Source organism: Lutra lutra, chromosome 8 (genome assembly GCF_902655055.1).
Source record: "Lutra lutra chromosome 8, mLutLut1.2, whole genome shotgun sequence".
Lineage (NCBI taxonomy): Eukaryota > Metazoa > Chordata > Mammalia > Carnivora > Mustelidae > Lutra > Lutra lutra.
Window position 1 is genome coordinate 137164820 of NC_062285.1, and position 113431 is coordinate 137278250.

At 42.5% G+C, this 113431-nt stretch overlaps 1 protein-coding gene, 1 long non-coding RNA gene and 1 pseudogene across 2 annotated transcripts; 2 read left to right on the plus strand and 1 right to left on the minus strand.

The window, feature by feature from the left end:
• Positions 1–22558: 22558 nt before the first annotated feature.
• EP300 (E1A binding protein p300) lies at positions 22559–102165 on the plus strand. Its single transcript, XM_047739910.1, has 31 exons — positions 22559–23485; positions 43082–43719; positions 53065–53241; positions 54905–55166; positions 55797–55910; positions 56884–57129; positions 64670–64763; positions 65314–65451; positions 67445–67562; positions 68431–68605; positions 73900–73977; positions 74963–75072; positions 76940–77077; positions 77642–78079; positions 79356–79535; positions 79744–79888; positions 81654–81772; positions 83096–83335; positions 84189–84277; positions 86241–86321; positions 88379–88435; positions 89502–89579; positions 91589–91656; positions 92623–92773; positions 92873–93019; positions 93574–93687; positions 94278–94443; positions 95198–95362; positions 96336–96497; positions 98295–98576; positions 98811–102165. The coding sequence occupies exons 1-31, from the start codon at positions 23392–23394 to the stop codon at positions 101025–101027; spliced, it is 7281 nt and encodes a 2426-aa protein (XP_047595866.1). The 5' UTR covers positions 22559–23391; the 3' UTR covers positions 101028–102165.
• On the minus strand, positions 88453–110742 carry LOC125106191 (uncharacterized). The gene is made up of 4 exons (XR_007129263.1): positions 110732–110742; positions 102985–103070; positions 88626–88740; positions 88453–88537 (listed from the first exon to the last, which is right to left on the minus strand). It is a non-coding gene; the product is annotated as an uncharacterized LOC125106191 (long non-coding RNA).
• On the plus strand, positions 92350–92450 carry LOC125108104 (uncharacterized; annotated as a pseudogene).
• Positions 110743–113431: the final 2689 nt, after the last annotated feature.

Here is a 113431-nt window from a genome sequence, read left to right on the forward strand (position 1 = left end):
TTTTCCCTTTTCTTTTGTTATGGTAAAATAAACATATCATAAAATTCACCATTTTAACCATTTTTAAGTGTTTAGTGGCATTAAGTACATTCACATTATTGTGCTCTTGTAGCCACTCCCAGAATTTTTTTATCATCCCAAATATTAACTCTGTACCCTTGGTGCACCTGGGTGGCTCAGTGGGTTAAAGCCTCTGCCTTTGTCTCAGATCACTGCCTACTTGTGATCTCTGTCTGTCAAATAAATACATAAAATCTTAAACAAACAAACAAACAAACCTCTGTACCCATTAAATACAAGCAGAACCATACAGTATCTGTCCTTTGTGTCTGGGTTCTTTCCCTAAGCATAATGTTTTCAAGGTTCATCTATGTTATAGCATGAATTAGTACTTAATTCTTTTTTATGGCTGAATAATACTCCATTGCACATATATTCTACATTTTGTTTATCAATTGGTCATGGACAATTGGTCGTTTCCCTCTTTTGGCTATGATGAAAAATGCTGCTATGAATATGGTTGTCGAAGTAATCTGTGTCCCTTCTTTCAATTCTTTTGTGTATGTACCTAGGATAGAATTTCTGGATATGTTTCTATGTTGAATTTTTTGAGGAATGACCAGTTTTTCTCCCTTTTTTCACTTTTGAGTGAAAAGGAATGTTGTCAATAATTATGTGGGATAACAGTGTAAATCATGACTATCCTGTGCAAATAAAAATGTACAATCAGGGGCGCCTGGGTGGCTCAGTGGGTTGGGCCGCTGCCTTCGGCTCAGGTCATGATCCCGGGTCCTGGGTTCGAGTCCCGCATCGGGCTTTCTACTCAGCAGGGAGCCTGCTTCCTCCTCTCTCTCTGCCTGCCTCTCTGCTTACTTGTGATTTCTCTCTGTCAAATAAATAAATAAAATCTTAAAAAAAAATGTACAATCATCTTTCATATGCATGGACAAAAGGGTAGGACATGGCAGAGAAAAGTATTGGTTTCCCAATCTATGTTTTCCACTTTCTGTAAAATTTAGGTTTGCACGTGACCACTCATAATGAAGGCCATATTTCCAAGGTTGCCTTGCAGCAAGGTGTAGCTGTGTAAACTACATTCTGGCCAAGGGGATATGTAATGGCGGGTGCAGTTTCTGGGGAGAGCTCTTATTTATTTATTTATTTTTAAGATTTTATTATTTATTTGACAGATAGAGATCACAAGTAGGCAGAGAGGCAGGCAGGCAGAGGAGGGGGAAGCCGGCTTCCTGCCAAGCAGAGTGCCTGATGCGGGGCTTGATCCCAGGACCCTGAGACCATGACCCAAGCCAAAGGCAGAGGCTTTAACCCGCTGAGCCACCCAGGCACTCTTATAGGGAGGGGCATGCCCCCTTCTCCCATTTCTTCCTTTTCCAGGCTAAAGTGGAAATGTGATGGCTGCTAGTCTTTGGAGCAGAGATAACTTGGGAAAGGAAAATGCACAAGGCAGGGCAAGAAGGTGGAAGGAAGGAGGCTGGGCCCCTGATGCCCACTGGAGTCCCTAACACCAGTCCTGGGCCACCTGCCTCTGGGCTTTTACTGGAGAAAGAAAGAAATTCTTTTTTTTTTTTTTTTTAAGATTTTATTTATATATTTGACAGAGAGATCATAAGTAGGCAGAGAGGCAGGCAGAGAGAGAGGCGGAAGCAGGCTTCCTACTGAGCAGAGAGCCCGATGCAGGGCTCGATCTCAGGACCCTGAGATCATGACCTGAGCTGAAGGCAGAGGCTTGACCCACTGAGTCACCCAGGTGCCCTAGAAAGAGAGAAATCCTTGTTTTATTTGTTTCAAGGTTTTCTACTCCTAATTTTCCCAAATGCTCTTATCTTAGTAACAGTCCGTGATTGTTTTAAGGGTCTAAATGTTAACCGATCATAGAGTAAGTGTGGAAATCCAACTCAGTCTCTGGCTTTCTTTGCTTTGTTCCACTCTAGGCTATTCTGAGTTTTCTCACCCTTCACACGTCTTCTGTGCCTTTTCTCCTCGGCCTTTTGCTCTCACTTTCATGGCAAAAAAAAGCCCCTCAGCATCGACACTCAGTGCCCACTCCCTGCAGCCGCTTGTTCTCACTGGCCCCCAGGGAACCTGCTGGCCTTGTCCCTGCAGCCGCAGAAGCAGAGGCTCATGGTTCCTCACCTCCTATGCCTCTGGCCCTGCAGCCTTTCCCTGCTGGCTCTTCGCCACAATTCCTCAGTCTCCTCAAACCCCCACCTGCTTCTTTGTCACAATCACAGAGAACTTGGGCATCTGGGCCCCAGGCAGGGCGGCTAGGGGAAGGCAACGGGACAGAGAGCTGGTGGTGCTAGTGATTGACATGGGATCCAGACGAAGCTCTCCCACCATCATGCCAGTCTCAGCACCTCAGAAAACCCAGTCCCTGACATCCCTATCTTGTTGCCTCCTTGCCACACTCCTCTCATACCCCCCCCACCACAAACCTTTGCCTTTCAGAAGCGTGGATCTTCCTGGTGCCTCTTATCTCTTCCTCCTTCTTAGCCTCACCTTAATCATGCTACATTCCCTACAGGCAGTGGGCCCCACTTTTTTTTCTTTTTACTACCTCTCTGGCATCTTTGACTCCTGGGCACCCAGTCCCCCACCTCCTGCCTCCTCTAGGGCAGGAGTCAGAAAACTTTTCTATAAAGGGCAAGATAACAAATATTTCAGGCTCTGCTGGCCTTTCTTCCTTTGTAGCTAGAAAACCGTACGTAGACAATCAGTAAATGAATGGGTGGGGTTAGGTTCCAATAAATTTTGATTTACAAAAACCGGGCAGCTGGCCTCTGTAGTTCGCTGCCCCCTGCTCTGGGGCATTGTTTCACGAATTATTCCTGACTCCTCCTGGATTTTAATTTCTTCCTCTATGCCAGTTTCTTCTTCACAATCTGCAAACAGGTTCAAGTTTCTGCATCTGAATGGGGAAAGGGGAGAAAGAGTTGGGGCAAGGGAACTCAGGACAGTTTGTGGCTGAATTTAAAGAAGGCAAGAGACTGAAAGTGATTTCAGTGAACATCTGTCAGGAGCAAGTCCTTGTTTGTGCAATCTAAAAAACAAAACAAATGCACTAACACACAAAAAGCAATATAGACCCATAAATACAGAGAACGATCTGGTGGTTGGCAGAGGCAAGGAGAGTGAAGATGTAGGCAGAAGCGGGGCAAGGGAGTGGGAGGTACAGGCTTCCAGTAATGGAACCAATAATTCACAGGGATGAAAGGTTCAGCATAAGGAATATAGTCAATGGTATGGTAATAGTGTTGCAGGGCGACAGATGGTCGCTACATTTGTAGTGAGCACAGTATAACATACAGACTATATTATAACCCTGAAATTAAGGTAACATTGTGCATCAACCATACTTTTAATAAAAGACAGAGGGGTGTCCATCCGGGAGGCTCTGTCAGTTAAGGGTCTGATTTTGGCTCAGGTCTTGACCTCAGGGTCCCAGGACTGAGTCTTGCACTGGGCTCTGCACTTAGCAGAGCAAGGAGTCTGCTTCTCCCTCTTCCTCTGCCCCTCCCCCCATCTGTACGTTCTAGCTCTCTCTCAAATAAGTAAATAAAATCTTTTCAAAAATAAAAAAGAGGGAGGGACGCCTGGGTGGCTCAGTTGGTTGGACGACTGTCTTCGGCTCAGGTCATGATCCCGGGGTTCCGGGATCGAGTCCCGCATCGGGCTCCCAGCTCCATGGGGAGTCTGCTTCTCCCTCTGACCTTCTCCTAGCTCATGCTCTCTCTCACTGTCTCTCTCTCAAATAAATAAATAAAATCTTAAAAAAAAAAAAATAAAAAAATAAAAAAGAGAAAGAAAGAAAGAAGGAGAACTTAATTCTCATATCTACAGCATAAAAATGGTAAGAAACCAGCTCTTTTACCAACCAGAGTAGTTTCCAGGCCACACTAAAGACCTGGGTCTCATAGGGTTAGGTTTGACCGTCAGAAATGGGAAGTACAAAATAACAATATCTTAAACAAGATAAATAAAAGCTGAGAGACACAGCCTTCGGAGGGAATGGGTCTCCACAATGTCAGGGACCCCGGCTCCTTCTGTCCTTTTGCTGCACTATTCGCACCCACCGTTCCCAAGATCACCTCATGGTACAAAATGGCTGCTTGAATTCCAGCCGCTAGTTCTCTTCTTCTAGTCAGCAGGCAGAAGAAAAAGGTAAAGAGGCGAGCACTTCCCACTGTGGGGGACAGCCTCTATAATGGTGCTGGGTTTTCCTTGCCTCCCAGTATTCACATCTTTGTGTAATCCTCTCTCCCCAAGCATTGGCTAGACTTATTTGCTTGTAAGGAATAGATTACAGAAGTAGTAGTATGTTACTTCCAAGATGAGTCCATAAAAAAATGGTGGCTCTGTCTTGGGTGCTTTCTTTCACCATCTCTCTCTCTCTTTTTTTTTTTTAATATTTTATTTATTTATTTGACAGACAGAGATCACAAATAGGCAGAGAGGCAGGCAAGAGAGAGAGAGGAGGAAACAGGCTCTCCGTGGAGTAGAGAGCCCAACACGGTGCCGGATCCCAAGACCCTGGGACCATGACCTGAGCCTCCCCGCCTGACTCTCCGCCTACTTGTGATCTCTGTCAAATGAACAAATAAAAATAAAATCTTAAAAAAAAAAAAAAAAGAAGAAGACAATCACAATTCCCAGGCCTCCTGTACTTTTTGATTGAGGCTATAAATTGGGGGTTCCCATGACCCCCTCCTCAGGTTCAGTAAATTGCTAGAATGGCTCAGGGAGGAAGGCCGCTTTACATCCTGTTATCTGTTATGAAGGATGCGGCTCAGGGACAGGCAAATGGGAGAAGTGCATAAGGCAGATATAGGAGGACGGGCTGGAAGCTTCCATGCCCTGTCTGGGTGTGCTACTCTCCCAGCACCTTGAAGTGTTTGCCAATCCAGAAGCTCTACAAGCCTCATAGTTTAGCATTTTTATGGAAATTCCATCACAGAGGCATGATTGATTAAATTATTGGACTATTGAGATTAACTCACTCTCCAACCCCTTTGTCCTCCCCAGGGGTGGGGGATGGGGTGGACCTGAAAGTTCCAACTGTCCAATCACAGGGTTGGATCCTTGGGCAGGGGAGGATCCTAAGGCTATCTAGGGGCTTGGGGTGCGCCAAGAATCACCTTATTTGCATAAACTCAGGTGTGGTTGAAAGGGGCTAATTGTGAATAACAAAAGATGGTCCTCTCACCTCATCACTCAGGAAATTCCAAGGATTTTAGGAGCTCTGTGCCAGGAACTGGGGACAAAGACCAAATACATATTTCTTATTTCAGAGTAACCCATTTGCCTTCTCTGTGTCCTTAAAACAGGGCTTTTTTTTTTTCTGTGTACCCGAAACCCTGGTATCTAGTTCTCTTATTAGGACACCAGTCATATAAGATTAGGGCCCCACCCTACAGTCTCATTTTAACTTAATCACCTCTTTGAAGATCTTGTCTCCAAATATAGCTACATTCTGAGATACAGGAAATAAGGACTTTCTGAATTTAGGGAGGAACACTGTTGAGCCCATAATATCATCTTTTTTTTAATTTTTTTTAAAAGATTTTATTTATTTATTTGACAGAGATCACAAGTAGGCAGAGAGGCAGGCAGAGAGAGAGGAGGAAGCAGGCTCCCCGCTGAGCAGAAAGCCCAATGCAGGGCTCAATCCCAGGACCCTGAGATCATGACCTGAGCTGAAGGCAGAGGCTTTAACCCACTGAGCCACCCAGGCGCCCCATTTCTTTTTTTAATTTAATTTAATTTGATTTTTTTTCAGTGTTCCAAAATTCATTGTTTGTGCACCACACCCAGTGCTCCATGCAATACGTGCCCTCCACAATACCCACCACCAGGCTCACACCCCCTACCCCCGCCAAAACCCTCCAGAAATCTTCACCTGCATTTGTTCACAGACTCATTCAACAAACATTTGTGAACCTATGTATCGATGGCACTTACAGCCTGGTCGGGATAGAGTGGTGTTGGAGGGCCGGGGACTGAGATGTGGGGATCTGAGCATCTTAAAGGCAGAGGAGGAAGACCCAGAAAATGAGCCAAAAGGAGAAAAGGCCTCCCCTTCCTGGTCTGTGGACCCCCCCCCCCACCCCGTCATTCCCCTCTCACTTCTCTGGTTCTTCTGTGAGCCTTCTCTGTAAGTGAGACCCTTTCTCGCTTCAAGCCCCCCTCTGCCCCTTGAGACTCCCCATCTCCACCCCTCCTCGGCAGGAGAGCAGTGTCACACCATCTTGCTTCTGGCCCATTCCCACTGGATGTCAGTGGAGCCTTCCTCTGCTTGGGCATCTACTGCTTTCCAAGACGACTGGGAGCAAGAGGGAGCTCCGGGCTCTCACAGGGCTGTAACGTGGTAGGCATTTCCTCTTCAGTTTGATAGCTCTGTATCAGAAGTAACTGTAGCTGTTTTGTTCCTCAGTTACCAAAGGGCAAACTCACTTTATCACCATAGAATTTCTTTTCTTCCAACTCCATACTGTCTAGCCGTATGAAAAACGCAATTTCCTCTTATTGATAGGATTTTACCCTGTTTCTTGAGAAGTGATAAAGATTTCCTAGTCTTTTGGCCCCAACAATGCGTATGCTCTCCTCCTAGGATTTTTTTTCCTAAAAATGATTGTGTGAAAATGCCCCCATCTAAGCTACCAGGGACGGTTGACCCCATTAAGAACTAGATCTCTGATTCTCTAGTTTCTCCTCTAATCTTGGGAGGGTTTGCTCCCTTCTGCCATACTACTGAAACTGGAAGAAGGGATAGGCACCAGATGGATATAGGTAGGGGGATTTGGGTAGTGGGGAGGTGAACGCGTTGTCTTCAGAAGCTTTATCTTTGCTTTGTGAGGTAGGAAGTGAGGCCATCTACGGAGTGAAAGAGGAAGGCGAGGGGAGCACACAGTTCAGCCAAAGAAGGTTAGAAATTGTCCTGTGGAGAATGGGCAAGAGAGCTGGCTGGAGATGCTCGGTAATGTTCTCAGCATTGTTGAAGGCTCAGGGAGAGAAGTGACCTTGAATTTTAAGTTATACCAGTTTGTGTCTGCCCTGTATGGCTGCCTGCTGCATCATTGCCTCCACTCCCTATCTCCTTCCATTAACCAGTCAGTCAACCACCAACCTCATATATTCAATGGCCTAAATATTCCTCAAACCCATTTTCTGTCACCATGCAACAGCTTCCTCACTGTACTCTCTGGTCCTCTTCTCTCTATCAGAGTGACTTTCCAAAATGCTTTCCAAATTCTCAAATTTTATTGTGTCACTCCCTTACTTACAGCCCTCCAACGGTTCCTTGTCACCCATGGGCTTCATTCTAAGAGCAGTAGGAGGACTTTGGAGGGCTTTGAGCTGTAGAGCGACATGATTCAGTTTAGATTACTAGAAGTTCACTCTGGCTGTTGTGTGGAGAATGGATTTGAAATGGAGCAAGAGTAGAAGCAGGGAAACCAGTGAAGTCTTGTAATGTAGACGAAATAGTGGCTTAGACCATGTGCTGGGAATGGGGATGGAAGTGGAAGGAACTGAGACGTGTGTTTTGCTTTGTTTCATTTTTTAAGGTTTTATTTATTTATTTGACAGAGGAAGAGACACAGGGAGAGAGGGAACACAAGCAGGGGAAGGGGGAAAGAGTGAAGCAGGCTTCATGCTGAGCAGGCACAATGCGGGGCTGGATCCCAGGACCTTGGAATCATGACCTGAGCTGAAGGCCACCACTTAAGGACTGAGCCACCCAGGTGCCCCTGAGACATGTTTTTAAAATAGGATTGATCACCTTTGCCAACAGTTTGGATGTAGAGTGCACGGGAGAGGAAAGTGTTATAAAAACCCCCTACTCCTGGGGACTGCCTAATTCCTTGGCTACTGGTGCCCTTCACCCTTCCCTTCTCATGACCATGCCTCTCCAATTTTCATGGCTCTGCATTCCCTGACAGCTCCTTAAATGGGTGTGCTTCTCCAAGGTCCATGACCCTCTTCCATTCTGTCTTTATAAGCACTCTCTGGAAAAGTTCCTTTACCCTTTAGCTGCAACTCTGAACTATATGTTGACATTTTCCATGCCTACATCCCTGTTCTTGACCCATTATCATGCCCCATGTCAGTATTTCTATCCGGAATAGGCACCTAAGTTTAACATGTCCAAAATGGAACCTGCTCTTTGACCATCAAGTACACCCCCAATTCTGTACTCTTGACCTCAATGCTTTCACTGTTTCCCCAAACATTCCTCACTATGTACTAGCATGTCATCATCTTCACCTTTCTCTCCATTACCCCCCAGATGCTGTGAGCCAACAAAGTCCATGGTCTTCAAATACGCATCCCATTCAGTGTTTCCATCCATTTCCAAAGCCACTGATTTATTCAACCCTTCATTATCTTTTGCTTGGACTGTTCTGATCTCCATGAACTACTCCTTCTCTAGCTTTTATCCTCCAGATTTCTGATGCTTACAATTAATATTTCCCCAGGGTTGTTCTACATATGGCTTGGTCAAAGTTCAGGTGATATCACCAGAAACCATTCTTCTACCTCCTCCCTGCTCTGCTTCCTCTGTGTGCTGACTCCATTCCTCCATTCCTACGTTCCATTCTCTTCATGCTGCCAGAACTCTGACCTTTCTCATCCAAGTCCACATTAAAGACCTAAAATGGAGCCTCACTGGCTCTGACTGGCCATGTGTGTGTCACGAACCTCCACTTGAACAAATCGGTGTTTAAGAGTACAGTATGTTCTCATTGGCTTAGGATGAGGTCACATGCACCCTTGGTAAGGGGGTAGAAGTTTCACCCAAAGCATAATGGTTGAGAGTCAAGAAAGATTGGTTCCCTAAAAGCAAAACCAGGGTACCATGATCACAAGAAGGCAGATGCGATGCTGGGCATCATCTGCTACAAGGTTCCTCTTCCCCTCTCCTTTTTCTTGTTGAGTGGTACCACCTTCAATTTAGCCACCTAAGGTAATCCTTGGCACATCCATTAAATCCCACCAAATCCACTTTTCCTTTCTGTCCCCACCAACCCGTTGTTAGAAACTATCCTATATGTTCATAAGTATTTGTTTCCTCCAACACTTAACAGGTTTCCCTGGCCTATTAACTTTGGATTTTGCCACATGATATGCTCTGGCCGATGGGATGTGAGCATATGGGAACTTTGTCACACTCATCCAGAGTTTTAAATGCAATTGTGGGGCTTGGTTGGGGCACTTGTGCTCTAGTCCTTAACTATGAAAAAGGGTCCCAGATAGTGGCTATTCCTTCAGCCTGGATTCCAAAATGAAAAGATATGGGTAGCTGAGTCTAGCAGAAAGATAATCAACCTGCAACCTATTATATGAGCAAAAAATAAGTATAGATTGCCATAAGCAGTAAAATTTTAAAGCTGTTTCTTTTTTTTTTTAAGATTTTATTTATTTATTCGACAGAGAGAGATCACAAGTAAACAGAGAGGCAGGCAGAGAGAGAGAGAGAGGGAAGCAGGCTCCCCGACGAGCAGAGAGCCCGATGCGGGACTCGATCCCAGGACCCTGAGATCACGACCCGAGCCGAAGGCAGAGGCTTAACCCACTGAGCCACCCAGGCGCCCTTAAAGCTGTTTCTTATGCAGCATAACTTAGAGAAAGCTGAATTGTACATAGACCTCAGTTCAGGTCCTTAATATTTCTACCTGGATCACTGCAACCAATCTTTCCTGACTCTCACTGCAACATTCTCCTAGTTATCTTCCTGTCTTCTGGCCTCCTCCAGTCCATTCTCCACTTTGCCGTCACAGGGATATTTCTAGAGGGCAAATCTGATCACATGATTTCCTGTCTCGCCACTATTTTCAGGATAAAATTCAACTGTTTGAACCCAGCTTTTCAAGAACTTCTCCAGATCTCCAGCCTTATCCATCTTTCTTCCTCGTGCATCTATCCCTGGCCCCAGTCTCACTGAACCCCTTTGCAGTGACTAAAGTCATGATTTTAAGGTAGCAGGAACTTCACCCACCCTGCTGGCTCTGCCTTTTACTCGTTGAGGGGACAGTCAGTTGTCACATCTTCTACTGAGGAACCCCCTACCCAAAGTAGATTTAAGTCTCCTTTCCCTCCTCTGTGTTCCCACAGTGCCCTGTGCCCCTCTACCCTTCTCATGAGGCTCACTAGTCTCACTCTTTCCTGGCCCCAAAGTTCCACGAGGTCAAGGACAGGGTCTGGTTTGTCTCTGTGTTCCGTGGGCTTGGTGGTATCTCACACAAAGCGTCTGGCGATGCTTGGAAGATAACTAGAGGCAAGAGTGAACGCACGTGTTGCAGACTCTGCTTCCTAACCCTCCAAGATTCTACTTCTGCTGCCAAGATTCCCCAATCTTCCAAATTGCCGCTGGACTTACCTTCCTATAAACAAGATTTGATCATGGGATTTCCCTGCTGAACAATGCCTCTCCTGGCTCCTTTTTTTTTTTTTTTTTTTTATTTATTTGACAGAGATTACAAGTAGGCAGAGAGGCAGGCAGAGAGAGAGAGGAGGAAGCAGGCTCCCTGCCGAGCAAAGACCCCGACACGGGGCTCGATCCCGTGACCCTGGGATCATGACCGGAGCTGAAGGCAGAGGCTTTAACCCACTGAGCCACCCAGGTGCCCCTCAAATATTGGTCTTTACTATGATAATGATCCTCCCCCTCCTTCAGCCATCATCCAACCACTAACTTTGTAGATTCTACATTCTCAATGTCTCTTGAATCTGTCCCATCCTTTCTGTCCCCACTGCCGCCCTCCTAAGCCAGCCTCTGGTCCTCTCTTGTCTAATGATGACAGGAGCTTCCTCACCAGTCTTCTTGACTCCACTCTTGCCCTCTTTCGATCCTTTCTCTATAGTCCTAGTGTGGCTTTTTCTGAAAACAGACTCAGCTCGTGTTGACTTCCGGCTGAGCAGAACTTTCAGTTCCTCAAATGGACAGAACTCTACTCTCCCTCCACAAATGCTGTTTCCTCTGCCGGGACCTCTGCTCTCTGCCAGCCACCTCCACGAGCTGGCTCCCTCTTCTCTTCTTTCTGCTTCCCACACAAATGCCTGCTCACCTCCGAAACTCTGAGGGCTGTGGCTCAATGTCCCCTGTTCTAGTAGTCATCACATGTTACCACAGTGATGGTTTTAGTGACCGTCTCCTGTACTGGACTGGGAGCACCACAAGGCAGGGTCTCTATTTGGGTCACCACCATATCTCTAGGAATTAACACAGGTCTGCTCCATAATAGAAACTCCATACATTTTTATATTATCTAAGTTACTTTTTTTTATTTTTAAAGATTTTTTTATTATTATTTTTTTATTTATTTGACAGGCAGAGATCACAAGTAGGCAGAGAGGCAGGCAGAGAGAGAGAGAGGGAAGCAGGCTTCCTACTGATCAGAGAGCCCGATGCGGGGCTCGATCCCAGGACTCCGAGATTGTGACCTGAGCGGAAGGCAGAGGCTCAACCCACTGAGCCACCCAGGTGCCCCCCCTCTAACTTACTTTTAATAGGTAATACATGCGGGGTGCCTGGGTGGCTCAGTGGGTTAAGCCTCTGCCTGCAGCTCAGGTCATGATCCCAGGGTCCTAAGATCAAGCCCCATGTTGGGCTCCCTGCTCAGTGGGGAGCCTACTTCTCCCTCTCCCCTCTGTTCATGCTCTCTCTCACACTCTCTCTCTCTAATAAGTAAATAAGTCTTTAAAAAAAAAAAGATAATACATTCAACTAGTAGAAAATCCAAAAGGTACAAAGGAACATACAGTAAAAAATGTCTCCCTTCACCCTCATTCCCCGAACATCCACTATTCCTACTTTCTTAAGGATCCTTCCAAGATATTCTATGCAAATAGTAGTATATATGCATATTCACTATGGTTTTGGTAGTATATTATGCACCGTATAGGACACCTGCCTATTATTGCTCTTAATATATCTTGCGGGATGCCTGGGTGGCTCAGTCAGTTAATTGTCTGCCTTGTCTCAGGTCGTGATCCCAAGATCTTGGGACTGAGTCCCACAGGGGCTCCTTGCTTGGCGAGGAGCCTGCTTCTCCCCCTGCCTTCCTCTCCCCCTGTTTGTGCTCTCTCTCTCTCTGACAAATAAATAAAATCTATATTTAAAAAAAAAAGAAAAGAAAAAGAAAACAATGTATCTTGGAAGACAGTCCTTTTCAGTCTACATAAAACTTTTTAAAAAATCTGCGTTAGGGGTGCCTGGGTGGCTCCGTGGGTTAAGCCTCTGCCTTCGGCTCGGGTCATGATCCCAGGGTTCTGGTTTCGAGCCCTGTATTGGGCTCTCTGCTCAGCGGGGAGCCTGCTTCCCGCCCCCCCCTCCCCCCCCCCCGCCGCCTGCTTGTGATCTCTATCTCTGTTAAATAAATAAAATCTTAAAAAAAAAATCTGCATTAGTGTTCCCTTGTAAATTTGTATCATAAATTACTTAACCCACTTTTTTTTTTTTAAAGATTTTATTTATTTATTTGACAGAGAGAAATCACAAGTAAGCAGAGAGGCAGGCAGAGAGAGAGGAGGAAGCAGGCTCCCTGCTGAGCAGAAAGCCCTATGTGGGGCTCGAACCCAGGACCTGGGATCATGACCCCAGCCGAAGGCAGCGGCTTAACCCACTGAGCCACCCAGGCGCCCCTGTATCATAAATTACTTAAACAGTCCTCAGCCACTGGGGATTGAAGCTGTTTTCAATCTTTTGTTCTTATAAACAGTGTTACCCTGACTATCCTTGAATGTGTCATTCACACATGAGCCCTGATTCCCCCTCTCCCTCTGTCCCTCCCACCACTCATGTTTTTTCTCTCTCTCTCAAATAAATAAATAAAATCTTAAAGATAAATAAATATATAAGTAAATAAAATTAAGAAATCTGACAATACCAAATGTTGTCAGTCATGTGGGATGACAGGAACTCTCAAGCACTTCTGGCAGGAGTGTGAATTGGTTAAGCTGCTCAGAAAACCTGGGACTGTGGAATCCCTAAATCCCAGAAATTCCAGTCCTAGGACTTACACATCTTGAGAGAGCCTTGCCCATGTACATCGGTTCAGAGCAGAACTATTCCTCATAGAATAAAAATGAAAAGCCTTCAAAGGTCCATCCATAGTAAAATGGAAAAATAAATTGTGATTTATTAAGACAGTGCGAAACTCTACAGCAACAGAATGAGCAAATCACACCTTCAGGCAGCAGCATGGCCTAACAACGTGGAGCTGAACAAATACGTCACAAAAGAAGAGAATGGTTTCCTTTATGTAAAGGTCAAAAATGGACGAAACTATTCTACAGTGTCTGATGATGCGCACACGGGAGGGAAAACTATATTAGAAAGGCAAGGAAACGGTGGTGACTGAAATCTGTGTAGTGATTCTGCTTCTGAGAAGCAATGGATATGCTATAGGAGAGGCCACAGCAACGATGGGCAGAGCTGCTAACGATCGGCTAGATTTCATTTCATGGCCTGCCTGATGATTACACACTTGTTGGCTTTGTCTTTAAAATGTGTATATAAGGGCCCCTGGGTGGCTCAGTGGGTTAAGCCACTGCCTTCGGCTCAAGTCATGGTCTCAGGGTCCTGGAATCGAGCCCTGCATCCGGCTCTCTGCTCAGCAGGGTGTCTGCTTCCCTTCCTCTCTCTCTGCCTGCTCCTCTGCCTACTTGTGATCTCTGTCTGTCCAATAAATAAATAAAACCTTTAATTTAAAAAAATTAGTGGCTTAAACAATACAGGCATTCATTATTTCACAGTTTATACAAGTCAGGAGTCCAGGCATTGCTTAGGTGGGTCCTCAGCTCAGGGTCTCCCGGGGCTGCCGTCACGATGCCGACTGGGCTGCGTTTCATCTGGAGGCTTGAATGGGGAAGAATCTGCTTCTGAGCTCATTCATACGGTTGGCAGAATTCATTTCCTTGTAGTGGTATGACTGAGGGCCCCAGCTTTGTTGTTGGCTATTGGCCTATAGTTCCTAGAGACCACTCACAGTTTCTTGCCATTTGGCTTCCTCAACATGGCTGCTTACTCCATCAAGCCAGCAAGGAGAACCTCTTACTCTGATTCTCTAATTGGCTAAGTCTTGATGCAGTCTCATATGACACAACATGATCTGGGAGTGATATCCTATCACCTTTCCCACTGCTATTGGTTAGAAACAAGTCACAGATTCTACCTACACATAAGGGGAGGGGATTACACAGAGGCAGGAACATCAGGAGGTGGGAATTGGGGGGAGTCACCTTAGGGTTTGTCAGCCACCACTGTTTATTGTTTTGTGAGGTTTTTCATCTACTTTCTTTCCTATTTTTTTTTCCCCTTAACCACATGCAAGAGCTCTGTGGATTAAATAAATTAACCCTTTGTTTGCTAAACCGCCAACTCTTTTTAAATTTTTATTTATTGATTTTTTAAAAGATTTTATTTATTTGAGAGAGAAAATAAGAGAGAGAGAGAGAGACAGCGAGCACAAGAGGGGAGAGGGTCAGAGAGAGAAGCAGACTCCCTGCTGAGCAGAAAGCCTGATGCAGCACTTGATCCTAGAACTCTAGGATCATGACCTGAGCTGAAGGCAGTCGCTTAGACAACTGAGCCACTCAGGCACCCTATTTGTTGATTTTTTTAAAGTAATCTCTATACCCAATGTGGGCCTCGAGCTCATAATCTTGAAATCGTTCTTTGATTTATGTCAAGAGGAGTCAGAGTAGTAGTGCAAAGAATAAACCTGCAATGAGGCTGCCGGTAGGAGGTCAAGGCAAGTATTCTACCGATGTCTGATGGAGATGCACCTGAAGTCCATGGGGAGAAGATGTTTTTCAGGTTGGTGGTGTGTGGAACACTGGGTTTGCTACTTTGTATGCCTGTAATGACCTCAATACCCCAGGACATCGGTTGTCACCAGGTGATGTCACATGTTTAGCTCCCCAGTAAGCCACATCACCAGATCACCCATGCCCATAGCCTAGGGTCTGGGCTTTATGGCATTTTCTGTGCCTCCCTTTACCTATGCCTGGATTACAGGGACAACAGGTTTTTCAATTATTTCATGTTGGACTTTTTGTTTTTGTTTGCTTGTTTGTTTGGTTTGGTTTGGTTTGGTTTACCAGGATAGCCGCTCAGTCATTCAAGACTCCACTCCCAGGCTGTCTCCTAGAAGGACACCGGAACTTCCAGGCCAAAGTCGTTGTATCACCTTTGTGTAAATTGTGATTGTGAGTATTGTAATTGATTCTGTATTTATATTCCTGTCTCTTTCACTCAATAGCAATACCCTCCAGGGCAAGACTGCTTCTGATTTCCCTATAGACCTGTATGTCCATCTGTCCGGGGGAGATGTCCATATGGGTGTCCTGCAAGCACATTACCATGTCCAAAGCTGAACACATCTAAAGCACCTGACTGAGTGCTCATATAACACCCAAGACTCTATCATTGCCTCTTGAATATTAGATTATAATTTCCTGTTTATGAGACTATCTCTACCACTAGACAGTGAGAAACTGAAGGTGGAAATTGTGTGAATTTTATTTAATTTTGCATTGCTGGAGCCCAGCACAGTGCCTCCATATAGGAGCTATTCAATAAATGTTCAATGATCTGAACTGGATATCTCTATCTTCAGGACGAGGTACCACGGGAGTATCTAGGAAATTCTCAGGACACATTTGTTACGTTAGATTCTAGGAAAGATGCTTCTCCCAGAGCCCTCTGCCCGCCCTCCTTCTCTGGCAGGCTTAGATTAACAGTGAGAGCCAATAGTTTGTCACATAGCAACAATAGTAAAGAATGAGCTACCGCCGAATAGAGCAGACGCTTGCCTGCCGCAGAGAGCAGAGCAGAGCTATTTTGAGATCCTTTAGGTAGAGTCACAGTCTGATAGGCCCACACATTGTGGCGATAGTTACCATCAGCTTAGGGGTATGAGGCATTGAAAACATCTGATTTGCATGTCTGTCTTTTCTGCCATCCTTTGAAGAACGCTTTTAGAATATAAAGGACCAAATTTTAGGTCATGGTTTTCTTTTCTTGAAGTCAATCAGATTTTTACTTATAATACTGCTAACCTATTTTAATATTCCAATGAATTGCTGTACATTCTAATTTGTAGATCAAACGACCACAAGTTCCAAAATAAAAAGCAGGTCTCAGTCCAGCCTTCCCAGCATGGCACACATGGTCCTTTGTGGCCTGGCCAGGCCACTCTTTCAGCATCCTCTGCTGCCTGGGTCCTTTCATTAGCATATGCTCCAGCCTCCGTAAGCAGCGCCCAGGCACCAATGTGACAAAGTATTTCGCTCATGAATTATCCATCCTTGTTTGCTTTGAGAGAGCCTCCACTACTCTGTCTGGTAACTACTGATCCAACTAGGTTTCTCTCCAACTAGATGGTGTGCCCAGGGGATGAGAATAGTGTCTTTTCCATCTTGGAATCCACAGTTCCCAGCAAAGTGCTGGGCACAGAGAAGATGCTCAGGAAAGGCTGGTTCAGGGTGTCAAGACTGCAAGTTCTTGCTTGCTAGTAGTTAGGCTCTACTAGCCCACTTTAGTCCTTATGGTGGGGCACCATGCCTAACAACATGGAAAGTTACAAAGTCAATGGCTGCTTTTATGACTTTGGCACTCTGTGTTCTAATTTTATAGAAAAGACTTTGTGATGGGGCGCCTGGGTGGCTCAGTCGTGTCTGATATCTTGATCTCAGCTCAGGTCCTCATCCTAGGGTCATGAGTTCAAGCCCCACGTTGTGCTCCATGTTGGGCACGGAGCATACTTTAAAAAAAAAAATTGTGAATGTGTGTGTTTGAGTATGTGTTTATATATAGAACTTCCTTCTTCCTTTATTCATTCATTCATTCATTCATTCAACAGACATTCATTGGCTTTGAATCCTGTAGCAACTCTTGTGCTAGGTACCAGAGGCATGAGAAAGCATGAGACCCACTTTCTGCCCTGAGGGTTAAGTGGTAAGAGGTCTGTATGGGCTGTTGGAAAACCTGAGTTCAAGACTTCATTTTGCCTCAGTTTGGGGTCTCATGAAGGACATTTTACTTGCTTTAGAGCCTTGGTTGCCTAGATCATTAATGAATACAAGCACTTATTCTCCTTCTGTTATAAAGAATCTGGGCCAAGATATTCATGATTCCAGGAGAGAGGAAGATTGGCTGGTACCCGATGGACAGGTGAGATAGACCGTCCTTTTCAGGGCCAGATAGACGGTGTCCTTGTCGCTGCAGCAGAAAAGAAGGATGGGCAAGGAGACCGAGTCACTGAGACCAGCCTGGCAAATCAGGGGTGTCTATTCATTTGTTCAAGACAGTTGAGTTGAGTTCCTACCATGCATTAGGTCCTGAGTTAGGAGCAGGGAGAGAAAGAGATGGACAACATGGTCACCCTACCTGGGGTCACCGGGAAAGGCCAACAAGGACTATAACACAGGGCGAAACACAGGCAATTCGGAAGTATAGGATGCTTGCCATGGGATGACATCTGCAACCAGAATTTGAGGGGATGAGGAAGGCCTTTACAGGAAAAGGGATGTGTTTAAGTTGAGACCTGGAAGGTGATTGGGAATTAGATGGCAAAAAGGGGTGATGTAGTGACTGTTTCAGACAGAAGGAATATGTGGGAAGAGAAAGTGCATCACAAGCCCCACAGAAATGATTCCACGTTGCTGCAAGGAGGGAGTTTGAGAGAAATGGGGCAGGTAGACAAGGGCCATTTCTTACACATTACAAAGAAACACATTTCTTTGCTAACGGCAAAGAGGAATCATTTAGGCTTTTTTCTTTTTTTAAGATTTTATTTATTTATTTGACAGAGGGAGAGAGAAATCACGAGTAGGCAGAGAGGCAGGCAGAGAGAGAGGAAGGGAAGCAGGCTCCCCGCTGAGCAGAGAGCCCGATGCGGAACTCTATCCCAGGACCCTGAGATCTTGACCTGAGCCGAAGGCAGAGGCTTAACCCATTGAGCCACCCAAGTGCCCTCCCCCTTTTTAAAATATTTTATTTATTTGACAGAGAGAGACACAGCGAGAGAGGGAACACAAGCAGGAGGAGTGGGAGAGGGAAAAGTGGGCTTTCCGCCGAGCAAGGAGCCTGATGTGGGGCTCGATCCCAGGACCTTGGGATCATGACCTAAGCCAAAGGCAGACGCTTAACAACTGAGCCACCCAGGCACCCCCCCAAAAAAGATTTTATTAGAGAGAGAGAGAGAGAGTGCGTGGGTGAGAATGTGCATGGGGGGAGGGGCAGAGGGAGAGGAAGAGAGAATCCCAGACTCCAAGCTGAGCCTAGAGCCTGACACCAGACTCTATCTCATGATGCTAAGATCATGACCTGAGCCGAAAAGAAGAGTGCGATACCTAACTAACTGAGCCACCCAGGCGCCCCGCGTTTATTCATTTTTAAGTGCACAGTTTAATGGCATTAGGTCCATTCATACACCTATGCAACCAGAGCCCTCTGCCCGGCTCCAGAATTTTCTAATCTCACCAAACTGAAACTCTCTACCCGTTAAATGGCATCTTCCCATACTTTTCAGCCCCTGGCAACCACCATTCTTTCTGTCTCTGTGAATCTGAGTACTTTCATAAGCGTATATAAGTGGAATATAATCCATAGTTGGGGTGTTCTCGGTCTCTAACATTCACTTAGAGACCGGCTGGGCCTGGTGGTTTATTAACCTTTGGGAGTGGGGAGAGGAACTATTATAATGCTGCAAGAAACATTCTCATATCCATCTCTGTGCACTTGCAGAATTCATCCTAGAGATATTGGGATTTTCAAAATCTTTGAGTGTAATACTATGAACCTAAAACATGTATTCCAAGCTCTTTCCCCATTAACATTGTATATAAACACCAATTCTCCACATCCTTGCCAATATTGGCTACTAAAATTTTTTTCAAGAACAGATTTTATTAAATGTATGATATAGATAAAAATGTGTTCTTGTAAACGCTGACATCATTTTGGAAGAGTGTGTAAATCAATAATTACTTGCAATGGATATGCAGCCACTTCCACAGCCAGTCCCCACTCGTATTTGCAGGAGGAACCCAAGTCGCTGAGGCATTCTTCCCTTGATGACATGTGCTCTAAACAAACTTTGTTGGGCCACACCTAGAATAGCCCTTTTTAATCTAATTTTAGAATGAATGACTGGAGGGGCGCCTGGGTGGCTCAGTGGGTTAAGCCTCTGCCTTCAGCTCAGGTCATGATCCCAGGGTCCTGGGATTGAGCCCCGCATCGGGCTCTTTGCTCAGCAGGGAGCCTGCTTCCCCCTCTCTCTGCCTGCTGCTCTGCCTACTTGTGATCTCTGTCTGTCAAATAAATAAATAAAATCCTTAAAAAAAAAAGAATGAATGACTGGAAACAGCTAAGGTGACACTATGTATCAGACACTGCAGGTAAACATTATTCCTAAATTATCATGTTTAATCTTCACAGTAAAGTAGGTCCAATCAAGAAATCCATTTTACAGATTGGGAGCCTGCCCGTGTCACACAGCTGGTAAGTGACACAGCCAGAATTTAACCCCACGCCTGGTGGCCTTCAGTGCCCATGTTCTTACCTGCCAGTCTCTGCTCCCTCCTGTGGCTCCCTCTCCCACCTGCCTCACACCTCCCAGTTTCACACCCCACCACCACCACCAAGTGACAATTCCTTCTTCATGCACACCCTTAATCCACACATAGCACTACACAATTGGTGCAAATTTTCCTTTGGTTAAGGTATATATAATCCAGGGTGATCATTCCATTTTGCTTTTTTGAAACTATCTGAAGTCTTATTTTTTTTAAAAAATATTTTATTTATTTGACAGAGAGAGAGAGAGATCACAAGTAGGCAGAGAGGCAGGCGGTGGGGGGGCGGGGGGGGCGGGGGGCGGGGAGAGCAGGCTCCCTGCCAAGCAGAGAGCCCTCTATGGGGCTCAATCCCAGGACCCTGAGATCATAACCTGAGCCGAAGGCAGAGGCTTAACCCACTGAGCCACCCAGGCGCCCCTCATTTTTTTTTTTTTTTAAGATTTTATTTGACAGAAAGTCAGCGAGAGAGGGAACACAAGCAGGGGAAGCGGGAGAGGGAGAAGCAGGAGTCCCATTGAGCAGGGAGCCCAAGGCTGGGCAGATGCTTAAGGACTGACCCACCCAGGAGCCACTGAAGTCTCCTCTTGATTGCATTCGTGGGACCCTGGCTCATTTCTCCAGCCCTCTTCAATGCTGCTGACTTCCAGGTCCTGGGTGAACACCCCGAGGCACAAATCCCTGGAAGGAGCAGGAGGCATGAGAACTCAGTTTACTGTGGAGCCTTCCCTCTGGGCAGGTCCATGGCTCCTGATTCTTTCTGCAGAATTTTCTCATGAGATGGTCCTCAGATCTTCTTGGATAGGCTTCCTTTACCTAGTCCTAAGGTACTTTTGGCCAGGCAGGCCAGTTATATTCGAATGCTGCTTAAATTCAGGTTGGATCCTTGGCAAAACGAGGCAAATCTTTTTCCGAAGGTCAGAAACTCTTCAAAAAGTTGGGTGAGCAACCTTCCAGAAGAAAACTACCAGTCAAGTTTCCAGGTGTTGTCCACATCTCTTTCCTATGTCCACTTTACTGCAAAGGTGGGTATAAACTATCAGAAATAACTGAATCATTCCTGAAGGCCCATTTTGACCTTAGTCACACATGCTGAATCCATCCAAAAACAACTTTCTTAAAGCACCTTTTCAATTTACCTGCTTTTCTACTTTGATTGCAGTGAATTAGGCCTGAACATCACAGGACAGAACTCCTCTTTGTTGGTAACCCGAGTTGCTCCGTGGATATCTTCTCTGCTAGCTTCTTACTCTCCTCACCATTCACTTTAAAGAGCAAACCACCACCACCACCAAAGTGAATTCAACAATAAGCACACACCAACTAAGGAGCAATGAGATTTGAAATATGTGAAAAAGCTTTTAACTATCTCCATAGATACTGGTTTGGGGGTTTCCTTGGGGAACACTAACAACCTTGCCACCTCCTCAAGTACCAATTTACCCAAGGCCAAACACAGCGGAATCCCATAATGTGTAGGAATGTGAAAGCATGCTGGCGAGGCCCTCCTCTGCAAAACTATGTTTTGCACACACTTTATATTCAAGAATTTTCCTCCCTAGTTACATTTTGCTTTTGTCCACGCTTAGATTATCTTTAGCACATTACGTTTTTGCCCTTTTCCGTATCTACATTATCTTTAAGGCACTACCTAAACGTACCTCTTTTATTGAGCTAGCCTACTGGGGGTGGGTGAAAAGTACCAGCATAAAATGCCCTCAGATCTCAGCTGTATTCAGAAAAATAATTCGTCTCCCTTGGTGAAAGAGGTACCTGGTAGGGGCGAGTGGACACGTGGTGGGCTAGAAACGAATTTAGGTCTGGTCCTACAGCGTCTTCCCACCACTGTGATTTTTGTTTCCTGATTATCAAAATAATATATGCTTATTGTAAAACAAAGTGTAAAATTTGGAGAAAAGGGAAACAACTCATAATCAGTGTGAATTTTTGGATGTGAACCGTTCCCTCTGAGAGAGAGATGGAGGAGAGAGGACGCACTGGGTCTCTGACTAGAAACACTGGCCGACGACGGGGTACCCCCTGCCTGGTTGAATCCACTGGGGTTCGGAAGACTGGCCTCCCAAGGACCCGGGACGCAGGGCCATCCCCACGGCGCTCCTATTCGGCCACCTGCGCGGTGACCTGGCGCCTTCCCCCGTGCAGCTCCCGGGCTCCGTCACTCCCCGTTCCCACCGGTCCCCTACGCAGAGACCCAACCCAGGCACCTTCCCCCGCAAGTATCCACCGACTGAAAATAGATCCCGAGTCGGCCCCCGAGCCCCCCCTCTTGCCGCCAAGTCCTCCCCTTTAAAGGGAGCCACCGGGTGACGCCGGGGGAGTTTGCGGAAGCGCCAACCGTGTTGGGGCCTTGGGCGGATCCCGTGATTGGAACTGGCCCCGCCCCCGGGTCCTCTTCCCCCATTGTGTGAGCGGCTCGGGCCCAGGCCCCGCCCCCTCGCCACCTCCCTCCGGAGGCCCAACCCCTCCCCTTTTTTTCACCCCCCCTTGGCTCATTTCCGGCCGCCGCTGCTACCGCTAGCCTGTAAGGAGGATTCGGCAGAGGGAAGAAACAACAGCCGCCATCTTGTTTGTGTGCTAGGCTGGGGGGGAGAGAGGGCGAGAGGGAGCGGGCGAGAGTGGGCAAGCGGGACGCTGGGCTGAGTGCGAACTGCGGGAGCCAGAGTGCGGAGGCGAGCCGGGCGGAAGAGAGGCGGCAGGGGCCGAGACAGTGGCAGGGGGCCCGGGGCGCACGGGCTGAGGCGACCCCAGCCCCCTCCCGTCCGCACACACCCCCACCGCGGCCCGGCAGCCGGGCCGGCGTCGACGCCTAGGGGGGACCATTACATAACCCCGCGCCCCGCGGCGCCTTCGCCCGCCGCCGAGGGCGGCCCCGAGCGGAGCCCCGGGGGGCGGGCGCTCCCGGCACCTGGCCGCCGGGGGTGGGAGCCGTAGCGGCGGCCGTATTTATTTCTGTGCCGCGGGAGAGGAGGGCGAAGGAGGAGAGCGCGGCGCGAGGAGAGGCCGCCTGCGCCGCCCGCCGGAGCGGGGCCTCCTCGGTGGGCTCGGCGTCGGCGCGGGCGGGCGGCGCTGCTCGGCCCGGCCCCCTCGGCCCTCTAGACCGGCGAACTCCGCGCCCGGCGTCCTCGCCGCGCCTCCGCCGCCCGCCGCGCGATGTGAGGCGGCGGCGCCAGCCTGGCTCTCGGCTCGGGCGAGCTCTCTGCGGCCATTAGGGGCCGGTGCGGCGGCGGCGCGGAGCGCGGCGGCAGGAGGAGGGCTCGGAGGGTGGGGGCGCAGGTCCGGGAGGGGGCACCGGGAGGAGGTGAGTGTCTCTCGTCGCCTCCTCCTCTCCCCCCTTTTCGCCCCCGCCTCCTTGTGGCGATGAGAAGGAGGAGGACAGCGCCGAGGAGGAAGAGGCTGATGGCGGCGGCGGAGCTCCGAGAGACCTCGGCTGGGCAGGGGCCGGCCGTGGCGGGCCGGGGACTGCGCCTCTAGAGCCGCGAGTTCTCGGGAATTCGCCGCAGCGGACGCGCTCGGCGGATTTGTGCTCCTGTGCCCTCCTCCGGGCCTGGGCCCAGGCCCGGCCCCTCGCACTTGCCCCTACCTTTATCGAGTCGGCATCCCTCTCCAGCCACCGCGACCCAGCGAAGAGAAAAAGGAACTTCCCCCACCCCTTTCGGGGGCCGGCGGAGCCCCCCGAGCCCACTCCAGGGAACGGGGCTGGGAGCCCTGGCCGAAGAAGAGATTTCCCGAGGATTCTCGTTTTCCTCTCCTGTATCTCCGAAAGAATTAAAAATGGCCGAGAATGTGGTGGAACCGGGGCCGCCTTCAGCCAAGCGGCCTAAACTCTCATCTCCGGCCCTCTCGGCGTCGGCCAGCGATGGCACAGGTTAGTCCCGGGAGCCCTGGCCTTCCACATCCCCCTTAATCTTTTTTGCTCCGTGCACCCTTCTTCTTCCATTTTTTCTTCCTTTTTCTTTCTTCTTAGTTCTCTGCTTCTTCATTAATTTCAAAGGTGTTTGAATGAGCTGGTCGAAAACGTCCAGTAGCCCAACCATTTTCTTTGCTTCCTAATACATTCGTTGCAACACTATGTCATATAGATGTGTGTTCTGGAATTAGAGCTCTTGAGTGGTGCTATAGAAATAGCCTTTATTGTTGCTCCCATGCAGTTTAATTTTTGAAATGCCAGTGCATTTGTGTGTGAGGGCTTTTTTAATGCAATTTTGCTTTGAATTTGTTGTTGTTGAGAAATGAGGAATTGCGAATCCTTTCTCCTCTATTGCACTTATTCTGTTTTCTCTACTTTCCACTCTTCCTTTTCAAGGTTTTCTCTTTTTTGAACAGGATTTTCCGTTGAGGATGAGAGTATTAAAAAATCTCGATTTTATTTGTGTGTATGTGTGACCCAAGATTTCAGGTTTGACGTTAGGTTTAACGTCAAACCTGAAATTTGGTTCGAATTATTTTACCTCCCATTCCTAGCCCCCCCCCCCCCCTTTTATTTGCCTTAAGAATCAATATGGAGCGCAGTTCATTTTACATCTTCCATTTCTTTGGTGTGAGACCAAAATGTCTGAAACTCTGGGGTTTTAGGTTGGGGGAGAGCAGAGGCATTTTCTTTGCAGTTTGTACTCACTTTCGGGGGGGGGGGGCAGTGGAGATAACCAATTGTGTGAAGTTATGTACTTGGAAATCAAAATTAGGAGTTGTAAGGGTCCCAGTCATGAACTGCAAATGTAAACTGATCGTCCAAAAGTTTAAAATGTGCATTAGGTTCTGTATTTGTGTGGTTTTGCTTTTTTGTGTTTTAAACATACTTGGAGATCCATATTTCAGCTTTAAAAAGCTCAGCCATTCTTAACTTCACTCAGTTGTGGACCAACCCTTTTGTCAAGGGAAATTCAGGGAGACTTCCCTCCATCATTCCCTCCTTATAATTAGTTTGGTGCTGTCCTGATGGCCACCGACCTTCTCTTTTGCTCTCGTAGTTGTTTGAGGTGCCAGGATAATGAAGAGGGAAGAATGGCTGGCCATCTGACAGTCCGCAAGATGTTCCCCCTTACTACGGAGCATCTCTTTAACTCAACGTCATCCCTCCATCTGCCAGTGAGAGTGCATAATGGAGTTAAATGTACCCTATGAGTTTGTAGAGAACTTCTAAAGTAGGTTTCTAAGTAGGCTTCGTTTCTCAGGGTGAAAATGTAAGGATGTATGGCAAATGCTTTGGATTCTTTGCTTTTATAAGAAAAATGTGTCATGAGTTTAAGATAACCTGCAGATTGAAGATTTTTGCAGTTTTCTACTTCAGACTTGTAAAATTGGCCATGCAAGAACTTTGATCTGTTCTTACTCCTTGAACTTTCTGTATTCTTCACAGATTTTTTTTTTCTCTTACTTGCCTTTTTTCCTCAGGACTGTTACACATAACGAGTATCCTATTTCTTTGCACTTACTAAAATGTTCCGAAGGATTTTCAGATCACCTTTAGACACATTTCTGTCTGTATGTTTTTGTTACTTCTTTAATTTTTGTGTACTGTAGTAATGAATTTTACATTTGAGTTCAGTAGTCACTTGGGAAGTTGTAGAGAAAACTTCTTTAATGTGTCACTTTGATGACCCCTGATTTGAGCAGCTTAGTCTTGGAGTAATGCAAGGCCTGAAAGGAAAGCTGCGCTCTCTTGTTCAGGTACCCCTGTTCAGGTGCACTACTGCTTTCCTATTTAATCTGTGCACTTAGCAACTTTAGCTAACTCATTTTAGTAGTGTCTCACCTGTCTAGTACACAAAAACTGCTTCGCTACTTGAAATATCTTTGGATAATTAAGAGAGTCCTAAATGTATCAAGTGGGTTTTTAGAGTAAAAAATTCGACCTTGAGATGAACTCAATTTTAGTACTAAGGGTTTATCTTAGTATTAGTTACCTTTCTTTAAATTTTGTGATGAGAGATGATCCCCCTGCCCCAATTAAGATTGTACTCTAGGAATTTTTTTGGTGTCAATTTTTAATCCTAATCAGTCTGGGTTTTGGCCGGGGAGCGGGGGATGGAGGGAGAGAGTGAGGGAGTTATAAAGAAAATACTGTCCCATTGTGAACTTAATTGAAGTTGGTGATTCCCCCCCCCCAGCCAACAGTGTGTAGTATAAGTTGGCAGGGAACTTTAAACAGACACACCTCACTTTAAAACTTGAAGTTTTCAAAACATTTCTACTTTTTGACTTTTGAGTTATTACCTGGACATTTTATAAATGTGAAAGTAAGTTTTTTGGTGATTAAGAATTTTATCTAGAACTGGGTCATAATGATCCCAATGTGCTAGCCATCAGAAACTTTTTATTTTATTTTTTTAATGATTAGGTCTTGTTATTTTAGTAGTGTAAGCATACCTACCACGAGTGTTGGCATGTGCCAGTTTTACAGGAAGGAAAACTGGAACCCAGTTGGGTTGACATACTAATGTGTTAACAAATTAACGTTTAAATTCCAACTTCTGGATTTTTACGGTTAGCCACTGATGGCAGAATAAAAATGACTTCTTAGGGCGCCTGGGTGGCTCAGTGGGTTGGGCCGCTGCCTTCGGCTCGGGTCATGGTCTCAGGGTCCTGGGATCGAGTCCCACGTCAGGCTCTCTGCTCAGCGAGAAGCCTGCTTCCCTCTCTCTCTCTCTCTCTGCCTTCCTCTCCGTCTACTTGTGATCTCTCTCTGTCAAATAAATAAATAAAAAATCTTTAAAAAAAAAAAAATGACTTCTTAATGAGAAGTCAAAGATTCTTCTAAAACATTCCGGATTGATTCAAATAACTTTTAAGTTAAAGTTTATGTGTTGGAATGGGAAGACACATTTTTTTTAGCTTTTGCATCTTTATGTTCCTGTTTCAGTATTTGTACTTGATTCATTGAAAATTTTATTTAACTTGGTATGGTTAGATGAGAACTATTTGATAAATCAAATGACTGCGTGTTCTCCACCCAGAAAAAGATGGTGAAAGCCTTTTGTAAAAATATTTCGGTAAAATTACTGACCAGGAAAGTTAACAGGTAAGTCTTGAAAATATTTCTTGAACCTATTTCTAGTAATAATCTGAGTGATGGGCTTGATGAGGATGATACAGTTGCTTTCATTGTTCACTGGGTATGTTCCGTCATCGCTTTGTAAACACTTAATGCTATATGCACTGAACGAGCAGACTCTGGAAAGATGGCTGATATTGTGAAGATCTGGCACATTAAATAAGGATCTTTCTGGTCTTCGTACCCGTTTTGTAGTCCTAATGTTTTCTCGTGTCAGAATCGGCTTGGATTTTATGCCTGTTTCTCATTTCGAAGGAACAGATATGGCAGATAGTATATGTAATATTTAATATATATATTTCATTTCGACCACTAGATTAATACACGTAGGGAAGTGGCAAGGATTTTTTTTTTTTAATGTCATTTATATTTTCTCAAAACACTACTGTGGATTAATGGTTTATTATCCTAACCAGAATATTTTAGGTGGAAGCCATTTCTTTTCAACTCTTAAACCTATGATACTGCGTTTTAATTTTATTTTTAAGGCGTGCATGTTTATATTAGAGTTCTCTTGGGGTTTTTCAGTTATGGCTCCTTGGTCCAATGAGGTATTGCTGACTTTAGTGTTATGTTGCAAAACATTTTATTAAGTGCCTTGAACTCTGGCAGTTGCCTATTCTCAAGGCTTTGTAAGTTCATTTATAGGGCTTCAGGAAGGCTATATGTGATTGATAGTGAGATAAAGTGACTTTTGTTAAATTGTAAACAGCATATGTGTTACATACAGTATGGGTGCCCTTTTCTAGCAGAAATTCTTGTCTGTCACAGATGTAAGAAATGTATTGGCATGTCCAGTGAATGTATAATGGAGAGAAAGGAAACAGTTTCTGCTTTTGGTTGCCTTTTTGCATTATTTTCTGTTTTACTTTGCTTTTCTACCTTCTCCTTAGTCTATTCTATAAAAAGCGAGAAAAATTGAAACAAGAAGTTGAAAATAAGTGCCTGGTGGTGTTTGTAGGGACATTAAGTGGTAAATAGGAAAGGGAAAAAAAAGAGTAGGAAGAACGTTGCACAGACAAGTGGGAGTGTAAAATACCTCTTCCTGGTATATTTACAAAAACAGCTCAGGAGCTGTTCTGCCAATTCATAACAGCCAACAATTAATAGAAAAGTGAGATATGCTTGTTTCGTGTGTATTTTGTGATTTTAGAGTTTCCTCTTTGAGAATTTCTGAAGTGTGGCAAATTTTTTAGTGTGGCAAACATATTAGAGAAATTAATGGGCAGGTTAAAACTTAAATTATACCAAGTGTACACATTTTAAAACATTGAATTTTGCAGATGATTTTTTCACGTGATGGGTGTTAGTTTTCTTGTGAAATTTTGGTAGGAAATTTTTTATTGCTTAGTTCTCATAGGTTTAAGGGAATGAATTTTAAGGTGTTTAGCTTCTTCTGAACAGTTAAGTTATCCTTTGTTTTTAGATATAGATCTTATTTTATAAATGCTTCAAAAAGCATTTAGGAGTAATTTAGTTGGAGAGAGAATCAAAAACTAAAACTCCTGAAAAAAAGTGAATGTTTAAGAAAAGGGGTTTTTGGAGAGACTAGATTTCTGATCCCAGATGTGACTTTTATTATAAACTGTGAACCTTGGGCCAATTACTTAACTTCTTTTTCTTAGCTTCCTCACCTTAGTACCCACCTTACAGGATTATGATGAAGAATAAAAGAAAATTCTCTTTGTCAAATGTTTAGGATGGAGTCCTTGCTGCAGTGTAGTATGCGCTCATTGTGTTGATGGTTTTTAACCTTACTGTCTAAATATATAGCAACAACAAAGCAGTGGTAAAGATTTTTTAGTGGATTTATAGATAGATTGGATAAAGAGAAAGCCAAGTTCATGAAGTTCAGGGAGTAGTAGTATTTTTTTTTTAAAGATTTTATTTATTTATTTGTCACAGAGAGAGATCACAAGTAGGCAGAGAGGCTGGCAGAGAGTGGTGGGGGGGAGGTAGGCTCCCTGCTGAGCAGAGAGCTCGATGTGGGGCTTGATCCCAGGACCTGAGATCATGACCTGAGCCGAAGGCAGAGGCTTAACCCATTGAGCCACCCAGGTGCCCCCAGAGAGTAGTAGTCTCAGAAATAAAGCTTACTATACAGTTAGCCAATCTGCTCAAAGATGAACTTTCTGAAGAGTGTAAGAATACAGTAGCTGAGACTAAAAGTAGAAGTACTCTATGTCCTGTCATACGGGGTGTTTTGTATATGTAAGTAATTAAAACGGAAATTAAGTATTAAAAGCATAGTGAGAAATCAGAAAGATTGTTCTTACTAGAACTGCTCAAGTTAGAATGGCTTTTTGCTAAAGAACCGTGTGATTAAACATTACTTTTTCTATTTTCTGTTTGCTTATCCCTGGGTCTTAAAAGAGTTTCTTAAAAAGGAAGAGGGAGAAGAAAAGGACAGTGCAGTGCTTTTCAAAATTTTTTGACCACACCCAATAAGAACTACATTTTACATGGGAGAACTAGAGCCCCTACCTCAGCAAGTGGACAAACTACTTCTCTTACTACCTGTAACATACTCTGATGTTTCCTATTATTTTTTTTTAGTTCTGGTTGTGACTCACCATATTGATTTCATGACCCGCTATTGGCTTGTGACCCACAATTTGAAAAATATTGGCTTAGAAGAGTTGACAACTTGGCATTCATCTGTATTGGACCAACATTTTCTGTATACTAGGCATTTCTCCTCAGTGCAGGGAATACTCGGTTATTCCTTTCCCTACGTAGCTCATAGATAAGGGGATGAGAGTGATATTTCAGACTGACCACCATTATGTTTCTGACGTACAGTGTACAGTGAGAGAAACAGGAGGGCCTATAAGCTGTAACTAGTGTTCCTCTGGTGGCTGTCTTTGAAGAATTGGTGTCTGATCTTGAGATCTGAAGGATAGAATATAGGATTAGTAAGAGTGCGCCCAGGCTGGGAACAAGAGTATGGCCTGTTCAGGAAACCTATTAATTTCCATCTGACTGTGGTGGAGGGGTGGAATAGCAAGAGATAGAACCATATAGGTGAGCATAGAGCCAGTTATGCTTGGCTTCTAATTCTTCTTGGAGTTTAGATTTTTCCATTTTAGCTCTTTTAAAAAAGATTTTTTTTTTTTTTTTTTTGGGCCAGAAAACACTTGCATTAACACGCGCACAATGGGGGAGAGGCAGGCTCCCCACTGAGCAGGGAGCCCAGTGCGGAGCTTGGTCCCAGAACCCCGGGAATCATGACCTGAGCCAAAGGCAGATGCTTAACCTACTGAGCCGCCCATTTTAGCTCTTTTTTCTTTTTTTAAGATTTTATTTATTTATTCATGAGAGAGAAGCAGAGGCAGAGGGAGAAGCAAGCTCTCCAAGTAGCAGGGAGCCCATGTGCGATTCGATCCCAGGACCCCAGGATCATGATCTGAGCCTAAGGCAAATGCTTAACCATCTGAGCCACCCAGGTGGCCTATTTTAGTTCTCTTAAATGGTTGGGACATAATTACACCTTGATGATTGACTAAAGTGAGGAATGCTTTGGAAAGGAACAGGGAAAAATTTGAAATAGGGAGACCAGAGAGATGGCTGTTTTAGGATTCCAGCTGTGATGAGGGTGGCCTGAATTAGTAGATGGAAAGCTGTGAAAAGATTTGAGGAAAGTGGGTGACCACTTAGTGATTAATTACACGTTAGGATGTTGTGATAGAGGAATCAAGGGTAATTCCCAAGTTTCAAGTTTGGGCAGCTGGATTGGTGAGGTTGCCATTTTCTAAGATAGCAAATATAGGAAGTGAAGTATTTGTGTATGAATGGTGGTGAGGAGGGGTTGTGATGAGTTAAATTTTAAACATTTTGAAATTATGTGATTCCCCTGAGTTGAGTTGTCACTGTTTTCATTTGGTGTGTCTTTCTCTCATTTCAACCAATAAACATTAATTACCAAACGTCAATTGCTAGACACTTGGAATTGTAAAAATGAATCAAGGTTGTACTTTTTGCTCTTAAAGCATTTAGGATCTGATGGGGTTGGTATATGTGTCCGCACAATTTTCCTTTGAGTTGTAGTCTGATAAGTGTTTTTAAAAAGTCAGGATAAAGGTAGATGATAGGGATTGTTTCTGACAGTGTGAGTTTGGAGAACTGAGGGAAAACTTCAGAAAGTGTATTTGAACAGAAGTAGGAGAACTTGAAGATAACTTAAAGAAGTAGAGAAAGTTGGAAGAGTATTTGTGTTTCAGGTGGAACAAATACAAGCGGTTCTAATGTGACTGGAACGCAGACTATGGTGTTATGTTTTCATGTGAGACAGGTGGAAAAGGATTTTGGTGTCCTATTATGAAAAGATAGAAATACAGTAAGGAGTTTGACATTTCTTAGATAAAGCTTTTTTTTTTTTTTTTCTCTCTCTCTCTCAGGATAAAGCTTTTATGAGCAAGAGAATGACATGCTCAGGGAAAGGGGGAAGACTAATTCTGGTGACACATACAGGTTCAGTAGCAAGAAGAGCACCTAATGGCAGGAAGACTAGGGGTATGCCATTTATCTTTTGAAGTGCACTTCCATTGCTTTGGAAGTTTTTGGTAGAGTGTAATTATTGATGTGGGTTGTTTATTTTTTTAAGGTCCAGTTTTGTTTACCAGTAGCCCTAAATGTGGAGAATACAGGAGAGAACTCAGAAACCATTCATTCTCTCCTTTTTCTTTACAGATATGCAATCTTTAGGAATTTTTTTGGTTTTTTTTGGAGAGATTGTATGATAGCTCTATCACGTAGGATCCCCTATGGGCATTTCATTCCCACAGGACAAACCCCAGTCAAGCAGATGAATCTTAGACTCCCTTCCAAGATGTTACCAGTATTCAAAATCAAGAAATGATCAGTGGTGGTTAAATTAACATGCAGTTTAGGTTTAATATGAGCATGTCATTGAGTTGATTTTTAAAGTGGGATTTTTGGGCGCCAGGGTGGCTCAGTGGGTTAAGCTGCCTTCGGCTCGGGTCATGATCTCGGGATCCTGGGATTGAACCCCGCATCGGGCTCTCTGCTCAGCAGGGAGCCTGCTTCCTCCTCCCTCTCTGTCTGCCTCTTTGCCTGCTTGTGATCTCTCTCTGTCAGATAAATAAATTTTTAAAAAGTGGGATTTTTGATAAATAACAGTGTCCTCACCTTTTAGTTAATTTCATGCCAAGAAGTGTCACCATATTAACAAATTGATGAAGAGCAAGGCATGTAGTCAGTATAAAACTTCTAAAAGTGGGCGGGAGGTCACACATTTGATCACTTGTAACACTTCATCTTTGTTTAAATTTTGAGGCCTAACTTAAATGTGTTGGGGTTAAGAGTCAACTCCAAAGTCAGTCACTTGCGAGAGTATAGGTACACTTTTTGATGTCATGGTTGCAGGACAATGTTAAGAATGCATATTTTGAAATTTGCTTGCACTTCTGCCCTTTGACTCCTTTGGATTTCAAAATTCAACACTTGCTGACATGCATAGCTGTGTGATCCTCTATAACCTAATACTGATCATCGTCTTCAATCCAGATTCGTAGATAACTCACAGATTGTTTCCAGTTGTCTTGAAAAGTATTAAAAGTCATATCTGTTTTTCCAGCATGGATATTTCATTTAATTTTCTTAGTTTTTGAAAAGTAGCTTTGAAGTGTTTGTGCATCTTTCTTTTCTTAATAGGTGGGTTGTTTGTGATTAGATTAGTTCTACAGCTACAGAGTATCTAAATACAATTTTTAAATCGTTGAATGAAGGTTAGGAAAGCTGCTTCATTCTAATTAATCCATGAAGTCTGCAAATTTGCCTCCTTTTAAAGGCTGCAATGTTTTAAAATGTCCTGCTTTTTTTTTTTAAGATTTTATTTATTTATTTGACAGACACAGATCACAAGTAGGCAGAAACCCAGGGGTGGGGGGAGGAAGCAGGCTCTCCGCTGAGCAGGGAGCCCAATGTGGGGCTCGATTTGGTGCCCCAAATGTCCTGCTTCTTAAGCACCCAGACAGCTGAGTTAATGTAGAAAGTGTCCTAAACCAGTTAAGAATGAGGTATCTTGGGACGCCTGGGTGGCTCAGTTGGTTAAGCCGCTGCCTTCAGCTCAGGTCATGATCCCAGGGTCCTGGGGTGGAGTCCCGCATCGGGCTTCTTGCTCAGTGGGGAGCCTGCTTCTCTCTCTGCCTCTGCCTCTGCCTGCAGCTCTGCCTGCTTGTGTTCTCCTGCTCGCTCGCGTGCGCGCTCTCTCTCTCTCTGATAAATAAATAAATAAAAACTTAAAAAAAAAAAAAGAATGAGATATCTTTGTTATATTGCCAATCTCTAGCCAAACTGTTAACAGACTTTTTTTTTTTTTTAAGATTTTATTTATTTATTTGACAGACAGATCACAAGTAGGCAGAGAGGCAGGCAGAGAGAAAGGAAGGGAAGCAGGCTCCCCGCTGAGCAGAGAGCCCGATGTGGGGCTCGATCCCAGGACCCTGGCTGGGATCATGACCTGAGCCGAAGGCAGCGGCTTTAACCCACTGAGCCACCCAGGCGCCCCAGTTAACAGACTTTTTGAAGTTATATAGATTTGACTTTCATTACCATCCTTATTTTTTAAAATCCCACATCCCTCGCTTGGAATAGGGGCTCTGAGCATCTGATCTCTACCCACCTCATCGCTCACTCTGTTCTCCCTACCTTGAATTCTTTTTTTTTTTTTTTTAAGATTTTATTTATTTATCAGAGAGAGAGGGAGAGAGAGAGGCAGAGGCAGAGGGAGAAGCAGGCTCCCTGCCAAGCAAGGAGCCCGATGTGGGACTCGATCCCAGGATGCTGGGATCATGACCTGAGCCGAAGGCAGCTGCTTAACCAACTGAGCCACCCAGGCGTCCCTCCCTACCTTGAATTCTTAACAGTTGCTGAACTGGAGCTTTAGGTGGTACACATCCCATTTTCTTTCTCTCCATCCTTCACCTGTCCCGCTCCTACTTATCCTCTGGCCTCACTGCTGGGTTAGAGGAAAGAAAGGTTTTGAGATCTGGAATGTTCTTTTTTTTTTTTAAAGCATTTTAATGCCACAGAGAAAACTAAATGAAAGGAGAATCAGGGGCGTCTGGGTAGTTCAGTTGGTTAAGTGTCTGCCTTCCTCTCGGTTCATATTCCCAGGGTGACTGCTTCTCCCTCTTCCACTTCCTCTGCTGCTGCCCCTGCTTGTGTTTTTTCTCTCTTGCTCTGTCAAATAAACTCTTAAAAATAAGAGAGAGAGAGACTCAATGGATAAATTCTGTCTTCTGTTAAGTGCATACTTGAGAATTGACTAGTTTTGGAATAGTATGGATATAAGTATGGATATTTTGCTTATGTGCACAGTTCAAGAGCAGAACTGAGTTTTTATTTGACTTCAGTTTACCTGAAGCACAAAAATAAGCCCGTTACAAACAAATAATGTTTGGGCCTTGTAAATGGGAAAAAATGTATAACTGGGAAGAGGTGCCATTCCGTAGAATTAGATTTTGAGCCAAAATTATTTCAAGTGTCACATCCTAATTAGAAATTTTTTTTAAAAGCCTATTATTTATGCTCACAGCACAGTGTGCAGTGTGGGATTGTATTGTTAAGAATTCTAATTTTGAAGGTTATGCTTCATTTATGTATTTCATGGTAGGTAGTATTTATCTAGTTTCTCATATATTTTGGAATCATCATTTTTGGAAAGGCTAAGTGATGTCAGTATTCATTTTACAAGAGATTACATGGGTAAATCGTATAGCAATATAGAAAACACCAGGGGTGACCTGCAAAATCAGTATGTAATAATGAAAGGATGTTTTGACTCAATGCTGGTTTCTCACATAATTCAATCCAATTTTGTTTTTGTTTAGGTTGTCACATTTCTAATATCTGGTCCATTGGATACACCTCATGTATTCTAAACTTTGCAAATCACATTTAAATCTGTCCTGTTAGTCACATTTGTATCACTGTATTTGGATTGAATGTACATGCAGGTGAAGAAACATTTTACTCAAAGTTATTTTGTACTTGAGCATCATTAAAGGTATTTGGGAACTTTTCAACCAACTATTTGGTAGAAACTGTCCGCTAATGATATTGATTGGTTGATAATTTTTTAAGAGTAAGCGGGAAATATCTTATTGGACATAGTGTGAGTTTATTCAACAGTTGTCTGTGATACTGTTTTGTGATAGTCTAAAAGGTAATAGAATAAATTTCTAACCATATTTAGATTTATAAATTTCTAACCATAGAGAAAGGAGGCAATTAAGCAATATTTAGGAGCTTACTTTATTTTTATTTTTTTTTTTTAAAGATTTTATTTATTTATTTGACAGAGAGAGATCACAAGTAGATGGAGAGGCAGGCAGAGAGAGAGAGAGGGAAGCAGGATCTCTGCCGAGCAGAGAGCCCGATGTGGGACTCGATCCCAGGACCCTGAGATCATGACCTGAGCCGAAGGCAGCGGCCCAACCCACTGAGCCACCCAGGCGCCCAAGGAGCTTACTTTAATATCTAGAAAAGATACTTGCTGTCTTTTCCTTTCTTACCTCCTACCCCTCAATCCACTGCAGTCTGGCATTTGCTGATTACAACTCCAATGAACTACTCTTACCTGGATTAGTAAATATTTCCTAGTATCTACATTTAGTAAATTCTCTCTGGAGCATGGGACATCACTAACATTTCTTTCTTTGAACCTGGTTTCCAGGACAGTATTCCTGGTGGATGGGCTGGGGAATGTTGGGTTTTAACATCCTTTGATGGTTTAAGATTATTGTCCCTTAAACACTTGTATATCTGATGGTCCCCCTAATGTCCAGTGGTGACTTTTTTCTTACATCGTCATATATTGCTCTAGATTTCCATCTGGATAGCAGAACCACTGTATACTCTTAAGTTATCCAGCCCGGAAACTTAGGAGTCATCCTTGTCTTTTTTCTTAACCCCCCACCTGTAGTCAAAAAGAGTTCTTTTGATTGACATTTTGGTGCCTGTGCTCATTTAATACATCTGCTCCAGGATCAACTGCTAGTTTTTGTCACTTCTCCAGCAGCAGTCCCCTGACCAGTCTCTCTGACTCCAACACGTCCATCCAGTTCATTCTTTATCTTGTTTGCCTGAGTGAGCTCTGAGAAATACAGATTTGTTCATATCATATTATTGCTTAAAGTTCTTCAGTAGACCAATTTTCTCTTTATAATAAAAATTCCAAACTCTTAGCTTAGGGGATCTTCTGGGTTTCTCATGTTTGTTGAACATTTAAATTTTATTCAGCTGATGTGAACTAATTACTATGAAGGGCAAGTTGAGATAGGGGTCTGAGAGGATGATTTATTTGAACCTTCATTTTTTTCCCCATTCCTTGAAGGAAGAGGAAGAATTTGAAGAGCTCAGTAACAAACATGAAATTGAGGCTGGTCAGTACTAAAACTCACCATCCTGTAGGATTTCCTAAACGTGACATTAAATTTTTTAATTATTTTTTTCCTTTGCATCTTCATACATTTTGCTTTTAGTTTGGGACTTCCTTTTCTACTAGTTTTAGACCAAGGGTTTCATTTGTTGTCTAGGACAAAGTTGTAGCTAAGGACTCACACTGGAAGTTATTCTGGCCCATCCCTCTGAACAGAAGGTTCTGAAATTTCTCATCAGGCATTCAGATTCTCTGTCACTCAGCCAGGGACATCAGAATCTTCTGTGTGAGTTTACCTTTTTCAGTAAACACTGTTCCTGTCCCTAAAAACAGAACAACAATAATAAAACTCCATGAAGGAAGTAGAGAAAGTTTTACTCTCTCTTGACGGAAGGGTGACTTGAGCTCACAGTTGCTAAATGAGGTCAGTTTATAGATTTGGGTTTAGACTCCCTGCGCAGTGCCAAGGTATAGATAACAGTGGTAGCCGATGGCATTTAGGAATCATAAATGTCCAGAGCTTTGAGGCACAAAGTAGCTTAGGAGTAATAATGACTGTTAATGATATTAGATGAAATATAATAGGGTCTGTTTGATCAAAGTATATATGACTTTTTTATGTAGTCTTCCAAATTAGTACAGCTGTTGAAATGTTTTAAATAGGGGCGCCTGGGTGGCTCAGTGGGTTAAGCCTCTGCCTTTGGCTCAGGTCATTATCTCAGGGTCCTGGCATGGAGCCCCGCATTGGGCTCTCCGCTCAGCGGGGGGCCTGCTTCCCTTCCTCTTTCTCTGCCTACCTCTCTGCCTATTTGTAATCTCTGTCTATCAAATAAATACATAAAATCTTTTAAAAAAATGTTTTAAGTAGAGGTAAGAGAACTCTTATAAAGTTATAAATGCCAATCAAATATAAGTAATTACAGAATGCAATTTTAGAATTGCTGTAAAACATTATTTAATTCTTTGAGCATATGGTAGATCGTGTGAGAAATGTAAATATTTATTAAATGCAACCCTTGGGATGCCTGGGTAGCGCAGTCAGTTAAACGTCCAACTCGATTTCAGCTCAGGTCATGATCTTGGGGTTGTGGGGTTGAGCCCCACATCCTGCTTCCCTGCTCAGCAGAGAGTCTGTGCCCCTCCCCTGTGCACATATGCGAGCTCCCTCTCTCTCAAATCTTTTAAAAAAATAAATGCAACCCTTATCCTTCAGATACTCATAATTTGGTAATGGAGTAAGATGCACACAAACATTGAGCCATAACAAAAGGTAGAAGGGAGTGCCTAGTTGAGATTGAGAGCCATTTTGGGAAACAGAAATATTGGGATCAATCTTTGAGTTGAAACCTGAGTGGACCTCTTGCTGTAGTAACTACATTTTAGGTCTATTGAAAATACAGGATTGCCGTTAACAAAAAACCAAAACTTTTATTTTCAGGGTCTATCCATGTAAACCCTCCTGTCTGGCTTCCTGATGGAGCTAAACTTTTTAACGGTGATGGGAAATGCTTTGCATAAACATGAAGGAGCAGTCAGATGGAGCAAATTTGTGGCTATAATGCAGGTTAAATTAAAATCCTCAAGATTCTAGGGTCTCCAGTGAGACTTCCATATTCCTAAAGTTGATTTCTCCTCAGTGAATTCTGTGTGTGGCTCTTATCTACTACAGATACTGTTGAGAAGGGTTAGTGGGAATAATACAATTCTTGAAGTGCCAGGAACAATCCCTTGTTGAAAGTGCCTGAAAAAAGTTTGTTCTCATTGTTATAAGTTTGTCTCCTAATAGGGTAATGATTCCATTGAATAATAATAGATAAAACATTTTTATGGTGCTTAATATGTGTCAGGCACTATTCTACAAATAACTTATGAATTAGGTACTTTCTATTATACAGAGGTGGAAACTAGGCTCTTCTCTGTGTTCTTCAGAATCCTCTTGTCAGGTTCCCTGAAAAACTGTTAGGATTTTGATTGGCATTGTACTGAATGTGTAATTTTTCTTGTATTATTCCTTTGGCTAGATTGTCCAGTACAGCATTGAATTAGAAGTGTTTGTCATGGGTATCTTTGTCTTGTTTTGATGCTAGAGACGTTTGATGTTGGTCCGTTAATGCATTATTTGCTGTCAGTTTCTGGGTTTTGGGAGGAACCTTTTTTATCACTTTAAGGAAGTTCCCATCACTTTGATTGCTGTAGTATTTTGTTGGGTGTGACTGGGTATTGATTTTTTTTTTTTTTTTTTTTTGACAGAGAGAGATCACAAGCAGGCAGAGAGGCAGGCAGAGAGAGAGGAGGAAGCAGGTTCTCTGCTGAGCAGAGAGCCAGATGCGGGGCTCGATCCCAGGACCCTGAGATCATGACTTGAGCCGAAGGCAGCGGCTTAACCCGCTGAGCCACCCAGGCACCCCTGGGTATTGAATTTTATACAGTGTTTTTCTTACAGCCATTGAGATGAACCTTATATTTCCATTCTCCTTTGTTAATACAGTGGATGACGTTTATAGATATTCTAGGCTTTTTTTTTTTTTTTTAAGATTTTATTTATTTATTTGACAGAGATCACGAGTAGGCAAAGAGAGAGAGGAAGGGAAGCAGGCTCCCTGCTGAGCAGAGAGCCCCATGTGGGGCTCGATCCCAGGACCCTGGGATCATGACCTGAGCCGAAGGCAGAGGCTTTAACCCACTGAGCCACCCAGGTGCCCCGATATTCTAGGCTTCTTTTTTTTTTTAAAGATTTTATTTATTTATTTGACACAGAGATCACAGTAGACAGAGGCAGGCAGGGGGGGGGGGGGGGAAGCAGGCTCCCTGCTGAGCAGAGAGCCAGATGCGGGACTTGATCCCAGGACCCTGAGATCATGACCTGAGGCGAAGGCAGTGGCTTAACCCTCTGAGCCACCCAGGCGCCCTATTCTAGGCTTCTAATGCAGACCCTGGATTCCTGACATTATCCCAACTTGATCATTACAGTACATTTTAAGACACTGATGAATTTGACTTGCAGGGGTTTCTTTTGTTTTGTTTTGTTTTGGGGTTTTTGTTTTTTGTTTTTGCTTCTTACGTTCATGATTTTCTTTTCTTGTATTGGCCATGTGATTTTTAGAGTATTCTGTTTTCTAGAAGTGTGTATGAGGTTGAACTGTCTTTTACTTGGAAAGTTCAGTGAGGGGTTGCCTGGATGGCTCGGTTGGGCAACTGTCTTTGACTCAGGTCATGATCCTGGAGTTGCGGGATCGACTCCCGCCTTGGGCTCCCAGCTCCATGGGGAAGTCTGCTTCTCCCTCAGACCTTCTCCCCTTCTCCCCTCTCATGCTCTCTCTCACTGTCTTTCCCTCTCTCAAAAAACAAAATCTTCAAAAAAAAAAAAAAGTTCAGTGGGAAATGCCTGTAAAAAAACATTTAGATACGGTGTTTTCCTTATGGGAAGATTAACCAATGATTAAGACAGAGACTCACTCTTTCTCTCTCTTCTTTCTTTATTTCAAGATTAATTCATTTGAGAGAGAGAGGGAGAGTGCAGAGGAACAAGGGGAGGGGCATGGGGACAGGGAGGGAGAATCCCTAATAGTATTTTAGGATTATTCAGGCTTTCTATGTCTCCTCTTTTTAAACTTATATATATATATATATATTTTTTTTTAATATTTTATTTATTTATTTGACAGACGGAGATCACAAGTAGGCAGAGAGTCAGGCAGAGAGAGAGGAGGAAGCAGGCTCCCTGCTGAGCAGAGAGCTTGATGCGGGGCTTGATCCCAGGACCTGAGATCCTGACCTGAGCTGAAGGCAGAGGCTTTAACCCACTGAGCCACCCAGGCGCCCCTTAAACTTATTTAAATGGGAAATTTCAACTTAATAGAATAGTTAAAAGGAATTCCCATGTGCCTGTTACTTCAAGTTATTTTTGCACACACATACATGTTCCCCTGCTTTCCTTTTTTGCTGGAGAGTTCTGTAGCAAATCCCAGACAAGTCGTTTCACCAGAAATACTTCATATGTATCTCTTAGTTTACAGGATTTGTTTTAACATAGTGACTATGCTATTACCACACCCACCAAAATCAATAATTTAATATTACCCACCACTCAGTCATATTTAATTTTACTGATCTTTTAAAAATTTTATTTATTTATTTGAGAGAGAGAGAGAGTGGCGCCTGGGGAGGGGCAGAAGTAGAGGGATGAACAGAGAATGTCAAGCCGACTTCTTGCTGAGCGCAGAGCCCAACTTAGGGCTCAGTCCAATGACCCTGAGATCACGACCAGAGCCAAAACCAAGAGTCGATGTTCAACTGACTGAGCCATCCAGGTGCCCCTTCCTGATTCTCTTCTTGAAAATGGGTTTTCTTATAGTTGGTTTGCAGGTTCCAAACAAGGTATATCTAGTTGTTGGATCTCTCTAATAACAACTCCCATTGCCTTATATTTGTCTTTTTATGTCATTGATTTTTTTTGCAGAAACTGGGACTATTACCCTACAGAATTTCTGTTTGATTAAGATTTCATTAATATTTTCTCAGGAATGTATCCATTTTTGTCTCCAATTTTTTTGTGTGAGGATGATTAGCTGTATTGCTTTCTGTTTTTTTCTTTCTTCCTTAACCTTCCAGAAATTTATTTTTTATTACTCTTCTTCAAAGAACCACCTTCTTCTGGTTTTGTTGGTACCATTTCAGTTGTATCCCTGTTTTTCTCTTTTTTTGATAGTTACTTTTATTTTTTATTATCTTGCTACTATTTTTTTCTAATATAATAAGTTGGCTACTTAATTTTTATCTTTACTTTTTCTTAAGTTTTGAAATGTATTGTTACTTTTCTTTTGTGATTTCCTCTTGTCACTTACGTATATGTATGCTTTTCAAATTTCTAAATGAGGGGGCGCCTGGGTGGCTCAGTGGGTTAAAGCCTCTGCCGTCAGCTCAGGTCATGATCTCAGGGTCCTGGGATCGAGTCCCACATTGGGTCTCTCTGCTCAGCAGGGAGCCTGCTTCTTTCTCTCTCTTTGCCTGCCTCTCTGCCTACTTGTGATCTCTGTTTGTCAAATGAATAAATAAAAAAATCTTTTTTTTAATAATAAATAAAAAATCTTAAAAAAATAAATAAAATAAAATTTCTAAATGAGCAGAGTTTTTTTTACTTAAATGCTCAACACTAAAACTATGCAGATGATGGGATATATCCTTGTATACTGTAGGGGAAGAGTAGAATGCAAAATTGTTCATAAAATATGTATGATTTTAGTTTAGTGAATTATGTAAGTGGAAACAGTGAAGGAACTATATCCACATATTAAGCAGTTGTCTTTTCAGTAGTGATTCAGAAAAAAAAATTTTTTTTAAAGATTTTATTTATTTATTTGTCAGAGCACAAAGCAGGAGGAGTGGCAGGCTGAGGGGGAAGCAGTCTCCCCACTGAGTAAGAGAGCCTGTTGTGGGACTCTATCCCAGGATCCTGGGATCATCACCTGGGCCGAAGGGAAATTTTACTTGAGACTTTATTTGTATTCCAAAATGCCTAAGACACATTTTGTAGGAGCACAAAATGATTTTTCAAGAGGAAAGAATACTATAAAAATCTGGACTCTGAATCATGCCCAGAGATCCTGGGATGTAATACAGAGCAAATTGTGTGTGTGTGTGTGTGTGTGTGTGTGTGTGTGTGTGTTAGAACTTCCCATTCTTTTTTTTTTTAATAGATTTTATTTTTTTATTTGACAGAGAGTGAGAGAGCACAAGCAGGGGGAGTGGCAGAGGAAGAGAGAGAAGCAGGCTCCCCACTGAGCAGGGAGCCCACGTGGGGTTCCATCCCCCAGAGCATGACCTGAACTGAAGGTGGATGCTTAACCAACTGATCCACCTAGGTTTCCCGATTCAGAGCAATTACAGTATGACCAGATGCTTAAGTGTGTTGGACATTAGGCAGGGAGTTGGTGTGTAAGTGGTGAAACTTGTCCTTCCCAAATACAGAGTCTGGATGCGGGGGGGGGGGGGGGGGGGGGGATGGTGGTAGGAAGAGGTAGCACGGAGGAGGGGAGAGAGACAGACACACAGATAATTTCAGTGCCATGACAGAATGCTCTTAAGAACAGAAAGGGCACATAGAGGAAGAGTTGGGCTTCAGAAACAAGATTAAATTGGACCCAAGTAGATCATTACTAAGTGGTATTTTGTCTTCAAGGGATGGACTATCTTTTAATAGTATAATCAGTTGCTTCAAGTATATCTAATTATTAAATACCCAATAGTGCCAAGATTTGAGAAACCCTGAGTTAATCTATAACTTGCATTCTCTTTTTGGGGGGATTGGGGTGATTTGAATGTTGTTGAAGGAACTAGGTAGGCATGGTTTTATATCCTATTCCAGTGAGATTTTGGTTTGGGAAAGCTATCTGTAGGCTGAGGTCAGGTGAAAGTGAATTCATTCAGATCAGGGACTTGCTTTGTGGCAGGCACTTTGATAGACACTTGGTAAGGAATGGTAGATAGCCCCTGTCATGGAGTTCACGCTTAACGTTGTTGGAATGATAAATCTTTGTATCAATTGTCTTCATTTGATCTTAGCCAAAAGGCTGAGAAACCATTAGTTGTTTTTATTATTATAATATTTTAAGTCTTGTATTTCATTCTGAACTTAGTTTGTGTATAAATAAGTTATTTTAACCTCTTCTAAGGAATTCTGGGATATTGAATGGTTGTATATCTTTTTTTTTATGAACATCAGTACAAACTGGGCAACTCATGTAATGGGGTTGTGCTAACATTTAGTCCTTTTTCCTTTGGTCCTACTTTAGGTGCAGTTCATAGGTGTTTAAACTTGTTGGCATAGCCAAATATTCTCTAAGTTTTAAATACATATGTAAAAATTTTTAGCATACTATGAAAGACTGTAATACATAGGGTATCCTGTGGATTGAAGTTTGGAAATATTTAATGTTTATCAAGAACAAAACATAGAGAAATTTGTGATTTTGATGGTCAGACTAACTATCTTTTCTCTTTGCTTTTAGATTTTGGCTCTCTCTTTGACTTGGAGCATGACTTACCAGATGAGTTAATCAACTCTACAGAACTGGGACTGACCAATGGTGGTGATATTAATCAGCTTCAGACAAGTCTTGGCATTGTACAGGACGCAGCCTCTAAGCATAAGCAGCTGTCGGAATTGCTACGGTCTGGTAGTTCCCCTAACCTCAGTATGGGGGTTGGTGGCCCAGGCCAAGGCATGGCCAGCCAGCCCCAACAGAACAGTCCTGGATTAGGTTTGATAAATAGCATGGTTAAAAGCCCAATGGCACAGGCAGGCTTGACTTCTCCCAACATGGGGATGGGCACTAGTGGACCGAATCAGGGTCCTACGCCATCTGCAGCAGGTATGATGAACAGTCCGGTAAATCAGCCTGCCTTGGGAATGAACACAGGGATGAATGCTGGCATGAATCCTGGAATGTTGAATGCAGGCAATGGACAGGGGATGATGCCTAATCAAGTCATGAACGGTTCAATTGGAGCAGGCCGGGGGCGACCTAATATGCAGTACCCAAACCCAGGCATGGGAAATGCTGGCAGTTTAATGCCCGAGCCGCTGCAGCAGGGCTCTCCTCAGATGGGAGGACAGACGGGATTGAGAGGCCCTCAGCCGATTAAGGTAAGTGCAGTTTTGGTTTGTATACACTGTCAGTATGTTTTTGATTGTTCCCATGATAGAGGGAGGGCTTGAGGTCAGTTACTCATTTATTCTTTACCTTTCATGCTTAATCTTCTTACATGGTGTACCATTTCTCGCATATATGCCAAGGATCTGTGTTGGCACAAATTTTATGAAGCTCTTACATTAATTTTAAGTAAAACAATTTTTTCACAGTTCAGTGATACTGATACCTTCAGTTTGTTCCAGCTGATTGCTAGCTAATTCCTGTTTTCTCGGTATTAGAATAAGTATTGGAATATTTTCACAAATCCTAGAGTATTTTTTAATTCCTTTCTAAGCCCACTTTAGCCTTCATAGCCTACTTGTAAAAATACAGTTTTGAGCTAGCTGGCTTTATACCATCTTCAAAGAGACATATTTCCACTACTTGGAATATCCCTGGTTTTCAAGAGGTGTTTATTCTGAAAGATTTATTAAATGTTATTTTTTCTCATTAGCTGATGGACATTAAGGTGCATTCATTTACTCAGAAACCTCAACTAACGTTCCAAGTGTTTAGTTAACATAATTTTGGTCATTGTTTGAAAGGCTTTTCTTTTTCAAAAAGCCTACTCTTTTAGCTTTATTAACTAACACATACTAAACACATTTTTCAAAACTTTTTAAGTGTGTTCTTGATGTATAAAATTAAGATGTTATAAGTCTGTATTTGATGTGCATTCCTTCATATTTTTCCTACATATCTATTTCTTTATTTTTTGAAGTGGTATCACTACAATTGCCAGCACCTGGCATATAGTTAGTAAATATTTGGTGAATGAAAAGATGACTTTGCTTGGAAGGTGATCTTGAAGACGGGTAAGATTTTCACAGTTAAGAGCAAGCTCTCTGTTTAAGAGCAGTTACTGAGTAGGCATTGGGACTTTGTGTTCCTGAGAATCATGATGAGAGAGTTCAGGGGTGAAATTAAAGACAGTGGGAGGAGATGCGCCTGGGTGGCTCAGTCGGTTAAGCATCTGATTCTTGATCTCAGCAGCTGAGGTTTTGATCTTAGGGTCATGAGTTCAGGTGCTGTGTTGGGCTCTACACTGGGCATGGAGCCTACTTAAAAAAAGGAGATGGATAGGGAGTGGGGAGACTGAGGTCATATTCATAAATGAAAGCCCTTAATTTTTAAATTTAATTAATTTGCTACACAGTAAAGAATGTTGACCTCTTAGGGAAAGATTCTGTTATCTTTCCTACCTCCTCTGTAGATTTTCCCTTTTTGGCACTTTAATGTTGCTGTGTTGATATGGTTAAGTTTGAATATTTGGAGTGGAAACCAGAATCAAGAAGGTAAAATATTTATTAGGTACCTCTTCTGGGTTCTAGAACATAGCTGTGAAGAGTCCCTGCCCTCCTCCAGCAGGGAGTGGTGGGGTGACAGATGAAACCTTCCCTGACTGATCAGATACTTACTGAGCCTAGCTTTGGTGTTGAATGAAGATAGAGCAGTGAAGAAACTTACTTCATAGAACTTACTTTCTAGTGTGTACGTAAGTTACAAGCTTACATATTCCAGGTATATGGTGGGAAGAGAAATTTGAAAGGAAAGGCTCAGGGGCACCTGGCTGGCTTTGTGGAGCATGTGACGCTTGATCTTGGGTTGAGCCCCACATTGTGTGTAGAGATTACTTAAAATCTTAAAAAAAAGAATCATAGTGGGGTACTATCTATTTATAATCTGAAACACAAATTTCTGGGCGCTTGGGTGGCTCAGTCATTTAAAGTGTCTGCCTTCGGCTCTGGTCATGACCTGGGATGGAGCCCTACATTGGGCTGCCCACTCAGCGGGAAGCCTGCCTCTCCCACTCCCCCTGCATGTGATCCCTCTCTTGCTGTATCTTTCTCTGTCAAATAAATAAGATCTTTTTTAAAAAACAAAACACAAATTTCTTGTATCAGCATTGTTTCAGGGATTGGATATATAGCACTGTACAAAACAGACAAAAATAACCTTTGTAGTGCCTCTGTTTTCATGGGATGGAGGAATTCAAATATAAAAAATATTGTTATTACTAAAATATTTTGTGGTTTTAAATGAGTCCTGTCTATTTTTTAAAGTTGATACTCGTAAAGTACTTAATTAAAGCAGTTCTAACACATAAGAACTCTAAATGCTTATTTAGTAAATGAGTTTTGGGGAATAATGTAGGTTTAGGATGAGATACCCAATTAATATACAACTAAGTACTTTTATAAAACGAGTTTTCTCTTTATAGCAGGGGAAAAAAACCTATATTTTTTTTTACTGGAGATTAAACTAAAGTTGAGTCAGGGTGTTAAAATTATTGGATAGCGATTCCCTTTCTGTGGGCCCAGGTCCTAAAATTACCTCAGAGAGCTGATTATATTCATTACTTTTCTTCCAAAATTCTTAAGAGTTCTAATGATATTTAAGAATCAGGAATTAAGGGAATTTTCAGTGAGACTTGAAGATTTGAACCCTCTTGGCAAATGGCAGTGACTTTTGTACACATTTCTTTTTATGGAGGAATCTGTGGTTCAGAGTGTGCACGCAGGTTGTGACATTACTACTTAAACAGCGTTCTTCCAAAGCCTAACGGTGGTTTATGGGGGAAAACTTGGGTCATATCCCCCTTTAAGCTAGTGTTTGATTTTAGAATTCGCCTAAGAGGAAGACAGGGTTTTATATCTTAAAGTTATTTCTGACTGATTAGTTCAGGAGGTGCGGTGAACGGCAGAAGAGTGCCGATTTTGAGTCATGCTACCTGGGTTAGCTTCTGGGCTGTTAGCACAGTCGTCGTCCTCTTCAGCTGCATATTGCCAAGCTTCTTGGTGAAATCCTTTCACTCTCCAATAACGTCACAAGACACAATCTACCCCCTTAAAAATGCTGGTGACAAATAAACATTTTTGAAAATCCTTTCCCTAATAGTTGCCTTTTTTATGTATGAAGAAAGAGATGAAGTTAATCATCATAGTTAATGGTGTGGACGGTGGAGTTTTACTGCCCAGGTTAACAATGAACTCAGTTACTCACATGTAGCTATAGTAACTCGGGCAACTTGCTTGCTGTACCTCAGATTTCCCATCTGTAGGATGGAAATAGTAAGAGTGGGTGTAACCTACCTGATGGAATTATTGGGGAACTAAATAATTAATAGAAGTAAGCCCTTTGTGAGTGGTATATTGTAAGGACTTACCTGTAGGGTAGTAATAGTAGTGGGAACATGTGCTTAGTATTATTGTAGTTCCATTTTTGTGACGTTCTTAAAACATTTTTATGGGGAGAGGCAGAAATCAAATCTAGATCATGTAAGTTAAGCTGTAATCTTCTAGAGGCATAGCTCTTGGCTATAACAGGAGATGAAACAACACACCACGTGAACAGCTGTTGGCTGGAGGATATGGGGATGCCCACTAGTAGAGACTTCAGTGGATTAATATTCTATAAATTTGGTGGAAGATTAACTTTCTTTGGAACTAAGGACTTTTTATTCAGGCAGTGTTCATTAATATTCTGGATGCCCCCCTCTTAGAAAATTAAAAAAAAAATCTAGGGGTTCCTGGGTGGTTCAGTCAGTTAAGCATCTGCCTTTGGCTCAAGTCATGATCTTGGGGTTCTGGGATCAAGTCCCACACTGGGGCTCCCTGCTCAGGGGGGAGTCTGCTTTTCCCTCTCCCTCTGTCCTTCCCCCTGCTTGTGTGCATGCTTTTTCTCCCTCTCTCTCTTACATAAAATCTTTTTAAAAAGAGAGAAGAGTATCTGTTCTGTTAAAGAGCTTGTTGTGATTTTTTTTTACTTTTTTTTTTTTTTTTAAAGATTTTATTTTATTTACTTGACACAGAGAGAGAGATCACAAGTAGGCAGAGAGGCAGAAGCAGGCTCCCTGCTAAGCAAAGAGCCCAATGTGGGGCTTGATCCCAGGACCCTGGGATCATGAGATCATGACCAAAAATGCTGGAGGCATTTTTATGTATTACTTTTTACTTCTTATTTTGTAGTCCTGGATCTGGGGGATGACAGATCCTAACCTTCCTTTCCTCTGACTCTGGTTACCTCACATGCTGTGAAGAATTGTGTTACTTGGCATCTGGATAGATTGGTATCCAAATTTTGTATGAATTGGGACTGATGAAATTGATATTTTATAAAAAAGTCTGGGGGTGCCTGGGTGGCTCAGTGGGCTAACGCCTCTGCCTTCAGCTCAGGTCATGATCCCAGGGTCCTGGGATCCAGCCCCAGGTCGGGCTCTCTGATCAGTGGGGAGCCTGCTTCTCTGTGATCTGATCAGTGGGGAGCCTCCTCTCTTTCTGCCTGCTTCTCTGCCTACTTGTGATCTCTGTCTGTCAAATAAATAAATAAATAAAATCTAATAAATAAATAATAAAATAAAGTCTGAACTTCATTCAAATGAATATTGGCTTTAGGAATAATTCCCATTTTCCTTCTTTCCTTTTCCCTTTTTACAATTTTTTTTGAGGTGGTAGGAACAGTAATGTCATTTTTGGAGCGCTTCTCTTAAAATTAACATTAGTTAGTGATCATCTTTGCCATATGATGTTAAAGAGTATTTAACCTATAAAATTTTAAAGTATAAGAGCAGTGATTGATCTGTTCTAGAACTTGAATCAGCCAGGAGTGAAGCAGGTAGGAAGGACCACTTGGAATGGTGGGTATTAAGTTTAAGGAGGAAGAATCCATTTTGAGAGAAAGACTAATCTTAAATTCTGTAATCTGACAGATCTGAAAGAAGAGGGTCTTATACCCAAATTTGCCATCTAGATGGATGTGCTTTTAGGTTTGTAATAACAGTTTGAGGGATAGTCTCAATGGGGTGATGAGGCCTGTTAAACTAAGGCATTGGTATAGGAGTAAGGGGAATGATTCTGAAAAGTAATGTTTAAGATTTGCTGTAGGTTCTAAGAGATCCCTAGTCCTTCTTGTTTATCATTATACCCTCAGTTACTATGTAGTATCTGGCATCTAACTTGGATACAGATATATAACACTGGCATTTATTAAATCTGGTAGCTAGTAGGAAATGTCTGATTATAGTTAATTTTCTTTTTATTATTTGATGAATCTTGGAGTCACACACAGGGTATTGTTTTGAGTTACTGTGGTATCTTCAAATCTTACTAAGGGATTTTTTTTTCCATTGTGCTAAATATTCCCAAACAATTTTCTTTATATTTGAGGTACTACTTTTATTTTTTCTATATATTTGCCAGTGATAACCCCTGTCGGGTGTTTTCTGGATTCCTGTGCTCCATAAGTTTCTTCTTTTAATATATCGAAAACTTAGAAAAAACCTATAGAGACAATTTTTTTTTAAGATTTTATTTATTTATTTGACAGACAGAGATCACAAGTAGGCAGAGAGGAAGGCAGAGAGAGAGGAAGGGAAGCAGGCTCCCCGCTGAGCAGAGAGCCTGATGCGGGACTCGGGATCATGACCTGAGCTGAAGGCAGAGGCTTTAACCCACTGAGCCACCCAGGCGCCCTAGAGACAAATTTTTTTAAGGATTTATTTATTTGATAGAGAAGGAGGGGCAGAGCGAGAAGGAGGCTCCCCACTGAGCAGGGACCATCGCCCATCCCTCCTGCCCACCCCGACACAGGGCTCGCTCCCAGGACTCTGGGATCATTATCTGATCCAAAGGCAGACACTTAAACAACTGAGCCACCCAGATGCCCCTGTAGAGTCAGATTTAAAAAAAAAAAAAAAGAAAGAAAGAAAAGGTAGTCCCCCTGAGGTGTTTTTTGTTTTTGTTGACTACAGCTGTCCTGGTCCTGGTCCTCTGCCTTTTCCATTTAGGTAGTTCTCTTATCCTTGCAATGCAGGTAGGTGGTGGGTAGTTGGACGTCAAGGATCACTTGAGATACAGAGAAGGGAAACAAGATCAAATAATGAACTACAGTGTAGTAGAAATTAAGTACAGTATATTCCCTTCCTGTTATATTTGGTGGGGGAGTACCTGAGGCTGGTGAGATTGGAAGGATAGGGATGTGGAGATGGGGAGATTGGTTGTATTCTAACATTGGCCCCAGAACCCTGAGGAAGACAGAAAAGCCAGAAGTCTGAGAGTCTTTGTGGGTCAAAGTGATGAGAAGTGTTAGGAATGCATTACTGCCACTGATCAGCAGTCAGTGCAGTCTGTATATGTGAGACACAGTAGTCCACTTTGGAGCTTCTAGGTAATGCATTGTTACTGGGAAAACAAACGTCAGGAACTGGTTGAAACCCAGTTGTTGGAATCAGATAAGGCAGTGCCTGTGTGAACAATGTGAACGACCAGATTCTACTGTGGTATATTTGAGTAGAGATATTATGCTTCCTAAGAGACATCAAGGTAGCTTACAAATCACTGTTTTATTTTCATAAATAAGGACTCCTGAAAACTTAATTTATTGTCTGCTGGTCTTCTATGGTCTGTCCTGCAGATTCTCTGTCAGAATAGCATTCATTTTATGTCCGTCATGAGTTTCCATGCTGATAGGAAACATAGTCAACTGAAATGTAACTCCCCCAGATGTAAGCTCATGTATTATTGGACCTATATGTTCATATAAATAATAGTACTTTAAAAGCATGTGGAGGACCAGCACTTGCAGCCACGCTTGAAACTACCAGAGGAAATTTGAACTTGTGTTTAAGCCTGTTTCTGTATTTGATCGTCCCCACAATCTTATTGGCCAGATTCATTTAGGAAATTCCAGTTATTGGAGACTGAAGCAGTAAGTGTTTTGCTCTGGATGCTCCCCATTCAGACTCCCCATTCAGACTTCTTGTATGCGCTCTCCAAACCTTGCCACTTCCCTCAGGCTTATTCCCCAAGTTACTGAACTCCTAGTCTCTGATCTCATTTGGAAACTGTCACAGTTCTTTAGTTTTTCATTACAGGCAAACCTTTGAAGATGTCATATTTCTATAAATCCTCTGTATAGATACTGCATATAATTTAAAAAACAGTTTTATTTACCGAAGTTTATGAGTTTATTTTGTGACTCTTGTATTTCTGTTTTCCTGAGTCAACAGGATCTTTTGTTGATCAGGACAAGGGCAGTGGGGCTACAAAGATAAATGAACTAAGGTTCTTTCCCTTAATGTGCGTGGTCTGGGGGGAATAGAAAAGGCATGCATTTTATTTTATCACCTCTGTTGTAGTATAAATGCACGAACATTTACTAGGGCGGAAAAAGCTCTTTAGTGGTCTGGAACAATAGATGCTTCACAGACATGGTAACTTCTGAAATGTATCTTAAGAGGACTAGTAGAATCTGTAGCTGCTGCTTAGTTATGGTTGTACCAACTAAGTAAGCAACAAAAAATGAAAATTGGACTGCCTCTTGGTGAACTTAGAATTTTATTTCTTTACAGGTTATCGTTCAGAAATCAGATAGGAAGGGAGGGTGTTCCCTAGTTATAGGGAAAGGGAAGTCTTTAAGGCAGATGATAGAGATTTAAGAAGAAAAGTTGCTCTTCAGATTTGCAAGTTAATGGGTACAGGCTACAGAAGGATACCATGGATAGATAGTCAGGCTTCATGAACATCATGAAGGCTCTGGGTAGAAAATAGAATAGACAGAAGGCAAGAAAACCTGTTGGACACAGTCTGCACAAGCTGTGATGAGGGGCTTGAATTAAGACGGTGACAGCGGACAGGGAAGAGTTTAGGGTTTGTGTGTGTGTTTGGAGATAGAATTTGAAGGCCCCTCTGGTAGACCTGATCTGTCTGAGAAAATTAGAAATCTAGTATGAATCCTTTTAATTGGGTAGTAGTACTAGTCTCCTTAGTTTCTATTCTGAGAGCTTTGCAGTATGTTTTTAATAGGTGGTGTTTGACTTCTGGTCGGTTCTTCAATGGAAGAACATGATTGTAAGTTGCATCATTGCTATCAGTAAAACATTTGGCTTCTGAATAATTAATACTCTGTTCATTAAGTTAATAACTAGCCAGTATGATCGCTCCAGATTGCCTGTCCTAAGTACAGACAAAAATCAACTTTTTTAAATATATAGGGGTTACAGAGAAACTCACATTATTACTTTAGGAGCCAAGCAGGTAATTTAATAAAGCAGGTAGGTTTGAGACTGCAGGGAATAATGTGGACTCTGAAGTTTGCATGTTCTGTCTAAGGGATTCAGATATCAAAAGTTTTAAAATCACTGTGCCACTGTATCCCTAAATGAAAAAAGGACATAATCCCTAAATTATCTATTTTCTACCTTTTATATGAACAAAATGCTGGAATAAGCATTCAGATGCTCTTGACATATCATACTCTCTAACATAGAGATTAGGTCATTTATTGAGTTGAATTTAATTTATTAAGCCGTATTTTGTACATTAAATAAAAATGCATCTGCTTCATTTAAGTGAAGGTGAATGACAAACCCTTGATTTTTAGATACAGCTTAATGAAGATGCTTATAAGTTTTCTAAAACACATTTATCAAATATTTACAGAAAATAGCTCTGTAAACTTATTCCACCTGAGCTGAAGCCCCTAAATATTTTTTTTTAAAGATTTTATTTATTTTGACAGAGAAATCACAAGTAGGCAGAGAGGCAGACAGAGAAGGGGGGGGAAGCAGGCTCCCCGCCGAGCAGAGAGCCCGATGCGGGGCTCAGTCCCTGGACCCTGAGACCATGACCTGAGCCGAAGGCAGAGGCTTAACCCACTGAGCCACCCAGGCACCCCTGAAGCCCCTAAATCTTAATCTTTTTAAATAATTTCTTTATAAAGGTTTTATTTAGGGGCGCCTGGGTGGCTCAGTGGGTTAAAGCCTCTGCCTTCGGCTCAGATCATGATCCCAGGGTCCTGGGATGGAGCCCCGCATCGGCCTCTCTGCTCGGCAGGGAGCCTGCTTCCTCCTCTCTCTCTGCCTGCTTCTCCGCCTACTTGTGATCTCTGTCTGTCGAATAAATAAATAAAATCTTTAAAAAAAAAATAAAAGTTTTATTTATGTATTTGCAATAGAAAGCAAGTGAGAGGACTAGAGAGAAGAGCGCACAAGTTGGGGGAGGGGCAGAGGGAGAAGCAGAATCCCCACCAAGCAGGGAGCCCAACTTGGAGCACAATCCCAGGACCCCAGGATCATGACCTGAGCCGAAGGCAGATGCTTAACCAACTGAGCCATCTAGACGCCCCTATAAATCTTGATCTTGAAAGTATGAGTATTTCCATGAACGTACTTTTCTAGTCTGTTTATAACAGCAGAGGACTACTTTTAAAATTTTCTCTATAAATTAGGAAGTGGAAAAGGAATGGTTCTGTTAATGCAGGGAATAAGATTTAATTTCTTGTCTGTTTTTATTTATTCTTAGATGGGAATGATGAACAACCCTAATCCTTACGGTTCACCATACACTCAGAATTCTGGACAGCAGATTGGAGCCAGTGGCCTTGGTCTCCAGATTCAGACGAAGTCTGTACTACCAAATAACTTATCTCCATTTGCCATGGACAAAAAGGCAGTTCCTGGTGGAGGAATGCCCAACATGGTGGGTAGTAATCTATCTAAGATTGGCAAGTAGCATGGAGGACAAGGGGAGTTAGAGAGGAAAAGGGAGTTGAGGGAAATTGGAAGGGGAGGTGAACCATGAGAGACTACGGACTCTGAAAAACAATCTGAGGGGTTTGAAGGGGCGGGGGGTGGGAGGTTGGGGGAACCAGGTGGTGGGTATTGGAGAGGGCACGGATTGCGAGGAGCACTGGGTGTGGTGCAAAAACAATGAATTCTGTTATGCTGGAAAAAAAAAAAAAAAGATTTGTCTTTAAAGTAGCATTTTGACAAAAGTACTGTGTTAAACTTTCATGCTGTCTGCTATACACAGAGTTAATGGATGGACCCTGTGATCTAGCTTGTTCCATCCTTCCATTTCCCGTGGGTTTTTGTTTCTCACAGTATTGTTCAGTAAGAGTGCTTGGCCAAATGGGAGCAAGTGGGGCTGCTACAATGAAAATTTTGTGGCCTGCTCTATTGATTATCTTCTGCTTGTGAGCATTTCTATGGAATTGCAAAGTAGAACCTTTCTCCTCTTGGGAAGGACTCTGGCAAAGCATTACGACTCTCAGTGACCGTATCTACTGATTTGTATCTGATAGTACCATAGGAAAGTAACCTCCCTCAAAGTTACACGTTGTTTTAAACAGTGATTTTTGTTTCGGGAAATCTCCAAAGCTGCTAACATTGCTATTTTTCTTTCTTTCTTTTTGGTGCCAGGAGGGATTTTACTAAAGCATGGGCATAGGACCCATGGGCAGAAAGAGCTGCTGCTTGCTATTTTGCTAAAGTAAAACGAATTCTAGGTGTAAATTTGTTAAGTAGTCCATGTTCACCTTTGGAAAAAATTGTCCTGTAAAAATGCTACTTCCCTTTCAGATTTTTTATTTATTTTTTTATTTGTGTTATATAGTCCCTGAATTGCCTGTATTTCAAATACTTAAAGTATTAGAGATATAAAAATGAATAAAACAAGGCATCTCTGTCCCCAGAAGTGTTTACTTTTTTCACTGGGGAAGAAGAGGGGCTTTCTTCGATAATTACAAAAACTAATTTTTCACCCACCTAAAACGACCCTGCTAGGTCTCCCGAGGAGTTCTTCATTGTTACTGTGTTTCAGAACCTGAGTTGGACATTCTCTTCACTATAGACTCCTTGCCTTTTCCTCTCCCACCTCAGCTTATCATGCTGTTCTCTTTACTTTTGCTTTATATCCTATATATACTTTGACTGTATTACTTGGTAATGTAGCTTTGTTTTCTTACTGAGCTTCTTGATGGTAGGAACCATTGTTTTTTGTTTTTTTGTTTGTTTGTTTTACCTTGGAATCCCCTGTGGCACATGGTAGACTGTCCTTAAAAGTTTTAATTGAGGGCGCCTGGGTGGCTCAGTGGGTTAAGCCGCTGCCTTCGGCTCAGGTCATGATCTCAGGGTCCTGGGATCGAGTCCCGCATCAGGCTCTCTGCTCAGCAGGGAGCTTGCTTCCCTTCCTCTCTCTCTGCCTGCCTCTCTACCTACTTGTGATCTCTGTCTGTCAAATAAATAAATAAAATCTTTAAAAAAAAAAAAAAGTTTTAATTGAAAATGTCTAGGTCTGTATTTATTAAAGAGCACACTGTGACACCTAACGTTAAATGTATCTTTGTTGTTTTATCCCTTAGGGTCAACAGCAGGCCCCACAGGTCCAGCAACCAGGCCTTGTGACTCCAGTAGCCCAAGGGATGGGTTCTGGAGCGCACACAGCCGACCCAGAGAAGCGCAAGCTCATCCAGCAGCAGCTGGTTCTCCTTTTGCATGCTCACAAGTGCCAGCGCAGGGAGCAGGCTAATGGGGAAGTGAGGCAGTGCAACCTTCCCCACTGTCGCACAATGAAGAACGTCCTAAACCACATGACACACTGCCAGTCAGGCAAGTCCTGCCAAGGTGAGTGGGCTCAAAGGGTTTCTGTGCTCAGCAGTTGACCTTCAGAGTCCAAGAGAAGAGAGAAAGTGTGATCTGTATTTTGAAACTCCTTTACAGTTAATGTCTTACTCCATATTAGGATATAATAAAATTCAGTATTATTTTGTCAGTATCTAGGGTTGTGGTAGAAATTTTGAAGAATATCCCTTTTGTGGTGATCCTTACAGACTTTGATTTGCCCCAGCATAATATACTTTAAATATTATTGAGGATTTGCAGTCAGGCAAATACTAAAACAATGTTACCCAACTTAGTATATTTTATATATTTGTGGAGTCATTAGAAATCTGTTTTTATAGAGTAAAGTAGATTGCGCATCTTGGTGAAAAATATGGGCTCTGGAGCCGGGTTGCTTAAAGTTTGAATCCCACTTTGAGTATTCTGACTTTATGCAAATTGGTTAACCAGGTTTTGCCTATGTTCTGAACTGTAAAATGTGAGTGATTATAGTACCCTATAGGAATATTAGGAAGATGAAATGAGTTAACATTGTAGCACTTGTTAAGTGCTATCAATAAGTTAGCTAATAACTAATGTAAAATAAAAACAACTATAAACTGCATTTGAAAAAATTATTTTTGCTCTTTTTAGTGGCACACTGTGCATCTTCTCGACAAATCATTTCACACTGGAAGAATTGTACGAGACATGATTGTCCTGTGTGTCTCCCCCTTAAAAATGCTGGAGATAAGAGAAATCAACAGTGTAAGTGATTAAATCTTTTGAGAAGCTTTTGTACTAAGAATATTCTTAGACTTTTACCAGTGCAGTTTGGTGGGATTTAGAGTACTTTTTGATTATGTGACATTTCCTGTGGCTAGGTTGTTTCCACTCCTGTTAATTTCATATTAATGAGATTAGAATTAGTTTTCTATTACCTAAAGATCCAGAAACTGTTAATAGTCGTTCTATATAAAAACAGTGAATTTATGCTTCATTTTTACATTTATGAAAACTTGAAAGACAATGACATTGGGCAAATTACTCTTTTATACTTGTCTAAATACCTAGCCAGTTTGAAATTTAAAGAAAAAGGAAAAAAGTTTGAGATTATTTTTATAAGCTTGGGATGATGAGGGGCTTTTCTTAGAGAAAGTCAAAAGGAGAAAGATTTAAGTGCAACTACCACACCTCCTCTCTAGAAACAAAACATTAAGCATTTAGGGCTGAAAAGACAAATTTAGAAATATGTGTGCAGCATTTGAAGAAGGAATTAAGTACCGTAAATTAATGAAGTCATAAGTAACCCAGGAGAAAATTAGGATAAGGAAATAATAATTATTATTTAATAGAGGCAGGACATACCAAAAAGTTCACTATTAAAAAATGAAATAAGGTGCTGTTTCTCTCACATCACATTAGCAGAAATGATGCTCCCTGGTGTTGGTATTTGTGTGGCTCTGATCATTGATACACTGTTGGTGGGAGCACCGATACAGCCTATAGGGAGGCTTTGGAGTATTCTGGATTGAAAGTCTTTTGTGCCAGTGACCCTCTTTTGACCATTCAGTTCTGCATCTGGACATTTTTTTCAGGGAAATAATGAAAAACAAGAGGCATGTGCTGAGATGTTTCATAATCACATAAAAATAATTTTATGTCTTTTAAATTCATGATGGGTTGGTCTGTTTTTCTTACATCTTTAACATTGTAATCCCATTTTCTTTGTCTTCTCTAGCAATTCTGACTGGAGCACCAGTTGGACTTGGAAATACTAGCTCCCTCGGGGTGGGTCAGCAGTCTACACCCAGCCTAAGCACTGTTAGTCAGATTGATCCCAGCTCTATAGAAAGGGCCTATGCAGCTCTTGGGCTGCCCTATCAAGTAAATCAGATGCCGACACAGCCCCAGGTGCAAGCAAAGAACCAGCAGAATCAGCAGTCTGGGCAGTCACCCCAAGGCATGCGGCCCATGAGCAACATGAGTAAGTTTGTGTTCTCCCTAGTGACAGATGTGATGTTGGTTATATGTAAATGCCATGTAAAATGCAGAATTACCTCCTTAGTTTTAGTCTATGTGTGTGAGTCTGTGTCTTCCCACTCTTAATTTTTTTTGTTACATGACTAATTGTTTAAGGTATTTTTATTTAAGTTTTTATTTATTTATTTGACAGAGCACAAGCCAGGGGGAGAATCATGACCTAAGCTGAGGGCAGACACTTAACTGACTGAACTACCCAGGCGCCCCCCATGATTAGTTCTTAAAGTAATTTTTTTAAAGATTGTAGTATAAAAGCCTCATTGCAGTTAGTATACCTGAGGCAACTGCTAGTGATTTATATCCTCTTTAATCCTTACGAGCATATGTGAACTTGGATTTCTAGAAGTGGGATCTTGTGTGTTATTCTATAATTATTTCTTTAATGCAGTTAGGACATCTTTCACTTTACTTACCCACTGTATCCTTTTTAATGGTTGAAGAGTAATTCATTGTACAGAATAATCTTTTACACATGGACATTTAGATTTCCTCCCCCTCCCCATCTTAAACCACACAAATTGTTGTGGGGGCATCTGGGTGGCTCAGTTGGTTAAGCATCTGCTGTTGGCTCAGGTCATGATCCCAGGGTCTGGGATCGAGGCATGCGTCACGCTCCCTGCTCAATGGGGAGCCTGCTTCTACCTCTCCTCCCTGCGGGAGTTCTCTCTCAATATCTTCTTTTGCTTTCTTAAAAAAAACAAAACAAAACAAAAAACCCACCTTAAAAAAAAAAAAGGAAAGGAAATTGTTGTATTTTGGTTTAAAATGTATAGAAATGAGTGTGGTTAGTTTGGGGGGGGTTGTTTTGTTTTTAAGATTTTATTTATTTGACACAGAGAAAGAGAGCACAAGTAGGCAGAGAGGCAGGCAGAGGGAGAAGGAGAAGCAGGCTCACCACTGAGCAGGGAGCCCGATGTGGGGCTCGATCCCAGGACCCTGAGCCGAAGGCAGTGGCTTAACTGAGCCACCCAGGTGCCCGAATGTGGTTATTGTTAATACAGATGCCCATATTCTCACTGAAGTGGTGTGCCTTTTGAAATAGCTTATTGAATGTATGTGTTTACTTAACTTCTCCTATGATATGACTGAGAAGGAAGGGGAAAAGTGAGCAGTGTTCTAGTACCCTAATTTGGGGCAAATTGTTCACCTCTGTGTGTAGTCAAGTGAAGGAGGTTTGCATTTAGATTGTATCCCTTTGCTGTTATGCAATTAACATCTAAGCCATTTTGTTTAAATAGTTAAATAAGTAAATCCACTGGTGAGTCAGTGACTTTTAATACTTGGCCTCTTTACTCTAAAATTGTCCTTGGTGATGAGATCTTCTGTGACTAGAAAACTGTCTGGGGGCGTCTGTGTGGCGCAGTCAGTTTAGCATCCGACTCTTCGTTTTGGCCCAAGTCATGATCTCAGGGTCCTTGGATGGAACTCCATAGTTAGGCTTTGTGCTCAGTGCAGAGTCTGCTTGGGATTGTTTCTCCCTGTCCGTCTGCTCCTCTCACTTGTGCTGTGGTCTGTCTCTCCCCTTAAAATAAATCTTAACAATAACAAAAAAGGTCTGGTTCTGTATAATCCACCATATTTTTTCCTGTGAAGTCCATTGTCATCCTTCTGTTAATATTTGGTTTTTTTGTTTTTTGTTTTTTTAAAGATTTTATTTATTTATCTGACAGAGATCACAGGTAGGCAGAGAGGCAGGCAGAGAGAGAGGAAGGGAAGCAGGCTCCCTGCTGGGCAGAGCCGGACGCAGGGCTCGATCCCAGGACCCTGGGACCACGACCCAAGCGGAAGGCAGAGGCCTCAACCCACTGAGCCACCCAGGCACCCCCTTCTGTTAATATTTGTAATGAGCTTTATTTCTGCCCATTCCTGCCCAATTCTAAATGAGGAAACAAAATTGGGCACACTACTTTTTTTTTTTTTTTTTTTTTTTTAAGATTTTATTTATTTATTTGACAGAGAGAGATCACAAGCAGGCAGAGAGGCAGGCAGAGAGGGAGGAGGAAGCAGGCTCCCCGCTGAGCAGAGAGCCCGATGCGGGGCTCAATCCCAGGACCCTGAGATCATGACCCAAGCCGAAGGCAGCAGCTTAACCCACTGAGCCACCCAGGCGCCCCTGGGCACACTACTCTTACAAAAATGTAATCTTACTGATTTTTGTGCTTTTTAACTCAAATATACATCATTCCTTGATGAGCATTGCTAACTTATTAAATAATTATTGAGGGTCTAGTTTAAAAAACTAGACCAGGAAAAAAAAAAAAAAACTAGACCAGAAACTGGGGTAAAGAACTAACTAATCCTGCCTTTTTGTGTTCATTTTCTTTTCTTTTCTTTTTTAAGATGTATTTTATTTATTTGACAGAGAGACATTCAAAATCATTTGAAAGTTAGCTTCTTGAGATTTCTTTTTCCCTTTTCTCTGTGTCCATATTTTAGGATTGAAGATTAAGTTTCCATCTCTTTCCTGTTGCTTCAGTTATTAATGGTGCCATATTAGTAATAATCATCATGAGCCAAAACTTCTAGAATACCTCATTTCTTTCTTTTGTGTTCAATCCCATCTTAAAAGTTGGTGTGAAAACAAACTCCTCTTTTTGGCATGTTACATCCTCATGGTTTCTATCTATTAGGCCCAAGCCAGATGGGCAAAGGCTTATATATGAAGTGTTATTTCTTTTATACCAAAGCCCTTTTATTTATTTATTTTTTAAAATTTTTTCAGTGTTCCAAGATTCATTGTTTATGCACCACACCCAGTGTCAAAGTGCTTTTAAAAGTAAATAGTCCTGGGCACCTGGGTGGCTCAGTTGGTTAAGCCACTGCCTTCAGCTCAGGTCATGATCCTAGAGTCCTGGGATCGAGTCCTACATCAGGCTCCCAGTTCCACGGGGAGTCTGCTTCTCCCTCTGACCTTCTCCCTTCTCATGTTCTCTCTCACTGTCTCTCTCTCTCTCAAATAAATAAATAAAATCTTAAAAAAAAAAAAAAAGAAGAAGAAGCAGCGAGTTGTAAAAGTAAATAGTCCTGGGGCGCCTGGGTGGCTCAGTGGGTTAAGCCTTAGGCTCAGGTCATGATCTCAGGGTCCTGGGATCGAGGCCTGCATCGGGCTCTCTGTTTAGCAGGGAGCCTGCTTCTCCTTCTCCCCTGCCTGCTGCTCTTCCTACTTGTGATCTCTCTCTCTCTGTCAAATAAATAAATAAAATCCTTAAAAAAAGGTAAATAGTCCTATGTGTTTATGTTGAAGGGTGCCCCTCTCTTTTTATTTTCTTTCTTTCTTTTTTTTTTAAGATTTTATTTATTTGACAGAGAGAGATCACAAGTAGAGAGAGAGAGAGGAGGAAGCAGGCTCCCTGCCTAGCAGAGAGCCTGATGTGGGACTCGATCCCAGGACCCTGAGATCATGACCCGAGCTGAAGGCAGAGGCTTAACCCACTGAGCCACCCAGGCAGCCCTCTTTTCATTTTCTTTTTATGAGTTCTCTAAAACTTAGATAATAAAAGAAATGCATCTCAAAATGGAATCCCCCTGACTAGGGCATGTAATGTTCTCCACAGTCTTAACCTTTTTCTTTTCTTGAGAGAGGTAGGGAAAGAATCTCATGCTCCATGAAGGCTCCATGCTGGGCGTGAGGGAGAGTTCAGTCTTGCAACCTTAGCAGAAATCAAGAGTCCGACACTTAAGCAACTGAGCCACACAGGCACCCCTCTCTTCAGTCTTTTTTTTTTTTTTTTTTTTTTAAGATTTTATATATTTATTTGACAGAGACAGCAAGAGAGGGAACACAGGGGGAGTGGGAGAGGAAGAAGTAGGCCCCTTGCTGAGCAGGGAACCCAATGCAGGGCTCGATCCCAGTACCCCAGTATCATGACCTGAGCTAAAGGAGAGGCTTAACAACTGAACCTCCCAGGCGCATCCCCACCCACTACTGTCTTTTTTTTTTTTTTTTTTTAAGATTTTATTTTTATTTATTTATTTGACAGACAGATGACAAGTAGGCATAGAGGCAGGCGGAGGGGGGGGGAAGCAGGCTCCCCACTGAGCAGAGAGTCCGATGTGGGGCTCGATCCCAGGACCCTGGGATCATGACCTAAGACGAAAGCAGAGGCTTTAACCCACTGAGCCACCCAGGCGCTCCACCTTTTACCTAGATTTCTTTGTTCTCAGCATTTTTGCCACATTTGCTTTGTTTCTGTGTATTCTTGAGCTGTCCTGACATTGGACTGCTGTTTCAATATGTTTCCTAATAAAAAGTATATTCTTCTCCGTGACCACAACACTATTGTCATGTGTACAAAATCTAACATTTGTTAATAACGTCATCTAATGTACAGTCTGTATTTTAATTTTTCCAGTTGTCCCCCAGAGTCATTCGGGGGTTTTTTTGTTTGTTTTTTGAGCCACCAAGGCACCCCAAAAAGGTGGATTTTATTTATTTATTTTTTTAATGTTTTACTTTTTGATTAACATATAATGTATTTTCAGCCCCAGGGGTACAGGTCTGTGAACCGCCAGGTTTACACACTTCATAGCACTCACCATAGCACATACCCTCCCCAATGTCCATAACCCCACCAAGTCATTCGGGTTTTTACATTCAGTTTGTTACGTGCCATGTGTTTCTCTTAATCTAGAAGCCATCTCCCCTCTCTTTATTCATCACACATTGACTTTTGATGATCACTGTAGATTGTCCTATAATTTATAATAGTCTGATTGTTTCCTTGTAATTAGATCCAGATTAAACATTCTTGGTATGAATATATCATGTATAGTGGTGTGTACATGGTCAGATTTTAATAATTTCATCATAAAAATGTCTTGACTCTTTATTTGCCTTTATAGTATCTCTATTCTCTTTATTACTGACCTTCAAATTATTGGTTATCTATCTTTCCGCTATTTAATGGAAATTCTGGAGCTGTTACTGTTAAGAACTCCTGGGTTTTGTTTTGTGCTCTCTTCTAAAGGTCTTCTGTGTCACCTATTTCTCAGATACAAGTGTCAGTTTAGGCTATTGGAGTTTGAGAAAAAGTAGTATTTGTGTTTATGAGTCTATGTCGTACCATCGCTCCCTGAGGTTTGTAGTCTTGGGTAGGAAGAAGCACCTAAGCAGGACTTTATACTAGTGCTTTTGAGCAGACTAAGATCCTCCAAAATGACTCGGGACTACGGGTGTTTCTCCTCCTGTGGCTCAACCGGCCGTAATGCTGGAGCATTCTCAGTTATAAATTTCAGGTTCCTTTGATTGATGGGGACATTTAAGTAAATGAGAAACAGCATTCATTCAGATGTGCTGTGTGCTAGGGAAAAAAATAATGTGAAAGGGGCATGGCCCCTATTTTGAAACATTTCTAGTTTGGATAGGCAAGGAAGCAATTAAGCAGACAAAAACTACAAGATCTCTGTTAATACATATCCAGTTATAGAAATTCTGTAGCCAGAAGGTGGACTCCCTTCTGGAGCCCTAAATTAGAGCTTTTTTGTATAAGACTTCTTGACCATATTTGACCACATTCTTATAGTTCTTGCTGAGTTCCCTTTCTCTGTAAAGGTTAGTATGGGATTCCTCCTAGGGCTTAGAAAACAAAAATATATTCTCATTTTTAGAGGGGAAGAAAGGTCAAAGAAAGGGAGAGGGGGAAAGAAGCTTAAACAGGCTCCATGCCCGATATGGACCTAGATCACACTACCCTGAAATCATGACCTGAGCCAATATCAAGAGTCAGATGCAAGACACTTGGGTGACTGACTCAGTTGGCTAAGTGTCTGCCTTGCCTTGGGCTTGGGTCGTGATCTCCGGGTTCTAGGATTGGCCCGCTTCAGGCTCTCTGCTACTCCCCCATTTGTGTGTGCTCTCTCTCTCTCTCTCTGTGTCAAATAAATAAAATCTTTAAAAAAAAAAAAAAAGTTGGACCCTTAACTGACTGAGCCACCCAGGTGCCCCAACAAAAATATATCCTTAATGATTTTTAGGTGTTGTGATTCCTTCCTTCCCCTTCTGACTTCATCTCTGGCAGTGCCAGTACTGTTTGACTTCTTCATTTTTGTATTCTCAAGTGAATGTTCGCTCTTGGGATTTTTTTTTTTAACCTCCTCTCAGGATCTTAAATATTAACCTATATAAGGGTATTCCTTCTCAAGTTATGATTGAGCTATAACTTGGAGTCAGGGCTGAGTATTAAATGGACCTGGGGATTCATAGAGAATGTTTTGCTATGTTTTCATGTGCCATTAGAAGACAGTAAGCAAATGTGTGGAGGGTCATCACTTTTTCTTGTACCCCTTCATGCTGCTGCCATTGATAAAGCAAATCAATATTATGGGTACCTAATTTCTCTAAAAAGGAGTGTTTAGGGGCGCCTGGGTGGCTCAGTGGGTTAAAGCCTCTGCCTTCGGCTCAGGACGTTGATCCCGGGGTCCTGGGATCGAGCCTCACATTGGGCTCTCTGCTTGGTGGGGAGCCTGCTTCCCTTCCTCTCTCTCTGCCTGACTTTCTGCCTGCTTGTGATCTCTGTCTGTCAAATAAATAAATTTTTTTAAAAAAAGTGTTTACACATGGAGTATTTACACAGACAAATACTGAATTACGAATAGTACAATTCTGTTTTAAAAGATGACTTCCAGCAACTACATTTCAGAGCTGGGCCGATGTCAGAAGCAAATTTCTGCCTAAGTATTTAGGAAGCACAGAGAAGGAAAACACCAGCATTTTTCTTCATTAAATGTTATTTACAGGTCTGGCCAATTATTCCCGTTATAGTGGGAAGTTTTGTTTCCTTGTTTTTAACTAAAATATCTTGAGGTATATTGATAGAATTGTAAAACTTGTGGGGTTTTTTGGTTTTTGCTTTTACCACATGAAAATCTTGTTTGTGTGTGAATATTGCTTTTAAAGAAATGAGCTATTCATTAAAATTGCCAATTGAAGAGGTAAATATATACACCTAGAACTATTCAGGTCAGTTTTTGAAGGAGTATTCAAATGTTTAACCAAAACACCATCTTTCGTTTCCCCCTCTCCAATGATCATCACACTTAGGTTCCTTACATCCTTAACATAAGTTGTGCTTATGAAAATATATGCATATATAGTTGTTACCTACACAGTTTTGGTTCTGATTTTTTTTTGCTTTTAACATCATTTTACCCAGTGTCTGTCCATACATGTATGAGTACACCTATAAGACAACATACCGGAAATAGAAATACCAAGTCAAAGAGTATGTGTGGATTTTTTAATTTGTCAGCATTTGCCAAAGGGCCCTAGTATTTTTTTTTTCCTGGTTTGTCATTTGTCTCTTTGCTTATGGTGATTATTTTATTTATTACTCAAGTTTCTAAATGTCCTTATGGCTTCTGGGTTTTGGGTCTTTGAAAGGACAAATTTCTTGTGATATATTCTAGTACTTTTATAGCATTTCTTTCTTTTGTTCTTTTTGTTAACTGATATTTAAAATAATTTTTTTTTGTTTGTCTTGACTTAGGTGCTAGTCCTATGGGAGTAAATGGAGGTGTAGGGGTTCAGACGTCGAATCTTCTCTCTGACTCAATGTTGCATTCAGCCATAAATTCTCAAAAGTAAGTTTTTTCTTGGTGGGCGCCCTGTGTTTTAAGCACTTGTTAGGTTTCTTTGGTTTTTGTTTCCTTGATTTGAAGCTATCCTTGATGAATGAAGGCACATATTGTATTTGAGTCTATGCTTTTGGCTTTCTACAATATTATTTGAAGTTATATCAATTATCTGGGGTAACCTATACCTTCCCTGGATATAGTAAGAAGTTGCAAGTATGCAGCTGCTTTAAAAATGAGCTTACTCTGTCCCAGAGGTAAGAATTAATCTATTACCCAGTGATTCCCTGGGATAAGTTGTGTCAAAGTAATAGTTTAGTCTTAACAACATAACACCTAAGTCTTCTAAACCTAAGACTTCATCCCCTCCTCCAGAGGATCAGGTGTTGTGAGTTAACTTTGCCTCATACAGGTACAAACACATACTGTTTCTCTCAGATTTCTTTATTTAAAGACTTGTCATAGTGTGTTAGACCATTTGTACTCATCACTGTCCCCTCTAAATGAAATCTTTCTCCTACGTTCTTCACTAAAACTATGTCACAATTCCATTTTAAAGCCCAATGATGAGTGAAAATGCCAGTGTGGCCTCCCTGGGTCCTATGCCAACAGCAGCTCAACCATCCAATACTGGAATTCGGAAACAATGGCATGAAGATATTACTCAGGATCTTCGAAATCATCTTGTTCACAAACTGTATGTCTTGTTCATAAAGACTGAGCATGTCTTATTTATAAAGAGTTACCATGTCAACATGCTTCCAATTCTGCCAGGCACTTAACCACAAGAGGGGTATTATTGATTTTTCTGTAGCCTGGCTGTTGCTGCTAATGCTTCTGCTCCTGTGGCTTTCTTGCTTCCTGTTCTCTGCTTCTCAGCCTTTTCTACCTAGTGATGGTTTTTAGTATATTAGCTAAAAATTACTGTCCCTGCCTTTGCAAATTTCAAATTTTACAAACAAAACCATGTCTCAGTGCATTAGAGTATGGTAGTGGTAACACTGTTTTCTTGTATCCCTAATAAAGCTCTTAAGATGTTGAATGGTGGCAGCTCTGTGTGGTCTTCTGGACCTCCAAAAATGCATGTCAGCGGTTCGTGAGATATCTCTGCACTGTTCGTTGTGGAGTTGATAAATACCAGGCATTTAGCTTCTTTAAAGAAGCTTCGCTGCTTCTTGTCAGAGGAAAGAGGGGAAGGGATAGAGAGCATTAAAATGTAGTGTGTCTAATATAAAAGTAGAGTTTGGACTTCACTCATTACAGAGCTTAGACTGTGAGTAATGTCCAGCATTTTTTCCTGAAAAAGCAGTCTTTTTTTCATTTCTCCTCCACTTAATAGAAGGGTTTCCTTCATTCCATCCATATTTTTTACTGGTTTAGAGCCCATGTGTCCTCTTTTTTGTCTAAACTTATTTTATCTTACATTAGCCTACCAAGTATATTTTATGTTTCATTTAGGAATTCAGAAATTCCTATTAGTGGAATTTGACAACAAGGAGAAAACTCCCAAGATTTTAACAAAATGAGTTAAAAAAGAATGAAATGAACTTATTTTGTGATATTCAAATTGTGTAACTATTGTTATTTCATATCAGGTAATAGATTATTTGGGATTGATCATGTGGCTTGACATTAAGAGTATTATATGCTTATGAATTTGTTACCAACTCAAATATTCTTCTAAACTTCCATTTCTTTCTTTTCCGTTTAGTTTTTCCAAATCTTGCACAACTGAATGTGAGATACCCAAATAATAAAATGAATGACTGGAGGGGTACCTGGGTGGCCCACTTGTTAAGGGTCTGCCTTCAGCTCAGGTCATGATCCCAGGGTCCTGAGATTGAGCTCCTCATCTGGCCCTGGAAGCCTGCTTCTCCCTCTCATACTCCCTCTGCTTGTGTTCCCTCCCTCCCTGTGTCTCTCTGTCAAATAAATAAGTCCTTTTTAAAAAAAAAAATTAATGACTGGAAATATATTTGTCAGATCTTCAGGAACACTGGTGCCAAGCATTTTGTAGGGAATTGTTAGAAAGGAAAAGACTTTGAATTGGATGGAATCATTATGCATCTCTGCCACTTCCACTTCAAGTTTTTTATCTTACAAGATTTTATAGTGATTATTAGGTTATATTTATTTAGTTTTTGAGGGAGAGAGAGACACCTTAAGCAGCTCCCATGCTCAGAGCATGGAGCCCGATGTGGGTCTCGATCCTGTGTCCCTGAGATCATGACCTGATCAAGAGTCGGATGCTTAATTTGACTCAGCCACCCAGGTGCCCCATTAGGTTTTAGTTTACTAAGCTGAACAAATTGAGGAGAATAGAAGGGTCTGAAGGCAGTGGTTCTTGACACTATGACAAAGGTCAGCTTTTCCTCGCTAACTTTATGCAAATAGCATGGTATAATTTTTTTGGTCCTATGTTAGAGTGACAGGGGCCAGAGGGGATTTTTGCAGTGTCATTTCTTACATTCTGATCGGGGAAACCTTTTGTTTACCTCAGAGACCATTTCATTTGGGTCAGTATTATTTCCTATTTGAGTACATCCCACCCCTTTTTATTTTACTTAATAGGCACATGGTATAAAAATGAGAAAATAACTAATGAGGAAAAAGTTCAAAGTATTGTACATTTCGGTGATGAGAATGAGAAGCTGACATGGTATAATAATGGTAGAATTTTCTCTTCCTAGTGTTCAAGCCATATTTCCTACTCCGGATCCTGCTGCTTTAAAAGACCGACGGATGGAAAACTTAGTTGCATACGCCCGGAAAGTGGAAGGGGACATGTATGAATCTGCAAATAATCGAGTGAGCATCTGTTTTTCTATATAAAGTCAGAAATGGACCTGTTCTACTTGTGTATTCTTCTTTGTAACACACAAATAACAGTGTATGTCAGAGGATACCCTTTAGCTATCCTATCTTACTCTCCCTGTGCACAGTCAAGATAACAAAGCAATTTTCTTAAAGCGTATGTCATCAAGAATCTTATATTTTTCCTCTTTGTAGTATAGTGCACTTGTGTGGCACTTTATCTGGGTTGTCCTTCTGTCAGCTTACAAAGTGGTTGAGCTGTTACCAGCTCTGTGCTGTGTTCACGGGAGTATGGTGAATCAGCTGCTTCGTGTGTTCATCTCAAGTAGCAGTCCCATTTCTCTGCATCATGTGAACTTTGTTCTCTAAATTGGCAGTTTTTCAGAATACAGCATGCTCGTTCCACGGGTGCAGATCGCCAGCATGTGTTCTGTAGACCTGCGTAATGAGAGGTCATGCTCTACTATGCAGGTTCATAATAAAGCTGCTTTTCCCGTGATGATTTCAAACATGAACTCACACCCAGAATGATGGAGGAAAGTGGATTAGGTGGTGCTTATCAGAGGGGAGGGGTGTGCAATGGGGGCGACAGTTGCTGGGGATTCAGGAGCGCCCTTGGGATGAGCACCGGGTGGCATATGAAGTGTCGCGTCACTGGATCGTACACCCGAAACGACACTACACGGTATGCTAACTGACTGAAATTAAAATGAAAACTTGAAAATAGTTCAGATTTTTCCCCTTTGGGTTTCTGCTTCCCTCTTTAAATGAAGCGTATATCTGTTCTTTATTCATTTTCTTCTGTTACCTAATGGGAGTTCCCCTTTCTTCCTTATCTCTTTTATTTCCAACATTCAAAAAGGCGGAGTACTACCACCTGCTCGCTGAGAAGATTTATAAGATCCAGAAAGAACTAGAAGAAAAACGAAGGACTAGACTACAGAAACAAAACATGCTGCCCAGCGCCGCAGGCATGGTGCCGGTTTCTATGAATCCGGGTCCCAATATGGGACAGCCACAACCAGGAATGACTACCAGTAAGTGCTTTTTGTACAGTTATTTTGGGGAGAAATTGGTAATAAAATGGTTTCTAACCAAAGTCATTAATTTTCATTGCTTGTGTACCTATTCTAGAGTTTCTGAACCACCCATTTCTTTGCAAAGAAATTAATTCATCCCTTAGTAAAAGAAGTAACTGAATAGTATATTTAAGATTTCTGGTGATAGGGGCGCCTGGATGGCTCAGTGGGTTAGAGCCTCTGCCTTCGGTTCAGGTCATGGTCTCAGGGTCCTGGGATCAAGCCCCGCATCGGGCTCTCCGCTCAGCAGGGAGCCTGCTTCCTCCTCTCTCCCTTCCTGCCTCTCTGCCTACTTGTGCTCCCTGTCTATCAAATAAATAAATAAAATCTTAAAAAAAAAAAATTTCTGGTGATAGTAAGTACTTAACAAGTCTTAATAGAAGCCCAGGATACTCTTCTCTCAAAGCGACACCTAGAAAATGATAGTCTACAGGTTTATACTGACTTGAATTTGGTAGGCATCCAATAAATGTAGGCTGAGCAGGTTCCAAGTCCCCACCAGCCTTCATACATCCTAAACACGAAATAAATGTTACTTAACATTGTCACACTTTCTTCTTGACACAATATGTTTGAGCGCTAAGAACTATTTTTTTTTTTTTTTAATTTTTAATTTTTTTTTTTTTTTTTTTTTTTTTTTTACAAGAGTTTAAAATTCATCTTGATAGTTTTGGTATTCTGGTTATAAGAGCCTTTTCAATCTAATCAATTAACCAGATATCCAAGAGTGTTATACATTCCCTTATTCATTCACTGACTTATTACTAGATTTCCAGCAGTGAAATGAGTTTTATACACATGGTGAAGAACAACACAGGCTAGTTTGAATGCTGGGAGAAAGGCTATGAGAGGGTCAAGCTTGTACTGCTTGAGTCAGGGAACTCTGACTACCTGTAGACGTGCCACCGAGCCGGCGGGCACCAGCTCCTACGTCAGGATTTTAGGTGGGCTGAGAAGTTCATCTCCCTCGGGCCTTGAAGTAGTAAAGTGGTGAATTCCTGGTTGCCACTGGCCTTTAACAGGCACGTTTGTTAAATGCAGTGTGCTGGATACATGTTCTCCTAGGGCCATGGTGTGAGAAGAGTTGAGAAGAGCAACAGTGTTTCTGGCAGAGGAAGAGTATACATAAAGGTCCGCTGGCAAAGGAAAAGCAGCAGTTTTTTGTCTTTGTTTTTTTAAGATTTATTTGAAAGACAGCCCAAGCAAGACAGAGGGGTAGAGAGAGAAGCAGATAAGCATGCCTCCCCCACCAACCCCCCCCCCCCCCCCCCCCCCCGAGTGGGAAGCCCGATGAGGGGCTCTATCCCAGGATCCTGGGATCATGACCTGAGCCGAAGCCAGATGCTTAACCAACTGACCCTTCCAGACACCCAAGCAGCTGGGGTTTTTTTGTTGTTATTCTCCTCCCTACCTCCGAGGTAGTAGGTAGGAAGGAGAACAAATGTTCAGAAACTGTCAAGACTGGAATTGAGTAAACTAATTAGGTGCTGATGGTCCAAACCAGGATTAGGTATAGAGACAAGTGGGTCAACCTGAGATCCTTGAGTGTGTTAGAGTTTTCTGAAGTTCTTTAGATATTTGAGCCAAGTCTAAAGTCTGCAGATACTAAATTGTGGTCTCCACAGTAGAGGGAAAGCAGTATGGTATATTGATGCGGACAGCAACATACATTAATGGAACTGAATAGCCTCTAAGTATATGTTGACCTTTAGCCTGTATACTAAATCTGGCATTTTGTAGAATGAGATCCCTGCCTTATCCCATATGCAGATTAATTATAGAAGAATCAAAAGTTTTAAATTTAAAAAAATTAAAAGTAGTACATAGAATGTATTGAAGAAAATATAAAATGAAATGAGAAACATCTTTATTTTATTTTTTTTTTTAAGATTTTATTTATTTATTTGACAGAGATCACAGGTAGACGGAGAGGCAGGCAGATAGAGTGAGAGAGAGAGAGAGGGAAGCAGGCTCACTGCCGAGCAGAGAGCCCGATGCGGGACTCGATCCCAGGACCCTGAGATTATGACCTGAGCCGAAGGCAGTGGCTCAACCCACTGAGCCACCCAGGCGCCCGAGAAACATCTTTAGATACTACCTAGAAGTTTTGAGGAAAAAAATGACAACAGAAGATACCATAAACAATTTTTAATATTAAAGGTGCTAACTTCCTTAGTGTATGACTCAGGGAAAAAGATGAAACATGGGAAAAGAAAATGAAAGAACAAGTAAAATCAACATGACCTTTTTGGGGTCTTTAAAGGTTAAAGTGGATATTGAAGACTGTACAGTAACATGGCTCTGGATTATGCTATCGGTGAAAATTGAAGTGTTTTTTTCATTCCCTTAAATCCAGTCATTACATTTGTAAAAATTTGATTTTAAGTAATGTACAGTTGCACAGAAATATTCACAATAACATAATTTTTACTGTAGAAACATCCTAAAAGTGGCCCCAGTATTACATTGCTAATGTAGCCATACAGCTGTACACTAGAATATTTTAATTGAGGCTTCTCCAGAGCATTCCCTTTTTACCCAAGCAGTTGGAAGATCGAACAGATTTGACCAACCATCTGGAGCCCTCCCTCTACTTAAAGGTGAAGGGCTAGGTGTGGCTGCTAAAGGAACCACTTGGAGGTATTCCAGCTGCCCTGGTGAGCAGGCAGCACACCCTGAGGGGCCACTCCCTATACAGAGATACATAATCCTGAAGAATTCATCCTGTGGTCCTCATGTGGATAATTAAAAGTGCAAGGGAAATTCATTATAGAAAACGTAAATATTCATAGGAAAAATGAAAACAAAAAGGATGGGAAACAAAGTGGGAAGGGTGCCTGGAGGGCTCAGTCGGTTGAGCATCTGCCTTTTGCTCAGGTCATGATCCCAGGGTCTTGGGATTGAGCTCCACCTCTGGCTCTTTGCTCAGCAGGGAATCTGCTTCTCCCTCTCCCTGCCTGTGTTCTCTCATTCTCTCTGTCAAATAACTAAATCTTTAAAAAAAAAAAGGGGGGGGGGGACACAAACTGGGAGAGTTGACAGAGTTTAAAATCAGATTTGCAATTAAAAAGAAAAACCACAGAAGATAAGAATTAAAACAGCTTTATTTTAAAAGGTACAATATATGGGGAGCCTGGCTGGTTCAGTCAGTGGAGCATGTGACTCTCGATTTCAGGATTGTGACTTTAAGCCCCGCATTGAGCTTTATAGCTTACATTAAGAAAAAAATTAGTAGAGAGATAATAGATACATAGAAAAAAAGATGTGAGAGATAATGTTAGATACTATTGCCCATTTTACCAGTGAGGAGCTGAGGTATAGAGGTGACTTGACTTGCTGTGGTCACACTCTTAGTGAATGGCAGAGGCAAGAATCAAACCCAGGCATTTTGTCTTCACAGTCAGCTCTAAGCCATGAAGATATGTTAAATACAATTGTAATTAAAAAGTAATAAAAGGGGGCGCCTGGGTGGCTCAGTTGGTTAAGCGACTGCCTTTGGCTCAGGCCATGATCGTGGAGTCCTGGGATCAAGTCCTGCATCAGGCTTCCCGCTTGGCAGGGAGTCTGCTTCTCGCTCTGACCCCCCCTCTTCTCATGCTCTCTCTCTCAAATAAATAAAATCTTTTTAAAAAAAATCTGGGGGGAAAAAAGGCGCATGGGTGGCTCAGTGGGTTAAGCCTCTGCCTCTGGCTCAGGTCATGATCACAGGGTCGTGGGATCAAGTGGGATTGGGCTCCTTGCTCAGCAGCAAGCCTGCTTCTCCCTATGCTTGACACTCCCCTTGCTTGTGCACTCTCTCTCTCTCACACACAAATCTTTATTAAAAAAAATTTTTAGGGTGCCTGGGTGGCTCAGTGGGTTAAGCCTTTGCCTTCGGCTCAGGTCATGATCTCAGGGTCCTGGGATCGAGCCCTGCTTCAGTGGGGAGCCTGCTTCCCCCTCTCTCTCTGCCTGCCTCTCTGCCTACTTGTGATCTCTGTCAAATAAATAAAATCTTAAAAAAAACTAACAGAGGTTTTTATCTTACGTTCTATAATTTTTATGTATTGAGCATAGGTTATACACATAATTTTATAAATCTTGTATAATTGTGGATAAAAGAGTATGTGAATAAATGTTCAGAATTCTCTCCAGTGTTCAATTTGTGTTTTAGTTTATTAAGAACAATACTAGGGATGCCTGGGTGGCTTAGTTGGTTGGGTGGCTGCCTTTGGCTTGGGTCATGATCCCAGAGTCCTGGAATCAAGTCCCGCATATGGCTCCTTGCCCAGCGGGGACCCTGCTTCTCCCTCTCCCTCTGCCTGCTTGTGCACGCGCGTGCTCTCTCTCTGACAAATCTTTAAAAAAAAAAAAAAGAGAACAATATTAGTTGTAAATCCTAGTGGATTTAGTTAGTTGAACTGCACTAAAGCACTTAGTTGAGTGATGATTTTTATTGTTAGTGTAGCACACTTGTGGAAGTGACAGGGAATTTTTTGAGTTTTCTGTTGTGTGGTAGGCTTCTCTTTAGGGCATAGTCTGCCACCAGCAAATCTGAGGTCCTTGATACATAGAGCAGTATAATACGTGAATTATTTAAGGTCAGTGTTCACAGTGGGTTTATGCACATAAAAACACATGGGGTACACATCAAATTTGATCACTGAACAAAATCTGTGGCTGTCTCTTGGAGGTATTCTGCATACCAACCAAAGATTCCAGATTAGTCAAACAGTAGCATATTAAATGCTATAGTAGTCTTTCTCTCTCTCTCCTTTTAATTTAAGATACTACATTATTCTCCTGTCAACACTGAAGGAAAGCAAAAGACTATAATCATTTGGAGGCTTTTCTTATATTTTAGAACTAACATTTTCTTCGGGTTCCTAAGTTCATTGCTTCATTCTTTGGAGAGTCAGGCTGAATTTTTCATGACATTACTAAAGATACTTTGTGAGGTTTTTCTTTTTTCTTTTCCTTTTCTCTCCTTCATTCTGTCAACCCTTCCCCTTTTTCATGGAAAGGCCAGTGGCTAAAAGATGGTTTTCTAGGGGCATCTGGGTGGCTCAAGTCAGTTGAGGGTCCGCCTTCAGCTCAGGTCATGATTCTAGGGTCCTGTGATGGAACCCTGTGTTGGCCTCTCTACTCAGTGGGGAGTCTGCTTCTCCCTCTCCCCCAGCCCCTCCCCCTGTTCATGCATGCTCTCTCAAAAATAAATAAGTAATTCTTAAAAAGTAGAAAGATTTTCTAACTATTTCTCTGTTCAACTCTAGATGGCCCTCTACCTGACCCCTCTATGATCCGTGGCAGTGTGCCAAACCAGATGATGGCTCGGATAACTCCACAGCCTGGTAAGTTGTAAAAGCAATCCATGTAATCCATGTATCTAACCATGGCTTTTGTTTTTCCCGAAAGTAACCTCGATGTCCAGCATGGGGCCTAAACTCACAACCTTGAGACCAAGAGTCCCATACTCTACCAACTATGCCAGCCAGGTGCCCCAACCATGGCTTTTTAAAACAGAGTCTCTGGTGTACTACAGGATTATTCTTGCCACCTTGCTTCCTGCCTCGGACCAGCAGCATGTATCATAATTACCTGCTTGAGAAATCCGAGCACATTTTGGAGTTGGCGCCCAGGGAAGGAAGGGAAAGGTATTAGAATACAGGTTGGCTGGCAGTTCAGGTGGCAAAGACATGAGTCATCCATTTAAAAACAACTGGTCGGGGTGCCTGGGTGGCTCAGTGGGTTAAAGCCTCTGCCTTCGGCTCGGGTCATGATCCCAGGGTCCTGGGATCAAGCCCCGCATCAGGCTCTCTGCTCAGCAGGGAGTCTGCTTCCCCACCCCCACCCCCACTCTCTCTGCCTACTTATGATCTGTCAAATAAATAAAATCTTTTTAAAAACAAATAAATAAGAACAACTGGTCAAGGGGTGCCTGGGTGGCTCAGTCAGTTAAGCATCTGCCTTAGCCTCAGGTCATGATCCCAGGTCCTGGGATTGGGCCCTACTTTGGGCTCCCTGTTTGGTGGGCAGTCTGCCTCTCCCTCTCCATCTGTACACCCCCATCAACTTGGGCTCTCTTTCTCAAATAATTAAATAAATAAAATCTTTTTTAAAAATAATAAAATAAGTAAAAAACATCTGGTCAAGATGGATTTTACTCTAGATTACTAGATTTTATTCAGAGAACAATATGTTAATTAACAGTGTCCTTCATTCACAGTTGAAAACCGGTTCCTTTAATTATCCTGATAAAATGTTACAGAATCAGAATTCATTCTTTAATTCTCCAATTCCATGAAGGTATTCAGACCTAATATTTTGTACTTACAGGTTTGAATCAGTTTGGCCAGATGAGTATGCCCCAGCCCCCAATTGGACCCCGGCAGACCTCTCCTCTTCAGCACCATGGACAGTTAGCTCAGCCTGGAACTCTCAACCCAGTAAGTGTGTCATCTTTGTGTAATCATTTTGGCCTTTACCTAAATCCTTTTTTTTTTTTTTTCCTGCTTTGTAAACCTTTACAGTTGCTTAAACAGCTAACTATACGTGATTAGCCTTTAACGTTGATTTTTTTCTGTAATTCTATTTGGCCCTTATGGTACACATGATAAATGATTATATATGTGTTTTAACGAGGAGAATAAGTAGTTATTTTTTTAAAGTGGAGTAGGAGAAAACTAAGCCATATACCACAGTTAGGCAGTAAATACTATAATCCCTAATTTGCATCCATCTCTTTTACCAATAAATTGTATTTAGAAATTTTTCCTACAAAATTCATCACTGAGGTACCAAAACGATGTAATTTGGAGAAAATTCATTTTAGGATCTCATATTATGTACTCTGTTTTGAAAAAGGCTGTATCCTGAATTTACAGTCAGGGATTCATTATGGTTCAATTACAGTACATTTGTAAATTGGAATGCTCTATAACCAGTAATTTCAGAACTTAACATGGTGGCATAAAACAGGTTTACAGCTTTAAATGAAAAACCAAGTTCCTGAAGTATATATATTAGAGGATCCAAGATAGTTAAGAACTCTGTTGATTATAATCAATATAAAATAAACACTAAGAAACCCATGGTCCTCTTACAAGAAGAAAGCTGATAAGAACGACAGTCACCTTTCCTTGGAGTCTCAATATTTAGTAGCCTGCTTACTTTGATGGTCGCCGCTCTTCTGTAATGTGCATCAAACATAGAACCTATCCAGACAGGAAACTCTCTCTTGCAAGAGTGATATAGGGGCAGTTGTTAGGTTCTAGGGACTGGAGAAGAGGGATTCTGAGCATTCACCTCTCCTTATGCAAATTCTAAGGCAGTCCACCTTTCCATGTTAACCCCAACCCTTATGCTTTCAGAATTAGGTAGTGTCTTTAGTCCTTGAGCGCCAGACTGCCATGTTTTAATAATCTTTCTTAGGCTATTAAGTATTTGGCCTTTGTTTTTCCATAATTGCTTTCTCTATTAAAGGCCTATATTTGTTTGTGGAATTTTAGAAATGAAATTTAGTAATCCTCAAGATAAAGCACGTTTCCACTAAGAGTGCTCTCATGTCCCCTTTAGACAGCTGATACCTTGATTACTGTCACCATGGATTAGCCTTACCTGTTTCTCATCTTCATATAAATGGAATTATTCAAATGTACTCTTGTGTCTGGCCTTTTTGGCTCAATATAATGGTTTTAATGTTCATCTGCATTGTTGTTTATGTCTGTAATTTGTTATTGCCGAATAGTAGTCCATTTAGTGAGTGTGCCACAATGTGTTTATTCATTCTGTTATTGATGGACATTTTGATTGTTTCCAGTTGTTGACTTTTATGAATAAAGTAAACACCCCCCCTGCCATGAAAGAAATGAAATAGAACAATCTTCAAATATTTGTGGACCATGAATGCCATCAAGTTCAGCCATAGATCTTTGTAAGATTTTAATTGTACTGATTATAGATTCTTACGGTTTGTGCTACTGCAACATCATGACGTGAACACAGACCTTGTGAAGGTGTATTTCACTGTCACTTAACAGTATGCAAAGAGTGGTTAGCTCTGTACCTTGTCAGGTGTGTATCAGAATTGGTTTGTCTGTAACCCGCCGTAATTGGTTTAGAGTAGGCTTCGGTCAGCCGTAAGGCTGTTCTCCATTATCTTTGTACGATAGTCCAGTGTTGCATTTTCTTCCTTTTCTACCCAACTTTCCCCTCAGCAGAGCCACAGCAGTGGTGATTCTAACTGTAGTAGAATAACCATAATGAAGCAGTTGGTGCTCTGTGTAATGTTTTTTTGTTTTTCCCCCCATGCAGCCTATGGGCTATGGGCCTCGCATGCAGCAGCCTTCCAGCCAGAGCCAGTTCCTTCCCCAGACTCAGTTCTCAGCACAGGGAATGAATGTAACGAATATGCCTTTGGCTCCGTCTGGCGGCCAAGCACCAGTGTCTCAAGTAGGTCTCACAGATGGGTTTTCTCCACTTGTTCCTAGGAGTCCTTAAACTTCTCTTGATCTTTTTACAGGAAAGGGTGGGAGCAAATAATGGGTGAAAATAGAGGGTTTTAAAGTTTTTAATAAGAGCAATTATGTACATATGGTATTCTGGACATGAAAAGATGATTCTGTGATATAGCAGTGCTGCTAATTGTACAAACTAGGAAAGAGGTTAAGTTGATAATTGTAACCATTTTTTAATAGTAGCGAACACTTCTTAAAATGGAATCTTAGAGTTGTAATACAGAAGAAAGAACTGTGGCTGAGGAGAACATGGCCAGGCAGAAAACATCGTGTATTCAACTGTCCCATGCCCCTGAAGTGGCTGAGGCCCGGTCTGTTGTGGGTTGTTTTGTTTTCGGGGATTTTTTGGTGAATTTTCTTTGAAGTCTACTTAATTAAGTACTACGTTGGTGGATTATGCGAAGTTTTGACACATTTTGAAATGGAAGCATATTGCTGTGTAAATATTTTCTTTTACCGTGTTCTCAATTGCAGTCTTGTTCTGTTTCTCATTTAACAGGCACAAATGTCCAGTTCTTCCTGCCCTGTGAACTCGCCTATAATGCCTCCAGGGTCTCAAGGGAGCCACATTCACTGTCCCCCTCTCCCTCAGTCAGCTCTGCATCAGAATTCACCCTCTCCAGTACCTAGTCGCACCCCTACGCCTCACCACACTCCCCCAAGCATAGGGGCTCAGCAGCCACCAGCAACAGCAATTCCAGCCCCTGTTCCTACACCTCCAGCCATGCCACCCGGGCCACAGACCCAGGCTCTACATCCGCCTCCAAGGCAGACACCTACACCACCACCAACGCAACTTCCTCCTCAAATTCAGCCTTCACTTCCTGCTGCTCCTTCAGCTGACCAGCCCCAGCAGCAGCCTCTCTCCCAGCAGAGTACAGCAGCATCTGTTCCCACCCCGACAGCGCCGCTGCTGCCCCCACAGCCTGCGACTCCAGTAAGCAGAGAGTTGGGTTTCCGCAGAACCCTTTCAAATTGTACTGTAGTGTTAAGATTATTTATATGCCGGTCCTCGTCTGTATTGTGTTGTCTCCCCAGTTAAACTAGAATCTCTTTGCAGTTAGGGACTTTCTTTTCCTTCCTGTTTTTTCTTACTATAATTAGTACCTAGCATAGAGGGAGCTCAAAGACTTTGTTTAGGTCTGACGCTGATCGTGGTATATTTTGCATTGTGTTCTGAGACATGAGGGCATATAAACAGGTGACAAGGGGAAAGGATCTGTAGTATGTTCAGCACATCACATAACTTTTCTGTTTATTTAAAGACTCTCTTTCAAACAGTCTGAGCTGTAGTATTTGAGAGTAAACGAACAAAACCATAGATTTGTGAATGTCTGGTCCTAGCCACAGTTAGAAAATCATGACCTAAGGTGAGAAAAGTATGGGTCTTGAACAGTCCATAGCTTCCTTGTGAGAGGTTCATCATGTACATAGCAGAAATCTAAGTTCCCATCTATTAGTTGCATCTTTACTAATAGAATTCTTTGTACCAAGGCTCAGAACTTTCTGCTTGCTTACTGATAACTACATTTTAGTTCTCTGTCATGTTGGTGAACAGAAAAGTCCATGAGTCATAACTACTTCATAAAACACCATAAGTCAGCAGCTGGTTCATCCCACCCTCTGATAGGCAAGGAACAGTAGAATGCGGAAAGGAAACTTTTGATTAGGGTTCCTGAAAATTCTAACTACTCATGAGGTTTCTTATTGGAAGACCTAGGAAAAGAGATTACTGGTTATCCCATTAGAATGTGGTGATTCAAAACAGCCACTCAGTGTGGGAGTTCATTATATGTTCTCTACTTTTTCTATACCCTTGCAGATTTTCCCACTGGAAAGTTAAAAAACAAAACAAAATAGCTAGTCAATCCTTCTTTTCTTTCCATTTCTCTCTAAATGTGAGCTGCTCTGAAGCAGTCCTCTCTGAGACCCCAGCCCTCACGCCCTGACACAGGAGGACAGCTAGTGCAGAAACTGCTGGTGTCTCTCGCATGTACGGTCAGCCAGCCAGTTTTGCAAGTCCTCAGTCTTCTGTTCTAACACACAGTTTACTTTAAGGGAGCCGAGTAGGCCGAGTATGTGAAAGCACCATAAATGAATGTAATGAGAGGAGTCTAGATTGGGGTTGTTGATCATGCCATCCTGTTGTGGAGCTTAAACTCTGGTTGTATAATTGGCAAACTTTTTGTGTGTTTTCCTCTCTTTACGCCCAGCTTTCCCAACCAGCTGTAAGCATTGAAGGGCAGGTATCAAACCCTCCATCCACTAGTAGCACAGAAGTGAGTTCTCAGACCATTCCTGAGAAGCAGCCTTCACAGGAAGTGAAAATGGAGGCAAAGATGGAAGTGGAGCCACCAGAACCAGCAGATGCTCAGCCAGAGGATATCGCAGAGGTGAGAGCAGGGCAAGGACTGCCGTTGGTTAGGGCCTCAGTCTAGGAACCCAAATTAGCATTCAGATAATTAGGCCTCATTTCATTGGTTTTCCAGATGAGAAAGGGTCTTCAGATACGTCTACAGGACAGAGTATATAAGATAATGATCTTGTTGCTTCCTGGTGGCAAGTCTTTGGAATACTAAAAATGTTTACCTTGTCTTTCAGAGTAAAGCAGAAGACTGTAAAATGGAACCTACAGAAACAGAAGAGAGAGGCACTGAATTAAAAACCGAAACAAAAGAGGAGGAAGACCAGCCAAGTACTTCGGCTACCCAGTCATCTCCAGCCCCGGGACAGTCAAAGAAGAAGAGTAGGTCTCTTAGGCTCTCTGTTCCTGGAGACAAGGGAAAAACAAAACAAAACAAAACCCAAGACTTGGAATAGAATGGGATCAGGCTTCTTGGGTTTGAGAAATTTATTTTAATGTGATTTCATTAAGCCTGGAGCCCATTTTGCCTGGTCTCTGGGTTATTACTAATATTTTCTTTTCTGTAGGTGTAGTTCCTTCTGGCAGTCATTGGGTCCGTCGCACCCATCATTTCTTCAGGGTGGGCTGGTTAACAACCTCTCAAAAAAATTCTTTTCCACCAGAGGAGAGAAATTGTTACATATCCTTGACTAAAATGCAGGAAATAATAGCAGTGACCATAGTTCTGTTTGTTGTTAACCTGGGCACTAGGCACTGTGCCACCTGCATTGTCTCCTCTAAAAACTTGACAGCATCTCTGAGTTATTGATCCCTTTTCTACAGGCAGGGAAAACCTGAGGCTTAGCGAGGTTAAGTAGCTTGTCCCAGCTTACTCAGCTGGTAAGTGAATCCAGGTGGGCTGACTCAGAGTCTCTGCTCCCAGCCAACTCTTAAATATTGAGTCAAGCCCAGCAAACAGCTCTGCTTCACACAGAGTGTTTCTCTCTTTAGTTAATTCCCACAAAAACCGATTTACCAACTACTGTAGGACTAGAACTTCTCACGGCTCTAATGATGCCCTCTATGGTAGGACTTCTCTCAAGAGAGGAGTCTGCTGGCTCCTCACATTGGTACATACAAAGTTTTTCTGTTAATATAGTGCAGTTTAGAATGTTGGAGTTGAAAAATTATTTGTATTTAAATAAGATTTATATAACTGAAGTGGTATTTTAATGTAGGCTGTAAGAAACCCAATCTTACTATTAGAAATCCGTCTTTAAAATAGCTAATTTTGCAGTTTCAAATTTTGTTTCTTTTGAGTACAACCAGATATGAAAAACAAAGTATCCTCTCCTGTTTGTTCATTTTTTTTTCATGGTCACCCCAAACATCAAGTGAAAAATATCCAAAGTATTAACAGATATCCCCTCCTGAAGATAAAAATTAATTTGTAAGTAGAAGTAAGAAGGCCTGTGCTGAGAGTGTTTTAAAGCCCAAGATTGGACCTTTAAATGAATAGCTTCTTAAATAATAGCTTAAATTAAATCCACTTGGGACACATCTTCAAATCTTTCCTGATTTTTAGGACACATTAACAACACACTGGGATGAAATTTGATCAACTCAGTCCATTTTTGGCAATAACAATTTAGTTCTCTGTTTAGACTTAAACCTAACATTTGCCATTAAGATGATACGTCCTCCTCAGCTCTAAAACACCAAGCTAAATTTAATGAGGGACTCTTCCCCTCAGGCTTTCAGATTCCTTTAGCATTTAGATAATACAGGTCTAATTTCTGACTTGTTAAATACTGTTATCATGAATGAGGCCTTACTTCTATTCTTGTTCAACAGCATCGCCTGTCCCTCCCCATCGCTAGTACATTTTGAAACGTTTTTTTTTTTGACAGGTCTGTTCATAAATTTTTGGAATGAACGAATTTCTGAAAAATTAGCTGAGTTATGAAGGGTGTTTAAAGTTGACTAGACATGGTGTTTTGAAGGCACTACCTGATGCAGACCAGGAATTAGAAGTAGGAAGTGTGTCCTAAATGATACCTTCATGGAGATAACGTTAGGCAGATTTGTGGTTTGTGAGATATTTTTATAGCTTCAACTTGAGCATTTCTTCTTTTGCTTAATTGATAATTTCAAATGTGCTCTTAAGTTTTCAAACCAGAGGAGTTACGACAGGCACTGATGCCAACTTTGGAGGCACTTTACCGACAGGATCCAGAATCCCTTCCCTTTCGTCAACCTGTGGACCCTCAACTTCTTGGAATCCCTGTAAGTATGTGGTGGTACTTTTTTTTTTTTTTTTTTTTTTAATTTGTTAACAGCTTTATTCAGATATAATTCACATATTATACAAGACACCCATTTAAACTGAATAATTCAGTGATTTTTGTGTATTAACAGGATTGTGCAACTATGGCTATTCTGTTGGATCATTTTCATCACCCCCAAAAAGAAACCCCATGTCCACAAGTAGTTACTCCATTTCCTCCCCCCATCCAACCACTAGTCTACTTCTGTCTCTTTGGATTTGTTTATGGGCATTTCATTAAATGGAATTAAATAGTATGTGTTTATGACTGGCTTCATTCAAGGTTCATCCATATTATAGCATGAACCTGTACATCATTCTTTTTGTGGCCCAGAAATATCCCTCTGTATGGCCACATCACATTTTCTTTACCCATTCGTGAGTTCGTAGACATTTGAATTGTTTGCACTTTTGGGCTGTTGAGGGTAGTGCTGCTATGAATACTCATTCACATGCAGAATTTTGTGTGGGTGTGTGTTTTTGTTTCTTTGGGGTATATACCAAGGAGTGTGATTATTGGGTCACAGGTTTATTTATTTGGTAGAAAAGATGGACCAAATTAGCTTCATCTGTTTCTAAAGTTGGCCTTTACACCAGGCTGCTGGGAGCCTTCATTTGAGGCTTCTAAGTGGTGTTGAATAAGGCATTGGAGTGCTTTACGGAGGCAAAGTTCTTAGGAACTTCTTTCTTCCTCTAGTTTTCTGTGACCTTAGATCGCTGATACTCACTGGGCTTTGTTTTCTCATCAGTAGGCCCTTTTTCGTACTAAAATGTTTTAACAGGCCATTTGACTTCTTGGTCTTTAAATGGATCACACATACACTGTAGTAAGGAATCTGGAGTTTCAGTAGATCATCAGCCTCCTATCTGGAAAGTCTACATAGTAGCTCTGTTAATATCTCTATAGACTAGTAATTTAAAGAAGTGATAGGGGTGCCTGAGTGGCTCATTTGGTTGAGTAGCTGACTCTTGGTTTCAGCTCAGGTCATGATCCCAGGATCCTGGGATCCAGCCCCGTGTGTCGGGCTCCGTGCTCAGTGGGGAGTCTGCTTGAGGATTTTCTCTCCTTCTGCCCTCCTCTAGTTGATACACTTGCACATGTGCTCTCTTTCTCTAAAATCTTTAAAAGAAAGCAAAGGGCATCAGTCAATTTCTTGGATATACAATCAGGTCAGAGACTCAGCTTTTCTGGAAAACTCATGATTATAATAGGAAGACACACCATCTGCCTTAAAACATACTGAGACTGAGGTAATGTTGCTTGGTGCCACTTACCTTTCTAGGATTACTTTGATATTGTGAAGAGCCCCATGGATCTTTCTACCATCAAGAGGAAGTTAGACACTGGACAGTATCAGGAACCCTGGCAGTATGTGGATGACATTTGGCTTATGTTCAACAATGCCTGGTTGTATAATCGGAAAACATCTCGGGTATACAAGTATTGCTCCAAGCTGTCTGAAGTCTTTGAACAAGAAATTGACCCAGTAATGCAAAGCCTTGGATATTGTTGTGGCAGAAAGGTAAGAAATTTTTCACCGGTAAGAATTACTGAAAGCTTGACTAATTAGAATCCTAAATCATCAGATTGTAAACTCACCTGGAATAGGACTTTGAATCATCTTCACCTGTGGGTGCACGGTTCTGGCATGAGCTGGTTTTCCTGTGCATACCAACTCACATGCATTTCATCTTGTCCTACTGAGTTTTTTGCTAAGTGGTTGAAGGACATGACGGCCCTGCTCACCTCAGAGTGGTGAGCAGATACAGTACAGTAGTCCCTCTTTGTCATGGGTTTCCTTCCCATGGTTTCTGTCAACCATGGTCCAGAAACAGATGATGCACCTTCTGACATACTAGCAAGAGGTCAGTAGTAGCTTTTATGTTACTTCGGAACACCTACGTCGTTGGACTCATTTCATCTCTTCACCTAGGTATCATAGCATCACAAGAAGGGTGGGTACAGTACAGTAAGATATTTTGAGAAAGGCCACAATCACATAACTGTGTTTTTAGTATATTATTATTATTGTTCTGTTTTATTATTAGTTATTAATCTCTTACCTGTGTCTAATTTATAAGTTAACTTTATCATAGATATGTAGGTATAGGAGACAACATGATACTATGTTTACAGTTTGGTACTGTCCAGGATCTTCGGCATCCACTAGTGTGGTCTTTGCCTGTTGAGAAGTGGGACTGCTGCAGGATATTAAGAGTGGTGTTAGTTTTGTGTGTGCTCTTAGAAACTGAGTTAGCCCATTATATAAATGAGAACTCAAGAATTCACTGACTTTTGTTTCTGAAATGCCATTTTGACTATTCTAGCTTGTTTTTCAGGCCTGTGTACTATTTAACAAATGGTTTCTATTGCAGTTGGAGTTTTCTCCACAGACACTCTGTTGCTATGGCAAACAGTTGTGCACAATCCCTCGTGATGCCACTTACTACAGTTACCAGAACAGGTAAGCTCAACCATGTGTGGACCATGGTCCGCGTATCCGTGTGTCCAGGGACTGCATGCGGATGGACCAGCACACATACATTCATGGTTCATGTGTATCTTGCTTGAAAACAACTGTACAGCACAAGTTCTGGTCTTAGCATTCTGCCTTTGTTTGCAGAATCAGTACAGCAGAAGGTAGCCTTGTGTCAGTTGTCTGGCCCCTTATTTTTAGAAGGCAGGAGCCCAAATCCTCGAGAGGTTAAGCAACTTTGTGAGTTGGTGGCATGGATGGCATTATATCCCAGCTTACCACAGCCTGAGGCTAACTGAGAAAATTTTTTAAATGAATGTCTTTTCTTGTCCATGCAATTGCGCCATCTCTTTCCCAAAAACTATCCAAAAAGCTTGGACCAAAAGTTTTTAGCCAACTATAGTTTTTGGGAAATGTTTCGGTTTTGTGTGCAGCCTATCACTAAGTTGTACTCAGAGCAAATGAAAACAGGATTTTAGAGTTTTTTCTTTGCCTCTGTTAAGCCAATAAAAAGGAAAATCTCCAAAAAATAGGTCTGCACCAGACTGTTACTTAAAATTTATTTTGAATATGACAGTGGATGGTAGAGTTCTAACAAATTAGGAACCTCTGCCTTATTTTTCTCCTGGCCAAACAATGGCTGTAATCATACAGATGGCATTCATTTATCTATCTTAAGCATGATCTGCCTCCCTATTTTCAGTCATTAGCCTACAAATATAACTTGGGGCTCTGAGACAGTCATAACAAGACCAGGCAGTTAATACTCTTTAATAAAACCAACCCCGTGGTGGTGGTTCTTGCTGGACTTGTGTGCTACAGTTGCATTTCTAGCTTTGAAAAAGTCACTTAAACTTTTTGTTTTGTTTACAAAAAGTTAGGTGCACTCTCCTAATGCTTTGTTGTAATCATTAGAATCCATAGTTTTTCACCGTTAATATCTAGGAAAAGTGAATCAAGTTGTTAAAAGCACTTACGTTTAAAAAAAAAAAAAGGTGACAACTTGAATGTAACTTTCCTCATGCTGTAGTCTTGACATCTATGCCATTTTTGGATTTTTTAACATCAGTGCGCAATGTTTGTAATCTTTGTACCTAAGGAACATGTAATCATGCGCCTGCGTGCACCACTGCCTGCCCTTGCCTTTTCAGCTGTCAGTTGGTGGCTGCAATCAGTATTTAAGCACTTGTGCAGAGTTTTCATTGAAAAAAAAAAAAAAATTTTTTTTTTTTTTTTTAACTTAGGTGGCTTCGTTGGGATCAAAAAAATTTTGTGGGTTTTTTTCAGTCGGGGTTGTTTTTAGGTGATTGCTTCCTGGTTCTGTATCCATAGCGGATTTTTATTTGTTACTTATTTTGTTGTTGGAAATGGGGAGAAGTGTGTGATTGTTATGTTTCAGTAATAGAGCAGCAGTTCTTCTCCTCCAGTACATTTATCCTTCCTCCTTTTGATTATTTTCATCAAGTAGCATTAATTACTAAAATGAAAGAATGTAGGTCTGTGTAAGTGAAACTTTTTTGTTTTATTTGCTGTAATCATTTGCTACTTGTGATCCCATTTGAGATATTTAATGCTAATCTGTGCTTTGCCTTGGCTTTCTGCTTTGTGTTGTCTTGTCTTGCTTTTATGTTTTTTGTTGTCCTGCAATCCCTCATTTCTTCGTTTGTTTTGTGTTTTTTTTTTCTCCCTCATGCTTGTCCGTTGTCTGCACTTGGCTTTGATTGCAAAAAACAAAAACAAAACAAAAACAAAAACAAAAAAAAACAAAACAAAAAAAACAAACTGTGGGGCCCATAAATCTGCATCATTGAATGTCCTTGTCGCCGTTGATGACCTGCTCTCTGCTCCCGTCCCCCTCCTTGGCCTGCTGTGATTGGTGGCTTCGTTGCTTGGCTTGGGCTGTGTTGTGTGAACGGAACAGTTCACCCCAGTATGGCCTTCTTGCCGACAGGTATCATTTCTGTGAGAAGTGTTTCAATGAAATCCAAGGGGAGAGCGTTTCTTTGGGGGATGACCCTTCCCAGCCTCAAACGTAAGTAACTGCATTGTTTTGGAAAGTGCTGTCTTGGTTAGTTGTCAAGTGATTATCCTTAAGCTTCTAGTGGTCTTGGGTTACACTGCCAGTATAGTAGCTGTTTGCCACAGTTGGCTGTTTAAATACAAATTAATTAAAGGAAATAAAAGTTCACATTTCAAATGTTCATAGACATCTGTGGGTAGTGGCTGCCATGTTAGTCAGCAAAGATATAAAACATTTCTGTCACAGCAGAAAGTTTTGTCAACACTGAACTAGGAAATATATCAACACTGGATTGGATGGTCATTTTAGATATTTCTTCTATATGGAAACAGCTTCTCTCCTAAAAATTGAAAGGCTAGTGCAAGGGAACTTTGTTATTTAACTCTTTTAAGTTGGAGGGGAATTGAACAGATAACTTCCTTATAGCCTTCTCGTGTTTAGTTATCAGTACTGAAATCATTAAAATCGTTGAGCAACATTCATTTCACATTAGGGGTTTAGGCACTTAATTAGAGTAGCCCAGAAGAAAGAGAGTTGGTTGGGCTTTTGCAGTCTCTCAAGCTCTTACTGTGTGTGGCAAATGCCAGGACAAATTTGGAAACCTAGTTTAAGTTGGCTAATAGCTCTTTGATTGCTAAAATGTAGTTAGACACTGTGTTTCAGGTGTGTACTGTTTTAGGAAGAAAGAACTTTTGGTATACTTTTAATATTCTTCAGTTCCTTCTTTCTGGTTTAACTTGTAATAAACAGAAGCAGTTCAGAATATTTCAAAAAGTGTGTAATTGTTACACTGCTAGTGAAAAATAGGGCTTCTGAGGGAAAACTGGTTAATTTTTCCGAATTAAGTCTTGAAGTTGCACTTTTCCTTCAGTCACCTTTGGACTACCAATATAGTAGAGTCGGGTGCTAGTCTGGGGAGTAGATCCTGGGTCCCCTTGAACCTTAAGGAGATTTTCTGACCCTTGGCTAAATAAATCAGGCTGACTAGCTCTAAGTAAGTTCCCCTGATGGCAGGAAAGGAAGGCAGCCTTACCACTGGTACGGTTGAGTAGCTTCCGACAAGATCTGAACCTTAGGACCATGAATTTCTTAGACTAAAGAGTATGGAAATCCCCTTCCAATTCTATAGGTCTGTAGTGGGCCTGAGAGTCTGCGTTACTGACAAGCTCCAAGGTCCTTAAATGCTGCTGGTGTTCAGAACACACTTGAAATGAAAGGACTTTCGCCCTTTAGATCTAGACCGTATGTAGTAGGAAGGAGTTTAAGTGTGGAGAGAGGTCCTCTTTTCTGTGAGGAGGAATCACTGTAGTCAGTGTTGGGCACCCTGAAGTTTATTCTAGGTAGAGAAGGTTAAGACGTTAGTGTCTGTATTTGTGAGGCTATGAGCAGTGTGTTGTGCTAGATTTGGGGATGGGAGGCCATGTGAAAGTTTTAAACAGGTAACAATTAGTAACCTGAAATATGTGTTTTAATATTGAGATTTTTTTTTATTAATATAAATGTTATTTGACTAGACTGTCCTAAGAAATGAATATTAATTTTAAGTAGGGGTTTAGCTCCTTCCATATACACCATCTTCATAGCTCTGTCTAGGAGCTGTCTATTATTAAAAGCTATAAATGCTGGGGGCACCTGGCTGTCTCAATCAGGGGAACATGGGACTCTTGACCCTCAGGGTGGTGAGTTCAGGCCCCATGTTGGGTGTAGACATTACTCAAAAACAAAATCTTTTAAAAAGAAAAAAGGTATAAATACCTAATGATTACTAAGAGTAGTAAACAAGGTTTTAAAAAGAACAACAACAAAGTCCTTTGTTTCCAGTTAAGTTGCTGGGTTGTTCATTTCCTCTCAGGGGAAATAGATTTATTATAAAGTCTCTAAAAACATAGGCATTCCTTTATGTAAATGTACATTTTGTGGGAGCCTAGAATGTACCTATTCAGTGTATCCTCGATATCTTAGAAGATTTAAATAATCCACTTTTGCAAGATTTGTTCCTTTGGTTAGAATAGTAGTCAGATTGCTCATCTTTATTGCTTTTTCTCATTGTGTCCCTCTTTTCTCCTTAGTACAATAAATAAAGAACAGTTTTCCAAGAGAAAAAATGACACACTGGATCCAGAACTGTAAGTGGTGCCTTGAATATTCCCTCTTCCTTTCATTCTCTCTGTTTGCATAGCCAGTACGGTGTGAGGATAAATCTGTACAACATATGTCCAGTACATGTGCTAGAAATTTGGAAGTGTTACAGTTAATATCATTTACATTTCACTAAATCCCCTGAATAGTTTGGGCCCAAGTGAAGCTCCCTCCTACCTCTGCTGAGTGTCATGTGTCCCTTCCCTGTGCATTTTCAGACGTCTTCATACTGCCCTCCTTTGTAGTGAGGCCACCCAGAAAGTACTGAACAGTCCTAGTACTCTGGATGCTCCTAGAATGGATAGAATGGTGTCAGACGTCTTCTTCCTTTTTTTTTTAAAAATAGATTTTATTTGTCAGAGAGAGCGCACAAGCAAGGAGGGTGGCAGACTGAGGTAGTAGCAGGCTCCCCACTGAGCAAGGAGCCCGATGTGGGACTCGATCCCAGGATTCTGGGATCGTGATCTCAGCTACCCAGGCATCCTCAATGGCATCAGACTTCTTTGGAAGTTTAAGCAGTAGTGATCTTTCACTTTTTTACTGCCTACCCACAGTCATATTTAAAATTGTCACATTCAGGGGCACCTGGCCGGCTCGGTAGGTAGAGCATGTGACTCAGGGTTTTAAGTTCAAGCCCCAAGTTGGGTGTAGAAATTACTTAAAAATAAAATTTTTGGTGTGCCTGGGTGTCACAGTTGATTAAGTATCTGACTCTTGGTTTCCGCATAGGTCATCATCTTGGGGTCATGCCGTTGGGCTCCATACTCAGCAGGGAGTCTGCTTAAATTCTGTATCGTGCTAATCCCCCAACCCCTAACCTCCTCCCCGGCAGCGTGTGCTCCCTCTCTCTCAGATAAAATTGTCACACTCAGTGACTTAATTGCTTTTGAATTTTGCTCTGCCTGTAACACTGAAGAGCTTTTTAAAAACAGATCCATTCTTTGAATGTAATCTTGGCTATCTTAAATTGTCAGGAATAAGGGAAAGTGTTGGAAAGTTTTGATTTAGTTAAAGTTCTGGTTTAATCTCAAATTCTTTGGCTCTTCATTACAGGTTTGTTGAATGTACAGAGTGTGGAAGAAAGATGCATCAGATCTGTGTCCTTCATCATGAAATCATCTGGCCATCTGGGTGAGACATTAGTATTTTTTCTAGAGTTTTTCTTTGTGAACTTTAGCAAGTTTTTATCATTTAATCATTGCAATGATTGTATCATATTTTCAAAGTTTGTGTGATACTTAAAATTCACTTTTAGGGGCACCTGGGTGGCTCACTCTGTTAAAGCATCTGTTGTCAGCTTAGGTCATGATCCTGGGGTCCTGGGATAGACCCCCATGTCAGGCTCCCTGCTGCTCTTCAGGGTTCTGCTCCTTCTCCCTCTGCCACTCCCCTTGCTTGTACGCCTTGCATTCTCTCTCTCTCTTTCAAATAAATAAATAAAATCTTTTAAAAATTCTGAAGTTCACTTTTAAATCATTAAGCTAGAATCCAAAAATATAGGTCTTTCTCTTAATTTGCATGCCTTGTTTTAATCCATATACAAATAGTCTGGTTTTTAAAATTCTTTTGTAATCATTACACATCAAAACTAAGTATTTTGGGGGCGCCTGGGTAGCTCAGTGGGTTAAAGCCTCTTCCTTCAGCTCGGGTCATGATCCCAGCGTCCTGGGATCGAGCCCCGCATCGGGCTCTCTGCTTGGCAGGGAGCCTGCGTCCCTTCCCCTCTCTCTGCCTGCCTCTCTGCCTGTGATCTCTGTCAGATAAATAAAATCTTTGGAAATAGGGAAAAAAAAAAAAAACTAAGTATTTTTGTAAGATTTATCAGAAGAGTTAAGAAATCTCTAGCACCTGGGGCGCCTGGGTGGCTCAGTGGTTGAATCCTCTGCCTTCGACTCAGGTCATGATCTCAGGGTCCTGGGATCGAGTCCCGCATCGGGCTCTCTGCTCAGCAGGGAGCCTGCCTCCTCCTCCTCTCTCTCTCTGCCTGCCTCTCTGCCTACTTGTGGTCTGTCTGTCAAATAAATGAAGAAAAAAAAAAAAAATCTCTAGCACCTGGAAACTAGCAAAGAGTTATTAGAAGGAATTAAATTTGCCAGATTTTGAGTGCTGCTTATACTGGCTGGCTACAATAGGAAAATTTTAAGATACAGAGGGTGTCCATGGGGCAGCTCTGTTCTTACCTCTGAGAAAATGTCATGCTGTGAATGGTTTACTAAATGGTGAAATGGGTTAGGATTTGATGTTTTGGAGGGGGTTGGACAGTAAGTTACATGGCTATTGTCTAGTGAAAGAGTTTCATAGAAATGACTACAAATAGATTTCTATAAACAAGCTGTTTTTGGGTCCCAAGTTCTGTTTCTGAATATTCTCCATGTATTTACTTAAGCTGCACATTATCAAAGACTTTGACAACAGTAAATGGATTTTTGTCCATTGTGACACTTTTCTACTACTGTGGGTCTCCGTTCACTCTCCAGGAGGGAGTTGATACCAGCTCTGTTCAAGGTTGGGGGTGTCTGTACATGATCTCAGGGTGCCCGGCTGAAGAGTTGGAAGAGCAAGTGACTCTTGATGTCACTCAGGGTCATGAGTTTGAAGCACCCTCCCCACCCCTGTTGTGGGTAGAGATTACTTACATGAATAAATAAATACAAAGTTAAAAAAAGATGGGATCTCTGCACTGTCCTGTGCTAATGGTTGATGCTGGTTTAGGGATCGCAGGAAAGAAGTGGCTAATTAACACATTTCTAGAAAATAACATGCAGGGAAAAATCAGTCATTTGATGTATGTATGGCTTGTGTTCAGATACGCCTTTTTAGTGCTCTCCTTAATTTAGAGAGCTGGGTAAGAGTAGTTAAAAGGTTTATAGTGATTCTTGCAACTTAAGATCAGTCAACTGGTTAAGGAACACTCTTTTACTCTTTTTTTCTTAATGCTTCCTAAATGCTCTTTGTATATTGCTTACTTTAAGTCGTTATTATATATTTAGAAATATTCCTCCCAGTTTGTATTTTGAATTTTAACTTCATATATATACACACACATATATATATGTATATGGTAGACTTTGTTAACTGGTCTATGTTAACTTTAAATGTTTCTCTAAGCTGGGTAAGCGGAGTCTTGGTTTACATTCTAGATTTGTCTGTGATGGCTGCTTAAAGAAATCTGCACGAACCAGGAAAGAAAATAAGTTTTCTGCTAAAAGTAAGTTTAATCTTAGAAGTAAATCCTGGCAATACTTTCCTGAAACATAGTTAAAATAAACTATCCAAGGGGCCAGGCAGCTGGTTCAGTCTGAAGAGCATGTGACTCTTAATCTCTGGGTTGTGAGTTCAAGCCCCACGTTGGGTGTAGAGATAACGTAAAGGATCAGGATTTGAAATGTGCAAGGTGTGTGTGTGGATTTTTTTCCCTAAATTTCTTCATTTTGGGGACCACATATAGAAATACTGTCCAAAATTGCCATCCCATGCGTGATTGCCTCAATTTGATCCATATAATTAGGGCTTCTTGCAGACCTGTCTCGTTTCAGGGACAAGGGGGAGTGGTAGCCAAAGATTGTTATCGTCCAGTTGAGATTATCACACTATTTGGTATTTGGTTTAATGTTGTAGATGCCTTTGCACTTTTTACTGACCTACAGAATGCTTTTTTTCCTATAAAGTTTCTCATAATACCCAACCAATGCCATTTTTAAATATGACAGCCGTTGAGGCAAAGTGCATGTAGGTGTTCTATTTTTTAATATCTGGGATTGAGTCCTGCATAGGGCTCCCCACTCAGTGAGGATTCTGCTTCTCCCTCCCTGCTCCCACACTCATACACCGTCTCTAGTAAATAAAGTAAATATTTTTTTAAAAAGAAGGTGGGTGGAAGACACATTAAATTGACTACCTTGTCTTCTTCGACTGCACATGTACTAAAATTGGAATGATAAGAGATTTGCATAGCCCCTATGCAAGGATGGCACACAAGTTCATGAAGTATTCCAGGTTTGTTTTTTTAATTAAAGATTGTTTTCAAATATTAACCACATTGCTTTATTTTAACAAAATCAAGTTATCTTATTTGATAAAATTTTTTATCAAATATTTGATATTGAAGCTTAAGTCTTTTAACAGTAATAAATTGGCACCTTGGTTACTCCTGGACTTCTCACTGCATTTCTAGGGCTGCCATCTACCAGGCTTGGCACCTTTCTGGAAAACCGTGTGAATGACTTTCTTAGGAGACAAAACCACCCTGAATCAGGAGAAGTCACTGTTCGGGTAGTTCATGCTTCTGACAAAACTGTGGAAGTGAAGCCAGGCATGAAAGCAAGGTATCCAGTAACTTCTCCTTTCCTCTTGTGCTTAGTGTAGCTACTGCTGATGATTCTGATCTGAACGAGATGTTTTTCTCTCCAATCTGCATTGTGTAGGTTTGTAGATAGTGGAGAGATGGCAGAATCCTTTCCATACCGAACCAAAGCCCTCTTTGCCTTTGAAGAGATAGACGGCGTCGACTTGTGCTTCTTTGGCATGCATGTTCAAGAGTACGGCTCTGACTGCCCTCCACCCAACCAGAGGTAGGACTTAACACAGCTGGCTTCCAATTTGAGTGGGAGTTTGAAGCATCATGGGCAAGAAACTATTTGATGTGCTTGGTTCGGAACTGGAAATGCACATTCTCACTGCTCAGTACTGCTGTTCTGTGGTCATAGTAATAAGGAAGGGGATAGGAACAGCAGCCTGAAATTGGAAGTGGGGAGCAGACTATTTTTCAGCAAATGTGGCTTAAATCTAGATTGTGGTAAAGCACCTTGCCTGAGAGGTATGTGAAAGAATGTTAGGGTATGTTTAGAGTTTGTTTCCAGAACAAGAATGCTGCCAGAATGCATTTGGATCCATAAATACTAACACACTGTGCTTCGGGCACTACTGGGTACTGGGTCTGTAATAGAGCCATAGGCTCGCAAAACTCCCCTGAACGGTGCACAGTTTGGTCACTTATCTGTGACTATGTGATGTGCATTATCAACGAGGTCAGAAAAGCACAGGAGAGAGAGAGAGTGTTTTTAGCCACATGAATAAGAATTCCTTATGTGACTTGACTTGGTTTCTTTCTCCCCACTTGATGCAGGAGAGTTTACATATCATACCTCGACAGTGTTCATTTCTTCCGTCCTAAGTGCTTGAGGACCGCAGTCTATCATGAAATTCTAATTGGATATTTAGAATACGTCAAGAAATTAGGGTAAGCATACTGATAAGTGCTGTCTTTAAAAACAGCTTAAACTAATGACCGCTGTGACATAGGTTGAAGCATGGGTGACTTCTTGCTCCCTTTTCTCAGTGTTGTCAGTTGGACAGAAATGGCTGTTGTGACCCTAGTCGGACTCATTCCAGATGAGTTCTGTTTCACTCAGTTAAGCTGTTAGGTGCAGTTTGATTAGACGGTTGTTACTCATTTAGGGCTGGAACAAAAAACTAAGATCTGGAGGTACACAAATGAGTCCGATTCCTTACGTTCAAAGAAAACATGTGCTTGAAAATATTCCCACTTCCCCTGGCATGTTCTTCCCTTAACGTTTTGCATTCTCTTGAGCTCTTACCAGAGTGGACCTGCGTAGCTTTGGTTTGGTCTTATTGGAGGGCTAGCCTCCAATCAGAACTACACATTGTGAGACCCCACTGTAAGTGCTGTTAGGCCTGGTTCTGGCCTGATACTGGCTTGTACACTTAGTATTGCCTTAATATTATTTCTCTACTGACCCCACCCTACAGCATTTTTTCTGGAATGGGCAGTAAACTTTTGTCTTGAACATTCCCTTTCCGTGTTGTTAGATACACGACAGGGCATATTTGGGCTTGTCCGCCAAGTGAGGGAGATGACTATATCTTCCACTGCCATCCTCCTGACCAGAAGATACCCAAGCCCAAGCGACTGCAGGAGTGGTACAAAAAGATGCTTGACAAGGCCGTGTCTGAGCGAATCGTCCATGACTACAAGGTCAGGAGGACTTGGGGGGCAAGGACTCATCTCTTGCTCTGTAGTCTGCCATTTGACCATCTTAACAGAAATCTTGTTTGTTCTTCCTTTTTCAAAGGAAGAAAAACTCAGTTTTAAAAGAGTCAGATCTACAAATCTCTGTTTTAAAGACGTGATGAAAAACGTATTCTTAATAGCCATTCATGATTAGAGGGCGTCTCATGATAAGAACTTGAACAGATAAGTTTCTTATCTGTTTTTACTCCTGGGGAGAAAGGCAAGAACTGGATGCTTTCCCAGGCAGCAGAGCAGAGCAGCCTGTAGCCAGGCAGTTTCCAGTATTTGTGGTTTGGGTTGTTTTGAACATATTTCTGAGTTGGGGGATGGGGGATGGGCGCAAGGCAGGCATGCCTCACATTGCTCTGCCCGCTGTTATCAGCTGGAGTGAAGGCTGCGGTGTGATTGATCATGCCTCCCCCTGTGCCATTGGTCCTAGCAGGAAGATGTCCCACTTGCATAAAGGCAGGTAACCTCCCTGTTCTCACAGGCAGAGGAAAGATAGACCCAGAACTACTGACATCAGACCTTGAGTTTTCACTGTTTAGGACTAAATGTCTCCCTGGGCCCTCAATAAAATCTCTGCGGCGTTTCTTTCAGAAGATGTTGCAGTCCTTTGTTTCTTGTGTCCACTAGCCATGACTGCTTCTGAATGATAAATGCGTCTTTTTAAAAAAAAGAAAAACAAATACCTATTTGTACCGGGGTGTTTTCACAGGATATTTTTAAACAAGCTACTGAAGATCGATTAACAAGTGCAAAGGAGTTGCCTTACTTTGAGGGTGATTTCTGGCCCAACGTTCTGGAAGAGAGCATTAAGGAACTGGAACAGGAGGAAGAAGAGCGAAAGCGAGAGGAAAACACCAGCAATGAGAGCACAGATGTAAGGGCTTTGCATTTTCCTTTCTAGCTTCTGCCTTGATTCATGGGTATGATCCACGAGCAGCCTTCAACTTTTGACTCAATCTTAGAACTCTCAGGTGTGAAAGTTCTTTAAATTGGTCAGGAAATAATTGGCTTAGATAAGTTATTAATGTTCTGTCCCAGTGGTTTTCAACCTTTCTATCATCAGACCCGTGGATTTCTGGCAGTGAAAAACAGAAGGAAGTAAACCTTGAAAAACTGATAGAAATTTAACTGTTCAGAGCAGGGGGCTGGCAAAAGTGCTTTCCGTAAAGATCCAGGTTGAATATTTCCGACTTCCCCTCCCGCCCCCAACACTCCTTTCTATACGTATAGAGCATTCTGAGCTGTATGAAAACAGGCCTGGGCCAGAGTTTGCCAGTTCCCCAGACAGAATCTGGCTTTGTAGGGGATCATCTGAGGAGCTTTTCCTGGTCAGTTACTTCCCCATAGCTTAGCTACCATGGTCTCTGTTGAGTCTGACCTAATGAAAGTCACTTTTAAGTAGTAGCCTGTTAAACTCACAGCCTTGTAGCTTGAATTCATTGACTGGCTCTTTTCAAGTTGTTTTTTTTTACAGTAGGCCCATAAAAATTCTAGAATGTTCAGTAGGCTACCCTTCCACTCCTTACTCCCTGTTCTCAAATCTGAAATAGGATGGATCAATCTGAGTGGTGTCCAAACTGTGGGGCTCGTTTAAGCAAATAGCTAAGGCTACCATTATCTTATTGAAGGGTCTTAGTGTAGGGAGTCTTCACTGGAAGAAAATTAGCACACAGACCTTAGTAAACATTAGTATGCTATAAAAGCTTAAAAAAGAGGGTCTGTGTGGAAAGCACTGGTAGAATTAGAATCTCTAGTTTCAAAGAAAAGAACCCATTACCATTAGTATTATTCAGATCACTTCTTAACAAGAATGTTAACATTTTCTTGTCCCCTCTGCTAACCTGCAGGTGACAAAGGGAGACAGCAAAAATGCTAAAAAGAAAAATAATAAGAAAACCAGCAAAAACAAGAGCAGCCTGAGTAGGGGCAACAAGAAGAAGCCGGGCATGCCCAACGTATCCAACGACCTCTCGCAGAAGCTGTATGCCACAATGGAGAAACACAAAGAGGTAAGGTATAGCCACTTGTGGGGAAGAAGCAGGGAAGGAGGTCTGAAACACTGCCCCCCGTGGTTAGCATTTAAGATATGAGCACGGGACCATTTGAAATTCAGAAGGAAGAAATCATCCGAGGGGTAAAAAGGAAAGTGGGAGCTAAGAACAAGAAGTGATAAGGTTTCCTTATTTCAGTGGTGTCGTATTGTGTCTTGTGCATTAAAAGCATAAGCATAGTTTGTCCAACCCAGTTTGTAATCCTCAGGGTTTCTGAGTTCTGGTGGGTGCCTCGGTTTGATGTTATCAACAATAATTATTAGCTGTTTTGAGCAGTATTTCGTGTCATGAGATTCTGGCCTGACAAAGTAGTTGGGAAAGGTCCCTAGAGTGTATTATGATAGGCTTGACTTAAATTGTGCATCTAGTCTTCTGACTTTGTTTAGCCTGAAGCTGTTAGTAGTGGGTATCTATTGGGAATTAAAATCTAAGGTTGTCAGTTTAGCTTAAATTTGGGTATTGTCTTAGCTGGAGGGTAACATACAGTGGAAATAATCAAGAGGATTGTTACTGCAGGGTTAGTCGTAGTAAAGATTTCATAGGGAGTCACCAGGTGGTTTTATTTCTTTGCCTCTATTTTGAGTGAATCGTTAAAGGGATTCCCCACTGGTTAGATCCAGTGCTTTCCTGTGCATCACATTTCAAAATGCTCTTTCTTACTTTATGAGCCTTTCTTTGAGCCATAATGTTAAACCCAATATTGCAAGGTCAGACACACATCACAGTCCTCCCTTGATGCTTTTCACGGTTGGCATCTGTTCAAGAGGTGTCTCTACTCAGTGTGCTCTTGCCCTGTGTTCTTTTTCTAGAAATGTCTTAACCTCGTTTTACGCAAATATTGCTGCCCACGTACAAGTGTCACTGCCAGTTTGCACAGAGTTTCGTCTCTGAGAAACTGGCGGGATGTCGTGGGCAGTGCAGCAGGCGCTCACAGGTTCCTCATCTCTTGAATGAACCTTTGCGTTTTTCAGCTTAGTAAGTTTCTAGTTACATACAGCTAACATGAGGTCCATGTGCAGTGCCGGCTTCCTGTTGCAGCCTTGACACTAACGGTTGTGGGAGTTAAGAGTGGTTGTGTCTTTTCAAACTTCGATGAACAAGAATTTTCTTGTTTCTGCAGCAAGGACTCCAAGGTTTTGCTTTTTTCTTTCTCACCCCCCCCCCCGCCCCCGTAAATTTCAGACTTACAGAAAGTTGCAGAGTGGGTCCCCCGCTATGCCCCTCACTTAGATTCACCAGTTGTTAACATTTGGCTACACCTTCTTTATCTGCAGTTCAGCAAGCACCTTCTAAGAAAAAAAGACCTCCTCTCCTTAACCACACTATGGCTTCACACTCAGGAAGTTGCCCCTGGCGCCACTCTCTAATGTCTGGTTGTTAGGCTCCAGTCAAGGATTGTGTGTCCGGTTGAGTTACCATTCTCAGTCCCTGGCTTTCTTGTCATTGGTAACATGGGCGTTTTATTGAGAGTCGTTTTGTAGAATGTCCCTCAGTTTGGATTTGTCTGACTTGTTTCCTTGTGATTAGATTCAGAGTCGGCCGTGGATTGGATCTTAGAGGGGACCCTTTTGATTTGGAAGGGATTATTAAATAAGAGAATAAGGTGTCCATCTTAGGCCCTCTGTCGTTCTCCTCGGCAGAGAGACCAGAGGTTTCGAGCAGCCTTGCAAGCCTCCTTCCTGACTCACCTGTTTGCTGCCATTGACCCAGCGCTGCGCTTACCCCGGAGTCAGACTGCGATGGTCTCTTTCGTAGGTCTTCTTTGTGATCCGTCTCATCGCTGGCCCTGCCGCCAACTCCCTGCCTCCCATTGTTGATCCTGACCCCCTCATCCCCTGCGATCTGATGGATGGGCGGGATGCCTTCCTTACCCTCGCGAGGGACAAGCACCTGGAGTTCTCTTCACTCCGAAGAGCCCAGTGGTCCACCATGTGCATGCTGGTGGAGCTGCACACCCAGAGCCAGGACCGCTTCGTCTACACCTGCAATGAGTGCAAACACCACGTGGAGACGCGCTGGCACTGCACCGTCTGTGAGGTAGGCCCCGGGGGCAGGGGGGAAGGCGGAGGCCTGGGTCCCCGAGACGCAGCAGAACTGACGTTACTGCACAGACCTGTGCTCGGTGCCGATGGGGAGTCCGAGAGCAGAGCGGGAGGGGCTTGGCCTTGGAGTGGTTCTCTACAAGGCAGCTTTGGGGCCCTAGCAGAACACAGAAAATGTAATTGAATGACTTCCATCTGGGAGAGTTGACTGCACCCATTTTCCCCCCAGGATTATGATTTGTGTATCACCTGCTATAACACTAAAAACCATGACCACAAAATGGAGAAACTAGGTCTCGGCTTAGACGACGAGAGCAACAGCCAGCAGGCTGCGGCCACCCAGAGCCCGGGAGACTCTCGCCGCCTGAGCATCCAGCGCTGCATCCAGTCCCTGGTGCACGCCTGCCAGTGCCGCAACGCCAACTGCTCGCTGCCGTCCTGCCAGAAGATGAAGCGGGTGGTGCAGCACACCAAGGGCTGCAAGCGCAAGACCAATGGGGGCTGCCCCATCTGCAAGCAGCTCATCGCCCTCTGCTGCTACCATGCCAAGCACTGCCAGGAGAACAAGTGCCCGGTGCCCTTCTGCCTCAACATCAAGCAGAAGCTCCGGCAGCAGCAGCTGCAGCACCGGCTCCAGCAGGCGCAGATGCTCCGCAGGAGGATGGCCAGCATGCAGCGGACCGGGGCCGTGGGGCAGCAGCAGGGCCTGCCCTCCCCCACTCCTGCCACCCCCACCACGCCCACGGGCCAGCAGCCGGCCACGCCGCAGACGCCGCAGCCCCAGCCTCCCTCACAGCCTCAGCCCACCCCTCCCAACAGCATGCCGCCCTACCTGCCCAGGACTCAGCCTGCTGGCCCTGTCTCCCAGGGTAAGGCGGCGGGCCAGGTGACCCCTCCCACCCCCCCTCAGACTGCTCAGCAACCCCTCCCGGGACCCCCGCCCGCCGCAGTGGAAATGGCCATGCAGATTCAGAGGGCGGCTGAGACGCAGCGCCAGATGGCCCACGTGCAAATTTTTCAAAGGCCAATCCAGCACCAGATGCCCCAGATGACTCCAATGGCCCCCATGGGTATGAACCCACCCCCAATGACCAGAGGTCCCAGCGGGCATCTGGAGGCAGGGATGGGGCCCACAGGGATGCAGCAGCAGCCCCAGTGGGTGCAGGGAGGATTGCCTCAGCCCCAGCAGCTACAGCCTGGGATGCCGCGGCCACCAGCCATGATGTCGGTGGCCCAGCATGGCCAGCCCTTGAATATCGCTCCCCAGCCGGGACTGGGCCAGGTAGGTGTGAGCCCTCTCAAACCAGGCGGCACTGTGTCTCAACAAGCCTTACAAAACCTTTTGCGGACTCTCAGGTCTCCCAGCTCTCCCCTACAGCAGCAGCAGGTGCTCAGTATCCTTCACGCCAACCCCCAGCTGCTGGCTGCGTTCATCAAGCAGCGGGCCGCCAAGTACGCCAGCTCGAATCCGCAGCCCCTCCCTGGGCAGCCCGGCCTGCCCCAGGGCCAGCCGGCACTGCAGCCACCTACCCTGCCGGGCCAGCAAGGGGTGCACGCTAATCCAGCCCTGCCCAACATGAACCCCATGCAGGCGGGCGTCCAGAGGGCCGGCCTGCCCCAGCAGCAGCCGCAGCAGCAGCTCCAGCCGCCCATGGGCGGGATGAGCCCCCAGGCTCCGCAGATGAACATGAACCACAGCACCATGCCTTCGCAGTTCCGAGACATCCTGAGGCGGCAGCAGATGATGCAGCAGCAGCAGCAGCAGGGAGCAGGGCCCGGAATCGGCCCCGGGATGGCCAACCATAACCAGTTCCAGCAACCCCAAGGAGTCGGCTACCCCCCACCGCCGCCGCCGCCGCCCCAGCAGCCACAGCCACCAAGGATGCAGCACCACATGCAGCAGATGCAGCAAGGGAGCATGGGGCAGATGGGCCAGCTCCCGCAGGCCTTGGGAGCAGAGGCCGGAGCCAGCCTGCAGGCGTATCAGCAACGACTCCTCCAGCAGCAGATGGGGTCCCCTGCTCAGCCCAACCCCATGAGCCCCCAGCAGCATATGCTCCCCAGCCAGGCTCAGTCCCCACACCTCCAAGGCCAGCAGATCCCTTCTCTCTCCAATCAAGTGCGTTCTCCCCAGCCTGTCCCTTCTCCACGGCCACAGTCCCAGCCCCCCCACTCCAGCCCTTCCCCAAGGATGCAGCCTCAGCCTTCACCACACCACGTTTCCCCACAGACCAGTTCTCCACATCCTGGGCTGGTAGCTGCCCAGGCCAACCCCATGGAACAAGGGCATTTTGCCAGCCCGGACCAGAGTTCAATGCTCTCTCAGCTCGCTAGCAATCCAGGCATGGCAAACCTCCATGGTGCAAGCGCCACGGACCTGGGACTCAGCACCGATAACTCAGACTTGAATTCAAACCTCTCACAGAGTACACTAGACATACACTAGAGACACCTTGTAGTATTTTGGGAGCAAAAAAATTATTTTCTCTTAACAAGACTTTTTGTACTGAAAACAATTTTTTTGAATCTTTCTTAGCCTAAAAGACAATTTTCCGTGGAACACATAAGAACTGTGCAGTAGCTGTTTGTGGTTTAAAGCAAACATGCCAGATGAACCTGAGGGATGATAGAATACAAAGAATATATTTTTGTTATGGCTGGTTACCACCGGCCTTTTGTTTCCCTTGTGTGTGTGGTTCAAGTGTGCACTGGGAGGAGGCTGAGGTCTGTGAAGCCAACCACATGCTCCTGCCTTGCACCTCCGATAGGTTTTATTATTTTTTTTAAATTAATGAAAATATGTAATATTAATAGTTATTATTTACTGGTGCAGATGGTTGACATTTTTCCCTATTTTCCTCACTTTATGGAAGAGTTAGAACATTTCTAAAACCAGAGGACAAAAGGGGTTAATGTTACTTTAAAATTACATTCTATATATATATATATAAATATATATAAATATATATTAAAATACCAATTTTTTTTTCTCTGGGTGCAAAGATGTTCATTCTTTTAAAAATGTAAAAAAAAAAAAAAAAAAATTCACCTTTCCTCCCCTCAAGTCAACTTTTGTGCTCCAGAAAATTTTCTATTCCGTAAGTCTGAGCGTAAAAACTTCAAGTATTAAAATAATTTGTACATGTAGAGAGAAAAATGACTTTTTCAAAATATACAGGGGCAGCTGCCAAAATTGATGTATTATATATTGTGGTTCTGTTTCTTGAAAGAATTTTTTTCGTTATTTTTACATCTAACAAAGGAAAAAATTAAAAAGAGGGTAAGAAACGATTCCAGTGGGATGATTTTAACATACAAAATGTCCCTGGGGTTTCTTCTTTGCTTGCTTTCTTCCTCCTTACCCTGCCCCTACCCCATACACACACACACACACACACACACACACACACACACACACACATACACTTTCTGTAAAACTTGAAAATAGAAAGCAAAAACCCTCAACTGTTGTAAATCATGCAATTAAAGTTGATTACTTATAAATATGAACTTTGGATCACTGTATAGACTGTTAAATTTGATTTCTTATTACCTATTGTTAAATAAACTGTGTGAGACAGACACCTGACCTTGTTTTACTTCTTGCCATCACATCTTTGCCTTAGAATGTATCCAGTTGAATAAGTGCCTGATACGTGGGATTCAGAGGAAAAAGCAAAAGCACTAGCTTGGAGCCTTCCTAAACTATCACATAAACTGAGTTCACAGATTTTGATAAATTTCTCCAAAGCTCAGGGGAAAACCCAAGGACCAGCAAAATGTCAGTTTCACCAATTTGACTTGGTATTAATTAGCCAATAACAGCTTTATTTAGGACCTTCCATGGCTCCCAGTGGATGGATGACCTCATGGTCTTCTGATCTCTCTCATCTTACAGAGATGAGAATGAGCACCTTAGAGGAATCCTGTATCTGCCCAAGTCAGAAGTAACTCCTTGAAACAGCGGTACTGGATGTTACAGCAACAGTATGTTCCTGTCCTGTTACACTTTGGTTTTGCTACCTGCCAACTAAGAAGTCAATGGGGGATGAGGTTGTAAGAAAGGAAAATGTGTGCTAATACAACCTAGAAGCCTAAGAGATTACAGCAATGAGTCTTAGTATATTGTGCTAGCTAGAATGAAGAATGAAGAGGTTACTGGTCTCCAACTGAATACTACTAACAGCTTTGGCATCGTTGGACAGGCCTTGTCTTTGTCTTAGAGTGTCACACTATGATAAGTCTACTAAGGGCTAAAGAGAGATCTTCAAATAGCTTAGTCCAACACCTATTTGTTCTATTTTACATTGTCTCAACAAAAATAACCAGTATCTTAACGTGAGGTGAACTTGCACACTAAGCATTAATCAGAGACCATCCCAGAAAACGTGTCAAGTGCCTACCAGTCTCCGGTCAGTGTCCAGCACATCTGCTTGGAGCACCTACATCATGTGCCAGACCAAATGGCACGCAAGGAGAGGATGCAGCCCTGCAGGAAGATGGAAGGATGCTTAAGTGAGATAAAGTGTTGATGTATGTATAAGCAAGGAACAGATGGGAGTCAGGGAAACCTACTGATGGGGAATTGGGTAAGTTCTGGAAAGGACAGTATTTATTTATTTATTTATTTATTTATTTTTAAGATTTTATTTATTTGACAGAGATCACAAGTAGGCAGAAAGGCAGGCAGAGAGAGAAGGGGGGAAGCAGGCTCCCCGCTTAGCAGAGAGCCCGATGTGGGGCTCGATCCCAGGACCCTGAGATCATGACCTGAGCCGAAGGCAGAGGCTTAACCCACTGAGCCACCCAGGTGCCCCTGGAAAGGACAGTATTTAAAATGGATCTTGAACGGCTGCCTGGCTGGTTCAGTCATGCAACTCTATCGCAGGGTTGTAAATTCGAGCCCTGCGTGTGGCATAGAATTTACTCAGTTAAAATAGATCTTGGGAAGATGAATGGGAAAAGGTGGGAAAAAGGAAGAAGGAACTGCACCAGGAGAGAAGAATCAGATCCTGTCGGGAAAATAGTTTCAGCTCTACTTGGCTGACACCAGATTACAGAAGAGGGTGAATGCCTGTTAAAAGAACCCTATTTTCTCCATGGTACTAGGGGCCCAGGATTGATCTCGGCCCCCCAAAGGGAAAAATACTCAAGAATTCTAACTCCTTTCCAAGCCGTAAATATCCAGCTTTCACACCTCTAGCCTCCTTAGCTTAAAGACATGTGGGTTGAAGTGTTCAATCACATTTTCACTACAGCGTTGAAAAGAGAAAAGTGGGGGCAGAAGTAAAGAAATGGGTCAGGGGGAAGCTGTTGTCGTCTAGGTCAAAGGCTGTGATAGGGAGGGGGAAGGTAAGAATCCAGAGGCAGGAATACAAGAAGCTGATTTCAATATTCCTGTGTATTTGAAAATTATCACCATGAAAAACTGGGAAGAGCTGAAAGGAGCCACAACTCTCCAGTTGAGCTATTTATAACACATCAGTCTAGGAAATGGACCCCAGGAGGTGAGCAGTGTTCAGGGTTCATTTACTTAGCTCACTGAAATCCTCAAAAACACCCCCAACTGATCAGTGAGAAGACTGCAGCTCCAGCGACAACTTGCTCAAGGTAACGCAGCCAGGAAATGGGTTACCAGAATGTCAAAGGCCTAAGGGGATCCAAAGCCTTTCTTCTGCACACCCTTGATCTCCCTTACTGCAGAGAACCCCTAGTGATGGAAGCAAATTAACACACAGGACACAGGGGCCTTGTGCCAAGCCAATGCAACACACAGACTCAAAACTGAAAGGGGAGAAAGAAACCAAGGAATCTGAAAGGTAAGTTCCTTAGGCTTCTCCTTTTACAAACAAGGAAACTGGTCTCCAGACAGATGGTTTCCTGGAATGTTACGTTCATGATGAGGTCATGCTATTTCAAGAGCAAATAAGGCCAGCATCAAAAAGAACAAAATGCTTAGGAATAGATTTAACAACAACAACCAAAAAAAAAAGCATAAGATGTGTACACTGAAAACTAAAAACACTGAAAGAAATTGAAGACCTAAATAAATGAAAAGACATTGTTCATGGATCAGAAGCCTGGGAAGTCCTCAGTAATTTGTTAGGGAAGAGGTACTCCAAATCCATCTGGAGATTCTATGTAACCCCTTCCAAAATATCTGCTGTCTTTTTGCCTTTTTTTTTTTTTTTTTTTTTGCAGAAATTGAGATGCCAATCCTAAAATGTATATGGAAATGCAAAGGAGCCAAATAGCCAAAACAATCTTTGAAAAAGTGTAAATTTGGAGGACTCATACTTCCAAATTTCAAACTTAAACTTCGGTCTACACTAATCAAAACGAGCAGTAGCATAAGGACAGACATTTAGATCAATGGAACCGAGTCCAGAAATAAGGAATGGTCAAGTGATTTTTTTATAAGGATGCCAAGAGAAATCAATGCAGAAGGAATAGTCTTTACAACAAATGGTGCAGGGACAACTGGATATCCACAGAACAAAGAAAGAAGTTGGACGTCTACCTCACACCAAATACAAAAATTAACTCAAAATAGATCATCAGACCAAACTGTAAGAGCTAAAACTACAAAAGTCCTAGAAGAAAAGAGGTAGAGGTCTTCGTGACCACGGTAATCCATGACTAGATAGGACATCTAAAAGCACAAGCAACCGGGGTAAAAATTGGACTTGAACAGAATTTCAAACTCTTGTCCATCCAAGGATATCAGGAAAGTGAAAAGACACCCCACAGAATGGCATCATGTATTTGTGAATTGTATCTGGTAAGAGTCTGTGTATCCAGACTATATAGAAAATCTGACACTCAACAACAAAAAGACAAATAACCCAATGAAAAATTGGACAACAGATTTGAAGAGTTGTTTTTCCCGAAAGAGGAGATACAAATGACCCATAAGCACGTGGAAATGAAACCACAAGAAAAATACAGATGTGGGGCGCCTGGGTGGCTCTGATGGTTAAGTGTCTGCCACGGGCTTGGGTCATGATCTCCAGATCCTGAGATCAAGCCCCACATCCGCTCCTGGCTCTGCAGGGAGTCTGCTTCTCCCTCTCTGCCCCTCCCCCTGCTTGTGCTCGCTCGCGCGTGCTCGCTCTCTCTCTCTCTCTCTCTCTCTCTCTCTCGCAAATGAATAAAAAGATATCTAGAAGAAGAAGAAGAGAAAAAGGAGGAGGAGGAGGAGAAGAAAAGTGTAGATCCATGGAGATGAAGACAGATACACGAATGCTTCAGCAAGGCTTGACTTTAAACTCGAGTTTTTCTCTTCTTCATTCTTGAAGCCTCCTCCTCCCCTGAACTTGTTTTTCTGTAGATCCTTTGTCCCAGGAACTCCCTTCTTATCAATGTGGACATCTCACTGATCTCAGTGTATACTTAGTAACGAGACTCAGATGGCTGTTGCCAGAGCTGGTCAGGAGACCACCTTGAAGACATGATGAACGTGGCTGGCAGCACATACCAGATTCCTATCGAAACAGCCCCAATCCTGTATTTTCCTATAAAACCCTTCAGTCTTGTACCCCACAGGCGGCTCTGCAGTTTTGCTGGGGTTTTTTGTTTTTGTTTTTAAAGTAGGTTCCACACCCAACGTGGAGCCTGAACTCACAAATGTGAGATTAAGAGTTGCATGCTCAAAAAAAAAAAAAAAAAAAGAAAGAAAAAAGTTGCATGCTCTACTGACTACACCAGCCAGGGACCCCTAGTCTATAGTTCTGAAGACACTACGTTGTTGCAGCCTCCTTTGCCTGGCCAAGTAATAAAATTATCATTCTTCTTTATCACCAAACTGTCTTTGTATTCTATTTCAGCACAGAGGAGCACAGAGGTTGGTATCGACAACAAAAAGATGCTTAACATCATTAGTAATTAGGGAAATGCCAATCAAAACTATAATGAGATACCATTTCACACCCACTAGGACAGCTAGGATCAAAGATATAGGCTGGTGAGGATGTGGAGAAAGTGGGACCTCACACACTGCCAGGGGGGATGTGAAAGGGGGCAGCCACCTTAGAAAACTGTAGCAGTTCTCTAAGTTAAATATTCAGGGGAGCTTGAGGGGCTCAGTGGGTTAAGAATCTGACTCCTGGTTTCAGGTCAGGTCATGATCTGAGGGTCATGAAATCAAGTCCCACTTTGGCTTGGTACTGGGTGTGGAGTCTGCTTAAGATTCTCCCTCTCCCTCAGCCCTCCCTCATCCTCTCTCTCTCTCTCAAAAAAAGAATGTTCTTTAGGTTAAGTAACTGTAAGAATGATTTGTACACTGCAGAAAATTTATCTCAGTAAATATCTGTTTGTAACATAAAAAGTAATTATACATAGAGTTACCGTATGCCCTAGCAATTCCTCTCCTTGTTATAGACCCAAGGAAACTGAAAACATATGTTCACACAAATATCTGTACACAAACACCTATGGCAGGATTATTCGTAACAGATGAAATAATAAGCAATTCAAACGTCCATCAGCTGATAAATGGATATCCATCCAATGGGATATTACTCAACCATTGAAAGGAATGAGGTGGTGATTTACACAACAACCTGGATGAAATCTAAACATGTGGTACTCAATGAAAGAAGCCAAACACGAAAGACCACATACTATATGGTTCTATGTATATGAACTACCTCAAACAGACAAATGCTCAGAGACAGAAAGCAGATCAGTGTTTGCCAGGGGCCGGGTAAAGGGGAGCATGAGGAGTGACTGCTGATAGGTGTGGGCTTGATTTGGGGGAGGTGAGAATGTCCCAGAATTGACAGTGGTGATGGTTGTACAACTTGAATATACTAAAAACTCTGAATTGTGAGATTTATTCTTTTTAAATATTTTATTTGTCAGAGAGAGCACAAGCAGGGGTGGGCAGAGGAGGAATAAGGCTCCCTGCTGAGCCCAATGCAGGGCTCGATCCCAGAACCCTGGGATCATGACCTGAGCTGAAGGCAAACGCTTAACCCACTGAGCCACCCAGGCACACCCAAGCCTAAGATTTTTGAGAAGGAAGTTGATCACCCTTCTTCCTGATGATACAGAAGTTAGCCCAAAAGTAAGAATACGTGCAGTTAACACCTCCCAAATATAACACTAAACCTAAGTCCAGTCACTTCCCATTTATGAGGCGCTGAAGACCTATTATGTATGATAAGCTCTGGAGACAGAAGGAGGAAGAACTAAACCAAAACCAAAATGAAGTGGTAGTCACAGTAAACTATATAATGAGAAGTCTTGGGTGCCTGGGTGGCTCAGTGGGTTAAAGCCTCTGCCTTTGGCTCAGGTCATGATCCCAGGGTCCTGGGATGGAGCCCCATATCGGGCTCTCTGCTCAGCAGGGAACCTGCTTTCCTCTCTCTCTCTGCCTGCCTCTCTGCCTACTTGTGATCTCTGTCTGTCAAATAAATAAAATCTTCAAAAAAATAATAAAAAAAATAAAATGAGAAGTCTTGGGCTGCCTGGGTGGCTCAGATGGTTAAGCTTCTGCCTTCGGCTCAGGTCATGGTCTCAGGTCCTGGGATCGAGCCCCACATCGGGCTCTCTGCTCAGCAGGGAGCCTGCTTCCTCCTCTCTCTCTGCCTGCTGCTCTGCCTACTTGTGATCTCTCTCTGTCAAATAAATAAATAAAATCTTTAAAAATAAATAAATAAAAACAAAACAAAAAGTCTTGGGTAACAACCTAAGTGCCAACAGGTATGAATGTGTGTAGAAGTAATGGTCTATACAGATGCGTAGAGCAGAGCAGTGTTCAGTCCTGAGAAAGAAGGGAATCCTGCCCCCGGTGACATGGGTGGACCTCGAGGCTGTTCTGCTAAGTGAGGAGAGTCAGAGAAAGACTAACACTGGTGTCCATTCCATGTAGAATCTGAAAAAGCCACACTTGCACACACAGAGAGTAGAATGGTGGTCACCAGCGGCTCAGAGGTTGGGGGACTCGGGGAGGTGCTGTTTAAAGGTGACCAGCTTGGAACTGGGAGACAGACGGCCGAGTCCTGAGGATCTGATGCACAGCCTAGCAGTCTGACTCACCAAGACTGCGGTAGTAGCTTCAACGGTGCCCAAAGGCTAGCTCTTAACTGATCCCCCCCACCAAAAAAGAACAAATTCTGTGACATAAGAGACGTCAGCTAAAGTTAAAGTGGCAATTATCACATTGCTACACCCACACACTGCACCCCTCACACATACTATGATAAGTCACTGATATTTCAATAAAAACGTATCAACGGGTTTAGTCTAATGACTATGTTGCGAACTCACCGGTCTGCGACCTACAACTTTGAAATGGAGGTAACCTTGTCCATGCTGCCTCACTGAACAGTTGTAAACATACACAGGTATTGCCGAGCCCGTCAGAGATTAGAACTCTTGTGTGTTGGTGGTGGGAATGAAAAATGGAACAGTGACCGTGGGCACAGGATACTGGTTCCTGAAAAGTTGTACATAAAATTACCCTGTGATTCAGCCATTCTAATTCTGAGCATATTCACTAAAGAATGAAAGGCAGGGACTTGAGCAAATATTTGGACACCCGTGTTCATAACAGCATTACTCATTATTCACCATGGCCAGGAGGTAGGCAGCAGACCAAGTGTCTATCGACGAATGATGGGATAAAGAAAATGTGGTATGTCCACACAGTGGAACATCATTCCTTAAAAAGGAAGGAAAATTGACAAATGCTATGTCATAGATGAACCATGAACTATGAAGACGTTATACTTAGGGAAATAAACCAGACACAAAAGGACCAATACTGTAGGGTTGTACTATGTGAGGATCCTAAACTAGTCGAATTCATAGCAATACAAAGTAGAATGGTGGCGGACAGGGACTGGGGACAGAGGGGACTGCAGGATTATCATTTAATGGGCATAGAGTTCAGTTAGGGTTGCACAACGTGAATGTGCTTAATGCCACTGAAATGGACACTTAAAATGGTTAAAATGGTCAATTTTGTGTTATGTATATTTTACAATAAAAAGATGACATAAATCATGTTATTAAAAATATCTTAGGGGGGCACGTGGGTGGTTCAGTGGGTTAATGCCTCTGCCTTCGGCTAAGGTCATGGTCCCAGGGTCGTGTGATCGAGCCCCACATCGGGCTCCCTGCTCAGCAGGGAGCTTGCTTCCTCCTCTCTCTCTGCCTGCCTCTCTGCCTTCTTGTGATCTCTGTCTGTTAAACAAATTTTTTAAAAAATCTTTACAAATAAATAAATAAATAATAGTATCTTAGGGGTTCCTGGGTGACTCAGTGGGTTAAAACCTCTGCCTTCAGCTCAGGTCATGGTCTCGGGGTCCTGGGATCGAGCCCCACATTAAACTCTCTGCTCAGCCAGGAGCCTGCTTCCCCCCCCCTCCCTGTGATCTCTGTCAAATAAATAAATAAAATCTTTTAAAAAAAAAAAAGTATCTTGTCAGCAATAAAGCCCTGACCCATACATTATTTTATTTCTTTCCTTCCTGGATGCTGTCCATCAGTTAGCCAAAAAGGAGCCAACTATATATTATTACGTGTAAGAATGGTGGAGAGATTTCTGGCCGTGAATTCTAGTCCTTCCTCCTAGTTCACACCTACTACAGAGCCCGACAGACGGTACTGCCAAAAGGAGGGGGAGAGATGGTGGCTTGGGTCCCCGAAGCAAACAAGATGATTACCATTTTGTATACATGGCCTGGTAGGAAGAAGACCATAAAGTGAGGCACTAGGTTGTGAGAGTCTGGAATGAGACACACACAACAGACCCCACAGTTTCAGGGCTACCGGGTGGTCACTGGCAGAAAACCAAAGAAAGAAAATGGTACATAAAGAGTGTATGACAGGGGCGCCTGGGTGGCTCGGTGGGTTAAAGCCTCTGCTTTCAGCTCGGGTCATGATCCCAGGGTCCTGGAATCGAGCCCCGTGTCGGGCTCTCTGCTCGGCGGGGAGCCTGCTTCCCCCCCTCGCTCTCTGCCTGCCTCTCTGCCTACTTGTGATCTCTCTCTGTCAAATAAATAAATGAAATCTTTAAAAAAAAAAAAAAAGTGTGTATGACAGGACGTTCCGCTCCGGGGAGCTAGTGCACGGTGCGTGGTAAGACGCAGACCCCCGCTGAGCAGGGCGCTGATGGTGGGGCTAGTGGGGGACACTAGTGACTCCAACAAATGGAACTTGCAGGCATGAAAAACACAAGGTCTGAAATGGAAAGTTAACGAATGGTATTAACAGGATTAAATAACGACAGAAATTATGTTTGGTGAATTGGAAGATATAATGATAGAAACGTTACAATGTAGAGAAAAAAGACTGAAAGAAATGAACAGAGACTCTGTGGGACAATATCAAGCATATGTGTAATTACAGTTCCAGAAAAAGGGGCAAGGAAAATATTTTTGAAAATAAATGACGGAAAATTTTCCAAATTTTTGAAAACTGTAAGTTCATTCACAGATCCGAGAAGCTCAGTGAACCCCAAGCAGGATAAACTCATAGAAAATAATACCAAGACACATAATAATAAAATTGATGAAGAACAATGTTAAAGAGAAAATCTTTTTTTTTAAAGATGTTATTTATTTTCTTGACAGAGAGAGAGAGAGCACAAGAAGGGAGAGCAGCAGGCAGAGGGAGAGGGAGAAGCAGGCTCCCCGCCAGGCAGGGAGCCCAATCTGGGGCTCGATCCCAGGACCTTGGGATCATGACCTGAGCCGAAAGTAGATGCTTAACTGACTGAGCCACATGGGCCCCCAAAGAGAAAATCTTAAAAACAAAAACAAAAAACAAAAACAGCCAGAAGATAATAAGACACATTATGGAACAAAGATAGATTTCTTATCAGAAATTATGCAAGTCAGAAGTCAATGAAAAAAAAAAAAAAAACTGTCAACCTAAAATTCCACAAAAGAGAAAATAACCTTTGATTTAGTAACTTTTGAAAGTCTATTTGAAACAGTCTATTGGCCTTCATATTCAAAGGTTTAAACATGAAGGCCAATAGACTGTTTCAAATGGACTTTTACTCTCATTTAAGTAAACTCTACCCCCAACATGAGACTCAAACTTACAACCTCAAGATTGAGTCAAATGCTCTACCTACTGAGCCAGCCAGGCACCCCACAAATGGACTTTTATACATTACTAAATTAGGGGTGCCTGATTGGCTCAGTCAGTAGAGTGTGATAATGATAATTTTTTAAAAGATTTTATTTATTGGGGCGTCTGGGTGGCTCCGTGGGTTAAAGCCTCTGCCTTCAGCTCAGGTCATGATCTCAGGGTCCTGGGATCGAGCCCCGCATTGGGCTCTCTGCTCAGCGGGGAGCCTGCTTCCCTTCCTCTCTCTCTGCCTGTCTCTCTGCCTACTTGTGATCTCTGTCCAATAAATAAGTAAAATCTTAAAAAAAAAATCTTAAGAATCTACCAAAAAAAAAAGTTATTACGTTACATACATACTATATTGAGAGCAAAGGTTTTCTCCATAAGCTCGGGAATGAGGCAAGAACCTCTCTTCTCACTAATTTTTTTCAACATTATACTGGATGTTTTTGGCAGGAATATAAAGCAAAAAAATAGATCAAAGACCAAATGGTTAGCAAAGAAAGAAGTGAACTGTTTTATTCTCAGTATCATGATAGTGTAAATAAAAACCCCATAAAGAATCTACAAAAAAGCTACTTAAAGTGATAGGTTAATTTAGCAAGGGAGGAAGATACAAGAAAAGTTCACAAAGATCACTTGCATTTCTATCTTCCAGCAATTAACTAGAAAATGAAATTGTTAGGGGTGCCTGGGTGGCTCAGGCAAGCATCTGACTTTGGCTCAGGTCATGATGTCGGGGTCCTGGGGTAGAGCCCTACGCCAGACTCCCCGCTCAGTGGGGAGTCTGATGTCCCTCTCCCTATGTCCCTGCCCCACTTGTGCTCGTACTCATGCTCTCTCTCAAATAAATCTTTTTTTTTAAAGATTCTATTTATTAATTTGACACAGAGAGAGAGAGACCACAAGGAGGCAGAGAGGCAGGCAGAGAGAGAGAGAGAGGGAGGAGGAAGCAGGCTCCCCGCTGAGCAGAGAGCCCGATGCGGGGCTCCATCCCAGGACCCTGGGATCATGACCTGAATGGGAAGGCAGAGGCTTAACCCACTGAGCCACCCAGGCGCCCCTCAAATAAATCTTAAAAAAAGAAAATGAAATTTATATATTCTAAATAGGAGTCTCCCATCAGATGTGTGGTTTGCAAATGTTTCTAACAGTTTTTAGCTTGTTTTGCCATCCTCTTAATAGGGTTTTTTGGGACCAGTGTTATAAATTTGCTGGAAGTCCAAGAATACATTTTTTTTCCTTTTACGGATCATGCCTTTGGCATCATGTCTGAAACTCTACGTTCTTGGAGACTGTCTCCTACATTACCATCTCAAATTGTATAGTTTTATGCTTCACATGTAAATTCATGATCCATTTTGGGTTTTGGGGTTTTTTTTTAAGATTTTATTTATTTGTCAGAGAGAGAGCGCACAAGCAGGCAGAGAGAGAAGCAGGCTCCATGCTGAGCAGAGAGCCCAATGAGGGACTTGATCCCAGGAACCTGGGATCATGACCTGAGCTGAAGACAGTGGCTCAACCGACTGAGCCACCCAGGCGTCCCTTTTTGGGGTTCATTTTTATACAGAGAGGTTTTGCTTGAGGCTTGTTTTGGGGGGTGTTTTTGTTGTTGGTGGTGGTGGTTTTGTGTTTTGTTTTGGGTTTTTTGGGGATTTTGGTTTTTGTTTTTTTGGTTACAGATATCCAGTTGCTCCAGCACCCTTGGTTAAAAAGTCTCTCCTTCCCCACCTGGACTGCCTGTGCATTTTTGTCAAAAACACA

Coding starts and splice junctions, on each gene's coding strand:
- EP300 (XM_047739910.1), top strand. CDS start 23,392: ATGGCCGAGAATGTGGTGGAACCGGGGCCGCCTTCAGCCAAGCGGCCT. Junction 23,486..43,081: donor GTCGGCCAGCGATGGCACAG/GTTAGTCCCGGG, acceptor CTTTGCTTTTAG/ATTTTGGCTCTCTCTTTGAC. Junction 88,436..89,501: donor GACACACTGGATCCAGAACT/GTAAGTGGTGCC, acceptor TCTTCATTACAG/GTTTGTTGAATGTACAGAGT.